Source organism: Neoarius graeffei, chromosome 5, assembly GCF_027579695.1.
Source record: "Neoarius graeffei isolate fNeoGra1 chromosome 5, fNeoGra1.pri, whole genome shotgun sequence".
NCBI classification, from domain to species: Eukaryota; Metazoa; Chordata; class Actinopteri; order Siluriformes; family Ariidae; genus Neoarius; species Neoarius graeffei.
In genome coordinates this window covers 46166860-46311038 of record NC_083573.1, presented here as the reverse complement: position 1 = coordinate 46311038, position 144179 = coordinate 46166860, and the positions used below count along the sequence as shown (strand labels likewise).

At 42.7% G+C, this 144179-nt stretch overlaps 2 protein-coding genes across 5 annotated transcripts; one reads left to right on the top strand and one right to left on the bottom strand.

The window, feature by feature from the left end:
* The first annotated feature begins 22929 nt into the window (after nucleotides 1–22929).
* tax1bp1b (Tax1 (human T-cell leukemia virus type I) binding protein 1b) lies at nucleotides 22930–89767 on the top strand. 3 transcript variants are annotated; one of them, XM_060921808.1, is made up of 18 exons: nucleotides 22930–23038; nucleotides 32126–32317; nucleotides 57442–57544; nucleotides 60597–60787; nucleotides 61074–61232; nucleotides 68846–68994; nucleotides 73160–73250; nucleotides 73879–74064; nucleotides 74914–75165; nucleotides 75284–75442; nucleotides 79154–79223; nucleotides 79416–79534; nucleotides 80290–80415; nucleotides 83406–83492; nucleotides 84201–84378; nucleotides 84500–84651; nucleotides 88205–88287; nucleotides 88590–89767. In XM_060921808.1, exons 2-18 carry the CDS (start codon nucleotides 32180–32182, stop codon nucleotides 88789–88791), a joined length of 2445 nt encoding a protein of 814 aa, XP_060777791.1. In that variant the 5' UTR covers nucleotides 22930–23038; nucleotides 32126–32179; the 3' UTR covers nucleotides 88792–89767. The 3 variants fall into 3 exon arrangements, with proteins under 3 accessions (XP_060777791.1, XP_060777793.1, XP_060777792.1); XM_060921810.1 differs by lacking the exon at nucleotides 73879–74064; XM_060921809.1 differs by lacking the exon at nucleotides 83406–83492.
* Nucleotides 89768–92388: 2621 nt separating this feature from the next.
* jazf1b (JAZF zinc finger 1b) lies at nucleotides 92389–134768 on the bottom strand. 2 transcript variants are annotated; one of them, XM_060921805.1, is made up of 6 exons: nucleotides 134477–134768; nucleotides 130974–131000; nucleotides 107405–107477; nucleotides 106403–106599; nucleotides 97827–97996; nucleotides 92389–94154 (listed from the first exon to the last, which is right to left on the bottom strand). In XM_060921805.1, exons 1-6 carry the CDS (start codon nucleotides 134730–134732, stop codon nucleotides 93978–93980), a joined length of 900 nt encoding a protein of 299 aa, XP_060777788.1. In that variant the 5' UTR covers nucleotides 134733–134768; the 3' UTR covers nucleotides 92389–93977. The 2 variants fall into 2 exon arrangements, with proteins under 2 accessions (XP_060777788.1, XP_060777789.1); XM_060921806.1 differs by lacking the exon at nucleotides 130974–131000 and having other exon boundaries at nucleotides 134477–134765.
* Between the last annotated feature and the right edge of the window lie 9411 nt (nucleotides 134769–144179).

The following is a 144179-nucleotide window of genomic DNA, read 5'->3' as shown; positions in this document are numbered from 1 at the left end:
GATACAAAACGTAATTTTCCCGTATGAAAATCAGTGTACACCGTATTAGCCAAAAAATTGCATTTTCCCGTACAAAATATGGGGAAACTGTATAACTTGACATGTAAGACATGCTAGCAAACTCTTTTCAAACTTGAAATCATATTGGGTAGCTAACGCTACTAGAAAAAAAACATTTCTACATTCTGTTTATTTGGCAAGATTATACTAAAACATATTTCTGAAAGGACTTCAGATAAGTTAATGTTATTCATGTTAGTGTAACTCCATTTTTACATGCTAACTAATGGTGTCCAAGTTAACTAGCTATGTGTTAACATTAGCCGTGGACAAGGCTACGGCAACTCGGTAAGCAAATCCATAGAAAGTCATTTGACTAATCAGACTGCATAGCTATTGCAATGTTATCACTAGCTCTAAAAGCACAGACAACTTTATTGCAAGCTTTCTCTTGGAATAAAACCTTTATATCCCTCAATATGCTTCCACAGGTTGGATGGCGAGTTTTTGTAGACCGCGATGTGGTTCGTTTTTAGCAAACAAAGCAAACATTTAAAATGAAATGAATCTTTAATCCTTTCAGAAAACTGAAACATGGGTTCGAGGTATGGCCCTGGGTGCGTGCATTCCCCAGAAGAACCGCCTCCTTCCATTCTGCCATCAATTGATCGTGTTAAATAACGCTGCTGAGAAATCACTGAACTTGATTTTATACAGTCTATGGACATGACATGACCCTAGTGATTACTGATCGGCTGTCTCAGTGTCACTCGCGAAAAAAAACAATCATGTTTTAGAAAAGCAAAGCAAAAAACGTCCACTTTCAAAGCCGCTTCATAGTAACGAGTTACGAGGAGCTTGATAGAAATGTAGTGGAGTAAAAAGTACGATATTTGCCTTTCAAATGTAGTGAAGTTAAAGTCATAAGTTTCCAAAAAAAACAATACTCAAGTAAAGTACATATACTCAAAAAGTGTACTTAAGTACAGTACTCAAGTAAACGTACTTCGTTACTGTCCACCTCTGCACGCTTGTGAAATTCCTCTCTGCATTTAACCCATCTGAAGCAGTGAACACACACACGTGAGCAATGAGCACACACACATACCCAGAGCAGTGGGCAGCCATGCTAACAGCGCCCGGGGAGCAGTTGGGAGTTAGGTGCCTCGCTCAAGGGCACCTCAGCCCAAGGCTGTCCCATATTAACCCTAACCGCATGTCTTTGGACTGTGGGGGAAACCGAAGTACCCTGAGGAAACCCACAGAGACATGGGGAGAACATGCAGACTCCACACAGAAAGGCCCTCGCCGGCCACTGGGCTCGAACCCAGAACCTTCTTGCTGTGAGGCGACCATGCAAGACACCACCATGCCGCCAAACAACATTGGAAACAACATTCTCCTGAAGAAAAGGGAGAGTGGAAGGATCTTAGTATTTAAAAAGTCATGCATATCTCATAATGCTTGGGACTACATGAAGTGGGGCAAAAAAGTATTTAGTCAGTCACCAATTGTGCAAGTTCTCCCACTTAAAAAGATGAGAGAGGCCTGTAATTTTCATCATAGGTATACCTCAACTATGAGAGACAAAATGAGAAAAAAAATCCAGAAAATCACATTGTCTGATTTTTAAAGAATTTATTTGCAAATTATGGTGGAAAATAAGTATTTGGTCAATAACAAAAGTTCATCTCAATACTTTGTTATATACCCTTTGTTGGCAATGACAGAGGTCAAATGTTTTCTGTAAGTCTTCACAAGGTTTTCACACACTGTTGCTGGTATTTTGGCCCATTCCTCCATACAGATCTCCTCTAGAGCAGTGATGTTTTGGGGCTGTCGCTGGGCAACACGGACTTTCAACTCCCTCCAAAGATTTTTTATGGGGTTGAGATCTGGAGACTGGCTAGGCCACTCCAGGACCTTGAAATGCTTCTTACGAAGCCACTCCTTCGTTGCCCGGGCGGTGTGTTTGGGATCACTGTCATGCTGAAAGACCCAGCCACGTTTCATCTTCAATGCCCTTGCTGATGGAAGGAGGTTTTCACTCAAAATCTCATGATACATGGCCCCATTCATTCTTTCCTTTACACGGATCAGTCGTCCTGGTCCCTTTGCAGAAAAACAGCCCCAAAGCATGATGTTTCCACCCCCATGCTTCACAGTAGGTATGGTGTTCTTTGGATGCAACTCAGCATTCTTTCTCCTCCAAACACGACAAGTTGAGTTTTTACCAAAAAGTTCTATTTTGGTTTCATCTGACCATATGACATTCTCCCAATCCTCTTCTGGATCATCCAAATGCTCTCTAGCAAACTTCAGATGGGCCTGGACGTGTACTGGCTTAAGCAGGGGGACACGTCTGGCACTGCAGGATTTGAGTCCCTGGCGGCGTAGTGTGTTACTGATGGTAGCCTTTGTTACTTTGGTCCCAGCTCTCTGCAGGTCATTCACTAGGTCCCCCCGTGTGGTGCTGGGATTTTTGCTCACCGGTCTTGTGATCATTTTGACCCCACGGGGTGAGATCTTGCGTGGAGCCCCAGAGCGAGGGAGATTATCAGTGGTCTTGCATGTCTTCCATTTTCTAATAATTGCTCCCACAGTTGATTTCTTCACACCAAACTGCTTACCTATTGCAGATTCAGTCTTCCCAGCCTGGTGCAGGTCTACAATTTTGTTTCTGGTGTCCTTTGACAACTCTTTGGTCTTGGCCATAGTGGAGTTTGGAGTGTGACTGTTTGAGGTTGTGGACAGGTGTCTTTTATACTGATAACGAGTTCAAACAGGTGCCATTAATACAGGTAACGAGTGGAGGACAGAGGAGCCTCTTAAAGAAGAAGTTACAGGTCTGTGAGAGCCAGAAATCTTGCTTGTTTGTAGGTGACCAAATACTTATTTTACAGAGGAATTTACCAATTAATTCATTAAAAATCCTACAATGTGATTTCCTGGATTCTTTCCCCCCATTCTGTCTCTCATAGTTGAAGTGTACCTATGATGAAAATTACAGGCCTCTCTCATCTTTTTAAGTGGGAGAACTTGCACAATTGGTGGCTGACTAAATACTTTTTTGCCCCACTGTATAGGCAAAAAAATAATAATGTGGCGTACTCTCAATCTCATTATTACAAAAAGCACAATTATTATGATGAACATGAAACCTTTTTCTAAGAAGCTTATTACAAGGGTAAACATTAATAAGCACCTTAAACTTTGTGTACTTCCTTTGTTTTGGGAGACAATGAGAAATTAGGCTAATGAGCTCACTTCACCGGAAGTGAGGGTGTTTGCTGAGAGAAAACAGAACCCTTTTTTTTTTAAAAACTTCATTGAAAACAACAGCAACAAAATACAAATACAGTTATTAATACACACACAAACAACAAACCAAGAGCCAGAGGGAGTTTTCAAATAAAAACATTAAATAATGAGCACAAATGAAACGTTTTAGCAGCTTTCTTGTTTTTACAGTCAGAGATGATTTCAATATACTGTTCAGTTTCCCTTTCGAATGCTATAAATGAAGGTTTTGAATGACTAAACTTGGCTTTATGAATATGGTATTTCCCTAAAATGATCAGCAAATTTATTATATATAACTCTTTCTGTTTTTTGCTTTTTTTGTTATGGAAACCAAACAGTACATATTTCCAACACAGAGAAAAATCAGAGTCAAGCTTGGCTGTAATGTACTGGGTTATTTCTGTCCAGAATGTGATGGTAAAGGGACATTGCCAGAACAGGTGCATTATTGTTTCCGGGTCTGTCTCACACAACGAACAGTCCACACAAATGTCTCTCTTAAACTTAAGCATATAATGCATGGCAGGATAGTATTGTATCTATGAATCAGTTTGAAAGACACCTCCCTTACTTTGTTTGTAAGGAAGTATCTGTATGGGAGGTTCCACACACTGCTCCAGTTCAGGTCACCAACAAGACCAGTCCAGTACTGAACCACAGAGGGGATAGTGGTGATATCTGCCTGGAATAATGCCCGAATAGTGTGATTATTGTTCTTGGATGTGACAGAGAAGCATACATGACCCACTGAGGTCAATATGGGGTCTAGAGATGGTAAACAAACCGGTTTTTCAGCCCCTCTTATACTTCGTTTACATGTAGCCGGGTATTTATGAAAACGGGTATCTTCTCCTCCCCGTACTAGAAAATAATTCCATTTACACAATGCTCAAAAACAGCCAGGGAAGGCTGTCAAAAATATGTCAGACAAATAGAAAGCCAACCAGAGATCTGAAAGCCAAGGAGGAGGGACCGTCAGATCACAATGCTAAAACTCTGTTTTCCCCATAACACGGAGAAAACTCCGTTTTCCACTATTTACACGCAGGTATGAAAACGGAGTTTTCACAAATCTCCACTTTGCCCGGAGTTTTCAATAGCAGCCGTTTTCAGTGACTGAAACCTCCGTTTACGTGTAAATGATGGGTGCAACCGCATAAATAAATATCCGTTTTTATAGATACCTGGCTACGTGTAAACGGGGTCTTAGAAGGGTGAGGATACCAGAGGGAATGGCATCCATTACAATGGCAAACTCTTTTGGGGTAACAGGAATACCAAATGTTTAGAGGAACTCAGAATAATTTTAGCAGATTTCCATTATCATTGAATAGCTGGGTTACTAGAATTATGTTGTTATTGAACCAAAAACAGAACCCTTCTGGAGAGCCTGTCTACTTCACTGATGTCAAAGATCTCAGTGGTTCACTTCCCATTAATGCCACTGTAGCGAAATTGGCTGCAATTCACATAGAGGGCGCTCGCAAGACAGTTCTCAAAGAATGGGAGGGAATGGAGCTAAACAACTACAATAATTATTTACACCTGCTTCTAAACAAGAAATGTTATTTTGGTTTTTGCAAACATAGTACTGATTGTATGTCAGAATTAAAAAACAAAACAAAACTAATGTCCGTTCGTTTTTCTTACAGGGAATGCGATTTTGCCCAAAAAAACAAAACAAAAAACCCCCGCTAGCATACTAAAGTATTTCATAATGGTCTAATTTTGATGACGCAGAGGCGAGACAGAAAATCTAAAAATGGAACTGTATTTATTATCTCTACCCCCTTATATCAGGTGGCATGGTGGTGTAGTGGTTAGCACTGTCGCCTCACAGCAGGAAGGTTCTGGGTTCAAACCCAGTGGCTGATGAGGGGCTTTCTGTGTGGAATTTGCATGTTCTCCCTGAGTCTGTGTGGGTTTCCTCCCACAGTCCAAAGATATGTGGGTCTAAAGTGAGTGTGAATGGTTGTCTGTGTGTGTCAGCCCTGCGATGAGCTGGTAACTTGTCCAGGGTGTACCCTGCCTCTCGCCCATGGGTAGGGTGAACCCTGCCTCTCTCAGCTGGGATAGGCTCCAGCTTACCCTGCACGGGATAAGCGGTTACACACAAAACAAACCCCTTATATTGAAAATTACCAGATTTTTTTTTTTGTACCCCACGGACGTTGCATTTTGGGGCTAAAGCTCCATAGGCCTCCATTCATTCTGGACTATATTGCAAGCGCCCCGACACAACCGGAAGTTCTGAGAGTGGGAGTTCTCTGGTTTATGAACCAGATTGACAAAGATGCATTTTATCAATAATGGTTTGATTGTAGAATTCTTACAGGTATTAACCCTATTTTGTGATCATGAATTATTCTTAATTTAATTATTAAAGTAATTAAAACCGGCGGCACGGTGGTGTAGTGGTTAGCGCTGTCGCCTCACAGCAAGAAGGTCCGGGTTCGAGCCCTGTGGCCGGCAAGGGCCTTTCTGTGCGGAGTTTGCATGTTCTTCTCGTGTCCGCCTGGGTTTCCTCCGAGTGCTCCGGTTTCCCCCACAGTCCAAAGACATGCAGGTTAGGTTAACTGGTGACTCTAAATTGACCGTAGGTGTGAATGTGAGTGTGAATGGTTGTCTATGTGTCAGCCCTGTGATGACCTGGCCACTTGTCCAGGGTGTACCCCGCCTTTCGCCCGTAGTCAGCTGGGATAGGCTCCAGCTTGCCTGCGACCCTGTAGAACAGGATAAAGCGGCTAGAGATAATGAGATGAGATGAATTAAAACCAAAATGACACAGTTCCCAGGAAAATTCTCATGTTATCTGATGATAAAGAGGTGTTTTTGTGGAGAATGCTGGCATACAGAAATACATACCAGTTAAGAGAGGGTATGCAAATCTAGACAATATTCTAAGTTAGATGTTAATGTGGGCGGCACGGTGGTGTAGTGGTTAGCGCTGTCGCCTCACAGCAAGAAGGTCCGGGTTCGAGCCCCATGGCCAGCGAGGGCCTTTCTGTGCGGAGTTTGCATGTTCTCCCCATGTCTGCATGGGTTTCCTCCGGGTGCTCCGGTTTCCCCCACAGTCCAAAGACATGCAGGTTAGGTTAACTGGTGACTCTAAATTGACCGTAGGTGTGAATGTGAGTGTGACTGGTTGTCTGTGTCTATGTGTCAGCCCTGTGATGACCTGGCGACTTGTCCAGGGTGTACCCCGCTTTTCGCCTGTAATCAGCTGGGATAGGCTCCAGCCTGTCTGCGACCCTGTAAAACAGGATAAAGCAGCTAGAGATAATGAAATGAGATGAGATGAGATGTTAATGTGTATATATAGATAATTACCGATAAAAATAAAATAAGTAGCCAATCAATATCATCCAGAAACAGCACAGTGGATATAAAAAAGTCGACATACACATGGTAAAATGACAGGTTTCTGTGAAGTACAAAATCATGAAACTAAACTAAGCCATGTCAGAACTTTTCCATATCTGGGTTATGGAGTATGGTGACTAGATGGAAGCCCTTTCTCACAAAAATCATCAAATCCCAAATAAATCAACCTAAACCATTTGGAAATGTGTTATGGTCTGATGAGAACAATTCCAGAATGTATAAAAATTCCAAAAGCTATGTTTGCCACACATGGTGATGCAGTGATCAGCACTGTCACGTCACAGCAAGAAGTTCTGGGATCAGACCTGCTGGTCAACTGGGGTCTTTCTGTTTAGTGTTTGCATGCTCTCCTTGAAACTGCATGGGTTTCCTCTGGGCGCTCCGGTTTCGTCCCACGGTACAAAGACATGCAGATGAGGTCAACTGCCCACACTAAATTGCCCATAGGTGTGAATGTGAATGGTTTTTCATCTCTGTGTTAGCCCCACAATAGGTGCTTTTCGTCTATGTCACAGATTTTGTGTATCACGCAGCTTCCGCCATATTGCTGGGCAAACAAAGAAACATAGCCGCGACAGTTAATAATGAAACCCAAGATGACTGCAGTCAGTACAATCTCTCTGAAATAATTAAAATTTTAGATTATACCAGCAGATCACACTACATCGAAAAGCCGAAACATGCAAGCATCACAGATCCATATAATTTACCCATAAATGTATTCATTTATTATTTATTCTGCCCAATGCTCTGGGTATGTGTGTGTGCTCATTGCGAACTTGTGTACGCATGAGTGTGTCCACCACTTCAAATTGGGTTAAGTGCAGAGGAAGAATTTTGCTTTGCTTGAGTGTACATGGGACAAAAATAAAGACTTCTTCTTCTTAATTTACCCACAAATGTTTTTATTCCACTTGAAAAGTGTTTGGCAAACAAGCTACCGGATTTGGGACACTGACATCCTGAAATATTTAGTATTTGGGTTTTCTAAATTGAGGTGGCACAGTGGTGTAGTGGTTAGCACTGTTGCCTCACAGCAAGAAGGTCCTGGGTTCGAGCCCAGCGGCCAATAAGGGCCTTTCTGTGTGGAGTTTGCATGTTCTCCCCATGTCTGCGTGGGTTTCCTCCGGGTGCTCCGGTTTCCCCCACAGTCCAAAGACATGCAGGTTAGGCTAATTGGTGGCTCTAAATTGACCATAGATGTGAATGTGAGTGTGAATGGTTGTTTGTTTCTATGTGTTGGCCCTGCGATGACCTGGCGACTTGTCCAGGGTGTACCCCGCCTCTTGCCCGTAGTCAGCTGGGATAGGCTCCAGCTTGCCTGTGAGCCTGAACAGGATAAGCAGCTACAGATAATGGATGGATGTATGGATTTCTAAATCCACCAGAGAGGCTTAAAGCACACAAAAGTACAGATGCCTACCAATATTTCCAGGCAGGTTTCATATATGCCAGAATGTTATGGGAAATTCCTGAAAAAGAAAAATACCTTATTATAACAAAGGTAAGCTTAAATGTGAATTCCTAATTGTAAAAAACAATCTCTAGTATATTTTATAGTGTATAGCCTCATCTGCATTATCAGTACATAACAAACATGTTGCTAGTCTAGCTAAGCATTAGGTCTAACAAAATATATCGCATCCAAAGCCTACTTCCAGATATACATTTTAATGTTCATACATTAGCCTTTTGGCATGTTTTTTTTTTATTTGTAGTGCAGTAGAGCTGCTAAGTATGATACACTTGTGTATGTACCAGTAGACTGTACTGAGTAGTGCCAGACTATGCAACCTGTTAAAAGCTTTACGATCTAGATCAAAGTTCTGTCCATGTTATGCCAATTTACAGACTTGTTTAATGTTAACTTGAGTACGCCGAGGCTAGATCAAGATCTATGGGATTTTTATAACTGAATGGCCTTGAGCTAGAAAAAGTGTTAGGAGAAATAACAGAACTTTCATACTAACCTGATATCAAATGTTCTCCACACACACAAGAATGCTTTGTTGGCATCCAGTGTTCCTGTTTAACTGCAGCTAGCCATTTTTCTGGGTTTGCTGGAAAGCGGTGAAAAGTTAAACCAGGCTTATCTCCACATCTGTTATTACATCCTAAAGCACTACAGGTCTCTGACGTTGTTCTTTTCGATGTAACTTCTACAAGTTTATCTGTAGATGTTTACTGAATTGGGCTTGCAATCACTTGCGTACACTTGTGCCGGTCGTTGTCAAACACAAAGCTCGCCTAGCAACATGATCACATAAAAAAAATCCGCAGTTACAATGACATCATGTGAAAGGCCCCTATGGACTGGTCATCTGCCCAGGATGTACTCTGCCTCTTGCTCAGTGTCAGCAGTTGATTGGCTCCAACTCACCCACAACCTGCAATGAATAAGCAGCAGAGATAACGAATGAATGAATTGTTGTTGTTTTTCTGCACTACACTCAGATATTTCTGAAACATTTGGTGAAGTTAGTTAATATTAGCTGTATTTAAGCCATCACCTTGCATCAGCATACATTACTGTGAAAAAGTCTTAGTCTGGCGGCACGGTGGTGTAGTGGTTAGCGCTGTCGCCTCACAGCAAGAAGGTCCGGGTTCGAGCCCTGTGGCCGGTGAGGGCCTTTCTGTGCGGAGTTTGCATGTTCTCCCCGTGTCCGCATGTGTTTCCTCCGGGTGCTCTGGTTTCCCCCACAGTCCAAAGACATGCAGGTTAGGTTAACTGGTGACTCTAAATTGACCGTAGGTGTGAGTGTGAATGGTTGTCTGTGTCTATGTGTCAGCCCTGTGATGACCTGGCGACTTGTCCAGGGTGTACCCCGCCTTTTGCCCGTAGTCAGCTGGGATAGGCTCCAGCTTGCCTGCGACCCTGTAGAACAGGATAAAGCGGCTAGCGATAATGAGATGAGATGAAGTCTTAGTCTTAATACAGTACAGTCTAATGTCTTAATACAATCTAATGTCCGAATACAAATTTTGTCTTAGATGTTTATTTTATGGGGTAGCACACTGGTGCAGTGGTTAGCACTGTCACCTCACAGCAAGAAGGTTCTGGGTTTGAGCCCAGCAGCTGACGGGGGCCTTTCTGTATGGAGTTTTCATGTTCTCCCCGTGTCTGCATGGATTTCCTCTGAGTGCTCCGGTTTCCCCCACAGTCCAAAGACATGCAGTTTGGCTAACTGGCTTCTCTTAATTGCCCATAGAGGTGTGTGTGTGTGTGTGTGTGTGTGTGTGTGTCCAGCTTCTTCTGAGAGACCGGAATGCAGCCTTCAGGTCTGGAAACAGAGAACTGTACAGTGATGCGAGACACAACCTCAAAAGAGGCACAAAAATAGTGAAGGCTGCATACAAAGAGAAGATTGAGGGTCATTCCACCTCCAGGGATCCGGCACGCATGTGACAGGGCATTCAGCACATGACCAACTTCAGGAGCAACAGAGACCCACTGACAGGAAACAGTGCCTCGTTGGCTGAGGAGCTGAACTGCTCTTTGCCTGATTTGAGAAAGGACCAGACAATGTAGCTTCACCCCAGCTGGACACTGCTGACCCCCCGCTTACCCTGCAGACACAAGAGGTTATGCGAATCCTGAGAGCTGTTAACATCAAGAAGGCACCAGGTCCAGATGGGATTCCAGGCAGGGTGCTCAGGGACTGTGATCATCAGCTAGCAGAAGTTTTCATCAACATCTTTAACCTCTCCCTGGCACATGCTATTGTATCAGCCTGTCTGAAAACCACCACTATTATCCCAGTGCCCAAACAGACCAACATCAGCTCCCTCAATGACTACAGACCAGTCGCACCTATCATATCCAAGTGCTTCGAAAAACTATTTCTACGGCGTATCAAAACCACCCTCTCCCCTACTTTAGATCAGCACCAGCATGCATATAGGCCAAATAGATCCACAGACGATGCCATAAACACAGCTCTTCACACCGCATTGACCCACCTGGAGCAGAAGGGGACATATGTAAGAATGCTTTTTGTTGATTACAGCTCTGTGTTCAATACTATAGGTACCCAGCAGACTGGTCGGCAAACTGCTGGACGTGGGCCTCGGCAATAAACTGTGTTTATAGATCAAGGACTTTCTTAACAACTGCCCACAGATGGTGAAACTTGGTCATTATGTCTCTCCAAGTCTCACCGTCAGCACCGGAGCACCACAAGCATGTGTGCTAATTCCCCTCCTGTACTCCCTCTACACACATGACTGTACTCCCGTTCACCCCACAAATACAATTATAAAATTTGCTGATGACACAGCAGTAGTGGGACTGATCTTTAATAGTGATAAGACAGCTTATAGGGATGAGATCTGCAAGCTGACTGAATGATGTGTCAATAACAACCTGTCACTAAACATAAAAAAGATAAAGGAGCTTCTTATAGACTTCAGACGGCATCAGGAGGAGCCCCTGCCATTGGAAATAAAGGGAGAGGAGGTGGAGAGGGTCTCCAGTTTTACGTTCCTGGGTACCCACATCATTGAGGACCTCAAGTGGACAGTTAACTCCAGTGCTCTGGTCAAAAAGGCTCAACAAAGACTATACTTCCTAAGGACTCTGAGGAAGACCAACCTCTCTGCAAAGCTGCTGGAGTCATTGCTCAGTCAATGCATATTGACATATTGCATAATGGTCTGGTATGGAAATTGTTCAGCAGCAGACAGAGCAGCTCTTCAGAGGGTTATTAATACTCATCTTCTTCCGCTTATCCGGGGCCGGGTCGCGGAGGCAGCAGTCTGAGCATGGAAGCCCAAACTTCCCTTTCCCCAGACACCTCGGCCAGCTCCTTGGGAAGAACACCGAGGCGTTCCCAGGCCAGCTGAGAGACATAGTCCCTCCAGCGTGTCCTGGGTCTTCCCCGGGGCCTCCTCCCGGGGGGACATGCCTGGAACACCTCCCCAGGGAGGTGTCCAGGAGGCATCCGAAAGAGATGCCCGAGCCACCTCAGCTGATTCCTCTCGATGTGGAGGAGCAGCGGCTCTACTCCGAGCTCCTCCCGAGTGACTGTGCTTCTCACCCTATCTCTAAGGGAGCGCCCAGCCACCCTGTGAAGGAAACTAATTTCGGCCACTTGTATCCGCGATCTTGTTCTTTCGGTCATTACCCAAAGCTCATGACCATAGGTGAGAGTCGGAACGTAGATCGACCGGTAAATCGAGAGCTTCGCCTTTTGGCTCAGCTCCTTCTTCACCACAACGGACCGGTAAAGCGACCGCATCACTGCGGAGGCTGCACCGATCCACCTGTCGATCTCACGTTCTATCCTTCCCTCACTCGTGAACAAGATCCTGAGATACTTAAACTCCTCCACTTGAGGCAGAACTTCTCCACCAACCTGGAGAGGGCAAGCCACCCTTTTCCGGTCGAGAACCATGGCCTCGGACTTGGAGGTGCTGATTCTCATCCCAGCTACTTCACACTCGACTGCAAACCGCCCCAGTGCATGCTGAAGGTCCTGGTTTGAAGAAGCCAACAGGACAACATCATCTGCGAAAAGCAGAGATGAAATCCTGTGGTTCCCAAACAGGATTCCTTCCGGCCCCTGGCTGCGCCTAGAAATTCTGTCCATAAAGATTATGAACAGAACCAGTGACAAAGGGCAGCCCTGCCGGAGTCCAACATGCACTGGGAACAGGTCTAACTTACTTCCGGCAATGCGAACCAGACTCCTGCTCCGTTCGTACAGGGACTGGACAGCCCTTAGCAAAGAGCCCCGAACCCCATACTCCCGAAGCACCCCCCACAGAATACCACGAGGGACACGGTCAAATGCCTTCTCCAAATCCACAAAGCACATGTGGACTGGTTGGGCAAACTCCCATGAACCCTCGAGCACCCTATGAAGGGTATAGAGCTGGTCCAGTGTTCCGCGACCAGGACGAAAACCGCATTGTTCCTCCTGGATCCGAGGTTCGACTATTGGCCGAATTCTCCTCTCCAGTACCCTGGAGTAAACCTTCCCTAGGAGGCTGAGAAGTGTGATTCCCCTATAATTGGAGCACACTCTCTGGTCCCCTTTCTTAAAAAGAGCGACCACCACCCCAGTCTGCCACTCCAGAGGCACTGTCCCCGACCGCCACACAATGTTGCAGAGGCGTGTCAGCCAAGACAGCCCCACAACATCCAGGCAAGGCAAGGCAAGGCAAGTTTATTTATATAGCACATTTCATACACAGTGGCAGTTCAATGTGCTTTACAGAAGTAAAAGCAAAACAGTAAACAATAGAAAATAAAATTACATAAAATAAATGGGGAAGAAAATTAATAAGAATTAAACAATAGTAGAAATAAAATCATAAAATGAGATAAAAGTTCAATTTAAAAAAAACAGCAGAATAAAATAGAATAAAAGTTAAGTAAAATTTAAAACATGGAAAGACTGTAAAAGTAAAGAGTTTAAAACATCCAGAGACTTGAGATACTCAGGGCGGATCTCATCCACCCCCAGTGCCTTGCCACCGAGGAGCTTGCTAACCACCTCAGTGACTTCGGCTTGGGTAATGGACGAGTCCACCTCTGAGTCATCAGCCTCCACTTCCTCAATGGAAGACGAGACAGTGGGATTGAGGAGATCCTCAAAGTATTCCTTCCATCGCCCGACAATGTCCCCAGTCGAGGTCAACAGCTCCCCAACCGCACTGTAAACAGTGTTGGCAGAGTACTGCTTCCCCCTCCTGAGACGCCGGACGGTTTGCCAGAATTTCTTCGAGGCCGACCGATAGTCCTTCTCCATGGCCTCACCGAACTCCTCCCAGTTCCGAGTTTTTGCCTCCGCAACTACCCGAGCTGCGGCACGCCTGGCCTGCAGATACCCATCAGCTGCCTCAGGAGTCCTGGAGGCCAACATGGCCCGATAGGACTCCTTCTTCAGCTTGATGGCATCCCTTACTTCCGGTGTCCACCACCGGGTTCGGGGATTGCCGCCACGACAGGCACCGGAGACCTTGCGGCCACAGCTCTGAATAGCCGCGTCAACAATGGAGGCAGAAAACATGGTCCACTCAGAATCAATGTCCCCCGCCTCCCTCGGAAGCTGGGAGAAGCTCTCCCGGAGGTGGGAGTTAAAGACCTCCCCGACAGAGTGCTCGGCCAGACGTTCCCAGCAGACCCTCACTATACGTTTGGGCCTGCCAGGTCTGTCCGGCTTCCTCCTCCACCAGCGGATCCAACTCACCATCAGGTGGTGATCAGTTGACAGCTCAGCCCCTCTCTTCACCCGAGTGTCCAAGACAGGGCCGGAGATCCGATGAAACGACAACAAAGTCGATCATCGACCTCCGACCTAAGGTGTCCTGGTGCCACGTGCACTTATGGACACCCCTATGCTCAAACATGGTGTTCGTTATGGACAAACCGTGACTAGCACAGAAGTCCAATAACAAAACACCACTCGGGTTCAGATCGGGGAGGCCGTTCCTCCCAATCACGCTCCTCCAGGTGTCACTGTCATTGCCCACGTGAGCGTTGAAGTCCCCCAGTAGAACAATGGAGTCCCCAGTCTGAGCACCTCTCAGTACCTCTCCCAGGGACTCCAAGAAGGCCGGATACTCTAGACTGCTATTTGGCCCGTAGGCACAAACAACAGCAAGAGCCCTCTCCCCGATCCTAAGGCGCAGAGAGGCGACCCTCTCGTTCACTGGGGTAAACTTCAACACATGGCGACTGAGCTGGGGAGCTATAAGCAAGCCCACACCAGCCCGCCGCCGTTCACCATGGGCAACTCCAGAGAAGTGGAGAGTCCAGCCCCTTTCGAGGAGCTGGGTTTCGGAGCCCAAGCTGTGTGTGGAGGTGAGCCCAACTATCTCTAGCCGGTACCTCTCAACCTCCTGCACAAGCTCAGGCTCTTTCCCCCCCAGCGAAGTGACATTCCATGTCCCAACAGCTAGCCGCTGTGTTCGGGGATCAGGTCGTCGAGGCCCCTGCCTTCGACTGCCGCCCAATCCACATTGCACCAGCCTCCTATGGCTATCTCTGTGGGTGGTGAACCCACAGGAGGTCGGGCCCATGTCACCGCTTCGGGCTGAGCCTGGCTGGGCCCCGTGGGCAAAGGCCCGGCCACTAAGTGCTCACAAGCCCCGGGCCTGGCTCCAGGGTGGGGCCCCGGCTGTGCCATACCGGGCGACGTCACGGTCCTTGATAGATTGTTATCCATAAGGGGTTTTGGTGAACTGCTCTTAGTCTGGCCTGTCACCTAGGACCTGTCTGCCTTGGGAGACCCTAACAGGGGTGTAATGCCCCCAACAACATAGCTCCTAGGATCATTCAAGCACACAAACCCCTCCACCACAATAAGGTGGCAGTTCTAGGAGGGGGTTATTAATACGACACAAAAAAAATCACTGGACATCTACAGATCTCGCTAAGGACAATACACATCCATTTCATCACCTGTTCTTACTGTTGCCATCTAGAAGACACTACAGAGCCTTAAAGGCCCGCACTTCCAGACTCAGGAACAGCTTCTACCCAAGAGCTATCTATCAGTGAACTGAACTTGCACCCCTCCACTGCCACCACAACAACTTTACCTCAACTGCAATCATAATACACTAATGTGCAATAACTGCACAAGTCACTTTAAGTTGTTCCATCCATTCATTATCCATAACCGCTTATCCTGTGCAGGGTCATGCACTGTAAAAAAAAAAGTGACCATCTCAACTTAAATTTTCTAGGCAACATGATGCAAGAGAATTTTGTGTTGAGATGGTCAACAACAAAAGGTAAGTTGGTTGAACTCAAATTTAAACACAAAAATCCTTCTTAAGTCAACAAAGATCCTTGTTAAGTCAACAAGGATTTCTGAGTTGAAATTTGAGTTCAACCAACGTACTATTTGTTGTTGACCATCTCAACTCAAAATTCTCTTGCATCATGTTGCCTAGAAAATTTGAGTTTACATTTGATTTCAACCAACGTATTTTTGCTGTTACCCAATTTAGGTTACTCTTCTTATAATAACAAATAAATGTTTGCTATAATAACATGTATTTCTACATTTCATATGATGTTTTTTTCAAGTTACCTGTACTTTAAAACATACAATAAATCACTGGCGCAAAAAAGACACTTACAAATAATTGTCAAAGGAAAACACTTTTATTTGTAAGACTGTGTCTCTTGCAAATGAAAAAGAATTCTGCAATGTGCAGGAAAAAAGTGATCCACTTCCAGACAGATTGCTACATGTCAATCTCACATTTCAATTTTAGAATGAAGAACTAAAGACCTTTGTTGAAATTTACCTGAACATTAAAGTCAAGTTGGATTACAGACTATAATTTGAAATTTTGAACACATTTGTTGAATGAGTCTTTCACAAGTGTTCTGGAGTAAACTGACATTTATACCACAATAAAAAAGGGGCTCAGGCTGCATCACAAACAAGTGCTCAGGCTCCATCAGCTACTTGCACTTGACAAAATAAACTAACTGTGACTGCTGTGTCAATTTCAAAATTCAATTTTACGACAAAAAACTAAAAAAAAAAAACCTTAAACCTTTACCTGAGTATTCAAATCAAGTTAACCTTCACAGCTGAGCATCAGTGTTAATATATGGACTATGATTTGAAATTTTGCAAACATTTGTTGAATGATTAAGGCCTTTAAAAGTATAAAGTGTTCTGGAATAAACTGAAATTCTACATCACAATAAAAAAAAAATGCTCAGGCTGCATCACAGAAACAAGTGCTCAGGCTGCATCAGCTACTTGCACTTGACAAAATAAACCAACTGTGACTGCTATGTGTCAATCTCACATTTCAATTTTACGACAAAGAACTAAAAACCTTTGTTAACCTTTACCTGAGTTTTAAATTGAGTTAACCTTTACACCTCCTTGATGTGATTTGCCCCTGCGCAGAGGTAAGGAAACCCCATACAGCACGTGTATATATGCATCATTGGTTCTACCAACAAGGATACCAACATACAGCGTTGCAACAGGTTGCAGCTAGTTCTATCAACAAGGATATCTTTGATATTTGGATGTTAAAATTCTTGATAGCTCAACATGATATCACAATGAGAGAAAGTGTATTAGGCCGACCTGGTTTAGTTGGTTGTAAGTGAAAATGACATTTCTGAGTCAAATGATATGTAAAATCTATGTTCAATCAACACCCGCCCGTAAAATTTTTTACAGTGTGGGTAAGCTGGAATCTATCCCAACTGACTATGGGCAAGAGGTGGGTTACACCCTGGACAAGTTGCCAGGTTATCGCAGGGCTGACACATAGAAACAAACAACCATTCACACTCACATTCACACCTAGGTTCAATTTAGAGCCACCAATTAGCCTAATGTGCATGTCTTTGGACTGTGGGGGAAAACTGGAGCATGCAAACTCCACACAGAAAAGCCTTTGGCCACTGGGCTTGAACCCAAAACCTTCTTGCTGTGAGGTAGCAGTGCTACTGCCCAGGTCAGATGGTAGAAAGACGCATGCTGTGACCTGAGATCAGCTGGGTGGCGACCGACTGCAGGTGGACGCAGGCGTTTTGCATCAAATCCTTCGTTATGGTCAGACATATTGCAAGACGCAGAGTTTTTAAGCTGAATCTTGTCACAAGCCAGCCGGGGACATCTAGGTCCTGATGTAATCTTTCACCCCATTCCCTGGTTTTCCCCGCGCTTTCGCCGCACTGCAGCCAGCACACCTGTCTCTCATCAGCTCATCCACAACTCTATATTATTCTGCTCGGATATTCATTTGGCATGGGATTGTCTTCGCCTTAGGATATGGTTTTCCCCCCCTTTTTTCCCCCTGGTTTTTGTATTCTATTATTTTGTTACTTTGCTGCGCACTGTGGAGTATTTCGCTCTTCTGTGGATATCTTTTATTGGGACTGTGAGCACATTGTTTTCCCAACGCGGAAGCACTTTGAACTTTTAAACTTCTGAACTGTGTTCTTTGAACTGAGAGCTCTTTCCCGTTGTGGGACTGTATTTCTGGACTCGATCATGCTTTTTTCAACCCGCAATTGATTGCTCAAGCATTGCACGACTGCCTGCCTCTACATGTGTCGACCTGCAATTTGCACCAATTGGAAGCGAATCACAGCTGAAATGTGAGCAGATCGTGAGCCACTTGCGTCAACCTACATCTACTAAAGACCCTCTGCAACACTCTGCTATTATCTGCGTCGTTGTGCATTAACACAAGACCAGTCTTGCGTATACCTGTGATTTTGTTATCACAGATTAGACGCAAGTATTTGAAAATTAGTTGCAGTGACCTGGGCATAACCACTACACCACCATGCCGCCACTTTAAGTTGTTTATATACTTTAAATGATTTGTATATTCTATTTTTTAAACTATATTTTTAGTTATTACTTAGTTAATTGATAGCTTCTTTTAATGTGTGTAAGTGAGTGAATGGACTGATGAGTAGAGTGAATGGGGTACGGTTTTTCTTTTAAGAGAGACACTAAATTTTGTGGTATGTTAATATGGAATGACAACAAAGGGCATTCTAATTCTGATTCTGAGTGCGCAGAAAAAAACTGGCCACCCTACTGCTGCAATTCTGGCAAGTCAACTAAACATGGCTCACCTTTAGGCTGGATTGGATTTGGCGGTGATGACAACGTTTATTTTATGACTTCTGCATTATTGGGTCAGTAGAAAATTTAGATTTCCAAACATTTAAAAAAAGGAAATGTTACAGGGAAAAAAAAATGTTTGTAAGTCAGCAAAGAAAGTATGTTATTGTGTAATGTACCACTTTTCAGACAAAAACATGCTGTCAGGTTTTGCCAGAAAAAAAAAGCAAGTCAGGGCTTGACATTAACTTTTAAACCCACTTGTCCTGGGAGGCAAGTGGGGGTTAATTTCCATTTGCCCCCATTTTGCAAGTACTATTTTTTTTTTAGGAAAACTATAGAGTAGTTGTGAATTGCAACATAAAATGAAGCTCACACATTGAGTTGAAGTTTGGTTATTGATTAAGTTTATTAAGTTTGGTTAATTGGTTACTTTTTACTTGTAACAGATACAGTAATAACAATTTTATCCACAATAGTTTTTCCTGCCTTAGTCGATTTATTCCCATTTCACATGCATGCAGCTGTTGTAAAGTTCAGTGTGTTTGTGTAGAACTCTGAGACTGTAGGTTCAATAGGGTGAGGTTATGGGTGTTTTATACAGACCGGCAACCTGTAACTGAATCAGTGCAGCCGCTCTGTCATGATGCAGCACGGGCTGTTTTGTTTTTGTTTTGTTTTTTAAACCTAGAGGTGGACAATATTAAAAAAAAAAACAATATAAATATTTTGGGGGGCGGCACGGTGGTGTAGTGGTTAGCGCTGTTGCCTCACAGCAAGAAGGTCCGGGTTCGAGCCCCGTGGCCGGCGAGGGCCTTTCTGTGCGGAGTTTGCATGTTCTCCCCGTGTCCGCGTGGGTTTCCTCCGGGTGCTCCGGTTTCCCCCACAGTCCAAAGACATGCAGGTTAGGTTAACTGGTGACTCTAAATTGACCGTAGGTGTGAATGTGAGTGTGAATGGTTGTCTGTGTCTATGTGTCAGCCCTGTGATGACCTGGCGACTTGTCCAGGGTGTACCCCGCCTTTCGCCCGTAGTCAGCTGGGATAGGCTCCAGCTTGCCTGCGACCCTGTAGAACAGGATAAAGCGGCTACAGATAATGAGATGAGATGAGATAAATATTTTGCACAGGACTGTGTTCCTCTGATAATGGAAACAAAGCTCCAGCTCTCTTTGCTCTTAATCTCTTCTGTTCTTTCAGGATTTATCACGCATGTCACTCCTTGGTGGGTTTTTATGCCCGAGTTGTTTGAAACCAATCTGTGTTTTCTGTGTTGAATAAGGAAGCTGCTTCACCTTTAATAAAATCAAACACTTTCATGAAGGAGCTCACTCAAATGCGAGCAGAAAAAAAATAAAACGAGATTCTTAAGCAAACTCTTCCATCCTCGCTTCTGACTTTGTTTCTGTAAAATGCATTTTAAATATAACCGTGAATTTCTCTGGAGTTTTCAGGTTTAGTTCCTCTCCTTGTATTCTTTAACCACTCATTTCCTCGTTGTTCTTGAAGCATTTGCTTCCATTTGTTAACATTTTTCTTGATAGCGGGGAGACGGTAATGCCTTTTATCTAGTTCTCTGTTTGAACAAGCAAAAACAGCACAAAAATTAACCATATTGAAGATGGATTAAGGCTTGCTTATATGAAAGATGGTGTCTGACCCCAGCTGAAATTATCACGTGATGCGTGACGTCATGCACAAGGGGTCTATAAACAGCGTGGGTATATAAAATAACTTGCAAAGCAGTAAATGAAACTGAGACTAAGAAAACAGCCAAGACATAATGGCGGATACGTAGTGAGGGACGCTTTTAGGAACTGAAATAAAAGATCAAAAAGTCTAATTTTTGTGGTGCTTGTTTGTAATATATGCTCATTCCAACTTGCCCGGTCGGGCATGTTGGGGACGTATCCCCAAGCCTTTCAATTACATGAAACCTGCGATGGATAACGTCGTAGGTGCCCAAATTAAAAAGGCGCCCAAATTAAAGTCAAGTGCCCAAAATATGCTACCAAAAGTTAAAAAAAACCAAAAACCCCCTGAAATGTTGATTAAATAAACTTGGCTGCATAAAACCCAATGTCTTGACTTTCTTCTTTAAAAACACAGAAATTAGCGAGAATTAGCATGTATTTCTCGTAATTGACGCAAAATCCGCACCATTCCCATGTTGTTCCGGGTTCGTCGAACTAGCCATAAGCCTTGCGCAGAGCATGAATTCTCCATCAATGGCGATCGGCACGCCAAGATTTCGTGCAGGAGCGAAACTCGCGTACCAATGACCAGAGCGGGATTTCCACATTAGATCCCACTTGCCCAAATGCATGTTTCACTTGCCCCGGGCAATCGGGCAGTCCTTAATGTCAAGTCCTGCAAGTGCAATAGTCAAAGTATCTAGAGGAACTGTGGTAATTTAAACAAAGAAACTTTACCCTTTAACTTCCTTTTAAAAAGTGCACAACAGCAGGGGTATATAAAATAACTCACAAAGCAGTAAACGAAACCGAGACTAAGAAAACAGCCAAGACATAATGGCGGATACATAGTGAGGGACGCTTTTAGGAACTGAAATAAAAGATCAAAAAGTCTAATATTTGTGGTGCTAGTTTGTAATATATGCTCAATCCAACTTGCCCAGTTGGGCATATCGGGGACGTATCCCCAGGCCTTTCAATTACATGAAAACTGCGACGGATAACGTCGTAGGCGCCCAAATTAAAGTCAAGCGCCCAAAATATGCTACAAAAAGTTACAAAAAACCCCCCAAATACCCCGAAATGTTGATTAAATAAACTTGACTGCATAAAACCCAATGTCTTGACTTTCTTCTTTAAAAACACCAAAATTAGTGAGAATTAGCATGTATTTCTCGTAATTGACGTGAAATCTGCACCATTCCCCTGTAGTTCCGGGTTTGTCAAACTAGCCATAAGCCTTGCACAGAGCACAAATTCTCCATCAACAGCGAACAGCACACCATGATTTCGTGCAGAAGCGAAACTCGCATACCAATGACCGGAGCGGGATTTCCAAATTACTGTAAACTTGACTGCATAAAACCCAATGTCTTGACTTTCTTCTTTAAAAACACCAAAATTAGTGAGAATTAGCATGTATTTCTCATAATTGACACGAAATCCGCACCATTCCCCTGTGGTTCCGGGTTCGTTGAACTAGCCATAAGCCTTGCACAGAGCACAAATTCTCCATCAACAGCGAACGGCACGCCATGATTTCGTGCAGAAGCAAAACTCGCGTACCAATGACCGGAGCGGGATTTCCAAATTACTGTAAACTTGACTGCATAAAACCCAATGTCTTGACTTTCTTCTTTAAAAACACCAAAATTAGCGAGAATTAGCATGTATTTCTCGTAATTGACGCAAAATCCGCACCATTCCCCTGTGGTTCCAGGTTCGTCGAACTAGCCATAAGCCTTGCACAGAGCACAAATTCTCCATCAACAGCGAACGGCACGCCATGATTTCGTGCAGAAGCGAAACTCGCGTACCAATGACCAGAGCGGGATTTCCAAATTACTGTAAACTTGACTGCATAAAACCCAATGTCTTGACTTTCTTCTTTAAAAACACCAAAATTAGCGAGAATTAGCATGTATTTCTCGTAATTGATGCGAAATCTGCACCATTCCCCTGTTGTTCCGGGTTCGTCGAACTAGCCATAAGCCTTGCACAGAGCACAAATTCTCCATCAACAGTGAACGGCACGCCATGATTTCGTGCAGAAGCGAAACTCGCGTACCAATGACCGCACGGGCGCAGATAGAGGGGGGGACGGGGGGGATTCGTCCCACCCAGATTTAAATTCACCTCGTTCAGTCCCCCCCACTTATAGGGAGGAAAAAACGTCTATGCTGTCTTTCTTTGCATAAGGCAAACCTCACGGAAAAATCAAAAGACTAATTACCATTCGGTTTATTGAGGTGCACAGCAGTGTATACATAGTTGCAACAACTCACATAAAACAAAGACTGATATTCGGTTGGTTGAGCTGCGCAGACTGCACAGGTTGCGAGCTCGAGCTTGGTTGCTATGGAAACCCACAACAAGTTTGACAGGCATATCGGGGTTGGTTTGCTGGCAGCTTTGTCCCCCCCAGTTTTTTGTCCCCCTCCCAGTTCAAAAAACGTATCTGCGCCCCTGAATGACCGGAGCGGGATTTCCAAATTACGTAGATCCCACTTGCCCGAATGCATGTTTCACTTGCCCCGGGCAATCGGGCAGTCCTTAATGTCGAGCCCTGCAAGTGCAATAGTCAAACAAAGAAACCTTACCCTTTCATTTTCTTTTAAAAAGTGCACAAAATGTACCTGAGCTGCATCTGCTCGTGCATTTTTAAAGACAAAGGTCACTGTTTATGTAGAAAACGCTTTTACTTTTCCGAAAGCACTCTTTCCTACATAACATTTCTTTCCACATGCCCAAGACTCTGCACAGTACTGGAGACATTTATGGATGTAACTCATAAATCCTCTCAGAAATCTCAGCGATTAGAGCGATACTGCAGCTCTCGCTTTACAGCAGTCTGCTGCTTTGATCTCGCAATAGAAGAGGTGTGTTGGAGTATCGCAGTGAACCTACACGTCATGTACAAGGACACGGCTTTGGAAATACAGCGTAATTTGAAGAGCTTACAATTCGAGCGCATGCGTAAAGTAGTCACGTGGTCCTGTACCAGGAAGTGGAGTGGGGAATGTACAGCTGAGTCTGGAAAGTGCGTCAACAACACGACCGAGGCTTTCAGCTTGGTGAAGAACATGGGGTAGGCCATGTTTAATACATTTATACACCAACACGAAAACATTATATGTTGTGTTTCGATAGTTGTTTTTAGTGTAAATGGTATTTTTGATGCTAAGTATGTCTGAATTAAGTGGAAGCTTAGGAGCTAACACTAGCTGTAGTGATATAATCTGCTTTCTGAACTGAAGTAGCTTGCTAGCTGCTCATAGATCCGCCAAACACTCTTATATACTGGAGTTTATATGGTAAACAACCCGTTCCTCTTATCACGGGGGTAATTGAATTATGTGTTATGATTTATGTATTCATACAGTACTTCAATATAACTGAATAAGGTTAGGTAGTGACCGGGAACTTTGTTTGTTATTGTTTAGCCTGGTAGTTCAGGCTACTAGCAACTAGCTTTGGGTTTTAAATGACCTGGTAATGAAGTCAGCGTTCTGCTTAGTTATCCGAGCTCGGTATAGTTAAATATAAATCATTACTATAATAATTGTAATAGTTACATGTTGGGGAAAGGAGGGTCATTAGGCCCTACACTTTATTTTTTTATTTTTTGAAATATGGTAAATAATGTAAGTTTATTAACAGTACAATAGAACTAGAACAAACAAACACAACTACTAATGAACTGGCATCAAATTCAATAATGTCATCTCATTATCTGTAGCCGCTTTATCCTGTTCTACAGGGTCGCAGACAGGCTGGAGCCTATCCCAGCTGACTACAGGCGAAAGGCGGGGTACACCCTGGACAAGTCGCCAGGTCATCACAGGGCTGACACATAGACAACCATTCACACTCACATTCACACCTACGGTCAATTTAGAGCCACCAGTTAACCTAACCTGCATGTCTTTGGACTGTGGGGGAAACCGGAGCACCCGGAGGAAACCCACGCGGACACGGGGAGAACATGCAAACTCCACACAGAAAGGCCCTCGCCGGCCACGGGGCTCGAACCCGGACCTTCTTGCTGTGAGGCGACAGCGCTAACCACTACACCACCGTGCCGTCCTCATCAAATTTCTATTTATCTCATTTTATGACTTGGATAACCTTTATTGTCATTCAGTATGCAAGAAGTGTACACAATGAAATTTCGTTGCAGTTTGGCTCAGCACAGAATTAAATATGAAGTGTATTAAATTAAATTAAATTATGCAACAGCAAAAATGGGCGGTACAGTGGTGTAGTGGTTAGCGCTGTCGCCTCACAGCAAGAAGGTCCGGGTTCGAGCTCTGTGGCCGGCGAGGGCCTTTCTGTGCGGAGTTTGCATGTTCTCCCTGTGTCCGCGTGGGTTTCCTCCGGGTGCTCCGGTTTCCCCCACAGTCCAAAGACATGCAGGTTAGGTTAACTGGTGACTCTAAATTGACCGTAGGTGTGAATGGGTGTCTGTGTCTGTGTCAGCCCTGCGATGACCTGGCGACTTGTCCAGGGTGTACCCTGCCTTTCGCCTGTAGTCAGCTGGGATAGGCTCCAGCTTGCCTGCGACCCTGTAGAACAGGATAAAGCAGCTACAGATAATGAGATGAGATGTTCTATTTCCTAACTTTTTTTTTTAATAGTGTTTCCTAAACTGTTGACTCAGAGAGCCCTCCACAAAAATTCCAATGTGTCTGAACTGTTGGTTTATGGACAAATGGCTAATCTAATCTAAATCTAATCAATGGCTGTAAATGAGATTCGCTGAGACCTGTTTGAGACATCGTAGGACGGAAGTAAAACGTACAGCGGAAATCAGTGACCAACATCTGCCAACGTTGTCAAAAGACGCGCGCCCTCATTCGAATGCTGATGTAATCAAGCGGGAAGTTTTCCCTGTGTCTGAAATCGTTCCCTACTCACTATATAGTGGGGACGCCATTTTGTAGTGCTGTCCGAAACCTGAGTGAGGATTATGTGGGAAATGCGCTCAGTATAATGCGTATTTATCACCAAAATACATGCATGTATTTATTATTTTGAAAACCTACCACCTGCCTGATCTGGCATGTTTTAATTGTGCGACAGTATTGATGTAAATACCAGTGCGACGGACTCGTCCTTAGCCTGTCGTCTTTCTGACTCATCTCCACTCCATGTTAGTTCGAAGTCGTATGGAATAATCTCCATGTCACGTATGCGAGGGAGGTGGATGTATGTACAGAAGTATACAGTTTAATAAAGTGCAGAATATATATATACAGTGAGACAATATACACACAAGCAAACAATCCAAAACGGCAGGCTAGATCCAAAACGAGAATACAGGCAGAAGGGTTGATCGAGGCGCAAACAGTATATCAAAGGCTAAGCGAGGACAAGAACGAGAAACGGGCACAAGGCTCATGAAACAGGAAATCAAGACAATGGGTAGAAAGGCTCGGGAATGCGTACATGCATATCATAATACTTCGCGATGCAAATGCAGCAGCACAGTCCTTAAAGGAGATACGCAGAACCTTTATTTTTAAAAAAATTTCCGAGTGGATAGTATCTCCATCCTTGACTCTTGTATGCTGCATAAATGGGAATAAAAAAATATATTTTTGAGAGTTAAAATCAACTGCAAAGTTGGCATTCGAGCTGCCCCGCTGAGCCAGCCAGCCCTGAGCGCGACGTCACTGCGGTAACCGGTTTTAAGGCCGAGGCCTTTGACAGCTATAGACCAAAGTCATATAAAAAAAAATTGATGGTGAAAATAAGAAATCCCGTTACTGACTTGCTCAACTTAGACTGATTTGACTTCTTTGATTGTGGGTTGACTCTCATTAAAACAGGATAGGCGTTATAACTTATGCAACATACATGTACATGCATGCATTTTCACTGATAAAACGTAAAAGGGTAATTAAATAATCAGATGAACTGAGACAATCACATTCTGAAGCAAATTAAATAATCTTATACCGGTAACTTAAACACACAATACAAGTTACATGTATTAATCTAAATGCAGGTAAACAACGTGTTTTTGTCATTTTATATCCAAATGAGAGTCGGAGCTTACCCGTCTGTGTTCTCACTCCTTGAAGGCCGATCTTGTGGCCGATTGTTTTGAAAAAATCTGACTTTCAGTTGTTCGTTCAGTTCTCCGTTCATTCGCTTCTTCCATGTAAGGGCGAGATGGCAGCAACATCCAGTTTAGAAATCAGACGGCTGCTCCACTCATTCTCCATTTTCTCCATACTGAGTGCTCTGCTATTACTGCTCGGCTCAGGCAATTACTAAAACCCGGGACGGGACAGGACATCACCGGTTTTAGCAACAACCGCAGGGAGGTCACTGCCTGAGCGATAATATGTCATGTCCCGTTTCGTTCTGGGTTTTTACCAACAACCCTCAGCTCACACTCCGGGAGACCTGGTGCAACTGAACTTACTTTCCTTTTTAAAATAAATAAATAAAATACTTGTAGTTTTATTTAATTGTTGGTACTGCATCCTCTTTCAATACGGGCTTATAGTCAACACTCCTCAACAGATCAGAGGTCTCGTACGAGTCTTCAGTAAAATGTGCAGAGCAGAGGAGAGACCACTTTGTAGGCTCCCAATGTGCCCGTGAACTTCTCACAAAACGTGTCCAAATCTTTGTAGTTTGAACATTCTTGGGTCATGAATGCAACATAAATCCACCTTCTGCCATGTTGCTGCACCGATCAGCAACACATCTACGTGGCATGGCGATAAATTAGCTCAAAATGGAGGATCAGAGTTGCAGTCAGCTCTGTGTTTTAGTATAGCGGAAATGGCGATGAGACAGATAGACTTCCTGCTGTGACGTTACGGACGTCAAGGTCATTCACTCACACCGCTACCTATATGAATCACTTTAATCGTAAAAAATACTATATTAGATTTATTGTTAACGCTTAAAACTATTCCTGTGCCGTTCTTGAGGTCTCAGGGCATTTATAAACGAAAGTGAGGCCATGGTTCTGCGTATATGCTTTTGAATAGGGAAACACACAGTTCCTTAAATGAGCTCAGGTGCGCCTTGTTCACGGTGTGCGCACAGCCTGAGGCGTGCCTTCAGGTGCACGCGCCACAGCACGCAGGACTGACACTCCATCACTGATGAAGCTGGCAAATCTCGAAATGAATCTAAATTGGAATGATATATGGCGATCTGGCCGCTGTGTAAACAGTTTTCAAAATGGCCAATACGAGTCACAATATAAGGTTAATAAAACCGGAAACGTAATTGAATAACACGTTAATTAAGAAATAATAAAGCAGGCTTAAAAATGGCTTCAGTTTCCCTTTAAACAGTAGAGCCTTTTCCCCTACAGGTGTAGGGCAAGAAGCCCTCAGCAGAAGAGTCCAATTTTCTGTCTCATTTTCCTGGGACAGTTATCACACTTTCTGATTGGCTCCTCAGGAATCTGCAGTAATGTCTGACATGCTGGTGATAAATTCCATACGTTTTCAGTGTAGTGAGGCTGAATGCCCCCGCCTTTTTAAAATACATTTCTAGCATACGAAGTGTATCATTAGCGATCTAGTTTAAAATATAGTTGGCTGTGTTAACAAGTTATACATACATAAGGCTGTGTACTGTCCCCAGGCTGTGTACTGTCCCCAGGCTGTGTACTGTCCCCAGGCTGTGTACTGTCTAGCCTGGGATAAGCCGTTTGAGTTTTATTTTTCTCTGTTTAGTTGTACTTTGTATGGTTGGTTTGTTTCCTTGGCTGTTTGCCGAGTACCGGTACTTCAGCAGAACAGTACACTACATATTATTCTGTCACTTATTCAGTTGGCACTAGAACTTTCATGTTCAGCATTTTGTGTAACTGACTTTTTTGCACTTGTACGTGGATAAGAGCGTCTGCTAAATGCCATGTAATGTAATAAGAAAAACATTTTGACAAGGATGATCAATGTTGTTTTGGTGCACTGACAACAATGTACACTACTGTTCAAAAGTTTGGGGTCACTTTGAAATTTTCTTATTTTTGAAAGAAAAGCACTGTTCTTTTCAATGAAGATCATTTTAAACTAATCAGAAATACACTCTATAGACCCCTTTCACTGACGTCACCCGAAACCGGAAGTAAACAGACCCTGCGCCATTTTGGAAGACCAACAAACTCGTGATTAGGGGGAAATAACGGCAGTGGTATGTGAACCCATGAGAATAAAGTGGAGTGGCAAACGACTTAAACAAACAAATCTGAGCTGTTTAATTTATGATTTATTGGCCCAACAGTAGACTTGAAAGAAACCTGTGTGAGACTTGGCAAAAAACTGTGGATATAATGGATAAGTCTGTGCATGATCTGCGGACACTTTGAAGTAAGCAAACGCAAGAAATTCAGATTTAAAACATGCTAAATTGGCCCCAAGTTGATAACTGTATGAGGAGCAAGCCTCCCAGACTTCTACAATTTAATAATAATAATTTAGGATGGTTTGGGGCTTGCTCTCCCTCCTATTATATAAATAAAGCATAGTTGTTGTGTAGGCATATATCATAAATACATATGTACAGTGGTGCTTGAAAGTTTGTGAACCCTTTAGAATTTCCTATATTTCTGCATAAATATGACCTAAAACATCATATTTTCACACAAGTCCTAAAAGTAGATAAAGAGAACCCAGTTAAACAAATGAGACAAAAATATTATACTTGGTCACTTATTTATTGAGGAAAATGATCCAATATTACATATCTGTGAGAGGCAAAAGTATGTGAACCTCTAGGATTAGCAGTTAATTTGAAGGTGAAATTAGTCAGGTGTTTTCAATCAATGGGATGACAATCAGGTGTGAGTGGGCACCCTGTTTTATTTAAAGAACAGGGATCTATCAAAGTCTGATCTTCACAACACATGCTTGTGGAAGTGTCTCATGACACGAACAAAGGAGATTTCTGAGGACCTCAGAAAAAGCGTTGTTGATGCTCATCAGGCTGGAAAAGGTTACAAAACCATCTCTAAAGAGTTTGGACTCCACCAATCCACAGTCAGACAGATTGTGTAAAAATGGAGGATATTCAAGACCATTGTTACCCTCCCCAGGAGTGGTCGACCAACAAAGATCACTCCAAGAGCAAGGTGTGTAATAGTCGGCGAGGTCACAAAGGACCCCAAGGTAGCTTCTAAGCAACTGAAGACCTCTCTCACATTAACATTAGCCAATGTTCATGAGTCCACCATCAGGAGAACACTGAACAACAATGGTCTGCATGGCAGGGTTGCAAGGAGAAAGCCACTGCTCTCCAAAAAGAACATTCCTGCTCATCTGCAGTTTGCTAAAGATCATGTGGACAAGCCAGAAGGCTATTGGAAAATGTTTTGTGGACAAATGAGATCAAAATAGAACTTTTTGGTTTCAATGAGAAGCGTTATGTTTGGAGAAAGGAAAGCACTGCATTCCAACATAAGAACCTTATCCCTTCTGTGAAACATGGTGGTGGTAGTATCATGGTTTGGGCCTGTTTTGCTGCATCTGGGCCAGGATGGTTTGCCATCATTGTTGGAACAAGGAATTCTGAATTATACCAGCAAATTCTAAAGGAAAATATCAGGACATCTGTCCATGAACTAAATCTCAAGAGAAGGTGAGTCATGCAGCAAGACAGCAACCCTAATCATACAAGTCGTTCTACCAAAGAATGGTTAAAGAAGAATAAAGTTAATGTTTTGGAATGGCCAAGTCAAAGTCCTGACCTTAATCCAATCGAAATGTTGTGGAGGACCTGAAGTGAGCAGTTCATGTGAAGAAACCCACCAACATCCCAGAGTTGAAGCTGTTCTGTACGGAGGAATGGGCTAAAATTCCTCCAAGCCGGTGTGCAGGACTGATCAACAGTTACCACAAATGTTTAGTTGCAGTTATTGCTGCACAAGGGGGTCACACCAGATACTGAACGCAAAGGTTCACATACTTTTGCCACTCACAGATATGTAATATTGGATCATTTTCCTCAATAAATAAATGACCAAGTATAATATTTTTATCTCATTTGTTTAACTGGGTTCTCTTTATCTACTTTTAGGACTTGTGTGAAAATCCGATGATGTTTTAGGTCATATTTATGCAGAAATATAGAAAATTCTAAAGGGTTCACAAACTTTCAAGCACCACTGTATAATTTGGATAAATTAACCTAAATTATGGATTCCTTAATAGTAACAAAGTATTAATTTTTCAACTGAAAAGATATATTATTAAAAGATAAATATCAACAAGATTACCTTGGCCATAACTATGTGTAGGTTATTCTTAACAACAGCTGTAATATCACGACCCAAGCTGCTAACAACATAATTGTAAGCCTGTAGCCCTTTGTAGGCCTTCAAGTCATCAGCAGTGTAGGCACTGGGTGTAAACAACAAATAGTTTACAATGTCTGGGTAGCAAACAGATGGCAGAATTGGTGTCCGGTCCTCCTTATGTTTCCATTCTTCCTTGCCGCGAGTCTTATCATATGGGTCAAACCCATCAATCACAGCCAGTTTCTCCACATACCGTGCCCTTTCTGCAGCTGGTAATGTACTCACATAACCAGAATTATCATCCATCGTGTCACTTTACTCTCGCTCGTACTTTGTTTTATATTGTGAGTGCATGTACTTGGTCTTCCAATATGGCGCCTAACAAAATCTCGTGGCGCGGTGACGTCATGCGGTAGCCCTCTATACATTGCTAATGTGGTAAATGACTATTCTAGCTGCAAATGTCTGGTTTTTGGTGCAATATCTCCATAGGTGTATAGAGGCCCATTTCCAGCAACTCTCACTCCAGTGTTCTAATGGTACAATGTGTTTGCTCATTGCCTCAGAAGGCTAATGGAGGATTAGAAAACCCTTGTACAATCATGTTAGCACAGCTGAAAACAGTTGAGCTCTTTAGAGAAGCTATAAAACTGACCTTCCTTTGAGCAGATTGAGTTTCTGGAGCATCACATTTGTGGGGTCGATTAAATGCTCAAAATGGCCAGAAAAATGTCTTGACTATATTTTCTATTCATTTTACAACTTACGGTGGAAAATAAAAGTGTGACTTTTTTCATGGAAAACACAACTGTCTGGGTGACCCCAAACTTTTGAACGGTAGTGTGTATAATTTCATATTATATATTAATGTAATTTTTATCCCCCCAGCATTTAATGCGGGGAATATAACTGTCTGTCTGTCAACATTTTAGTTTCTGGAGCATAACTCAGACTATTAGGAAATTTTTTTTTTCACGAAACCTGACAGTGATGTTAAGTGATTAGAGGAGTTGTGCCTTTTGACATTTTGGGATTTCTGTGATTTATTTTTTTCTGTATTTCCATGGCAACCAGTTCAACTTAGGAAAATTTGGAATGGGGTTTCATATTGGGGCTGGAGGGATATGTCGTCATCTGATGACTTTTTTTTTAATAATGTATGATTCATATACTTATATTTGTGTAATTTCAATTTAAACTCTGTGTTAAAATGGCTTTGAAAATCCATTTTCAAGTGGTTTCAGGGGAAGTTTACTTCTAACAGGTTTATGTCTTCAGTCTAGTAAGATATGTTGTCTTTCAACTTGTCTTCAAAAAGTGTGACCTCAGTAATCCTTGTATGCAATGCTTTTCATGCCATAAGAAGTGATTTATGTGATTAATTTTATTATACAGTGTCCCAAAAGTCTCCATACATGGGGGAAATTAACACTTTTTTTAGCAAAATGACAATTTTTCATGCTTAGTTTATATTAATTTTTTTTCAAATGGCCTTTAAGAATGCCTTTGAAAAAAAAAAAAAACCTTATTGAAATCTATCTCATGGTGACAGCACAAAGATCATTTATAGGAACGCATTTGAAGTGCAGTTACATGCATAACATCCGATGTGTTAACATGAGTTCATCATGAGTGGGAGAGATGACGCTACGTGTTTACAAAGACATGCCAGTCATGTAGAGGATGTTTTGCCAGTAAATTTACATTTTGCTAAAAAGTGGTAATTTCCCCTGTGTATGGAGACTTTTGGGACACCCTGTACAATACAACTATTATTGTTAAAGTTTAGAAAAGTCCGACATTTAGGCCCGCGTCTGATTTTATAGTGTCATTTGGGGAAGTACAGGATGTGTCATTTCTAAAAGTAACCCATCGAGCCTTTCATTTCTCATGTTTTTAATACAGGGCCAGCTGCTGATTGACAGATTTTTACAGGAGGAAACGACAGCACCTAGTACCATGGAAACGTCTAATTTTGCTCATGTCATCTTCCAGAACGTGGGGAAGAGCTATCTCCCCCACGCTGCTCTAGAGTGCCACTACACACTCACACAGTTCATCAAGCCACATCCCAAGGACTGGGTTGGCATATTCAAGGTAAAGTGCCCTGGTTTCTGGTTATCTCATTATCTGTAGCCGCTTTATCCTGTTCTACAGGGTCGCAGGCAAGCTGGAGCCTATCCCAGCTGACTACGGGCGAAAGGCGGGGTACACCCTGGACAAGTCGCCAGGTCATCACAGGGCGGTTTCTGGTTACGTTAATGAGTTTTTTATTGAGCAGACAGCAGTGTACTGATTTGATTTCCTCACTACAACACACTGACATGGTTTAGAAGAAGACACGTTAATTTTATAACCAAATTCTTCAGCAAATCAAAACCTCAAGCGTTTCAACGCTTATTTTGCCACAATAAACAAACAACTGGCTTTGGTTCAAGGGGAAAGTCTGTAGTCTACAGTTTTCCTTGGGAGAATGATTTAAGTTCTTGGAACATCAGAAATGCACTCACTGACCATTTTATTAAGAAACATTTACACACTTATGGCCCTTTTCCACTACCCTTTTTCAGCTCACTTCAGCCCGACACGGCTCGCGTTTCGACTACCAAAAAACAGCACGACTCGGCTCACTTCAGCCCTGCTTAGCCCCTAAAACTTGCACGGTTTTGGAGTGGGGCTGAAGCGAGCCAAACCGTGCCGAGTGAGGCTGGGGGCATGAGCAGACACTCCCCTGTGCACTGATTGGTGAGGAGGAGTGTCCTCACATGCCCACACACGCCCCGCGAGCACGCTGGGATCTGTAAACACCGTAAACCCGGAAGAAGGAGAATTACGAATTACGAGAATTATGAAGCCTTATGCGCCTCGCCTCATCTATACGCTCTTGCCAGTATCTGTTGGCGTTGTCGGTGACAACAAGCCACAGCACCAAGACCAGCAACACTAACGACTCCATGTCCTCCATGTTTATTGTTTACTATTCGGGTCGTGAGACTACCGCTTAAAAGATCACTGATGTCACTGTTTGCGCTGCTTAACGACATCACGTGACGTCCACCCACTTTCGCTAACTCCACCCAATGTGTCCACCCACTTCCAGCCAGCACAGTTCAGCGCGGTTGTAGTCGAAATGCAACTCCAACAGCCCCACTCAGCACGGCACGGCTCAGCCCGACTCAGCCGCGTTTGTAGTGGAAAAGCGGCACTAGTGGCATTCATGAATTTATTCAATCAGCTGATCATGTGGAAGTGGCAGTGTGTAAAATCATGCAGATACCCATCAAGAGCTTTAGGTAATGTTTACATCAAACGTCAGAATCCGTTAAAAGTGTGATCAGAGTCAAGTTTATTGCCAAGTACGTTCTCACATGCAAGGACTTTGCTTTGGTGATTGGTGCTTGAACAGTTAAAATGGAATAATTTAGCAAAGACAAAAGTAGCTGTATACATAGAATAAAAAATAGAAGAATCTGAAATATACAAATTTGAAAAGTGGACATATTTAAGGGGTATGCGCATGAGTTGTTGAAGTCCAAGCTGTACAGTATGTCCCATAATGTGCAAAAATAGGTCACATGATGAAGATGGAGAAGAGACAGAAGAACGTGAGCGGAAGAGAATGTGTGTAAGGGGCTAGGTCAGTAACCAAGCCGTACAGTGTGTGCTGGAATGTGCAATAAAGGTTCAGAGAATGGAGACGTATGACATGACCTTGAAATGTGCAAAAACACAGTTCAAAGTGGATTAACGTTACAGATTGGAAGTTTGAGGTTGGCGTCAGTGGGGGTCTGACCTTACTGACGAAGCCAGCTGCAGTGGGGGAATAAAGCTGGCCTTATGGTGTGAGGTTTTGGTTCTAATGGACCGCAACCTCCTACCAGAGGGGAGTGATTCGAAAAATTTGTGTCCAGGATGAGAGGGGTCGGCCACAATCCTTTCTGCTCTCCTCAGGGTCCTGGACTTGTACAGGTCCTGAAGAGATGGAAGGTTGCAGCCAATCGTCCTCTCAGCAGAACGAATGATGTGCTGCAGTCTGCCCTTGTCCCTGGCAGTGGCAGCAACATACAAGACGGTGATGGAAGAGGTGAAGATGAATTCAATGATGGTAGTGTAAAAGTGCACCATCGTTGTCTTTGGCAGATCAAACTTCTTCAATTGCTGCAGGAAGTACATCCTCTGCTGTGCTTTCTTGGTGAGAGAGCAGGTATACGTCTCACACTTAAGGTCCTGGGTGGTTATAGTGCCCAGGAAGCGAAAATACTCCACAGAGGTTACTGGGGAGTCAAATAGGGTGACAGGGAGGGTGTGGCAGAGCTCCTCCTGAAGTCGCCAATCATCTCCACTGTCTTTAGAGCATGAAGCTCTAAGTTGTTCTGCCTGCACCAGGACACCAGGTGGTCAATCTAACACCTGTAGGCAGACTCATCCTCATCAGAGATGAGTCCAGCGAGGGTGGTGTCGTCTGTGAGCTGGAGGATGACGTGAAGAGCCATGTTGACGGCGTCGTCTGTAGGCGAACTGCATGGGGTGACCTTGGTGACTTTGATCATGGCATGGATGTTGGTGCCAGTTGGGCTGCTTTGAGTGTTTCAGAAACTGCTGAGTCCTGTGTGTTCATATGCAACAATCTCTAGAGTTTACACAGAATGGTAAATGGCTGTTGTGTGGGTGGAACACCTTGTTGAAAGGCCAAAGGAGAATGGACAGACTGGTTTGAGCTGACAGAAAGGCTACAGTGACTCTGATAACCACTCTGTACAATTGTGCTGAGCAGAAAAGCATCTTGGTATGCATAACATGTCAAACCTTGAGGCAGATGGGTTACAACAGCAGACCACCACATGGGGTTCCCTTTCTCTCAGCCAAGAACAGAAAGTTGAGGCTGCAGTTGGCACAGGCTCACCAAAACTGGACAGTTGAATATTGGAAAACATAGCTTGGTAAGGCCACACCAATTTAATTAGTTGGTTTTCGGATTTTTTCAGGAAAAATATGAAGCGAGCGGGCGAAATAAAAAAAAATGCTCTGATGGTAAAATTAGCGGTGGAAATAGACCAAACAATACAGGCAAACCAGTAAACAGGCTAAATAAACGATTGAATTACAGTCAATTGAACATCTACAATGCACAGAAAAAAAGATTTGACCAGGAGTAGGCTACTTCACAAGTCTTTAACGAAAGTGAAAGGGGCGATTTGATTGGTTTTCGACGTCGCGTGACCTTTTCTGTTGGCGGAAGTTTGATTTCGATTTTTTTTTTTTTTAATTTTGCTTTTTCTTCAAGCGGCGATTCCGAGAACCAACTAATCGAATTGGTGTGGCCTAAGCCAGTAAAAGTTTAGCACTTGGGAAATGCAGAGAAAACCCCTTGTTGAGTTAAAAAGATCACCTTTCATTTATTTTATAGACCGTAAAATGAGTGGATGGAGCCACTCCGTAGGATTTGAATGAAGTAGTGAAGTTGGATTGGGGCTGCTTCCTGTTGAGCCTCTCTCTGCACAGCATGAGAATCAGTTTGGTGACCTAAAGCAATGGAAGAACACACCTCAAAACACGGTACTCATCTGGTCGTTGTGCCCCCCAAATTTTTTTTTTTAAAGATATTTTTTTGGGCTTTTTTCACCTTTATTGGATAGGACAGTGTAGAGACAGGACAGGAAATGAGCGGGAGAGAGAGATGGGGAGGGATCGGGAAATGACCTCGGGTCGGAATCGAACCCGGGTCCCCGGATTTATGGTATGGCGCCTGAGCCACCTGAGCCACGACCCCCCCCCCCCCAATTTTTTTGGCTCACTTTCCTACTATGAATTTGACGTGGGGATTTATTTATTTATTTTCATTCATTCAGGTGTAGCTGAAACAATCCAAAAAATTGTCACTGATGCTACTGTCTATGCTTTGATGGCTGAATAGGTTAAGATTCCCTGAAAGCTTCTTATCTAAACAATATGGTTGCTTCTCTCCTGTGCAACTAAATGTCACAGGTTCACAATGTCATTTTTAGTATAGTTGGAGAAAAATGTTTTAGGCAGCCATAAAGTGATTTTATGAGGTTATGGTGCCAGTTACACAGTGTTGTTTATCTAGAAAATAACTATGGTCATACAAATTGACAGAATGCTTCAGAAGTAAAATAATTTGATGTAAAAAAAAAAAAACTGAATGGAGGTCACCAGAAGGCGAATGGTGGTTGGTCATCTCATCATCCTATGACTGCGATTTAATTTCAAAAGCTCAATTTCTCCATGGTTTATTTCAGCAACACCACTCAACTTCCTCGTTGTCGCAGAACACACAATGTGATCACCTTCTTTCTCACCAGTAGACTGGCCTCTGATGGCGCAATGCTGTGCTCCACATCAATATCGCATCAGATTAATAGAAAGAGGAGTGTCTGTATTTTTGCCAGTATTGAAAAATCATACTGTTTCTACAACCCCGATTTCAAAAAAGTTGGGACAAAGTACAAATTGTAAATAAAAACGGAAAGCAATGATGTGGAAGTTTCAAAATTCCATATTTTATTCAGAATAGAACATAGATGACATATCAAATGTTTAAACTGAGAAAATGTATCATTTAAAGAGAAAAATTAGGTAATTTTTAAATTTCATGACAACAACATATCTCAAAAAAGTTGGGACAAGGCCATGTTTACCACTGTGAGACATCCCCTTTTCTCTTTACAACAGTCTGTAAACGTCTGGGGACTGAGGAGACAAGTTGCTCAAGTTTAGGGACAGGAATGTTAACCCATTCTTGTCTAATGTAGGATTCTAGTTGCTGAACTGTCTTGGGTCTTTTTTTTTTGTATCTTCCGTTTTATGATGCGCCAAATGTTTTTCTATGGGTGAAAGATCTGGACTGCAGGGTGGCCAGTTCAGTACCCGGACCCTTCTTCTACGCAGCCATGATGCTGTAATTGATGCAGTATGTGGTTTGGCATTGTCATGTTGGAAAATGCAAGGTCTTCCCTGAAAGAGATGTCGTCTGGATGGGAGCATATGTTGCTCTAGAACCTGGATATACCTTTCAGCATTGATGGTGTCTTTCCAGATGTGTAAGCTGCCCATGCCACACGCACTAATGCAACCCCATACCATCAGAGATGCAGGCTTCTGAACTGAGCGCTGATGACAACTTGGGTCGTCCTTCTCCTCTTTAGCCCGAATGACACGGCGTCCCTGATTTCCATAAAGAACTTCAAATTTTGATTTGTCTGACCACAGAACGGTTTTCCACTTTGCCTCAGTCCATTTTAAATGAGCCTTGGCCCAGAGAAGACGTCTGCGCTTCTGGATCATGTTTAGTTACGGCTTCTTCTTTGAACTATAGAGTTTTAGCTGGCAACGGCGGATGGCACGGTGAATTGTGTTCACAGATAATGCTCTCTGGAAATATTCCTGAGCCCATTTTGTGATTTCCAATACAGAAGCATGCCTGTATGTGATGCAGTGCCGTCTAAGGGCCCGAAGATCACGGGCACCCAGTATGGTTTTCCGGCCTTGACCCTTACGCACAGAGATTCTTCCAGATTCTCTGAATCTTTTGATGATATTATGCACTGTAGATGAGGATATGTTCAAACTCTTTGCAATTTTACACTGTTGAACTCCTTTCTGATATTGCTCCACTATTTGTCAGCACAGAATTAGGGGGATTGGTGATCCTCTTCCCATCTTTACTTCTGAGAGCTGCTGCCACTCCAAGATGCTCTTTTTATACCCAGTCATGTTAATGACCTATTGCCAATTGACCTAATGAGTTGCAATTTGGTCCTCCAGCTGTTCCTTTTTTGTACCTTTAACTTTTCCAGCCTCTTATTGCCCCTGTCCCAACTTTTTTGAGATGTGTTGCTGTCATGAAATTTCAAAATGTCTCACTTTCGACCTTTGATATGTTGTCTATGTTCTATTGTGAATACAATATCAGTTTTTGAGATTTGTAAATTATTGCATTCCATTTTTATTTACAATTTGTACTTTGTCCCAACTTTTTTGGAATCGGGGTTGTAAATACAGTATACTGTAGATCCATCCATCCACAAACATGAATGTCATGGCAATATTGGGCTTTCAGTGGGCTCTGAACTGTTCTTTTTCTGTGGTAGAATGATAGAACTTATGTTTAATAGAAAACACCAAGAATTTGGTACACAAGTTTAAATTTATTTCAGGTTTTCTGAAATCACCATAGGGTCAAGGTTTTACATACACCCACTTAGATTAATAATTCAATGGTGCTAAAAGTACCAAAATGTTTTAACTGGCCAATGCAAAGCCCTCTTAACTTCCTGCTGATCATGATTGACTACAGATGGTAGCTTCACTGTACCAACATAGAGTTTGCTTGATGGCACTCATTGGATTGAACATGTAGTACAATGGGGAAAGTCCAAGGAGCTCAGTACACATTGAGAGAGAGGATCATAGATTTACTCAGGAATGTCTCTTGGAGCCATTTTTAGCAATTGCAGATTCCAAGGTCATCAGGCCAAACAACTGTAAGTACAAGTTATAGGGAGGTCTAGCAACGTTGCCAAGCCACTTAGCTGGAAGAAGACTCAGTGTCACCCTCAGTTGAGAGGCAGTTGGTTTGGGTGGTCAGGAACAACCAAGGCATAGGCCTGCCATGAACTGGAAGCTACTGAAACACTGTCTACAGTCAAGCAGGTTTTACACTGCCGTGGACTGAGAGGCTGCCATTCAACAAGGAAGCTTCTGCTCCATAATCGGCACCTTAAAGCTTGACTAAAGTTTGCAGCTGACCACATGGACAAAGAAAAGGCTCTCTGGAGTCAAGTCTCATCTGAGCAAAAAACAAAGATCGAGTTGTTTGGCTGCAATGACCAGAGGTACAGAGGAACACTGTGCCCACATGGTGGTGTATGCATCATGCTTTGGTGCTGTTTTGCTGCCGGTGGAACTGGTGCATTGCACCATCGACTGGAGAACACATGGACTGCATGGCTCCATTGCCTCCCGTACTGTAGAAATGAAGCCAAAATACCTCTACCCTGTTGTCAAGTTTGGAGCCAAAGTCAATTACACCTACTCATTTAGTATGCCTGCCTATTGAGCACATCGCAGGATGTCTTCATTGTGGAAATCAATCTTGCATCTGTCTAGAGAGCCTAATGCCGCTTTTCCACTACAAACGCAGCTGAGTCGGGCTGAGCCGTGCCGTGCTGAGTCGGGCTGAACGGGGCTGTTGGAGTTGCATTTCGACTACAACCGCGCTGAACCGTGCTGGCTGGAAGTGGGTGGACACATTGGGTGGTGTTAGCGAAAGTGGGTGGACGTCAGGTGATGTCGTTAAGCAGCGCAAACAGTGACATCAGTGATCTTTTAAGCGGTAGTCTCACGACCCGGATAGTAAACAATAAACATGGAGGACATGGAGTCGTTAGTGTTGCTGGTCTTGGTGCTGTGGCTTGTTGTCACCGACAACGCGGACAAATACTGGCAAGAGCGTATAGATGAGGCGAGGCGCATAAGGCTTCAGAAATTCTCGTAATTCTTCTCCTTCCGGGTTTACGGTGTTTACAGATCCCAGCGTGCTCGCGGGGCGTGTGTGGGCATGTGAGGACACTCCTCCTCACCAATCAGTGCACAGGGGAGTGTCTGCTCACGCCCCCAACCTCACTCGGCTCGCTTTGGCTTGCTTCAGCCCCACTCCAAAACGGTGCGAGTTTTAGGGGCTAAGCAGGGCTGAAGCGAGCTGAGTCGTGCTGGTTTTTGGTAGTCGAAACGCGAGCCGTGTCGGGCTGAAGTGAGCTGAAAAAGGGTAGTGGAAAAGGGCCATAAATAGTTTCGGCTAGAGATACGGATTGATACGGATGCATCTAGGAAGGTCCTCGCATAAACTGCAAATTCACTGCCGTTGATGTGACTACACATAATGCTCCAGTAGTGGAGCGTGAGGAAATGTATATCATTTGGGATGCTTGGCTATTCCGAGTGCACTGTAAACTAACTAGCCTACTTGTAGTGAAGCTCCTCACGTGCCCCCATACTTAAGAGAAATGCATCGACCTAATTTCTGATGGCTTTGACCATACAACATCGGTATGTACGTACAACGAATGCATACGTACAACAAATGCGTACCACCACAGGGAACCTGACCGTAAGTGCAAGGCAACATATCTCAACAACACTTCACCACCGGACAATGAAATTTGTATCTTTATTTACATAAGATGGATGGGCTTTATCCAGCGGTTATTTTTAACTTGCTTTTTTAAAAAAAATAACGTGGGATTATTTATGAGAACACATTTTTATGGAAAATATTCATGACGGTTTAATATAAAACTAGTTAAAACAGTTTTATTAGTCCACTAGCTTGTTGGACAGTTGACAGTTTCTGTCTTGTAAGTGCAGGAAGAGTTTTATTGAAGGCATACTAGCACACAGATACAAAATGGAGACCTAGGCAGTGGTTGAGCAAGGCACAGACAGGATATCAGAAGTAATACAACATTCCAAGTCCAAACACAGACAGGGTCAAAACCAGAAAAGCGATATAACAAGGCTTTCACTAAGTCTGTTACTGAGAGTCCTTAAATGTATGCGCTGTGCTTGAGCTATAATCAGGAACAGGTGCATGGTAATTGGTCCGAATGGTGTGTGCATGCTTTGCAATCTGTGGCTGCGCGTTCTGAGCTCCAAAGCCCGTGGATGTGACCGATGTAACCAGACAGCTGTTTGACATATCAAGTTTGGTATTTGATTGTAACTAGATATCAAATGTGAAGTGAAAGCGCTGGTTCACTGCTGTCCATCAGACACCCAGCAGAGTCGCACCATAATAAATGCTGTGGTGGTGTTTCTGGCGCATGGCATGCGGTGTCAAAGAAAGGAGTAAATATGCATTCATAACTGTGATGCGTATCTCATTAATGGTATCACTGTCACAAGACAATGAAGCAATTTGATGCGATATACACTACACAATTCAATGATTCGTATGCTATAATAATCTATTCAGATTGATTTTGTGCCCTTGCAAATATTTTGTTCATACACTCCTTAGGAGTTTCATGTTTAGGCAGTGCCTAAAATTTTATTTTTTAAATATTTATATATAATATAAATCCATCTTGGCGGCACGGTGGTGTAGTGGTTAGCGCTGTCGCCTCACAGCAAGAAGGTCCGGGTTCGAGCCCCGTGGCCAACGAGGGCCTTTCTGTGTGGAGTTTGCATGTTCTCCCTGTGTCCGCGTGGGTTTCCTCCGGGTGCTCCGGTTTCCCCCACAGTCCAAAGACATGCAGGTTAGGTTAACTGGTGACTCTAAATTGACCGTAGGTGTGAATGTGAGTGTGGATGGTTGTCTGTGTCTATGTGTCAGCCCTGTGATGACCTGGCGACTTGTCCAGGGTGTACCCCGTCTTTCGCCCGTAGTCAGCTGGGATAGGCTCCAGCTTGCCTGCGACCCTGTAGGACAGGATAAAGCGGCTACAGATAATGAGATGAGAAATCCATCTTAATGTTTGAGGTAGTGTATGTGTTTACTGACGAACAGCTGGCTTTTGAACAGATTTCAGTAGCTGGGTGGCTGGCTGGATGTATTTAATCATGAAATAAGTTATTAAGGTTATTACACTGCCTGGCCAAAAAAAGGTCACCATTTGGATTTAAATAAGCAAATATTTTTAATTGGATGATTACTGCAGTGAATGTGTTTTCAGCTGGCAACAATACTTTAAACCTGAACTGATGCAGTGAGTAGCTTCTCATTTCTTTAACAACCATGTTGGAAGATGGTATCCTGTGGCCATGGAAAATATTACTGTGTTTCAGAAGGGTTTTATCATGCAAAGAAAACAACAAAAGAGATTACTGAATTTACTGGTATTGGTTTAAGAATTGTCCTGATGGTTTTTAATAAAAAATGGTTGAGTTTGTTCATGCATGTATTAGGAGCTTGAGTGTTCCAACAGGACATTGAACCCAAATACACAAGTACAGTGATGGACTTGGAATGGATAAAGCTGGCTAACATTAAGTTCAAATCACCTCTTAACCTAAAGTCTGTCAAAAATATGAGCTGTGCTTGTCAGGTCTATGCCAGGGAAAAAAAAAAATTTAATATTATATGGACGTGAGTGTTTTACTGGAAAATGCACCACCATATTTTTCATATGAGCTACATCCAGGACATGGAGATCCAAAACCATGACATAAATCTCTATATGTCACTTGTGAGGAACTCAAATTGTTTTGATAAACTTGGGAACTTTTTGTTTGTGAACGTGTCTATATAATAAAAAGAAAATCACACATTGGTTTGAAGATATGAAGTTTATCTTCTCATGTTGGAAAAACTTTTTTAAATCCAAAATACAATGCAGAGCTGAGTAACATTTTCCCAATATTTCACTCCAGTGAGGTCACCCCCAGTGGTTTTCCTGCTGACTGGACACGTGTTATCATTAGCTTAAGTATTTTCAAAATGTAGAGGATATTACATGGTTGCGGGAAGATAGGAAACTTTGAGTAGTGAATGTATAGTTCATGAGTGAGCAAAGCGAAGGAGGGATATATTTTTCAATCACTCCTTCACTTTGCTCACTCGTGAACTATAGATAGTTTTCACTGGTGTCACGGCATTCCGGGGAACGCCCTCCAGCCGCCATCTTGTGAGGCAAACAAAACGGACCATCGCCATTACCGGCTACGTTATCTCGGACGAATTTATGAAGTTATATAGTTAGTTTTCTAAAATAAAGATCAATGTCGGCAAAATCAAGCAAACGGAAGTATATAGATACATTGGACAACACCTATTATGAATACTGTGCAATATTACTTTGCATCGGAAAGCTGCGCACATTTGCGCGAAGCTGCGCAAATGTGCGCAGCTTTCCGATTCATTGTTTTTTTCTCATCCTTATACTTCCTATGTTTCATGGACTGTAATGGATTTGCTTATTTAGTAATTTTAATACAGAATTTGCTTTGAAATTATAATCAGACACTCCAATGTCCCCCCCCCCCCCCAAAAAAAAAAAAATCAGATCTGCGCGATTCAGCTGTGAAAAAGGCGGCATCCGCCAAAAGGCGCGCTGTTTGCATCCCTGCATGCAGAATAGACCTAAAATGTTTTTCAAAAATGACCCTTGCGTGAGTGAAGTGACGAGTTTCAAATAGAAACGTGACAAACGAGCGATATTAAGTGTACATTACAATGTAAACGTACACTCAGCGGTTCCAGTTAAGCATTCTCCAGAGATTGTTTACACGATGTTTTGGTTTCCAAAAACAAACTTAAACACAGTTGATTGTTTATTTAAACAACTTACCACTTATAAAATGATAGGAGCAGACTTTGCTGTGTTTGGAAGGCTGATAATCCTTGCGGTTGATTCTTGCAAGCCATAGATTTCTCCTTTGTATGCTGAGTTTCTTTGTTTGCTCGCCTTCGTGCTCCTGTACTGTGGGAATTCCATAAAAGCTCCGCTTGACATCATCATCTGACCTATTACGACAGCCGTGAATACAACAGGTGTGCACCATTGCTAGCTTTAAATACCCTGCTTGGGTTCTTTTGAAGACTTTGTACTCGCGCGTTACAATGTGTGCTCAGTGACCCGTACGGTAAGCTTGACCCACAAGATGGCCGCCACTAGGGAATCCCCGACTCTGTGACGTCATGTGCAAACTATCTATACATTCACCACTCGAAACTTCATATCTTCACGCAACCATGTAATATTCTCTCTCTCATAAATAAATTAACCCCATTTTTGGGGAAAGTTAAAATATTTTCCAAAATGCAATAAAACAAAAAAAAATCTGACCTTGTTAATTCATGTGAAACATTATTTAACTGACAAAAGGACAAAGAAAATATTTTATTTTATTAACAAACTTAATTGTATTTTGTAAACATAAGTGAAGTTAGAAATTGATGCCTGCGACACACACAGTTGTGTGTATGTTTCTAAAACACGAGTCATTTTTGCTTTTGAGTTAAAAATATCAGCTTTAGTATCTCGTCAATGATGAATGTTGTTACACATGGGCTTGAGACTGACAGTATGTGTTGCTTCATATTGGAGTATAAATTTGCTTGGGATGTAGGTAAACATTCAATTACTATGAAAGCATGTGAGAACGACTGTAGCTTAATGGCCGTGGGAGCTTTTAGGTATAAATTATAGTCACTGGCAAGGTAAGCTTGGTGTTTTGGCTTGATCTGCATGCTGCAGTTTCTCCCAGCTGCTGCTGGTTAAAAAAAAAAAACACACACACCACACACACACATACAACTGCCTTGGCCACGTTAAGGGAGGAGCTGCTACAGAGAGAGAGAGAGACTGACTTTACGTTTAATGGTTTTTGAGATGGAAGGAAGGATGGGAACTGACAAGATTCAGTGTCTGGGTTTTGGTCTGATGAGATCAAAGAGGAATTTTAGAGCCTCCTGGGTTGTGTGTGTGTATGATTGTTTCTATGTGCCGGACAGAGTTTGATGAAGCCTTTTTACAACGAGCTGTCAGGAGGGCTTCTCCTCCCTTGCAGCTGTGTTGCGTTGCAGGCAGTGTTCTTCATTAAGAGCCATGGGATTAACCTCCGGTGAAAACCAGTCTAAGATCCAGCCTTTTAGACTTAAGCTAAATGGCTTCAAAGAAAGTTGATGAGCAATTTTGATTAATGGAAGAACTTTTATGATCTTTGAAACTGCTTCCTGTATTTTTTATAGCCTAGGGCAATTTAGGGAAAAGAGCAAAGATCAGATTCTGAAAAGCCAAATATCATTGGTTTAACTTCATTGTATTTCTGTCACTTACAACTGCTACCTTATATCTTTTTGTCGTCTTTGTGGGATCCTGATTGGAGCTTGAAGCCTGTTCTCCAAGCTTGATGATTGTGGTATACAAAACATGGCATTGCCCTGGAGGGAGGCATGTTCATCTGAACCTCTGCAGTGCACACACAACTCCTGACACAGGAGTAAACCTTGGGGAGGAAGAGCCTATGGGTTGTAAATCCTTCACACGGCCATTGCTTTGCTGAAAGATGGGTGGGTGCTGTGCCAAACACTAAACAATGCCAAAATGGATACCTGATCCGTGAGTCATTGGCCTAGAGCTGTGACTTGGGCTCATGGCTGCCAGTAGCATGTTATTGCCACCTGGTGTTCAGGGGAAGACGTCACACTACCTGAGCTGGGACGACTGAAATGGAGCCCTGGTAGCAACTGGTCTTCCTGTGCATGTCGTGTACTGTATAGCTTGTCTGTGTATGTACCGTATATTGCTGCCTGAAAATAAACTGCGTAGCTTTTTCTTTAAGTCTCTCGATCTTCTCTGGAATTTAAGACCCAACCTGTGAAGTCATGGTTGCATTACAAGATTCTCATTTATGTCCTCAGCTTACTGTTGCCATTGAAATATTTTACACTAGCCTATATGTTAGACGGAGCTTGTGCTTAGCACCAGCCTCGTGCTCTTTGAAATTGGAGCTCTAGCAGAAGCCAGATTTGTAATTTGTGAACGTCGTGTTTGAAGCGCCAGAACATGCCATCAGGGTGGAGCCGGCAAGCACTGCTTTATAATTATCTTGTCAGAGAAGGCGCAAGCGTCAGTATTGCATCCTGATATATGTTCTTCCCACTGCTGCAGGTAGATTCAAGTCTGGCTCAATTTGATATTTGTTTTCAAAAGCAAACTTTAAAGCGGTAGTTGTCAACTGATTTTGCCTCAGGAAAAATCCTTGTCCAAATAGTAATTTGTCCTTTACTATTATGTCTTGACTCAACAGTAATTAAACTTATTTCACAAAATAACTTGATTTCAAATATACAATTAAAACTTTATGCTTCAAAACCAAAACACTGTGTTTTCTCTCACAGATTGCGTTCCCAGTCGTCGTCTTATTACAGTAATAATAAAATATTTCTAATTTGAACAGGCAATCCTCAGTATGAAAAATAATAATTCTGTTCAGCCCATATATTCTGCAGTTTGTTTTAGCAAGTCAAAATGCTCTGTTCCGAGCTAATGGAGAAGCTGGACGTATTCCCTTTTCCTGACACTTAGTGTATATTCTGGACCAATTTTGTTTTTTGTTTATATGAAAGTATGTCCCTTTACACACTCATCCAGAAGGGTAATTTTGCACAAGGCCGTCTGTCTACAGCAGAAAAAAAAAATAACCAAATGCACCTGGAAAAATCCCAAGCAAGTCTGGAGCCAGATTCGTGACGTCACCTGTGGAAGCACCAGCAGGCTGCGCGAGCTTTGTGCGGTTTCAGTGCACAGCCTGTGTAGACCAAGTGCTCCCATTTCTCTCTCATTGTCCGGTCTTTTGGGAAACGATGAGTACTAATCCCATCATGATTGGTGTTGCTACACCCTCCTACGATACATCTGTTAACCATTTTAATAATTACGCGATAACTTTGAAGAAATTTGCAGAAAACCACCAGGTCGTTTCCTCATAAACAAACCAGCGCTGATGTAGGATTCAGAGGGAGGCGTCCCGCACGCGACGTCACGAAAATCAATGTTTGCCGGGAAATCCAAATGCCAAGTTTTTTCAGAGGCGGACCAATTCGCCTCGAATGGCTTGAGTTCAACTGAATTTTTCTGGTTTGCGCAAGGTAAAAAAAAAAAAAGGCGCAAAATGTGACAGATATTTGACCAAAGTTTAATATAAAATAGGAGAATTACATTAATCTTGCTCCTGAATTTACCCGTGATGTGCATGTTAAGTTCTGAAGGCTTCATGCTTTTCAGTCCTAAAAACTCATCACAAAGATATTGTGTTGTCTGCCTCATGTTCGGTCATTAATATAAGGGGGGGGAATCCACACCATGCATAAACTCGGAAGTTTATCATGGCTAACGGTTTTATTTGTTAGATTAGTTTAATATTTTGCCTTTTTACACAGATATTCCACAATATTGCCTTCAAGCCAAACAAAACCCAGAAAGTAACTTCCTTTATACTAATAGAAAATATCCATACAAGACATGTTCAGGTGTTCACTTGTTAGGGCCCGAGCCCTATGGGCGAAGGCCCTATTGTTCTTGTAAGAGTTCACTATTATTATTCTTCCGTCTTCTTCTTCCGTCTTCTTCTTCTTCTTTATTTTTCTCCGCTGTTGGGCCATTTTCGGGGCGCTTGCCATGGGCGAAAACGCACGAAATTTGGCACCAGTTCCGAGAATTGCCACCGCTACTCAGAACCAGAAGCTCAAACTTGGCCGGGGCTCAGGGCCTCTATAGCGCCCCCTAAGTCGTTGTGATTTTGGCCTCCCGCATTAAGGTGCCTGGGTGCCATGTAGTTTGTAGTAGTGGCATGCCATTTGGTACGCATATGTATCTCACTAAGCCGGACAAAAATGTAATGCCAATGCATTAGCCACGCCCAACAGGAAGTGAGGTAATTTCACTTTTGTGCGAAATGCATGGCCACGAAGACGGCGCAACTCCTCCTAGACCGTTCATAGGAATGTCACCAAAATTGATACACATCATCTACAGACATGGCTGACAAAAGTTACTAAATACGTTTCACGTAGGATAAACCGTTCAGAAGTTATACGTCAATCAATTTTCGATGCAAAATTTTACAAGCTTAAAAATTCATAACAAATCTTCTGATTGCTCAAAACTGCTCATACTTCACACGCAAATCACGCATTGGGCTTCTGACATGTTACCCAATTTCTGTGATATTTCGCCACTGGGGGCGCTATTTTTGGGCAAAAATTCCAATCTTTCCTCAAATTTGGTCAAACTTCACGGCCACCCTCTTACTACCTCCCATGTCATGTATACCACATTTTGGAAATTTTCGCCCATGGGGGGCACTGTTTTTGTCCGACGCAGTTGCTCCAAAACGGGTTTTTGGTAAATAATTCCATAATGCTTTTCCTTCACACCACTACCTTGTGATAGTACGTTGCTGTTGTAGACACTTATTTTTCCAACTCATAATCGCTCATGTACAGCATAGCGCCACCTACTGACATGGGAAAAACCCAAAAATTTATTCTTCAAAAATCCATATCTCATCTTCTATTTACTCAATTGTCATCAAACTTCATACGCAAACTCTTCATAGCTCACCTGACGTCTACGCCAAATTTTGTGCACTTTCGCCCCTGGGGGTGCTGGTTATGGCAAAAATGATATTGCAGCTTCTGATTTGTCAAACTTGCCAAGCAAACTCTTTACAGGACCCTTGTTGGGGCGCTTGCCATGGTCGACAACGCACGAAATTTGGCTCCTTTTTCTTAGACTGCCACCGCTTCTGAGAACCAGAAGCCCAGATCCAGGCGGGCCTCAGGGCCTCTATAGCGCCCCCTAACTCGTTGTGATTTTGGCCTCCCGCATTAAGGTGCCTGGTTGCCATGTAGTTTGTAGTAGTGGCATGCCATTTGGTACGCATATGTATCTCACTAAGCCGGACAAAAATGTAATGCCAATGCATTAGCCACGCCCAACAGGAAGTGAGGTAATTTCACTTTTGTGCGAAATGCATGGCCACGAAGACGGCGCAACTCCTCCTAGACCGTTCATATGAATGTCACCAAAATTGATACACATCATCTACAGACATGGCTGACAAAAGTTACTAAATAGGTTTCACGTAGCATAAACCGTTCAGAAGTTATATGTCAATCAATTTTCAATGCAACATTTTACATGCTTAAAAATTCATAACAAATCTTCTACTTGCTCAAAACTGCTCATACTTCACACGCAGATCACTCATTGGGCTTCTGACATGTTACCCACTTTCTGTGATATTTCGCCACTGGGGGCGCTATTTTTGGGCAAAAATTCCAGTCTTTCCTCAAATTTGGTCAAACTTCACGGCCACCCTCTTCCTACCTCCCATGTCATGTATACCACATTTTGGGAATTTTCGTCCATGGGGGGCGCTGTTTTTGGCCGATGCAATTTCTCCAAAACGGGTTTTTGGTAAATTATTCCATAATGCTTTTCCTTCACACCACTACCTTGTGATAGTGCGTTGCTGTTGCAGACACTTATTTTTCCAACTCATAATCGCTCAGGTACAGCATAGCGCCACCTACTGACATGGGAAAAACCAGAAATTTTATTCTTCAAAAATCTATATCTCATCTTCTATTTACTCAATTGTCATCAAACTTCATACGCAAACTCTTCATAGCTCACCTGACATGTACGCCTAATTTTGTGCACTTTCGCCCCTGGGGGTGCTGGTTATGGCAGAAATGATATTGCAGCTTCTGATTTGTCAAACTTGGCAAGCAAACTCTTTACAAGACCCTTATTAGGGCGCTATTATTATTAGGGCCCGAGCACCGTCCAGTGCGAGACCCTATCGTTGCCATGTGTCCAATTCTGTTCTTTGTCGCCATTGCGGGAGTAATGTCTCTTGCCGAAGAAGCTGTGGAAGGTATATCGCGGGGACGCATGCCCCCGCCCCCCATGGCCGCTGGCGCGAGGGCCCGTCGAGGCCGCTTGCGGCTTTAATTTATATTTGTACCTGTATACTGTGTACAGATTTGATTTTAAAAGGGGAAAAAAAACAATGTCCCTGGGCATTGACATCTTGCACTCTCCAAGGTTCAAATATCGCACTCTGAGTACAAAGCGTGATGTCACCAACTCCAAATAAGACTTACGAAGGCTGTTGGAGCTCGTGGACATATCGCTTCTAACTTGTTGTAAAGAACCCTAAAGATGCCGAGTGCCAAGCGTTTGGGTGTAAAAAAGAAGTCCGATCATTTTATGTGACATGCTTTTGTTTGTTTTTATTCGCTGAGAAAACGTCATCTTTTTAGACGGCAAAAATCACGTTGCTATGGCAACGGGATTGTGTTCTAGTATCTGTGTCAGTACTGCGTATATGTTATCTAGCTGAATGAGACTTAAACTTCATAAAAGTGACATCTGTTGAGTATTTTTGTTGCCAGTAAAAATCACATGGTGACACAATTTCTGATTAGATTTTTAGAATTGGAAGCCTTTATTTGTCACACGTACATTACAACGTAATGAAGCTGTTTCTCTGTAGATAACCCATCTGAAGCAGTGAAAACGAGCATGCACACGCACAGAGGGGTGATTTGTTATTGCTGGAATCACTCTCTCTAATTTTCTTCCTCCCTGGGCTCATATTCTGGCTCAGACATGTATGGTTGAATTGCTTTTTGTTTCAGGCGCATTTACCATGTTTGCACAGCAAAACTACATAAAAAAAAAAAAGACAAACTTTGCATTGATAACTCTGTCACTATGGGAACTGCCGTTTTGGGCAGGGCTCGAAATTAACTTTTTTTCTTTGTGTCCCCCAGTGGTCCCGAATTCTATGTTGTATTGTCCCGAATGGAAGCAATAGTGTCCCCATTTTTTTCCTCTCTGAAATAAACAGTGGTTAATATTATCATATGAAGTTACTATTATATTTGTAACTATGCGATTTTGAACCCTTTATATCATTTTTACAATAAGTCACAAGACACAAGTGACACATGTCCTATACATCATCTACTTCAAAATTACAGTTATTGCATTTTCAGTTTATTAAACTTTGGCGATCTCACTGTATGAATAGATACCCGTTTATTTAAAGGGGCCAACTAGCTCATTCAGAAAATGTTTCAACTCCCTACATCTGCAGTACACTTTAGTTGAAAATGAGACCCCTTTTATGTTAATTTCATCTACTTGTACCTTGAATATCTGTTGGCACTTATAAGGCCAACTTATCATTTTCACCATTACCGTTATCCATTTTTATGAACTTTCCGTTATCCATTTTTATGAACTTTCGCTGCCGGGTGCAAATGTTAGCAACATCAGCATAGTGCAGGTCCGAGCCTAGTTGTGCTGCTGACTGACTAAACTTTCTGAACTAGAAAGACACCAAGAAAACTCACTTATTCTGTTGAACGGTATCTTCCGTCAATATCATCCACATCTTTCCTGTTGTATTTTATAACGTGTCTAACAGTGTTCATTAAGTTCATTCAGTTGCTAGCGTTGCCTGCAGACCAGGCGATGACACTTTGGATCCTGAAGGTCCTGGAGACGTTATGTCTGGGCTTTCAGTTTCTTCCCCGCGGTCGGTCCGCTTCAACCACTTAAGCATTTTTGTTCTGGCAAGAGTCGGCGCAGCGTGTGCGGTAGCAATTCCATTCCAAGTCCATATAATGCGGACACCGGCCGAAGATTCTAGAACAGAATGCGCTGCTCTGTAGCCTACGGATGCAGGTGCATCGAAAGTGTAGCTACTATGTATTTTTCGCTGTTAACGTTTTAAAATTAAAATTGACAAATTAGGTGAATGTCTACGTATGTGTTACGGCTTTGTAAATAATATTAATGTAGAACTTTTTTTCTAGATCTATTTTTTTCCATTGTCCCGGGATTGTCCCAGATATAATTTTGTGTCCCGATGACATTTTTTATGGTCCCCGGGACGTCGGGACACCGTTAGTTTCGAGCGCTGGTTTTGGGGAATCACCTATGTCACGGCCGGGTATCCAGTTCAGCAAAAATGGTGGTGCCTTGGCAAGCCTATTTTTAGCAAGATCATAACTTTTTTTAAAATTATAAAATTATTTTTTTATTTAAACTGTGGTGGGGCACATCAGGGCACTTGCCATGATGGGTAAATGGTGTTTATTTTTGGGTTTTGTTTAACTTGAAAGAAAATTCTTTAGTGTTCTGGCTTTGGTTGTTTACACTGAACCAAATAAAGTCAGCATAAAGCCGTGCCAGCGTGTGTTTTTACACAGCACGCTGGTGTTCCACAAACAGAATCATGATGTGAGGCAATGGAGTGTTGGCGTATAGGGTGACGTATACCACACGTCAGAAATATGAATACGCTGAGCATAACGCTGCTTTCAAAACAATAATGCAGGGTGAACTGAGTGTTGGGGTGCTTTTGTTAGCTGTGCACATTTATACCACTCTTCAAACACCAGCAAAGTTGCTGTGTGACCAGAAATTTTTTGGAGGAGAAAGTGAAGAAAAGTAGGAAGCGATTTGAGGCAGAAAGGTGCTCAAAACCTCAGACGTCGGAGATGTAGACGTTTGAATTCGTGCTGGTCTCGGAAGGGTCAATGTCTTCAACCCAGTGTCACACCCCTGTTCTGCAATACCGGCTGTCACTTTTACACAGAAATCAGTCCCGTCTCTGTTACTATCAATAACAACAGCATGCGGACACAGAACACGAGGTGGAATAAAGGTGTAAGGTTCTGGTTTTGAACAGGCTGTGTAAAAGGGGCTATTGACTGTAGGCTTACGTGTTACTGTTCAGTGTGAGGCTACCAATGAAAGATGTCAGACACAAGCTGGAAACAGAAACACCAAGTGTTTCTCAAAATAAACGCACACCATTGATACCCCCTTTCCACCAAATCAGTTCCAGGGCTGGTTCGGGGCCAGTGCTGGTGCTGGTTCACAACTCGTTCAACTTGCGAGCCAGCTGAGAACCAGTTTGCTTTTCCATAGCTCACGGTACTAAGGGAAGCCATGTCATTACGTCGCTGTATACGTCAGTTACGTCGCTATGTTTGCATAAACCTTGGCGCAAATATCGAAGCAAAAACAACACGGAAGCAGCAACAACAACAACAATAATAATAATAATGGATGACTTCGCGTTTGTACAGCTGCTGCTTCTCGTCGCTTAAAAATGGCGATCTTTCGCGGTCTTATTGTTGTTGGTCTTAACAACTCCGCCCCCCCGCTGACGTAAGCGGTTCTTTCCTCTGGCCCAGCAGAGAGTTGGTGCTAGCCTGGAACCGGTTTTTCTGGCCCCAGAGCCAGTTCTTTGTCAGTGGAAACAGAAAACCCGGTTCCAAACTAAGCACTGGCCCCGAACCAGCCCTGGAACTGCTTTGGTGGAAAAGGGGCATGAGAGGGATTTTGCTTTTGTCTGATTTGTTTGACTTGATACATATTTTGATGCACAAAGCCATAGTTTCTGAAGTTAAGGGTTGGGTGTGTCGTCTCCCCCCCCCCCCCCCCCCCCCCCAAAAAAAAAAAAAAAAAAAAATTCATATTTATTTTTAGCATGCTTTGGCATTGGGTATGGAGCAAAGCACCTACAAATGCATCCAATATGAAAACAGTCCATTGAGAAAACGAATAAAATTACAGAATGGTGCTGTACTCTTATTATTGTTTAGCTTCAATCAAACCTTTATTTCAACCTGGGTGGGATGTCATTCATGCACTGGAACACGGAGCATAATTTGGGTATTTTTGCATTAAGAGTAAATAAATAAATACATTGTGCAAATGATCCATTTTGGATGTCATGTAATTATAAACATGCATCATCTCCATATACAAGCAGCTAAATAAAACTATTAGATTATATTGACGTATTATTATAAACTTGCTTACTGAGCATGAAGCTGCTTTTCTTGCATCAGGTTTTAAATGAGTTTATTAAAGTGGCGTCAGTGATGGTTTCACTTTGCTTTTAACAACTTTTCAGAATGCCATCACCTCATATTTAAATACATATAGTAGGCATATCAGATGCTCGCTGGCCGTGCTGTGAAAATTGTGCATGCAGATGCTCATCTGAGTTTCCAAATCTGTCATTACTTAACTCTTGAATATTTTCTATCGTGAATACTATCATGTAAAAAGCTTATAATCTCTACTTTTCAAAGAAATATATCTTAAGATCTGGGGTGGTTTTCCCAAAAGCATCATAGCACAAAGATCATCATTAAATGGTAGTGTGAGCATCACAATGAACACTCACTCTCCTAGTTAAGATGCTCTTAGTGTTGAGGCTTTTGGGAAACCCACCCCTGTTCAGTACTTCGGGAGTAACGGCAGGTTAAAGTTGGCACACTGGTAAAAATTCTTCTCGCGTGATGTCTGGAAACTGCTGGTGCTTTTTGAGTCACGGGAAAGCGGTCAGGCTCTCTCTCTTCTGATCAGCTTCTGACTGGATTACTCATGAATGTCAGTCAGATGACCCCTATTGGGATGTTCTCTCGCTCTCACAGTTTCTGATGAAGTATTCAGCAAAGTTTTCCATCAGCTAGTTTTGATGTTATGCTTCACAGGAGACTTTGAAGTGAGGTTTCATAGCTTTACCTACTTATTTTTTTCAAATCAAACTGATTCATGTACACTACCGTTCAAAAGTTTGGGGTCGCCCAGACAATTTTGTGTTTTCCATGAAAAGTCACACTTTTATTTATCACCATAAGTTGTAAAACGAATAGAAAATATAGTCAAGGCATTTTTCTGGCCATTTTGAGCATTTAATCGACCCCACAAATGTGATGCTCCAGAAACTCAATCTGCTCAAAGGAAGGTCAGTTTTATAGCTTCTCTAAAGAGCTCAACTGTTTTCAGCTGTGCTAACATGATTGTACAAGGGTTTTCTAATCATCCATTAGCCTTCTGAGGCAATGAGCAAACACATTGTACCATTAGAACACTGGAGTGAGAGTTGCTGGAAATGGGCCTCTATACACCTATGGAGATATTGCACCAAAAACCAGACATTTGCAGCTAGAATAGTCATTTACCACATTAGCAATGTATAGAGTGGATTTCTGATTAGTTTTAAGTGATCTTCATTGAAAAGAACAGTGCTTTTCTTTCAAAAATAAGGATTTCAAAGTGACCCCAAACTTTTGAACGGTAGTGTAAATAAATAAATAACTATTTTAGAATATAACGTTTGTTTTCATGAAAATATTGAGATCTTAGTGGTTGGAATGAGATTTAAAAAAAAAAAAAGTCAGAAATGTCAATTTCAGTTCAATTAATTGGAATTGTTTATTGGATGTGGCTTACACGTTTTTTTCGAGGTTCGCCTTTAAAGCTGTGACTATTAATCAAAATAATCATTCATATTCTTTCATATAAACACTAGTAGGCCCTACTTAGAAATACAAAACCCTACAGAGCACAGAGAGGGTATTCAAAATATTCTTATTACATTTTTATTTTGATAGAGAATGGTAGATGTGAATGATATTCAGTGCTTATTTATGCATATTTTATAATTAACATTGATTTCTCCTTTGTGATGTGTAAATGAGAGTTAAGATGGGTTTTATATTGCACAAATAGTCATTTGGTGAAACTTTGAAAAAGAGTGTGTACCGATTTAACTTTTTTTTTTTTTTTTTTTTTTTTACCTAATTGGCATAATTAATACTAATTAAATACTAATTTGCATGATTTTGTTTTTACTAATTTTTCAAACTTTGTATTCAGTGTACAACCATCTATGTGCCTGCCAATTTCCATGTAAATATCTTGGAAAAATAGTTATTAGGAAAAAACATTTGATCTCATTTGTTAATGAGGCCCATTTTGGACCATGTTATCCTACTGCATATTACAGCAGTTTTCTAAAAAATTAAGTCGTTTTTTCAATCTTTTGATTTGTAATATCTCAAGGACGGATAAACGTTTTAATTCTGCAAAAATATGTTGTTTGGCATTGAGTTCTGAATTCATCGGGAGCAGTTCCAAGCAATTTGGATTGAATTTGAATTTTCGCCTGATGTGCCTACATATAGAGCAAAAACAAAGACGTGAGAGGGACAACACAGCCCATATTATAAAACGGCAAAAGCCATCTGCTGTTGAGTTTTATTAAGGGGACCATCACGGCATACTGTCAAGTCCTGATCAGTTCCTGAGAATTAACGTTAGCATTAATGAGAATATTAAATTGACCAAAATTCACACCTCTGTATAGCTCCACCAGCAACTAAATAACACAGAGTGCCTCTCTGTGGTGACACCCCCTCCCTCCCCACCAGTGATTACATCAGGTCACAGATGGTGTTTGTATACGGGGGTGTGACAGCGGGAAAAAAGGCTGCTGGAGTGGGGCTTTAAGGTATCAAGGGGGCTGTTTGCATGAAACACATTCTGTGACATGGTTTGCTTGCAGTTCACACGTGCTTGTAGAAGTCATCTTGTGCCTTTTGAGGCTGATCACGTGCAAAAGTATGAATGGGTAAGAGGGATATTCGGCTACTTGTTGTAGTGAGTGCAATGTATATTCTGAACTAGAAGGGCTTCATAATTTAAGAGATGAATGTTGACAGACGAGTCTTAATTTAAACCATCTTAACGTCATAGCTTCCCATTTATATTTTGGTGTGTTGATCAGCCACTTTAGCTTTCCCTGGCTGAGAGTTGCTCCCTGGACTTAAATGAGAAGCACACAGGGGTTCATTTTTGCCCTCACTCACCCTAAACAGGCTTAATGAGTGAGCGGTGTCCAGCATGCAGTAATGACACTGCTTTTAATGGCTTCCTGTTCTTTACAGCTCCAGAACCCCAGGCTACTCTGCCTTGTACAGTCAGGGGATTACAGCAACTTTAATTGTGGTGAACTGCACAGTGAGAGCAGCTCTTAAATATCACCATTTACCAGTGATTTCTGCATTTGTGGATTTGTACATATGCATGTTAAATCACTTGCTATAGATTTCCTGCGTGCAGAGTTGTGAGCTTGCAGCAGGCTTGTTTAGAGTGAGTGCGTGTGCACACGTGTATGTGTGCGCGCACGTCTGTTGGGACCCACAGCCAGTACAACGTGAGTTTGATTTTGCTTGACAGGTTTATGGCAGACGGCTGAACTTATGGATATATTTTCTATGCACCCCCCCTCATCAGCCATCAGTTAACAACACATAAAATTCATATAATTACATTTTGGTTTCCAGTTTGAAGTATGTGTAAAATTTTCACCTATTTTCCTCTTCCTGTTAAGCCTGAGTTGTAGCTGCACTCCCTCAACGGAACATATCCAACAAGGTCTTGGCGCATGTGGCAGCTGGGAAGAGCCATGTATCATTCATTCCACTGTAACTCATGCAGAGTTCATGTGTGCGCACACATCTCTGAATGTTTCTTTCAGGCTTGGGTGCCGAAAGGGTAGTGGTGATGTAAACAAGTGAGTCAGGCTATGGGTAATGCCGTCACCATCTGAACACTGCAACTAGTGTCTTTTGAATTCGACCGCACGTGTGACGGACTAAATAAACCACGTTTTATAGAAACGGGTTGTCCATTCCTGTTTTCGTTTTAGTGTGAATGATGAGATGATAAGCCAGTTCGAATGTATTTCTCTAAATTACATGTCAAGTGAACCACACTAAGCCCATGTTTTAGAATGCTGACCTGTATAAACCACTTTTCATTTTAATATGGGTCGAGCCAGTTTACAATGCAAAACTCTTTCTCCCATAGGTTGGTTGGAGCACAGCTCGTGACTACTACACCTTCTTGTGGTCTCCTCTACCAGATGTGTACACAGAAGGCACCGCAGTCAACAGATCAGTGATCTTTCAAGGTAACATTACATAGCATAATATTGTATTGCTTCTTTCTTTCAAAAAACTTTATAAACATTTTATACATTTTAAGAACAGCTAATAAGAAACAAAATTGTTTGATTTGTCGCATATGTTACAGTTAAAAAAAAATTAAATATAACAGAACATGGGGGGGGCAGTTTGTGACAGGAGAATACAGCATGAAGCTCCAATTGGTTTTCAACTCCTACATATTGCAAAAGAAATGTATACCGTATTTTCTGGACTATAAGCCGCTACTTTTTTCCTAGGTTTTGAACCATGCGGCTTATACAAAGGTGCGGCTATTCTGTGGATTTTTCTTCCACCGCTAGGGGCGCTCTAACCGGAAGTAGAATCAAAAATAAGATAGACAAAAAATCAATGCAAAGAAGAATTAGCAGATCTTTAGCAGATAGAACACGCACGACAAATTACTAACTGGTAATTATTTTCAAATCCAGCGAAGATGATTAAAGTGACTTGTGGTTTCAAACACAGGAGAAATGAAGGTAAATAAATACCGGTTATTTTCTCTTGGTTCTGTTCCGTTTTAATCAGCAAAGTTGCTGCCGTGTTAAAAGGCACTGTTCGGAAAGAATCTGTTCAGGTACATACATGTACATTTACAGTACAAAATCGTTCTGTACATGCAGTAAATATCTAATTTTTCAACATAGATATCTGCGGCTTATAGCCCGGTGCGGCTTGTATATCTTTGTTTTTTAATTTTTTTTTTAAAAATAGAGCGGATGCGGCTTATATACAGGTGCGCTGTATAGTCCAGAAAATACGGTATTAAAAAGAAACGGACAATACAAAAATATAAAAGAAAAACTTAAAAGGAATAAAAGAATTAAACTGGAGAGGACGGCCCCATATGGACAGTTGAAAGTCACACTTGGAAGACACTCTGGACGCTTACAGTCATGCTTTTATGCCTGAGGACTACAGTTGACTTGCTAACTTTAGGACTGCAATTGTCATGAACAGTTTTGCACTCAAGTTTCCATCAATGAAGAGTTATAACGTCAACGAAACTGACTTCATGTTAAAACTATTAATGTGATTATCATGTCTGTTGTTGCCCAAATGAGGATGGGTTCCCTTTTGAGTCTGGTTCCTCTCGAGGTTTCATGTCGTCTGAGGGAGTTTTTCCTTGCCACCGTCGCCACAGGCTTGCTCATTGGGGATAAAATTAGTTTATGTTTTAAGTCATTCAAGTTCTGTAAAGCTGCTTTGCGACAATTGTGTATTGTTAAAAGCGCTATAAAAAAATTAAACAAAAGTACTATGCTATAATAATTTCTTATAGTAGAGAAATGATTATTGGTGGGGAAAAGCAAGAAGAAAAGGGAGGGGGAAGGGAGAACAAATATGAGGTCATGGGATGATCAGTAAATTAAAGACAGATTTGCCGAATTCAAAACAAAATATCCTTACGTAAAATAACTGTGGAAGATTTGTCTCGTCAGTGAGATCAACGCACCATTTTTCTCCCAACTCTTTTTGGAGCTGTATGGAGTAAGGCCGAATCCCATTTCACCCCTTGGACCAACCCCTTGGCCCTTCCCCTCCATTTTGCGCGTTCACGTGAAGGGGTAGGGGTATCCCAATCCCAGTTAACGCGGAGGGGTAAGGGAAGGGGTAGGGCTTCTGTACCCCTCCAAACAGAGATTTTCCTGGAGCTGACTCCGAACGAAGGGGTTTGAGTGATTTCCCACAATGCCATGCGGATTTCAGAAAGATGGCGGTTCCCGCGGCGAAAGATTGTCATAAATGTATTTTCTCCATTATTTACGTGTTTTAAGTTGTTATCCAGAGGAAACACGCCACTTGATTCGCTTTCGAGCTGAGAATGAGCAGCGATTTCTGAAATCCAAGCTGCTGCTAAAAAGCTTTGGGAGTGAGTATTGTTTTCGGTTGCTTGATTGCGTACGTTTTGTTCTGTTATTCTCGCTTTTATTGTTTACATGAGTGTTCTGACACCTCATTCTGTCGGATGTGGTGCACGAAGCGCCAAAGATATCCCATTCAGTGGTGTTAGTTAACAAATCACACCCTGCCAGCAGAGATTTCTGGTTCTGCCTCTGGCTCTGACTGTAGCGGCTGGTCGCAGCCAATGACGCATTTGGTCGCGTTTTGCTAACGTAAATGCTGACGGAGGTACGCGATGACGTATGCGATCGTTGAAGGGCTATCCCAATACGTAAGGGTTGAATTTCAAGCTCTATCCCTTGTAGCTCAGTTTCAATGGGAAGGGCCAAGGGGAAGGGGGAGGGGTAGGGGTAGAAATTAGAATTGGGATTGGGCCTAAGTCATCTGTTCTAGAAGGTGTAGTTTAACAGTACTGACAAAGAAGCCGCCAGTAGGGTCATTTTTCTGAAGCCTTTATTTTATAATGGCTTTTTACTTACAGCCAATAAGATTTTTAGGGGGTAAGGATCATCTTTACTTCGTCCATCAGGGATATATCCAAGATGGAGGAATGTGAATGTTGCACTTGTATTGAAACCTTGGGTTTTTGAAATGATTGTTGCCATTTCCTACCAGAAACTCTGAATATAGAGACAGTACGGTCTTGCACCTCTTTTTGACATTTTTTGCTCATTTAAATGCAGCACTGTGGCTTGGGCCCCTTCAGAGGTACTATATTAAGAGATTTTTTTTTTTTTTTAATATCCAAATGACGGCTGCAGTAAAATATGGACCACACAAACTCCCTATTAGCACACTCAAGTGTTGATGGGCCTGTTTTATAGCAGTGGTTTAGGTCACAGACTGGAATCTTTGTAAAATGGAAGATAAAGGTGCACCAGTATGGTCTGGAGATAGCAGGATGATATAGTAAAAGGATTTATAAGCTAGCACACTTTTAGTTTGCACATGTGAGTTGTAAAACATGGTGTTAAATGGAGGTTACCATTAAAAAAAAAAATCTTTTCCAGAAGGCCTTCTACAAGCTTTTGGTAAAATAATACATCTAAACGTTCCTTCATTGATAATGACAAGAATAACAAGATGGATTTGTGCTTATAAATATTTGCACAGGTTACTACGTCCCCAACGATGATGGGGAATTCTACCAGTTCTGTTATGTTACTCACAAAGGAGAGATTCGTGGGGCCAGTACACCTTTCCAGTTCCGTGCTAACAGCCCCACTGAGGAGGAACTGCTGACTGTGGAGGATGAGGGTGGATCAGACATTCTGGTCGTCACCACCAAAGCCAGCTATCTGGAGGTAAGCAAGTCTAGAGAGCAGCAAGTCGTGTTACAGAAAAGTACCAAAAAACCCCTCGCAAATGCCTGATTATCACTCCTGTGTTTTAAGTGCAGATGAAGTGCTATACATTGTCTAATATAAAACACATGTTAAGTGAGCCAGTGTGAGCTGCTTTGGTCAACTCCAGTCAATTTCCTGTCTGATTCACCCCTCAGTGTGAGGCTTTGATGAATAACAAATCACGTGCAGCATTTTCCTGCATGTCCTTATGAGTACTGCATTTGCGCCATGCATTGTTTTTCAGCAAAAGATGGAGGAGGTGCGCCTGGAAAAGGAGGAACTGCTGAAGAGCATGGAGCTGCTGCAGAAAGAGAGAGATGAGCTGCTGGTGGAGAGAGACAGAATTCAGAAAGAGTACGAGCAGGAGAGAGAGAACACTGCCCAGCTCAGGAAAGAAGTGCAGGTCAGAGCTGGAGGTCTCTTGTCCTTGCCTCTAGTGAAAGCTGGTGGAACTTTTAACATGTATTAAAATCATTTAGAGCTACAAGCTACGCATGATTTAAAATAGCTAAGCTACAGCCAAACTATTATTTGATATAGTAACTAGCTACTCTACAAGCTATTAAGAAAAAGTAGCTAACTAAATTGAAGCTACGTTTAAAAAAAAAAAAAAAAAGGAGGAAAAGCAATGGTGGTGATTTTTAATTTTATTGTTTGCAAAAGATAAAATTAGACGTACTTTGTACAGGGTGTGCCATAAAAGTGATTTTGCTTTACTGTTTGTAAACCTTAAAAACCACTCCTAGTAAGAAGCACCCAAGTAAAACAGCAGAGAAAAAAGCTGCAAGCTGGGTTGTATTATAAGTGATATTTTAAAAATTGCGACAACACAGTCATGAATGGTCAGTGAAGTTATGTGATTCAGGCTGGGTACAGAGCCTATCAGTAATCACTAGGGTCACGTCCATAGACTGTATAAAATCAAGTTCAGTGATTTTCTCAGCACCATTGTTCTTAAGTTTACTTATTCTGCCTTATTCCGACACACATTTTTTTGGATCCACTACTCCTAGGGCGTTCGAGATAGAGACACCGTTCCAACTCTGAGACGTCTGGCCCGAAGTGGTGTAGTGTGCTTGTATACAGCTTTTGGATCAACGCGCCCGTTCTCTTGTTCTTGTCATTTTTCTTTTGTTTTTTTTCCCCATAGAGAATGAACAGGGCTCATGAATCGTCCTACTCGGACACGCTCCATCGCAGATGCACCAAACCTCATGTGATACTTCAGGCCAACTCCCCCGACACATACATGCAATCGGTTCTGACCCGCACTCATATTTTTCCTTTCTTTTTGCTCATCCCTTTTTCCTCCATAGGCTTGCATTGATTTTTGGCCCCATTGAAAATGAATGGTGTTTCAGGAGAAAAACTTTCACTCTCCATCAATTCTTTTAACCAAGTGACCAAACTTCAAGAAACTTCACTTGATGCCTCAGGCCAAGTCCCCGCACAGATCCATCCCCTCATCTGAGACCTGCACTCATCTTTTCCTTGGTTTTCACACATCTCTTTTTACCTCCATAGGCTTCCATTGATTTTTGGCCCCATTCAAATGAATGGAGTTTTGCTCAGTAACACTTCACCACACATCCACCAAACTTCATACGGCACCTCAGGCCAAATCACCCGTCACACACATGATATCGGTTCTGACCCGCACTCGGCTTTGTCTTGCCTTTCATCCGTCCATTTTTTCTCCATTTTGCCGCTAATCAGTGGAAGCTTGACTGAGTCATTCCTCCCTTCCCCCATAGGTGATGCATTTGGCAAGGATCTGCTCATTTGAGACTTTGACAGCAAATCAACTTCAACTCAATGGCCACTTTATTAGGAATACTTAAACGTGTGCACACGATAGCAATTAGCATATAAGCATTCACGTGTTACCATGCTAGCTGTTAGCATGTTGCCCATTACGATATCATGCCTGCTGTTAGCTCGCGAGTTGTTAGCATGTTCACCATTAGCATGTTATCATGAGAGCTGTTAACATGTTAGGATTAGCATGGTAGCATGCAGAGTTTGCATGTTTGCTGTTAGCGAGTTCGCCTGAGCATGTTAGCATGCTAACTGTTAGCTGTTAGCATGTCACCCTCAGCGTGTTAGCATGCTAAAAGTTAACATATTAGCCATTAGCATGTTAGCCTGTTAGCATGATCGCTGTCAGCATATTAGCCTTAGTGTTAGAATTTTAACAAATAGCATGTTAATCATTAGTATGTTAGAATGTTAGCTATTAGCATGTTAGCATTAACATGTTAGCATGCTAGCTTTTAGCATGTTGGTATGCTGTTAGCATGTTAACTGTTAGCATGTTGGCATGTTAACTGTTAGCATGCTAGTTGTTAGGTGTTACCATGTTGGCATGCTAGCTTTTAGCATGCTAGCATGATAGCTGTTCTGCTACAGCTCAGCAAGCACACTGCATTTTCTCTGCGGAAATGCAGTCTAGTTTAACACAATCATTTGATGACAGAATGGAAGGAGGCGTTTTTTCTGGAGAATGCACGCACTTGCGGCTATAGCTAGAACCCATGTTTGTTTTCTGAAAGGATTAAAGATTCATTTTGTTTTAAATGTTTGCTTTGTTTGCCAAAAACTAACCACATCACAGCCTACAAAAACTCGCCATCCAATCTGCGGAAGCATATTGAGGTATATAAATGTTTTGTTCCAAGAGAAAGCTTGCAGTGAAGTTGTCTGTGCTTTTAGAATTAGCGATAGCGTTGCAATAGCTATGCAGTCTGGTTAGTCAAATGACTTTCTGTGGATTTTCTCATCAAGTTGCCGTAGCCTTGTCCACAGTTAACGTTTACACATAGCTAGTTAACTTGTACACTGTTAGTTAGCATGTAAAAACGGAGTTTTGTTAACATGAATAACGTTAACTTACCTGAAGCCCTTTCAGAAATGTGTTTTAGCATAATCTTGCCAAATAAACAATGTAGAAATCTTTCTTTTCTAGTAGCGTTAGATACCCAATATGATTTCGAGTTTGAAAAGAGTTTGCTAGCATGTCAGGTGGAGTTTCACTGACTGACTAGCTAGCTTAAAGTTAAACCACGATGATGCACAGCATGTCTTCATTTTGTGAATTCAGATTTCTGTCTTTGGTAATGTTATTAGGTTTTGTAAGTGTTGTGGCAATAATAAAACGATGCGTTGCCAGAAAATGTACTTTTAATACTTAAGTATTTTTAAAAGCAAGTACTGCAGTACTTTAACTTGAGTAAAAAAATTGACTGTGTAACTTTCACTTGTATCAGAGTAACATCTGACCAGTGGGATCTGTACTTTGACTTAAGTAATGAAGTTGGGTACTTTGTCCACCTCTCGGTAATCTGTATAATTTTTTCTTGGTTATATTATGGGCCTGGGGCGGCACGGTGGTGTGGTGGTTAGCACTGTCACCTCACAGCAAGAAGGTCTGGGTTCGAGCCCCGTGGCCGGCGAGGGCCTTTCTGTGTGGAGTTTGCATGTTCTCCCCGTGTCCACGTGGGTTTCCTCCGGGTGCTCCGGTTTCCCCCACAGTCCAAAGACATGCAGGTTAGGTTAACTGGTGACTCTAAATTGACCGTAGGTGTGAATGTGAGTGTGAATGGTTGTCTGTGTCTATGTGTCAGCCCTGTGATGACCTGGCGACTTGTCCAGGGTGTACCCCGCCTTTCGCCCGTAGTCAGCTGGGATAGGCTCCAGCTTGCCTGCGACCCTGTAGAACAGGATAAAGCGGCTAGAGATAATGAGATGAGATATTATGGGCCTGCAGTAATTGGCCTATCAAGGCTGCCTTATATTGTTTTCTTATGTCACAAGTTATCTGGCGAAGCTAATAAAATAATGTACAACTCAACAGCTAATAACTCCTGATCATCCTCATCATATAACTAGCTAAGTAGTCAACAACAGTACAAAATGGTTAGAACCAGAGCTGCAAACAAATGTGAATTCTCACAGAAAAGAATTCACAAATGTGATAAAAACGCTGTTAAATCTGGCCATGGATGTTCGACACTCTTGTTTTCATCACTAGTAGAACGTATCCTCTGTAGCTGTAGTGCGATCCTCTTACTCTCCAGACAGATCCATGAAAGCTAGGACACCTGGCCCTGTTTTGAACGCCAGTACTTTGACACTCCTTTAATATTAATCATCTAATTTTACATTGCATAAGCTAGACAGGAAAACCAGTTAATGCGCTTGAATTAAACTCAAACGTTTAACTGGCTTGTCTGTCCAGTTCAGGGTCAGTTGATTGTGTTGTCTGTTTTGCAGTGGGAATATTTATTTATAACAAGTTTATCATTCTGCTTTGGTCGTGTCTGTTTTCTGCTCGTCTTAGTCCACGCAGTCTCACTCACGGAGTCCATCTTTTCCGCAGTTTGAGGGTGTGGCACTTGTTTTCTTTATCTGTATTTCCCACTGGAGTTTACTGTGCAAGTCAAATTAGTACGCTCGGTTTGATTTGTCTATAGGCAGAGACACGACGTCAGCTTAGTGTTGGCCTTTTTAAATACACAATCCAGTGCATCAAATGTTATCGAATCCAAATGTTCACGATGTTGAAAATGCATTGAACTTTCTGTACCTAGTGTTTTTACTCCAATAGGTTCATATGATTTACGTTTGTGGATTTAAAAAAAAAAAAAAAAAAATTTGTAATGCCATTTCAGTGCATCACCATTCACTGTTGTGAGGATTTGCATGATTTATAAGGTTTTCCCGTAATGAAAGCAATTTTTAACAAATGACTTCAGCGATTTTTAGGGCAGTGGTGGTTGAACGGTTAAGGCTCTGGGTTACTGATCAGAAGGTCAGGTGTTCCAGGCTGCCACTGTTGGCCCTGTGTGCTTCAGGTGCACCGTATCATGCGCTCTGACCTCAGCTTCCCAACAAGCTGGGATATGCAAAGAAAAGAATTTCACTGCAATATGCACTCAAGTCACTTTAATGGGAACACCAGTACACCTGCACATTCATGCAGTTATGCAACCAGCCAACCATGTGGCAGCAGCACAGTGCATATAATCCTGCAGGCACAGGCCAAGAGTTTCAGTTAATGTTCACATCAAACATCAGAATTGCAGGGTTTTTTCTAGAAAAATCTAGTATGAGGGCGCTCACCATGGCGAGGGAACGAAGCGACGGGGGGGAGAGATGGTGCCGGTTGTCGCCCACCCCCACCCCCCGCCGTGCGAAGCCTTTGAAAAATTGAGGCTACAATGGGACATTCTGAGGCTGTCTGAGAGGGAAATTGTAACAAATTGTTTGTCAACATTGAAAAAGAAAGAAGTAATCATCTTCTGTCCCGGACAGTCTTTGTCTTTCTTCCGTTTCGTGCCGCGGGATGACATCTTTAAATGCCCAAGTGTCAACAAAAACAACTTGTGAACTACTTCTGTCAGAAACTCCCGCGCCGTAGTCTGGCCAGGCAGGCTATCTACAGCATTTCCAAGCTCCCGAAAAATCGGGAACCAATCAACTTTGAGCATCTCCAACGGCCCTGGGTAGAGGCGTGTTCAAGGCAATTACGTAGTAGAACTGCGACCGGAAGCCATAGATTGTTTACAGAATCTATGCCGGAAGCGCTTCATTCACATCATGAACATGGAGCAGCGGCAAGCCTTTAACACAGCGGTAGATGCTGTATTGAAAGCATTCAACGGGTTCTCATTGAAAACGGAGCAAAGAGCAGCCCTGGAGGTATTTATTGAAAGGAAGGACGTTTTCGCCTTGCTCCCGACCGGCTTCGGTAAGAGTTTAATCTACCAGTTAGCCCCGTCGCGTCACGTACGTCAGAGGAAAGAGTGATGTGATTGGTTTAAGCTTCGTCACAGCCTTTTCTGGCTTCGACCAGTAGCAAACTGAGGCATTTCAGGGAGGCGGGTCAACCACGGGCTCTGGGAAACGGTTTGGCTTAATAGCTTGGCCAGACCAAATGCTCGGAGAGCTTTGAAGTCGCGTTAGCCAGGCTACCCGCGCCGGTGGGTGAAAGGTCATTCAGTCTCGAGAAATCTCGCTCTACAAGTCAGCTGACCTTGTATGTAACCCATGTCAAATCTCGCGAGAGCAGCCGCGACAAGTAAACAACATGGTGCCTCAGTCTGGAAAACGCCAATTCGGATTGTTTTTGCACCGTCTGGCGGTGTATTTACTATGATTGGAATATTTTTGGAGTAATTATAACGTATTTAATGATCAAACACATTGTCACGTGGTGTTGCTGGGATGTTTTCACGGAGAAAAGATCGTTTTGAGAAAGATTGCATGTTGTGCAGTAGCATATAAGTGCATGGCCTAAGTGTGACTTGGGGTTCAGTCAGCATTTCGGTAAGACGGCGCACTCCAAGAGTAAGAGGGCGCAGCGCCCCTGTTCCCCGGTTTAGACGAAAGCCTGGAATTGGGGTAAAAGTGTGATCTGTGATTTTTGATTGTGGCATCTCCTGGGATTTTCACAGTCTCTAGAGTTTACACAGAATGGTACAAAAGACATCCAGTGAGCGGAGGGTCTTTAGGCTGAAACACCTTGTGTTTCACATTTCCCCCATTCTGATGTTTGATGTGAATGCTAGCTGAAGCTCTTGCCCTGGATCTGCATGATATTTTGCATTGCGCTGCTGCTGCATGAGGATTAGACAGTATAAGATGTGCAGGTGTTCCTAATAAAGTGAACAGAGTGTGTATGTGATAGATATTGCAGCTATCATTGGGTGACTTAGAGTGGAGTTTTTTGAAGTGTATTTGCTGAAGCTCTTGCCCTGGATCTGCATGATATTTTGCATTGCGCTGCTGCTGCATGAGGATTAGACAGTATAAGATGTGCAGGTGTTCCTAATAAAGTGAACAGAGTGTGTATGTGATACATCTACCTTGTAGATGAGCGAGATCAGAGGAGAATGATCAGACTGTTCTGAACTGACAGGAAGTCTGTAGTAGCTCAGATAAGCACTCTTTACAACTGTGGTGAGCAGAACAGCATCTCGGTATGCATGACACCTGATGTGGTGGTCTACTGTTGTAGCCCATCCACCCCATGCTTCAGTGGTTTGTGCATGCTGTGAAGCTTTTCTGTTCACCATTGTTGTAAAGAGTGATTTATCCTTCTTCCAGTTCAAACCAGTCTGGCCATTTTACTTCTAACCTCTCGAATCAACAAGGTGTTTCCACCCACAGAACTGTTGCTCACTCAAAGTGTTTTTAATTTTTATTTATTTATTTATTTTTTGCATCATTCTGTGTAAACTGTAGAGACTGGTGTGTGTGAAAATCCCCAGAGGTCAGTAGTTTCTGAAATCCTCACAACAGCCCATGTGATAACAACCATGCCATCGTCGGTCACTGAAATCACATTTCCCCCATTCTGATGTTTGATGTGAATGCTAGCTGAAGCTCTTGCCCTGGATCTGCATGATATTTTGCATTGCGCTGCTGCTGCATGAGGATTAGACAGTATAAGATGTGCAGGTGTTCCTAATAAAGTGAACAGAGTGTGTATGTGATAGATATTGCAGCTATCATTGGGTGACTTAGAGTGGAGTTTTTTGAAGTGTATTTGTATGAGCACAGAGGGGAAAATTGAGTTAAGATGAGTTTTCCCACCCATTTGTGGCTGTTAATTTTATGACTGCACTTTTATATGATGTTTTATGTGCTGCTAGAATAATTCTAAAAAAGATTTTGCTCCTACGAGGATACAGTAGAGGGGAATTCTGGAGGAATGATTTTCGTGATTTATCTAATGGATATTTCCTGGGTTTTTATTTTTTATGGGTCTATTCAGTCACATAATACAATTTTTTTTTTCCAAAAATGATTACAGTTTTACAGTGCAACAGATTTAACAGTTAAAATATCAATCAGGATAAATTGGAGAGTTTTAAGTGATTTAATGTGAGCATCAGAAATCACTGATTTGTAATAGCTGGATTGTGTAATCTTTTTTTTTTTTTTTTTTTTTTTTTTTTGATGGAGTGCCTACATTAAGTTTTACAAATACTGAGAGATTTGTGTATATCTTAGGAGCTGCAGCTGTCCTCCCAGAGCCTACAGGAGGAGAGAGAGGAGGTGAAGAAGAGAATGGAGGAGAATACAGCACGGCTGCTGCAGCTGGAAGAGGATCTTATCGGGGTCACCCAGAAAGGCTTGCAGAAGGAGACGGAGTTGGACTGGTGTGTTATTTTGATCAAAATACGAATTTAAATACTGTTCCAGTCTTACAGTCGGTGTTAATTTTTATGCAAGTTCCTTATAAACTGCAGACTATTCCTCAGAAAAATATAAAATATGATTTCCACGACTGTTTTCTAATGATTAAAATCTACTTCAGATATTTCGGGCTGCACTAGGCCTCATTATGTCGTGACCTGGCTTAAATGAAACAAAACCTACAGTTTTTATTAGTCTAGTAGATATTTTGGATTTTATGCCAAATATTATAAGAATAAAATGCAATTTCTGCCTTTCACATTCAGGATGCAAATTCTACCTTTACTGTTACCTTTAGCAGAGGCTCCAACTTGGGAAATTGCAAAGAGGGAGATTCTCCCTCTCTGCGAGTAGCTCAGAGGGAGACAAGTTTGAGCACCATAGGCGTGAAGTCAAGTTTTATTTATATAAAATATATGAATTATTCACCACATTTCATGTCAGTTAAATCTTATTAATAGTAACAGATCTAGATAAATCCAGTGACTATAGACCAGGGGTGGGCAATTATTTTTTCCATGGGGCCACATGAGAAACAGAAAATTTTGTGGAGGGCCGGACCAAAAGGCTGAACTAAATTCTGCATAATATTAATTGTATTTCTTTATATAAAGCAATAAATAACATTGTTTTTACAAGCTGCTAAGACTGGTAAGAGTATGGAAAAAACGAGATTGCCTTACAAAAAATGTCATTTATTCAATCAAATTTCCCAAAACAATGGTTAACAAAATGTGAACATTTGTACCATTTTTTTTTTTTTTTTTTTTTTTCAGTCACATTCACCCCAAAACACAATAAAGACATCACAATATTGTCTTTCTACTCCAAATATCAAGCAAGATACATCATATTATAATAATGATGCCCACATTTGTAGTCTAATCACCTCATTTGGTGTTTTTCAGTTTATTTGTTCAGTGAGAGAAATCTCGTCTCTGTTGGTCTTTAACGAGTGCATCAGAGTCAGGTTGAATGTCTGAGGTGGAGATGCGAAGCACAGCAGACAGATCATCTGTCGATTCGGTGTAGGAATCAGATCTTTTTTTTTTTTTATTAAATTCAAACAAACAGAATTATTTTATATTACAACATAAAATCACACCTCTGAAAATATAATCTAAAAAGAAAACTTATCAAATACATATATACACAATATATGGAAAAAAAAACGAGGGGTTTATGAAAGGTTAACTTGTGCTATGAATGTGTACAGTATATTTGCATGGGGATTGTTTATATATTTCAGACATTTTTGTAACAAGGACAGTTCATTCTTAAGAGCAGGCCATGAAGGGGGGGATTTGGCATATCGACACTTGGGTATGTAATATTTTGTAAAAATAATGATTATTCACCAAAAAGTAGGAATCAGATCTACAGATCGGCTCGGGCTCCGGCGCCTGCTGGTGACGTCACACTATGTGATTGGCTGGACCGTTTGAAGGATGACGTACAAGTTTGTGGTTGGTCTGGACAAATTACGAAAGTAGTTATCGCGGGATTAGGTTTCGTGGGATTTCATGTCGCGCGTATTGCGTTTTTGTTGAACACAACTTCAAAATAAAAGCAATGCACATTCAGTCCATGCATGAGGTAAAATTAGAAAATACGTTTATTTTGTAATTTCTAATTAACCTTACGCGGGCCGGTCAGAATGAACCAAAGGGCCGGATGTGGCCCGCGGGCCGTAAAATGCCCAGGTCTGCTATAGACCAAACTTTAATATGCCTAATGTTAATGTCAATAATGACTATTATAAATTGCCAATGGTAGACCCTCCGATGATGATGTTCTAATAATATTCTAAGTCTAAGTTCGTAAAAGTCATCAGACAAAAAAAGTCAGACAAGTTCGTTAGAATCTAACGTCTGGTCTGGTGATCTAACCGGTCAGATATAGGGTCGTCTTGCTGCCGTCCAAAATAGTCCGCCATTCGTCCCTGGCAACCATCGCGACGGGCGATCCGAACTTTATCTTGATTTTCTGATATTTTTTCTTTGTAGTTTGTCTTTCGCCATTTCCACCAACAGAACTTCGTTTCATTAACTCATTCAAGAGAACATAAAGTTAAAGATGAGCAGGCAATAAATGCAGACGAAATGCAGACGCGAAAAAACAAATAAAATGGTTGAGTGTCGCGGGTTTTCTCGTTCTCTCGCGTGTATAATTAATAGCGCCATCTGTATGCTTTATCGGTAACTGCTAAGACATTGGGTGGCTCAAGTGTGTACCCTGCGGCATACTGAATTCCGCTCGATTCATATGCGCTTGATTTGCGTGCGCGCATGCCTCTGGCATTCACTCCAATCCCTCCGTTCCGGCATATACCACGGGGTACACACTTGAGTCCACCCATACAATGTCAGACACACGAAAAGCGGAAAGTCAACTATTAATTTTCGTCAACATAAACGTATGAAGTTATATATTGTTTTAACTAATCATGTGTAGTAAGGGCGGGCAGGCGGGAGATTTTTATGTTGTCAGCGGGAGGTCGGGAGGATTTTCTAAATGTTCCCTAAAGCGGGAGAGTTGGAGCCTCTGCCTTTAGTGATCAGATTTCTTTTGTCAGCTTGTATTGGATTTTAGTGACTATAACCTGAACCTTGTCAAATTAGACAAATTAGTTGCGTCCACCAATTGGAGTGCTGCAATGTCCTAGCCTGGGCCCGCCCATCCTAAGCGTGACGCAACACGAGGGCCTGTTGCGAGCTTAGTCTGGCCAGGCAAGCTATCTCCAGCTCTTCCAAGCTCCGGAAAAATCGGGAGCCAATCAACTTTGAGCATCTCCAACGGCCCTGGGTAGAGGAGTGTTCAAGGCAGTGACGTAGTAGAACTGCGACCGGAAGCCATAGATTGTTTACAGAATCATGCTGTATTGAAAGCATTCAACGGGAAGTTCTCATTGAAAACGGAGCAAAGAGCAGCCCTGGAGGTATTTATTGAAAGGAAAGACGTTTTCGCCTTGCTCCCGACCGGCTTCGGTAAGAGTTTAATCTACCAGTTAAGGCCTCTGCATGCTCTTGCGACAAGGCTTTCGCAGATAGCTTTTCGCAGACAGTTGTAATTTATTGTTGAGCGGGGGAATAGGCGTGCGCGATGTTATTCACCGGCACAACGCAAGGGGGCGCGAAGTTGCTAGGAGTAGTTGGTGGGTGTGGTTAGTGGAGTGTTTATCCTCCGGTTACTTATAATGACTAGAGATTTATTTATTTTTTATAATGACTAGAACTGGAGTCGTATAGATGTACGCACTTCCTCAATCAACCGCTCTTCGTGCTGCTCCATCTTGGCTCGTGTTTTTAAAAATGCCGGTCGTGAAAACAAACCAAACCGGGAAAGTAGGGAAGCGGAAGTGCGTGTACAGTGGGTAGAGTGGACCAATCAGAGCCCTCTTGTCTGCGGCGCTGTCTGCGAGGCTTCTGCGGTGGTCACAATTTTTGGGAGGTGCGCGCAGGGCGTCTGCGAAGGTGGGGGGGCTACGCAGACACTGTCTGCGACACCGTCTGCGAGGACTGGGTTGTCAGCATAAATTGGCCTTTAGCCCCGCTAGTAGCCAAATCAATGGGGCTCAGCGAGAATCCTATCGTCGCGTCACATACGTCAGAGGAAAGAGTGATGTGATTGGTTTAAGCTTCGTCACAGCCTTTTCTGGCTTCGACCAGTAGCAAACTGAGGCATTTCAGGGAGGCGGGTCAACCACGGGCTCTGGGAAACGGTTGGGCTGAATATCTTGGCCAGACCAATAGCTTGTAGAGCTTTGAAGTCGCGTTAGCCAGACTAGCAATGTCCAACAATAAGTAAATAATATGTGGCATACTATACATGTATTTAGTAGGTGTTAGGGAATACTGTGACTGTGTAAAGACCCTACAGGACTGATGTGGAGATGGTATTGAGGTCCCATATGTACACATGGTGCTTTACATTATTGACATTGTATGTCTTTGTTGTCCTTATAATTATTCTGTTACTTTATACTGGGATACTGGGATATTTTCCTATGAGGTTGAAAATGTCGAGCCCTAACACCTACTACTAATTAGCAAAGAAATACTGTGCATTTATTGCGTGAGTACGAATTCCAAGTGAGGATTATTGATTACTTCATGTCCTAACTGCTAGCCTGAAAGATCGAGTGAAGAAGCTCACTCTTGAGAAAGAAGCACTGGAGTCTCAGCTGAAGAATGAGAAGGATGAGAAAGAGCTCTATAAGGTAAGACATCCAACACCACCCAAATTATCATTGTAGAATACAGTATTTAATGTGTTTTAACAAACAAGAGACTACTAAAAATGGCACATGGCACTTTACCCTTCTTTGAACTCCCAGACCTATCAATGTGTGTGATAAGGCAATTTGCTTTGATACTCAAGTGTCTGGAGAGAAGAAACACTGGTGGCCCACTCTAGCCAGAGCCAGTAAATCTCCCCGCTGATGTTCTTAAAGCAGACCTTAATTAGGTTTGCGCTCCATCTTGCAACACCCCCTCCCCAGTTTACCTGCTCTCTAGGAACAGGCCTGGCTCTGTTCACACAGGAAGCTTTACATGTCTCCGTTGCTTTTTTTTGGTGGTGGGCACAGGAACTAGGCGTGATATGGAGCTGTAGCTACGGAAACGTAGCTAGGCCCACACCTCATTGCTGTTGCCCCTGGCTGTGTGGGTTAGCCCAGTGCTGCTGGTACTTTCTTATTGCTGTTATAATTAGAGTTAGGCAGCGCATTTCCATGCAGAGCGGAAATGCAGCCTGGTGATAATTATGGACCGTTTGTGCTCAAGTGCCGCAGTCTCAGAGTCCTAGACAAATGAGGCCACTGAGTTGTGTGTGTGTGTGTGACCCAGATTCACCTGAAGAACCGAGAGCTAGAGAACACCAAGCTAAGTGCTGAGCTGCAGATGCTGAGATCAGTGGACGTGAATAAGGAGAATACCATTGCGCAGCTGAAGGAGGAGCTGGCACGAGCCAAAGCCTGCCTGGCAGAGAAAGACAAGCAGCATCGCCAACTACTGGCTAACACTTCCCCCTCGGTAATATAAATCTACACACCCCTGTCTCTTCCGCTTCAGGTTGCTCATTGATTCTGTGGTGTACCAAAAGCTGTTTGGAGATTTTGGCAGATTTTGGAAACTGACACCTTTTTAGTTTTTGGGTGCGTATTGTATTAAAACTGTGTTGCCCCACACACAAGTTTTACTTTGGCCCTGTGCCCAGGCATGTTTACGAGTGGCCAAATACATTTTCCCTATTAAAAAAAAAATACCCACACTTTATTTATTAATCCATTCCTAGAAATCAGTGTGCCTTGTTTCCAATTTGGTGACAGGAATGCAGCTCAGCGTCAGGGGGAGGCGAGAGACAGTGAACTGAGAAAACAGAAAGTGGGGAAGGGCAGCGTAGAGGTGAGACAAACTAATGAGAGAGAGAAGAACTGCACAGAGTTAGTGAAACATTCATCTTTCTTATTAGTGTATGATCCTATGACTTTGATTGCTAGCCACCAAACTGACAGACTCTGATGGATTACTAGTCCGCTACAGTCTCGTAACGTTTGGTCTCCGAACCCCTACGGCCATTCGTATAGAGAACAAATTCAAATAAATATCAGTCTAAGGTGTACTTATTTTTGAGCAGCTTGCCAGCAGAGTATGGTGAAGACAGGAGATAAACAAACTGAAATGTTTGACACACACATTTACACCATGTGTGAAGTGGATTTCGTGCCACGAGTGAATGTGTGCATCCCAGGGAAATAGTTTGAATGATGTAAAGCTCAAGCTTTACTGGTGAAATTATGTACATGATGATAATCCCTGTTAGATAAACTGGAGTATTTTGAAAGTTTGTATGCAAGTGATTTCATGTTTGTGTGTTCTCAGGGGGAGAGCAAGGCACTGCGGGAGCAGCTGAGGCAAAAAGAGGAGCAGTTGCAGGCCACTCAGCAGCAGGCTACCATGCTCTCTGCAGAGCTGCGGGACTCATCCAGCGCACGGGATCGCAGCATGGCTGAGCTCTACCGGGTCAAGCTGGAGGTTGACACGCTCAGACAGGGCCAAGCTGAGGCACGGGCTGAGTGCAGTCGTCTGGAAAAACAAGTGGAGGAAATGAAGATCTCGGCCACGCAGGAAGCAGTAAGTTGCAATGCACTGTGACCCTCCCAGAAATCCTAATCTGCATCTGAGCGGTCAGCTTTAGGTGTCCAGTTAGGGTTTGCACTCGTGGTGTAAAAGTGATCTGTATGTTTTGTAGCAGCGTAAGGAGTCTGAAGATTTGGCTCTAGCTGAGCTGCAGAGAGAAGTGGAAGACCTAAAGCTCAGGTTGCAGATGGCTGCAGAACATTATAAGGAGAAATACAAGGAGTGTCAGAGACTGCAGAAACAGGTGGTCAAACTCTCTGAGCAGCAAGGGGTATGTAAACACGCTTCTGTATAACCCGATGCCCAGTTCAAGCCTCTGTCAGTGTTGCCAACTTAACAACTTGCTGACATTTTGACCACTTTCACTCAAAATAGATTAGTGACAAATCTAGAGACTTTCTGAACAGATGTTAGCAACTGTCCTGCACTCAACACAGCCGTCCAGCTCAGATTACAGCTGCTGGTTATATGAAGTGAGTGAGCAGGTTCAGTCAACTCAGACCTGACTGACTTGCACTTCTGCGAGCTTATGTTCCCAACAACCAGTCACTGGTCAACATTGTATGTCCCACCTGTACACTACTACTTGTTTAAATTTGTAGGTAAGAAAAGTGATCATTGTAATTGGACAATTTTTTTTTTGAGCGCGCATTAGACTACGTTCAGACTGCACCCTGAAACGACCCATATCCGATTCTTTTGCCCATATGCGACCTGTATCCGATTTGTTATTGACAATCTGAACGACACCAATCCGATTTTTTCACATGCGACCCAGGCCGCTTGGATATGTGGTCCTAAATCCGATGCATATCCGATATTTTCACATGCGACTGCAGTCTGACCGGACAGGTCGCATTCATGCGACCTACACGTCATCAACAAGAGACAAACGTCACTATTCTGTGTTGGCTAATCCCGCCTCTTTGGTGGAAAACAACATCATTTGTACAGTTTTCAGAATTTAAATAGACTTTTATAGAATTGATCAAGCTAATGGTGGATTTGGTAGGGACCTGGATGTTGATCTGTTAGCCTGATTAAATAAAACAGTTTCTATAACTGATTTATAACTTAAACCATCCTGTACCACATCGCCAGGTCTCGCCTCATCTCCATAGCAAACTGCACTGGTGTTTCTGCACCTTGAGCCAGCGCTGAGAGAAGTTGCAGAATTCAGCTGGCTATAAACAATCTAAATAAATATTTATAAAAATGTAGAAAAAGTTTATTAATATGACGAAATAAATATGTGCAAATTATTAAGCCTGAATTAAGAGTTTGGTAATACAGCGGCCGTATCCCAAATGACTGCCTACTGAAGCTCGAGTGCACTATATAGAGTTTAAAAATCCATTACTTCCTAGTAACATGTAGTGCACTTATATAGAAATTAGAGAGACATTTAGGAGTCAACCCTCGTTACCAGGCTACACGTTTTCATTTCAGTTCAGAAACAAAAAGACACACGAGACCTCACACTTGAACACTAACCAGATAATTAAACAAACAAACAAACACAAACAAAAAAAGAAAATCATTAAACTTGAAGAGTGCGCTTTTTTTTTTGGTTTACGTATTAGGTAGATGTGCTTATTACGTGTCAATTTGCGCATGCGGGACACTTTTGGGTCATTTTCCGTTCATATTGGAGATCGCATACAAGTCTCATATAATTGGTAATGTGAACGGCCTAACAAAAAAATCGGATTTCACAACAAATCGGATATGGGTCGTTTCAGGTTGCAGTCTGAACGTAGTGTTAGTTACTTTCCCTTTGAAAAGAGGCGGCAACACTGCTCTTAGGATATCTAACGGTTCCGACCCAAATAACAGGTTTGAATATTACAGCTGGTTGTCTCAAGTTGGTGTTGTATCCTTACTTATCAGGGCAGGCCAGAGGAAGGGTGGGTACTGCTGATCTAGTGACACACACAACTCAAAGTGCACTTTAAAAAAAAAAAAATATTCAAGGACCCAATGAGTGAGGTATTCTCTTAATCAATTACAGCAATCATTTAGGACAGTAAATTGTTTTAAGATATACATTTTAAAGCCAAAGAAACTTGGACCTTCTTTACGCTTGTTAAAAAATCATAATGGTTGTAGGATATATTGAGTTGGATTTCAGTGACCTGATTTCCAATTTATTTAACAGTAGCCTCACTGATCAGACTATACCTTTTGTTCTTCACTAACATTACCCAAGTTACCCAGTTAAACAAACGAGACAAAAATATTATACTCGGTCACTTATTTATTGAGGAAAATGATCCAATATTACATATCTGTGAGTGGCAAAAGTACGTGAACCTTTGCTTTCAGTTTGCTTTAAGTGTGACCCCCTTGTGCAGCAGTAACTGCAACTAAACGTTTGCGGTAACTGTTGATCAGTCCTGCACACCGGCTTGGAGGAATTTTAGCCCATTCCTCCATACAGAGCAGCTTCAACAGCTTCACATGAACTGCTCGCTTCAGGTCCTTCCACAACATTTCGATTGGATTAAGGTCAGGACTTTGACTTGGCCATTCCAAAACATGAACTTGATTCTTCTTTAACCATTCTTTGGTAGAACGACTTGTGTCCTTAGGTTCGTTGTCTTGCTGCATGACCCACCTTCTCTTGAGATTCAGTTCATGGACCGATGTCCTGACATTTTCCTTTAGAATTTGCTGGTATAATTCAGAATTCATTGTTCCATCAATGATGGCAAGCCATCCTGGCCCAGATGCAGCAAAACAGACCCAAACCATGATACTACCACCACCATGTTTCACAGATGAGATAAGGTTCTTATGCTGGAATGCAGTGTTTTCCTTTCTCCAAACATAACGCTTCTCATTTAAACCAAAAAGTTCTATTTTGGTCTCATCCACAAAAATGTTTCCATTAGCCTTCTGGCTTGTCCACGTGATCTTTAGCAAACTGCAAATGAGCAGCAATGTTCTTTTTGGAGAGCAGTGGCTTTCTTCTTGCAACCCTGCCATGCACACCATTGTTGTTCAGTGTTCTGATGGTGGACTCATGAACATTAACATTAGCCAATGTGAGAGAGGCCTTCAGTTGCTTAGAAGTTACCCTGGGCTCCTTTGTGACCTCGCCAACTATTACACGCCTTGCTCTTGGAGTGATCTTTGTTGGTCGACCACTCCTGGAGAGGGTAACAATGGTCTTGAGTTTCCTCCATTTGCACACAATCTGTCTGACTGTGGATTGGTGGAGTCCAAACTCTTTAGAGATGGTTTTGTAACCTTTTCCAGCCTGATGAGCAACAACAACGCTTTTTCTGAGGTCCTCAGAAATCTCCTTTGTTCGTACCATGATACACTTCCACAAACATGTGTTGTGAAGATCAGACTTTGATAGATCCCTGTTCTTTAAATAAAACAGGGTGCCCACTCACACCTGATTGTCATCCCATTGATTGAAAACACCTGACTCTAATTTCACCTTCAAATTAACTGCTAATCCTAGAGGTTCACATACTTTTGCCACTCACAGATATGTAATATCGGATCATTTTCCTCAATAAATAAATGACCAAGTATAATATTTTTGTCTCATTTGTTTAACTGGGTTCTCTTTATCTACTTTTAGGACTTGTGTGAAAATTTGATGTTTTAGGTCATATTTATGCAGAAATATAGAACATTCTAAAGGGTTCACAAACTTTCAGGCACCACTGTATATAGCTAGCTTAGCATGCTAGGTCTGGATACTACGTAACTCCGCTAGTAATTCGTAATAGCAGGCATCAGTTCATCAAAAACTATGAAATACTGAATGTTTGTTTTAAATGGAAACCTAGTGCTTGACCAGAACACCAGTCGATAAGCCAGAGTCAGCCATCCAGTATCCAAAAATTTTGTGCTCAGGGATACGGAAAGAGCAAGAATAATTTTCAGATTGAGATAAGTAATACATCAGTTCATGCTTACAGTAAGTACAATACTAAATAGAAGGTCATTGTTGCTTTTTTAGGTAAAGAGAAGTTCTGGTTTAGATGCAGCAACTGGCCCCTTGTCTGCCAGCCCTGAGGCATCTGTGCCAGGTACGTTTAGCTAACGTAACGTTTGTATCCTAGCTAACTTAATGTTTTCTTGTGTCCTAGCAGCCGGTTTGTGTATTAACTATTGTTAGTCATCTGATTTTCTCTGACTGTAATTCAAAAGACAGATCCTTGTAGTTAAAAACGGTTTTCTTTGAGAATAAAGGTATCAGTAAGCTTTTGTCTCTGTGATAGGAAGCCCAGGCTCATCAGACAACGTGCTGGATGCTATTATCCAGGGCAATCTGAAGGGCGTCAGTAAGGATGTGTTTGATAAGGGTGACAAATACAAGAAGTGCAAACAGATGTTGTGTGTAAGTCAGCTTGCTTCTTGAGTATTAATTACCATTTCCTTTCTTTTACAATCATTATATTTAATCTTCATGCCAGACATGACATGTGTCTCTAGTGCATCAACATCTGCATCTAGTTACAGCCATGCACCCTGCTTTTAACTGAGCATTTACAGTAGCTTTCAGGCACTTGCTACAATCATGCTGGTACCAAAGACGTGTTTGTACACTACCGTTCAAAAGTTTGGGCTCACCCAGACAATTTTGTGTTTTCCATGAAAAGTCACACTTTTATTTCCCACCATAAGTTGTAAAATGAATAGAAAATATAGTCAAGCCATTTTTCTGGCCATTTTGAGCATTTAATCGACCCCACAAATGTGATGCTCCAGAAACTCAATCTGCTCAAAGGAAGGTCAGTTTTATAGCTTCTCTAAAGAGCTCAACTGTTTTCAGCTGTGCTAACATGATTGTACAAGGGTTTTCTAATCATCCATTAGCCTTCTGAGGCAATGAGCAAACACATTGTACCATTAGAACACTGGAGTGAGAGTTGCTGGAAATGGGCCTCTATACACCTATGGAGATATTGCACCAAAAACCAGACATTTGCAGCTAGAATAGTCATTTACCACATTAGCAATGGATAGAGTGGATTTCTGATTAGTTTAAAGTGATCTTCATTGAAAAGAACAGTGCTTTTCTTTCAAAAATAAGGACATTTCAAAGTGACCCCAAACTTTTGAACGGTGGTGTAAATGTGACATGTACTGTAGGAGGAGAAAGGGCGCAACGGCATGCTGATGGATGAGCTGGCTAAACTTGAGCTGAAGTGGAAAGAGCAAGTGAAGATCAACGAAAGCCTAAAGCTGCAGCTGGCCGCTGAGGAGGACCGCTACAAGGTCAGCTCCCCCTACTGTTTCAATGTATAACCTGTCCGTGTGTGCAGTGAAATCATCAGGTTTTCCTCCTGTGGAGGCATTCTCTATCGTCTTTTCTTAAACACGACCAGGTTTGATAGAAATATAGACTGACTGACGTGATTATACTGTATGGTACTGTAGGAAATAATTGTTCAAATTTTCAAAGTGAATTATATACAGTTGGGTCCATAAGTATTTAGACAGTGACACGATTTTTGAAATTTTGCTTCTGTACACCACCACAGCGGATATGGAATGAAGCTGTCAAGATGTGATTGAAGTGTAGATTTTCAGCTTTAATTCAGGGTGTTTAACAGCAATATTGCATTAACCGTTTAGTAATCACAGCCATTTTTTTTTTTTTAACATAGTCCCGCGTTTTTCACAGACTCAAAAGTAATCGGACAATTGATTGACGAATCAGTTTCATGGCCAGTTATGACCGGTTTCCTTGCTATTTCATGACAAGATGATGAAGGTCTAGAGTTGATTTCATGTGTTGAATTTGCATTTGGCATCTGCATGGAATCAGAAATACTTTAATGATCCTGAGGGGAAACTGAGTAATTTTCATGGGAACTCTAAATATGCAGTCCAAATAGGTGTCGATGCAAGTGAAGGAGGCCATCATTAGGTTGGAAAAAAAAACAGAACAGACCTATTGGAAAGAGAGCAGAATCTTTAGGAATGGCCAAATCAACAATTTGGTGCATTCTTAAAAAGAAGGAATGCACTGGTGAGCTCAGCGACACCAAAAGGCCTGGAAGACCACAGATGATAACTAAAGTGTGCGATTTGTAGAATTCTTTCCTTGGTGGAAAAAAAAAACCCCATTCACAACATCTAGCCAAGTCAAGATCACTCTTAAGGAGGTAGACCTGTCGTCAAAGTTTACAATCAGGAGGCGCCTTCATGAATGTAAATACAGAGGGTTTACCTCAAGATGCAAACCACTGGAAAAGCTTGAGCCCTTTTGAGTACTTATGCCTGACCCCCCAAAAACAAACAAACAAAAAAAACCCATTAAAGTGCCATTCCACCATTGGATGTATTTTTTTGGCATAAAATACAATATATTTTATGACAACATGACTAGACAGAGAAATCTTTTAGCTTCAAAATTATATATCAAACATAATTTTTTGACAACGACAAGTATATTAATTTTGCAACCAAAGTCACCTACCCTTTTAATTTCCGCGCGTGATGTCATCGGCAGGTTCCCCTTCTTGTGTACCACGTCACGTGTGACGTGGCACAGATTATCAGCAATGGCGGATAGAACGCGATTGTCAGCTTCGGAAAAGAAGCGAAGGAAAATGGCAAGTGATGCCCAAAGGAGACGGTCGATGGTGAATATTGGCACAGCAATCGACAAGTGGAAATCGCGTTCTATCCGCCATTGCTGATAATCTGTGCCACGTCACACGTGACGTGGTACACAAGAAGGGGAACCTGCCGATGACATCACGCGCGGAAATTAAAAGGGTAGGTGACTTTGGTCGCAAAATTAATATACTTGTCGTTGTCAAAATATTGTGTTTGATATATCATTTTGAAGCTAAAAGATTTCTCTGTCTAGTCATGTTGTCATAAAATATATTGTATTTTATGCCAAAGAATACATCCAATGGTGGAATGGCACTTTAAACTTGGGGGAAACACTGTGACGGGCTTTCCCTTTATTTCCTTCGTTTTAAAAAAAAAAGTTCTATGCATGTTTATCAATTGTTGTTTGGCTGATAAATGTAAACAAAAATATAACCAACTAAAAAGTAAGTTGTAAGTTAACCTAACCAGAGCTGTAAAAAAACAGTTGGACCCAAAGTTGAGGGTTTCATATTAGTCCTGGATAATGGGTTGGTGCCATCTCTAGTCAATATATAAATATAAATTTAGTTGGATATATATGGTAGTAAATTTGAGACAGAAAACTTTTATATAATGTCATGTCACACTTAAAAATATTAGTGCTGGAGTCATTTATTTGAAGGACACGATCACAAACCCAAGGATTTAGATTTTTTTTGGGGGGGGTGGACGTTTAATGTAAACGCCAGTGAAGCAAGCTATAAAACAAGTGTACCTTTTATAGTAAATGGTCAATAGGTGCTGTGCCACAAACCATAAATTGTTCTGCTCCTTTTGAACAAAACTGTTTGCTTTAGTCTCTCAATTCACTAAATGACCCTCTTCTAACTTATTCATGCCAAGCAATGGATCAGACTGTCGATCATAACTGCTGCTCTGAGCTGTTTTGTAAATAAGGCGCAGAAACCATTTGAGCCCTGATCGCTTGCATCTGCACTGCTTCTCTTCTGTCTGCGCGACTGCTTTGACTCAAGGTTTTTCCACAGAATGGTATCATTTGTTAGCACAACTGCACAGACAGAGCAGGTTTATAAGAGCACCGAGTAGAGACAGCATTTTACTGCTGTATACACAAGACACGGAGACAGATGGAGAAGGATAGACAGAGAGCCTAATCTAATGGCTGACTCACTGTGATTTATTTAAACACGGTGAGTAACATGGCTGAAGGATAGTAGAATGACTATTGTCCAGCAGTGATGGAAGGGAGTCATTCACCGCACACACTGATTGTTTGTTTTTTTAAGATCTTTTTGGGGCTTTTTTCACCTTTATTGGATAGGACAGTGTAGAGACAGGAAATGAGCGGGAGAGAGAGACGGGGAGGGATCGGGCAATGACCTCGGGTCAGAATCGAACCCAGGTCCCCGGATTTATGGTATGGCGCCTTATCCACCTGAGCCACGACGCCCCCCGCACGCACTGATTGTTATAGATTCTTCTTTTGCCATTCTTACCCATTCGGTTAATTGCGAGAACACCACCCACCTTGAAGAATTCTTAGTTTTCCTCCGGATATTTATCCCCCTCAGTCTTCACTATTATTAACACCGTATGCTCTTAGCTAATATTGCACTACTGTCCTTCTCATTGCACAGAGCCAGGTAGCAGCCAAGGGTCGGGAACTGAAGGAGCTGAAGGACAGCCTTGCTGCTTTATCCAAAGAGAAGGAGAAACTGGAAGGGGTGCGGGTTTTCATTTTTCTTTTTTAAAGACTTGTGCCAATCTAAAAATGCCCGCAGAGTGCTTGTTTTTTTTTTTTTTTTTCTCCCCCTCCCAGGATCTGGTTTGGGTTTAACGTATCTCTCTAATTGGGGCAGCAGAGCCAGCAAGGCCTCATTTTCCATTCAATTACTCTGGACCACAGAAAGGGATGCACAGCAGCCCAAAAAAAAAAAAATCCGAAAAGCACTGCTGAGTGAGGTAGCTAGAGAACAGAGCCTGACGCTTCAACTAGCAAAATGGCCCAATTTGAGGCTGAGACTGTAAATTAAATTGGCGCCTGCAGAAAACTTCAGTAAAAGGCAAAGCTCTGCATCCCTTTGAACAGGCAGAGGAGTTTTTAATTAAGGGGCTAATTAAACTGTTTGTGCGAGAGGGTGGCTAGTGCGTCCACAATGCTGCAGCTAAAATACTGTGGTGGATGATGTATTGTCTGGAGCTAAAGATGGAGAGAAAGGAAAACTGATGGAAATCTGAATGGCCGTCAATAAATTGTTTGCCGCTTTAAGGTTTTCATTTATTTGGCCTCTGTTTGGCAGCCTAGCTACATTTAGTAACAGTAAAATTTAAATGTAGCTTCCATCTAGGGCATTTTAAATTGTGTATTGCCACTGCATTACATTTGTTTCCATTCACTGGCTGAGCTTTAATAAATGTATTTTTGATGGCAGGAACTGCAGAGAAGTGCTAGCCGTGACGAAGAGGAGGAGGATGATTGTAGTCTGGATACACCACCAGTTTTTCTGCAGTACCCCCTGCCATATCAGCCAGATGTCCCTTCTCCTTTACTGGTGGCCCAGCGTCCTACAGAGCTGATGTTCGGAAACCCATACTCATCTGAAAGCAGGGGTCAGTCTTCTGTACACATGTTACACATCATGCAACGACAACTGAAATAAAAAGCCACAGCTTTGGTTACCCCTTCAGATAAGGAAGGGTAGTCTATGACCCATTATGTGTCTTGGTTTAGACAGCGCAGATGGGGAGTTCTCAGATGATCAGATGCCTAGGCTTCCTCCTGTTGGACCTCCATCTTGGGACAGCAACGTGGTGTGCAGCCAGCCTGCCCGCAATCTGAGTCGCCCTGACGGTCTGGAGGAGCCCGAGGAGCAGCCCAACACTGTGAGTGGGTCACGCTTAGACTTGTACACCAGCACGAACACGCCCATTGTATTTTCACGTAATTAGACATTTTTAGGCTCTTTTAAATTGCTAATGGATCTTAATCATGACAATAATTACTAAGGGATCCAAACAGACACCGCGCTAGAAATCTTTGAAAAGCTTTATATTAATTTATTCGTCCTTTGTCAGAGTTTTTCTATCACTCAGCCCTAAATATCTTGGGAACAACTCGCTGTCCCAGACATAGTCCAGGTTTCTCACCAGAATAGGAGAGTTCTGTCATCCTATGAAATGCAGAATAAAAGTACGTCTGAAAAAGACCAATTTGATCAAACTCTAATGGTTAAAAAATGAAGGACATTTTCAGCAAGTTAGTATTTCCCCTATTTTGTAAAAATAATTGATTTGGTCTGATGCCTTTTTTATTTTTTGGTAAGAGCTTCCTTGGCCAATAAAACATTTCTGGGTAATCAGACATTTTCTTATCTGTAGAGGATCTGTATATTAGTTAATATCATTCATGCAAATTTGCTAAGATGTCAGTTAATTCAGGTGCACAAAAAAAAGAAAAATTAAAAGGGTAGAAAGACCATTTAACCCAAGGAAGTGTATGGCAAAGTTCTTAAAGCAGTACCAAGCATCACATTAAAATACATTCTAGTTCGATTATGCACTGTAGCAGTTTACTTAATTAATTTCTGTTGTCAAATGACCGGTGCTTAATTTGGTTAGTGTTCTTGCTCGGGAGCCAAGAGTACTGAACAGGATTTTATGGGTGTAGCTAGGAATAGAGCAGACGGACTATTGATTGGACAATAAACAAAATAGTCACTGGTTGTCCGACACCTGCCATTTGAAACGGGCCTAGTTATTAGAATTATCTTTCTTCCAGACAGCAGGGCACAGTGTTTTTCAGTAGTAGTGTTCGACTACATTCCCATCAAATACACTAGAGAATCTTATGCACACTCATCAGTATGTGTTTGGACAAGCAAAAAAACCCGAAGAGATCTTGAATTCAGCACATGAAATGAGAAAATGTATGAAGTAATTTCCCAGCATTTCCTGGTTGACCAAATAAACGTACCGCAAAATAATATACAAGTTCCTTCCACGTTGTAATAATAGTAACTAGAGACAATTCCCCTGTGGGAAACTGTGAGAGTGATGCAGTGGCCGGAGCAGTCGCTATTGCAGGAGCTGCACTGTACTGTGTGAATGTGTGACTTGCCATGATGCTACAAGCATGTGTCTCTTTGATGCCCCTTTTCCACCAAAGCAGCTCCAGGGCTGGTTCGGGGCCAGTGCTTAGTTTGGAACCGGGTTTTCTGTTTCCACTGACAAGGAACTGGCTCTGGGGCCAGAAAAAACAGTTCCAGGCTAGCACCAACTCTCTGCTGGGCCAGAGGAAAGAACCGCTTACGTCAGCAGGGGGGTGGAGTTGTAAAGACCAACAACAATAACAAGACCGCGAAAGATCGCCATTTTTAAGCGACGAGAAGCAGCAGCTGTACAAACGCGAAGTCAGCCATTATTATTATTATTGTTGTTGCTGCTGCTTCTTCCTTGTTGTTTTTGCTTCGATATTTGCGCCAAGGTTTATGCAAACATAGCGATGTAACTGACGTATACAGCGACGTAACTGATGTATACAGCGACGTAATGACGTGTCTTCCCTTAGCACCGCGAGCTATGGAAAAGCAAACTGGTTCTCAGCTGGCTCACAAGTTGAACGAGTTGTGAACCAGCACCAGCCCCGAACCAGCCCTGGAACTGATTTGGTGGAAAAGAGGTAAGAGAGGGAGCAGCCCCTCCCCCATCCGCGCGCTGAGAGCAGAGGCGCACAGTATCGCCCAGAAAGGGAGTTTTTTCTCAGTGTGCTCTCCAAACAACGGGGATTTACACGGAAACGAAAGGAGCTATTCACAAAATTCTGTCACACTGAGCGCTACAAGGCTCTCATGAACACATTGATGTAATTTTTTTTTGTCCCTAGTGTAAAAAATGTGGACAATAGAGCGAGTTGAAAACAAGTGACATTTCTGATTTTGTAGTAAAAGCGCTGTCAGGATTATAATGGGAGTCAATTGGGCAGTTCGCCTGTCCTCTTGTTACTTTCAGGCTTCTCATTCAAAAACTGTAAAGCCTGTCGTTTAGGTAGACACGTGTGAATCCAACTTTTGAGAAAATTGTGTGTAGAGTGAAGCATATGGCTGAAAACACAGTTTAAATGAGAAATTGAGCGATTTTTTTTTTTCAAGCTCTCTACACTCTAACTTGATCACCTCCACTGAAGTGTAACGCCATAAACACCCATTATAAAGTCTGAATTTCTCCAGAATTGATCATGGTGATTGATCTGTGACTGATCAAAAAGTATAGAACCTAGCAAAAAAGTTGAATGCCAGATTCACACAGGAGAAGTTTGTCTCCGTTTTAAAGTTTGAATCATGTCTCTAGGTGAAAGCATGTCAGAGCAGCGGATGTTTGAAAAACATTGAATGTGCGATTTTTTTCAATTAATTCCATAGAAAATGAATGGGAAATTTTGCGTGATTTTTGATGAACAAAGTAATAGCACACAGAGTCCGATCGAGCCGCACGTTTTGATGTACGGTTATTGGGTTATTAAAAATCTAAATTTGTACAGAAGATGAAAAACGGAAGAACAAGAGTTTGCTGTGCTTTGCACTGCAAACTATTGACTCCCTATATGGGAGTCAATAGTTTGCAATGCATAGCACTGCATCACTAATAATTTCAATTTATATAGCACCTTTCTCAAAACCCAAGGTCGCTTTACAATTATGGGGGGGGGAGTCCACCAAATAGAGGTCAGGATGTCATTCCAATGGTGTAGCAGCCACAGTCCCACCAAAAGGCGCACGAAAACAAGTCCCACACTGCTGCCGCGCAACATCATGCCAAGCACTAAAGCACTGCTGCACAGAGCACTGGACAACCATGACGTTAAAATGAGCAACAAGCTCACTGCAGTCCATAGCTAGGAGCACAGGCATCACCCACGGTGAACCAAGGCCTGGAGGGAACCAACGCCCAAAACTGGGTCCAGAGCTACAACCGGCGGACAAAAACAAAAGAGAAAATAAAAAGTTCCAGTGAGAAGCGGTAGCCAGAACACGCACGACGTTCTCTCAACCGGAAACCGAGTACACCGTTGGAATGTAATGATGCAGTTATCTAATGAGAAACAGACACATCCCCTTGACCAGGGTATGTATAGTTTGGGATTTGGAACAGCATCTGTACCATGCCACGTTATCTGGTGGAAAAACTTTTTTTTTTTTATGGTTTGCGTTGTGCCCTCTTTGCTATGTTGAGTGGGGATTAGCTGAGCGTGCCAGAGCTGAACTTAGTGAGGCTCATTAAGGACGCTGTAGCTTGCTTCCAAACATTGCAGCTAATTGAGTAATTCAGCTCCGAGAGGAATTGTGGTGCACATCGGATGGTAGCTGTTGATGTTAACGCTAATGCTGATAAAAGTAGTAGCAATAGTGAGTGCTCTCTGACCTGTGTGCTTTCTTTACAGCAAACCAACAACCAGGCCACAGTCAGCGAGCCACCCACTCACTTCCTCAATGATGGACAAATGCCATTCTGCTTTGATACCAGGTAAAACGCGCAGAGGCCATGAGAAAGTACCACACAGAAAGTGCTGTCATATGTCATGTTGTTGAGCTCTGCAGGAGTTGTGTTTGTGGCTGAATTAGCTGTATGGGCCACCCACGTCGCCCAACACACAGATGCTGTTTTACTGCCTCACTCCCTAGGTTCTCCCGCATCATCAAAATAGCTTATTACACACAAACGCACACAGTCTTTTATTCGCCTTAGCTATTTGCTGTTGTTTTCTCCATCCCGCTTCTCACTCATTTGTATTTACCATTTTCTCATGCATTGACTTTCTCCTGCAGCGAGGAGTTGCAGAAGCGCTGTCCGCTGTGTGAGGTCATCTTCCCTCCGAATTACGACCAGTCGAAGTTCGAGGAGCATGTGGAGAGCCACTGGAAGGTGTGTCCCATGTGCAGCGAGCAGTTCCCCCTAGACTGCGATCAGCAATTGTTCGAGAAGCACGTGCTCACCCATTTCGATGGCAATGTGCTCAACTTTGATTAGACCAGCCAGAGAGGGAATCTTCACATTTATTTTAAACTAATTTTTATCACCTCACAACCGCAGCCGTTAACTTTTAGTCATATTTACGCTGTGAGCATTTACTTCTAAAGAATCAGTTCATTAGCTCATCTCTTTTCTGAGGATTTCTTTTTAAGCTCGCATTGCCTGTAAGATGGGTGGGGTTACTGCAACACAATCAAGTAGAGATACTGCAGGATGGCTGATTGTCGGGGTGATATTTATTAGTATGGGTTTCTTTGGAGAAGGCTGTACGGACAAACATAATCATATACCTAGTGTAACACGTAACTGCAGGCACACTCTAGGCTTTATGAAATAATGTCAGGTATTGCCTATTTTCCCCTGTGCTGATTTAGCACAGTTCTGCACTATCAGGGCAAAATATTAGTTTATACACAAGCTGATTCATATAATCATCATAATGTATTTTAGAAAATGCTTAAATATCACATGAATAACGGGCTATAAAAAGCAAGATAATTCTTGAGACATGCATTAGTTTCTCTCTATTTAAATCATCTGATTCTTTAGCCATTATTATATTTTAGTTGCATGCTTGTTCTGCCACTGAATTCAAAACCTCTTGGTCTGGTTTCCTTGACGCTGATTAAGTCTGGTTTTGAATTAAAATACAATTTTTAAAGAGATCACAAAGGGATGTTTTAGTCCAAGGCTATGTTCAAGACTGATATCAAAAACTGAGCGTGAGCTACATTTAGTAATTATCCTGCACAGAAGGGATAAGATATTAACTATATTAATCAAACCTGTACACAGCATTGCACTACTGAACATCGCCTGGTGCTAGACTTAATCTGTCTCAGTTAACCAAACTAATGTGCGTTTTACTTTTGATTTAAGTTAACAGTGTAATAAGGTCTTCTAGATACCTTTTATCTTGTATGTGTGTCTTCTTACTCTGATATACACCAATAAAGTTTTGTTTGGAACAATAGCCCGTTCTGCTGAGTTGACCGTGTGGTTAGATAAGTGCTACTTAGTTTTAGTTAAAAGCCACTCTTGAAAGCGAAAAACACATCCTGACATGGTTATAAAGAGAATAAAACAATCCCCACACACAAAGTTATCGAAACACAGAGGCCATTTAATATTTAACTTGTAACTAGGTTTACATTTATGAAGCAGCTTTTTTGTCAGTTTTTCTTTTCTTTTTTTCTTTTTTTTTTTTGGAAGAAAGTCACCAGTTTAAAAACAACCCCTGGTGTCCATGGCATTACGTACATGTAGGAATTCCCCCCTCCCCCCCAAACGTATGAAAATATAATTTAATGCACTTACACAGATACATAATACATAAACTATGCACAACATGTCCATTACGTCCCTCTAGACTGGCAGTATAATACTGTCAATGTTCATTTAAACAGATAATTCCATTAAAACATTTGACATTCATGCAGTTACAATGTCATGATTATGGGTGATTTGGCTCTTGATCAGGCCTTTCTCCTCTTATACCTCCCAGAATAAGGGGACTGATTTTGAAAAAGAATACCTCTTTCTATTTAACGCTTCTATTTTATTTTAATGCAAGATTACTGCTGGTACTCAAGTCTGTTCCTGTCTGACTTAGACTTGTACCAAAATTCAAAAAAGTGCTTATTTAAGGAGTTAAAGGCATTTTTGAGACAAAGTCTGCAAACAGTCTTATTTTGTCAGTTTGGGTGTGCCGAGCTCTATCTGACCTCTGTTGACCTCTAGAGGTCATTGAACTTTGGGCCTGTAAATGTCTCAGCTGAACCCAGTTTCTCAGCTTTCTAAGGTGGGGTTTACATTAGACCGTATCAGCGGATCATCAGATTAACGTTTTTAAAACGATTAGCGTGCACACAGCAACGCCAATACACGGATACGCTCGGCTCCGCAGGCATCCTGCGCTCCAAATCACTCCGCCCTGAACAGCGAGTGCCCTCTGGAGGGTGCGCACTCCGGCCCTGCGCAGCTCACAGAGCGCGCGAGTGAAGTGCACGAGCAGTGATTCGGGACTGAGCCGCTGTGTGTGAGATCCTAGTGCATATCGGGCATGCGCGTCACTTACCACTTGCAAGTGGAAGGATGGCAAGCCTAAAGACAATCATAACTACACAATGGGCAGTATTTTCATACTTTTATACTCTTTAATGAAAGGTGATACAAGGCGGAAGTCCGCACCGTTTTTCAGCAGTCGCGTCACATGACCAACGCCAGCGAATCAGGAAGGTGGATGTCACAGTGACGTTGTCCAATGACGACGCCAGCGAGAGCTCAGCACAGCGTATCCGCGTATTCTCAATGTTTACACAGCACCGGACCAGACACGATCTGGATTGAATACGTGGACCCTGGCGGATTCCCGTTTCCCGGCGTTTTAATGTAAACGAACAGTGCATCCGCGAAGAAAACGAGACAGATACGGTCTAATGTAAACTTGGCCTAAGGAATGAAATGTACTAAAATGATTAATGAAGTTAGCAAATGGCCTTGTTTGTTAAATGTTTGGGTGCTGAATTCATTTTTCATTTGTAAAACGACATATGACCTCTGATAACCTCAAGGTCATTAAACTTGGCCTATAGGCCTATGCATTTAACGGCATTTTTAAACTGACTTTACTCCCCCAAAAAGAATATGAACAGACAAAAAACAAATAGAAAGGAACAAATACAACATTAAAATGCCAGTCCATGTACATGTGACTTACTTTTCACAATGAGAATGCCTCGGCGATCACCTTACATAACATTGCATTACATTTAGCGGTTATTGTTTATACAAAGCTACTGAAAAAAGGGCAGATTCAGCAGCATACAAAATGTGGGGGCATACAGGGTATACAGGTTAATCAGGGTTAGTATACGAGTTTTTTTTTTTTCTTTGTTGTTTGTTTTTTGTAAAGGCTTTACCCCGTTTAAAACAAAACAAAAAACAAAGAAAAAAACTCTCATATATACTAACCCTGATTAACCTGTATACCCTGTATGCCCCCACATTTTGTATGCTGCTGAATCTGCCCTTTTTTCAGTAGCTTTGTATAAACAATAACCGCTAAATGTAATGCAATGTTATGTAAGGTGATCGCCGAGGCATTCTCATTGGGAAAAGTAAGTCACATGTACATGGACTGGCATTTAATGTTGTATTTGTTCCTTTCTATTTGTTTTTTGTCTGTTCATATTCTTTTTGGGGGAGTAAAGTCAGTTTAAAAATGCCGTTAAATGCATAGGCCTATAGGCCAAGTTTAATGACCTTGAGGTTATCAGAGGTCATATGTCGTTTTACAAATGAAAAATGAATTCAGCACCCAAACATTTAACAAACAAGGCCATTTGCTAACTTCATTAATCATTTTAGTACATTTCATTCCTTAGAAAGCTGAGAAACTGGGTTCAGCTGAGACGTTTACAGGCCCAAAGTTCAATGACCTCTAAAGGTCAACAGAGGTCAGATAGAGCTCGGCATATTGCAGATTTGAATTCGGCACACCCAAATTGACAATAAGACTGTTTGCCGACTTTGTCTCAAAAATGCCTTTGGGGGTGTCACAATTCTGGATTTTGGTACTAGTCTATTGAGTAGAAAAGGCAGAAAAAAAAATGAAGTTCTAACTCTAGGACAGGACATCCCTGAGTTATCTTACTGCCACATTAACAAAACAACACTGTTGGTGCAGAAGGCCACCAAAGACGGCGATGGGCAACTGCTCTGCTGTAGTTTTAATATCGGGAAGTACAATAACCGTCATCTGTCCATCTGAAAGGCGGCTCAGATGACGCCAGAGCTCACCCAGCGTCGAAGGACAAAAGCATAACCTGGATCAACAACTTACACTAAAGCTATGGAATGCTGATGGTCTACAACAGTTCAAGGCAATCAGTTACCACAATCTTTAACACACTTTGGGGCTCTGATGAAAGATAAAATCAATCCCCTAGACTGGGAAAAAAAAACAAAAAAAGACCGTTCTCTCACCCCAAAGCAGCGTGTTGGTGTGTAGATTTGACTCAGTGATTTGCAGGTAGGACTCTCACCCGCAGTCCCTGACATGTTGGCAATGGAAACTTCCTAACTAGATTGGCAACGAGGTGCTACAAAGTGCTTTAGGTCCTTTAGCAGGCAATGGATTCAGCTGGAGAGTTCTAGAATGCTCCAGAGGTACTAGAACACATCGGACACAGCTGGCCTGGGACCTGTATAACAGCTGTATACAAAAAATACCATTAGACCACATGGGCAAGATAATGTGTCTGAAATGCTGGCAATCTGTCACCTGAGATTGTTGATAGGTGTAAAACATGATTTGTCTGAAGATGACAAATATGGGATTAAACTTACCAAAAGTAAACTCCCAAACATAATATCTTTATCCTGGTATAATTTTTTTTTTTAACTAGAAATAAAAAATCTTGGGAATAAAGGGATATATTTAGCATCTGATTATGAAAGTCTATATGCATTTACTATCATCTACAACTAAAAACGTTGGTTATATTCTTATTGGGTAGCACAAACAGTCAGAAATGTTCTGCCCTTGCTTTTTTCCCCCCTTTTTTCTCTTATCAGAAGCCAAGAAAGTCATGCTGGTTGAATTCTGATGTAGCTTTGACATGCATCACACACTGCCCTGAGTGGTGACAGCAACTGCTGGGAACTCGTTCTGCAGCGATGCCAAGCCTTATCTTGTTTCAACATATCCCAATAATTTTACAATAAGCACCTTGTCAATAGTAATACAAGACAGATAAAGAATAATTGAATGTGCAAAAGTACAAAACTGCAAACTCTAATATGATACATCATCTCAAACAGACACAACAGATAACAGGATACAAAAAAAAAAAACATGCATGCAATTCAAAGCGTAGTGTAAAGGGAACATTGGAGCTCCTTGAATTAAGAGGGTAAAAGGGTTTTACTCTTCACAAAGAGATGGAATGGAAAAGGGGATAAAGAGAACCTCCGAAATGAGGTATGAAATGACGGCAAGATAGAAAGAGTCTTCCTTATGGAAGGGGTACAAGTTTCCTCATGGAGAGGTGGAATGAAGGGACAGAGTCTTCCTCGTGGAGGACAAGGAGGAATAAAGAGTGGCAAAGGGATCAAATGCAGCAACGGCTTCTAATGGTGAAACGTATGTGTGAAGGATCTGGTTGGCACAGAGGCCCGCTCTACTGCTGCAGCTTGCGGATGATGTCAGCCGAGACGGGCGGGTGGAAGTTGATGGTGTGGTGGCGCAGGCCCTGCGAGCTCTTGTAGCTTTTCCCACAGCGGCATTTAAACGGCTTGCGCACACGGATTTGAGTGCGGTGGCCGTTCTTGGCATGATACTTGATACCGTTCACATTCTGCGAAAGACAATCCAGCAATATTCAGGATTCACTGATACCAGGTTTTTCATCACAACTGTACTATACTAAGTAACTTTAAAAACACACAATGGAATTCAACACGATATCACTTTAGATCCATGCATACATTTGAAATTTAGGATATTGTATGTAATGCACACACATCTTGAAACATCGATAAAGGACATTTATTGTCAAACTCAAGAATCAATTCACAATAAAAAAATTCAAAGTGACAGTTGGTCCATGTTCGGACCGTCATGCTGGAGATTCTGGGTCTGTGTCGTCCAGGGGTCTCAGCAGCAGTGACTGAGGGTGTCAGGAATCTGTCACGGAGGTGAGCTAGCCCGATGTGCTGATCCTGAACTGGCGTCGTGACTCGAGGCTGACCAGGGCGTGGACGATCCCTGGTGCTCCCTGTCTGTCTGTAACGCTGACTCAAACGGGAAATGGTCGAATGATGAACACCGAAGTGCCGGGCGACCTCTGTCTGTGTACTTCTGGCACGCAACATCCCGATGGCCTGTTCACGTTGATTTTGGCTTAGGCGTGGCATCTTCAATAATGACAATTTTCCCATCATTTCCCCCGGGTATTTATAGGCACGATTGTATGTGTACAGTGTATGCAAAATTTGTTTGAAAATTAAAGCCTGTCCATGTCATTGACTACCCGAGTCATATTGTATGTTATTGAGTACAACTCCCTTCAATTCTGATTTGAGCACAGATTTGGAACTTATTCGGGCGGAACGAAGTTATTTTTCCATTGTGATATATTTCTTTTCTTCTTGAGATAAACTCAGCACGAATTCAGCAAGTTTTATCAATGTGCGTTTTTAAAGTTACTTAGTGTATATATTTCTGCAGCGTGCATGCATTCTCTTCGTTACAAGAAAACAGCACCTGTATTCTTATAACCGAAGTTCCCTGGTTATACACTATTAAGTGAATTTAATTGCCAGGTCTTACTAAACTAACACAAAACACGTGAATTAAATTGTTCTGGTTATATTCTCCAAGAATGTGTACCTTCTAAGAACTGCTGCTGTAATCATTAAAACTGTCTTGTGCTCATCTCATCCCAGGATTATTTACAATATTCTCATACTAAAACACCCTTTCGGCACATTCAGAGTCTGGTTCCTCTAAAGGTTTCTCTCTCATATCTCCCCTCCTTGCCACAGTCTCTGGCCTGCTCATTAGGAAGCTAAATCCAAGTTTTTGTAAAGCTTTTTTGTAACAATATTGATTATTAAAGAAAAGCTATGCAAACATTTTACTGAATTGAATTAACAGGGGTGGCACGGTGGTGTTGTGGTTAGCACTGTTGCCTCACAGCAAGAAGTTTCTGGGTTCGAGCCCAGTGGCTAATGGGAGGCCTTTCTGTGTGGAGTTTCCATGTTCTGCCCGTGTGGGTTTCCGCCAGGTGCTCTGGTTTCCCCCACAGTCCAAAGACATGCAGGTTAGGCTAATTGGTGGCTCTAAATTGACTGTAGGTGCGAGTATGAATGATTGTTTGTCTCTGTGTGTCAGCCATGCAATGACCTGGTGACTTGTCCAGGGTGTACCCCGCCTCTCGCCCATTGTCAGCTGGGATAGGCTCCAGCTTGCCTGCAACCCTGCACAGGATAAGCGATTAAGGCCTCTGCATGCTCTTGCGACAAGGCTTTCGCAGATAGCTTTTCGCAGACAGTTGTAATTTATCGTTGAGCGGGGAGTAATAGGCGTGCGCGATGTTATTCACCGCCACAACGCAAGGGGGCGCGAAGTCGCGAAATCGCTAGGAGTAGTTGGTGGGTGTGGTTAGTGGAGTGTTTATCCTCCGGTTACTTATAATGACTAGAACTGGAGTCGTATAGATGTACGTACTTCCTCACTTCCTCGATCAACCGCTCTTCATGCTGCTCCGTCTTTGCTCGTGTTTTTAAAAATGGCGGTCGTGAAAACAAACCAAACCGGGAAAGTAGGGAAGCGGAAGTGCATGTACAGCGGATGTAGAGTGGACCAATCAGAGCCCTCTCGTCTGCGAGGCTTCTGCGGTGGTCACAATTTTTGGGAGGTGCACGCAGAGCGTCTGGAAAGGGGGGGGGGGGGGGGGGGGGCTACGTAGACACCATCTGCGAGGACTGGGTTGTCAGCATAAATTGGCCTTTACGGATAATGGATGGTTGAATAAACAGGGCTCCACAATAACAATAGTCCGACTGTACGGGACAACCAAATGTTTGGTCTGGACAAGTCAAATCTGCATCTGCCTGTCCGATGAGACAAGTTGAATATTTGTTGAAAAGCACTATTTTTATAGTAATTATTCAAGAGTTACATCAATAAAGTTCCAACAAAACTAGTTCATTCCCCTCAGTGATCCGGCCATGTTACTGTTTATGAAATTCTGGGGAAGCAGAGTGCAGCAGGGGCATGTGTAAAAATAACCACATCGTAATCTCTCATTATAGATTATTAGACTCTGAATTCACCAAAATTGGAGAAACGGCGATCAAATACCTCAAAAGTAAATATCTGTGGTGAATCTTCATTTCATTTGGACATTCACTGTATACGGTTCGCATGAACCATCACAAAATGTCGTTAAAAAAAAAAAAAAGTGGGAATTTTTATGACGGTGCCAAACTCACTCACACTTTGTTTTAATTCACAATGTGATTCTGTCACCTTTATCATTATCCAACTTGTTTTCCTTAGGTTGAATTTATTTAAATTAATTTATACTTCAGGTTTTACTGGATTAATCAATATTTAACTTTATTTCCTCCAGAAGCTTTGAATTTGGATGAGTCTGACTCTTAAAACTGCAGATCAGGTAATGGGTTATAACACATGCAGCATAAAGAGGGATGGGATAGTTTTTGTTTATTGTTACTGTTAAAGATTGAGTTTTATTGAAAAATGATAAATTATTAAAAGCATAATCATTATCATAACTACACCTGCTTTTTGATAAACTTTGTTAACCGCTTTCCTTTCACTGAACTAGTAAATACATAGCAATAAAAATAGTCAGGATAAGTGAAACAGTTTGCTGCTTGTCTGACTGGACAAGTGGATTAAAAAGTTAAATGTCGAGCCCTGATAAACTGAATTTTTTTTAGCTTGCGTTATCAAACTCGAACCTGGAGGAACATTAACTTTTAGCAGGACTGGACTCAATGTTGTAGAGAACATGACGCTCATCTGGTGTCAAGACCAGGTACACAGAGAACCACTCCAGCCCAAATCAAATCCACATCTAACGCCATGGAAAAATGGCATGAACATGGAAAATCTCCTCCATGCTTGTCACCAGCCACTTCCTGTGCCTCTTAATGAACACGGCTCTCTCAAGCTGTACATAATTCATCACGGGAGCATGCGCCAGATGCCAGCGGAAAATCCCATAAAACCCGTGGAAGCCTTGAAGTGGACTGTATGGCCGTAGGAGTCTGCTCTCATAGCAGTGCGTTTCGAGAGCTTTCATCAGTCTTGAGTTTACTCTGTTGATAGCTGTGTCTCAGTCTAGAGCATTACTGTTTTTCGAGCGTACTTTGACACAGACAGCTTTGCTCTATTGTATGAGCTGCTGATCATCATGACCCTGGTTCAGCACCGTTTACGCGCCTCAGATCCACTTCTGTAGAAGGTGAAAAGCAGATCTGCTCCTGTCCCTTACCTTGTATCTCTTTTTGCAGCCAGGCACAGGGCAGGCGAAGGGTTTCTCGTCACCTCCGTTCATGCACATGGAGCTGAGGATGGACTCGGAGCTAATGGCACTTTCGGTGGTCCAAGACTCATCGCTGTCGGACTCCTCGTAGTCTGCTTCCTCCTCGTCGTACTCGCTACCTGCAGGATACACACAGCCAAAGAACTGTTTCCCATGGGTCCTGCTATCTGCTATGCAGAAAAAAAAACAAGTAGCGAGAATTTCTCAGACCTTTACTATTACAATAGCGCTAGCACACTATCATTGTGCTTTTATGGAAAAGAATGTAAGCATGTTGTCAAGGGTTATGGGTTAATGCACAGGAAAAGTATCATGCCAGCAACCAGCATTCCAAAACGAACCCACGCAAATAAAATGCCATGACTTCTAATTGTGGAGGAAAGAGAAAAATAGCCCACTAAAAAGGACTATGGGAAAATACAGCTATGGCTGCAGCGAATGCAAAGTGCAGTGAAAAACAATAAAAAGCCATAAGTGTTCGTACCCCAGCACAGGTATATCTTCAATTCTGATTAGACAGAATGCATTGATTAATTGTCTTTAACACTCCCAGCCTTAATTCAAACCACATTTACATTAATGCACTCATTCTAATACATTTCTGTAGCTTCATGTCAGGTTGCATCACACCACCCCATCACTGATTACTTTCTTATAACAGCACACTTCGTCATGTTTTATTCATTACTTAATTAGTTAGTAAATAAATAAATAACGGATGGATGGAAGCATTGATGTGATCTAATTCAATGTTTTTTTTCTTTATTTTTATTCATTAAAAAGACACTCCACGTCTTAAAGTAATTAGGGTTGTCGTTTCTCTTAGTTGAGCGGTTCTTGACACAATCTGGATTATTACAGTTGTGGAATAGGGCTATTTACTGTATTTTTATTATTTACTGTTTGATCTCAAAACACATTAAGGCAGCAAGAAACTGCACTAATTAACTTTTGACGAGGCACCTGTTAATTGAAAAGCATTCCAGGTGACTACCTCATAAAGCTGGGTAAGATAATGCCAACAGTGTACAAAGCGTCATCAAGGTAAACACTGGCTACTTTGAAGAATCTAAAATATGTAACTTTAACATTTTTATTTACCACATACCACAACTCCATAAATTTGGGACATTGTGTAAAATGTAAATAAAAAACAGAACATGAGGATTTGCAAATCTTGGAAATCCTATATTTCATTGAAAATAGTACAAAGACAGCTCATGTATTGAAACTAAGAAATTGTATTGTTTTTTGAAAAATATATGCTCATTTGGAATTTGATGTCGGCAACATGTTTCAGAAAAGTTGGGACGGGGCAACAAAAGACTGAAAAAAATTGTGTGATGCTAAAAAAACTAATTTGGTTAATTAGCAACAGGTCAGTAACATGATTGGGTATAAAAAGAGCGTCCCAGAGAGGCGGAGTCTCTCAGAAGTAAAGATGGGGAGGGGTTCACCGCTCTGTGAACGACTGCGTGGGCAAACAGTGCAACAATTTAAGAATAACGTTCCTCAATGTAAAATTGTGAAGAATTTGGGGATCACATCATCTACGGTACATAATATCATTAAAAGGTTCAGAGAATCTGGAGAAATCTCTGTATGCAAGAGACAAGGCTGAAAATTGACATTGAATGCCTGTGATCTTCAGGCCCTCAGGAGACACTGCATTAAAAGCAGACACGTGTCTGTAGTGGAAATCAGTGTATGGGCTCAGGAACACTTCAGAAAACCATCATCTGTGAAAACAGTTCATTACTGCATCCACAAATGCAAGTTAAAACCAGATATAAACAATATCCAGAAACACCGCCACCTTCTCTGGGCCCGAGCTCTTTTACGATGGATTGAGGCGAAGTGGAAACTGTCCAGAGATATGACGAATCAAAAGTAGAAATTATTTTTTAGAAATCATGGACACCACGTCCTCCAGGCTAAAGAAGAGAGGGACCATCCGACTTATCAGTGCACAGTTCAAAAGCCAGCATCTATGATGGTATGAAGGTGCATTAGTGCACATGATGTGGGTAGTTTGTACATCTGGAAAGGCATCATTAATGCTGAATGATACATACATGTTTCAGAGCAATATGCTGCCATCCAGAAAATCTTTTTCAAGGAAGACCTTCCTTCTTTCAGCAAGACAATGCCAAATCGCTTTCTGCATGACTTCGTAGTAAAAGAGTCCAGGCGCTAAACTGGCCTGCCTGCAGTCCAGACCTGTCGCTCATTTAAAACATTTGGTGCATTATGAAGTGCAAAATACGACAAAGGAGACCCCGAACTGTTGAGCAACTGAAATTGTATATCAGGCAAGAATGGGACAACATTTCTCTTTCAAAACTACAACAATTGGTCTCCTCAGTTCCCAAACGTTTACAGAGTGTTGTTAAAAGTAGAGGTGATATAACACATGCCCCCGTCCCAACTTTTCTGAAATGTGTTGCTGCCATAAAATTCAAAATGAGCATATATTTTTCAAAAAACTATAACATTTCTCAGTTTCAACATATATGTTGTCTTTGTACTATTTTCAGTGAAATACAGGGTTTCCATTATTTGCAAATCTTCACACACTGTGTTTATTTGTTTTACACAGTGTCCCAACATTTTTCAAATTGGGGTTGTAATTCCATATATGCTCCATACATTATTTCATAGTTTTGATGTCTTCAGTATTGTTCTACAATGTAGAAAATAGTCAAAATACAGAAAAACCTATGAATTAGTAGCTGTGTGTCGAAACCTTTAAGTGGTACTGGATTCCACAACAGTGCAGCTATAAAATATCAAGCTGGATTTAGTGTCTGACATCGTGTGGGACAGAGAGCAGGGGGTAAAATGACAGCTTTAGTATGTGCATAAGCTTCAGCTGCTCTTGTGGGAGCCATACAGTGCTGTCTGTTTGTCTGCAGATAGAGAGTTGAATGTAACACTGCGTTAATCGATTAATATTTAAGCCACAGCGATGTTGAACTGTCACATCGGATTGGTCGGAAGGTGGGGATTAATTTTCTTTCACAGCACGGCTATGACAATAGTGTCGTCTGCAATTTAAATCACTGGGTTATATTAATGTACATTCTAATATGTTGTCGTTTCTATCGTAACAACAAATTCACTGCGAATTGTATGGCGGCTCCTCCACATAAATAAGCCTAATAATAATAATAATAATAATAATAATAAGGAAAAAATGTATAATCATTGACATGATGAGTTCTTCAAAGACAAATTTATTTATTTATTCATTAATTTCTGCAACAGTAAAATCTTCAGAAGGGAGGACTTTGCACATTCCTGGACAGTCAACATGACAAACGTTTTTTTTTTCCTGCTTTACTGTGACTGTTTATGGCTTCTATATTGTACATAATAACAGGAACTTGTTTTTGTGAGGCTCATACCATTAACTGGAACAACTGAAAGTATTTTTATTCTTTAATAAATAAAATAAAGTGAGGTGGTTAAATTACCATGGTATAAGCGGAATGAAAACACTGAAGAATAAGAGCAATACTGTCAAAGAACAACAAAATGGCCATATCACTAGACTTGGGGCGATTACATGAAATTAAATTACGATTACTTCTAAAGTTTAGATTACAATTACATCACATGTACCACAATTACGATTACAATTACAATTACTTGAGCACAATTACAGCAAATACTATGCCAAATTCTGTTATGCTCAAGTGTTTTTGACCTATTTGGGGACAAACTGGGGCACTTATGAGCAATACTATTCAATGAATCAAATGATGAAAATAAAGGGAAAAATACAAGAGCAAGAATGTTAGTTTTACTTGCAACATTTCATAATTTTTCATTATGTATGTTTTCGCATATAGTCCCTATTATTAACGTAAAATGTAATGTAAAACTGGCCAGTGTACATTAAAGTGCAAGCGACTATATGTGAAAACAATTTCGTTCTGCTATTTCTGATGAGCAGATCGGTTGATATGCGTGCACGGTAGTGCATACACAAGAAAAATGACTGAGCACTTTGTTTTTTTTCCCCAGAGTTAAAAGTATTTTCCTCAAAATAGTTAATTTTGTTCGATTTTGAGTTTAGAGAGTAAAATTTGGAGTTGGAGCAAAATTACAGAGTAATTGTGTGACAGGGTAGGTTGTGGCTCTGAACTGAGTAAAATAATACAAGAGTTAATTTCAAGACACGCTAAAAAGAGTCAGATATCAAAAAGTCAAATACCAGATAAATGAAGCTGTTGTAAAAATCAGTTTTAGAAACGTGTTGGAATGTGTGAAAAAAACATGACCTTACCCATTGGGACTTGACCTGATGGAATTAAGAGATGGCAGTGGGAGGGATTTTCACTCTTCTCATTGAATGGAATGGAATTTTTTACTCTTCTCATTGAATACCCCTCCCACTGCCAACCCTTTATCCCAAAACAATAGGACATAAATTTTTTTGATAGGACATAAATCAATGGAGCAGATTTAAGTTTTTGTGCTTGATCCATTCCTAAGACTGAACAGAATCACTTCAAGTGACCAAAACGGTTTGACAGAATGGGTAAGGTCATGTTTTTTTCCCACACATTCCAACACAGTTCTAAAACTGCATTTTACATCTTCATTTATCTGTTATTTTTTAAAAAGCACAATCATGACATACAAACTACAGAGATATTAGGGGTGTTCACACGGCAACTTTTACTCCGGTGTAGCACCGGGGCTGCCCCGGTAGAGCGTTCACACGGTACAAAGTTATACCAGTGTAGCCCCTGAAAACTGCTTAAACCGGTGCAAATCTAACCCTGCTCGGGAGGTGGTTTAAGAAATTTACTCCGGAGTAAATGCTAGTTTGCGGGGCAGCACCGATATAAAATGGGACATCTGAACGCTACAGGGGTAGACTCGCTACGCGTGAGGAGAGTTGATTACATACGGGCATTGCATAATTTGCATCCTGGTATTTTGCGCTTCCAAAATGGCGAATATCAACAACAGAACTGCGTGTCTTCCAGTGTTGCCAGATTGGGCAGTTTTAAGTGCATTTTGGCGGATTCGAACATATTTTGGGCTGGAAAACGTCAGCAGTATCTAGCAATACTGGTGTCTTCATCCACATTGTTTTCCCGGCGCTTGGTGATGCCATGACAACCGGGAAAAGGAAGTACATTTTCACGCATGTGCATATTTCATTTCCGCATTATTACTATCGTATAGCACGGTCGCAAAAACTGCCGTGCGAACGCCAGTGGGGCTGCACCGGTGCTAACACACTTCTCTCTAGTAAGCAGGTTTGTGACGTGCGAACGCTCCACAAAATTTACACCGGTGTAAGATATATCGCAACAAAATACATCAGTGCAGCATCGATGCAAATATGTGCTGTGTGAACACCCCTATTATTGTCGCAGAACTTGTGCTGAATACAAAAAAAGTCATGACTTTGAAAATACTGCTTAGATTTGTTGAAATTGATAAAATCAGAGCATGCCAAAATCATTAGAGTGCCAGAAAATACCCTCAGACACCAGAGGGTTAAAGTCTACTGACCTTGCAGGTAAATGGACCAAAGATGTCCAGTATACACAAGCAGGGGCGCAGATAGGATTTTTGAACTGGGGGGGACTGAGCTGTCAGCAAATGATTCCATTTTGTGTGCGCGTATATATATATATATATATATATATATATATATATATATATATATATATATATATATATATACACACACACACACATATATACACACACACACACACACACACACACACACACAACCGTTCAAAAGTTTGGGGTCACTTTGAAATGTCCTTATTTTTGAAAGAAAAGCACTGTTCTTTTCAATGAAGATCACTTTAAACTAATCAGAAATCCACTCTATACATTGCTAATGTGCTAAATGACTATTCTAGCTGCAAATGTCTGGTTTTTGGTGCAATATCTCCATAGGTGTATAGAGGCCCATTTCCAGCAACTCTCACTCCAGTGTTCTAATGGTACAATGTGTTTGCTCATTGCCTCAGAAGGCTAATGGATGATTAGAAAACCCTTGTACAATCATGTTAGCACAGCTGAAAACAGTTGAGCTCTTTAGAGAAGCTAGAAAACTGACCTTCCTTTGAGCAGATTGAGTTTCTGGAGCATCACATTTGTGGGGTCGATTAGATGCTCAAAATGGCCAGAAAAATGGCTTGACTGTATTTTCTATTCATTTTACAACTTATGGTGGGAAATAAAAAAGTGTGACTTTTCATGGAAAACACAAAATTGTCTGGGTGACCCCAAACTTTTGAACGGTGTATACATGTTACTTCACCTCCCTCACTGCCATCACCAGGAACTACCTGCAGGCCAGGACAATGATAACATTTTAACATAGCCTATGGAAATCCAAAGTTTACACATTATCATCACGCACAGAAACTGCAAAAGTAGTTTTAAAACCGCTAAGTTCCAACTGTTAAACATAGCGAGAGGCTGGACTACGTGTGTGTGTGTGTGTGTGTATAAAGTGTAAACCAGTGCATCCTGACTTTCTAACTATGCCTGTGTGTTGCGTGAGCGGCAGTCAGTCAACAACTCTTCGCAAAGTTTCCTTATGAAACAATATGCTCGCTGAAATTATGGCAGGGAACGCCAGATTAAACATTAAAACTGCCTTCTGAGCACTGTATCTACAGGCTGCCACCGAAAGAAGGAGGCTACCAGAAAGGCATCTCTACTCCATACGATTTTACTTTCACTACGACATTACTTTGAACAGACCATCAAAAAATTGCAAGGTGATATGATAAAGTAAGGCACAGTTTACTTACAGTCGTTTTTTTTAAAAAAAAAAACGATGCAATTGTGGGCGGCACGGTGGTGTAGTGGTTAGCGCTGTCGCCTCACAGCAAGAAGGTCCTGGGTTCGAGCCCCGTGGCCGGCGAGGGCCCTTCTGTGTGGAGTTTGCATGTTCTCCCCGTGTCCGCGTGGGTTTCCTCCGGGTGCTCCGGTTTCCCCCACAGTCCAAAGACATGCAGGTTAGGTTAACTGGTGACTCTAAATTGACCGTAGGTGTGAATGTGAGTGTGAATGGTTGTCTGTGTCTATGTGTCAGCCCTGTGATGACCTGGCGACTTGTCCAGGGTGTACCCCGCCTTTCGCCCGTAGTCAGCTGGGATAGGCTCCAGCTTGCCTGCGACCCTGTAGAAGGATAAAGCGGCTAGAGATAATGAGATGAGATGAGACGATGCAATTGTTTTCTGCCTTTTGGCACCCTTCATCATGCCGTGTTGGGGTCCTGAACTAGGAGGAGCTGTCCCCGATATGCCTGTCAAACTTGTTGTGGGTAACCATAGCAACCAAGCTCGAGCTCGCAACCTGTGCAGTCTGCACAGTTGCAACTATGTATGTACTGCTGTGCACCTCAATAAACCGAATGGTAATCAGTCTTTTGATTTTTCCGTGAGGTTTGCCTTATGCAAAGAAAGACAGCATAGACGTTTTTTCCTCCCTATAAGTGGGGGGGACCGAACGAGGTGAATTTAAATCTGGGTGGGACGAATCCCCCCCGTCCCCCCCTCTATCTGCGCCCGTGTACACAAGGTACCAATGTTCTTCATTTTTTACCATCAGGTAATTTTGTTATACTTATATGATTACCATTATTGGTACCTATGATTACGATTACTATTACAGCATGTTTCCTGAGTAAAATTACTATTACATTCTGATTACATCAAAAATGTAACTGATTACAATCCATTACGATTACCCCATGTCTACATATCACCTCATCATTGATTATCATCTTAACAGCAGGTGTTGTAATACCGTAATAATGGCATTCTGTTATCTACAGCTTCTGTCATCAACATGCACGAACACAATCATTAATATTTAATTAATCATAAGTAATCATATATTTCAGTAACTGCTGTACTCATAATTTAAGCCATTTTTTTTCTAGTCTATGCCCACACTTTGATCATGTGCAGCATCTCGAGTCCTTTTTATATTAGTTTTATTTTCTTACTTATTATATTCATTGGCAGCTGTCTGGTCGCCCGCAGGCGAAATTTTTCTAAAATATACAGTCTGTGTCCTTACAGACTAAGTTTCAGTTCCCACAGTAACACCACTGCAATCGAGCATAATATTTTAAATTAAGATCGTAAGTCAGTTTCTAGAAGGATGTGTGTGTAATTGTTTGGTACTAGACCAAAAATGTTCAGATGAAATAATGACCAAAAATTATATAATTGTTCCCTCATGTGACTTATTTTTGCCAGAGTTCACAATAAGAGCACGGAGAGATTTTTGCTCTCACTTGCAGAAGCACTTGTGTCCATCCCCAGTACAGACACATGACTCTGTAGTATTTCTGAGAGTGAGGCTTCAGGAAGCATGCGAACAATGTTGAAGAAATATTATAACGGCTTGACAGAAGTACGGTACTGTGAGTTAGTTGGAAACACCCAGCTCTAGTGAGATCATAAAGACAGGAATGAACCACTGCAGTAACAGGTGTGTAATGGGTGTGTGTGTGTGTTCAGTACCTGTGGGAGTGCTGCTCCTGAATGATGATGAGGGTGTAATAGGTGGTGTTACAGGTGGAGTGAGGTTGCCGCTGGTGTGTCGGGGCGGAGTGGACACGCTGTTACGTGATAGGCTGCCTGTCAGAGAGAGGGACAGCTTTGGCTGAACTTTTTTCTTCAGAGTCTCGTGCTCTCTCCTCGCCGCATCTGTCATGAACCTACAAAGAAGAATGCAGAAATAATGAAGATGATCTGAACTCCTCATCAAAGACAGACATATGTAATCGCTTCCAAGTCAGTTGATCCGCTGCAGACGCTTTCATTATCAAACTATTGGGCCCCGAGTTGTTTTGCTACACTGTAAACGCTTTTCGAAATGCATGTCACAAAAATAAAAAGTTCACACAAACATTGTTAAAGCTGGTGTGGAATTAACAAACTACAGTTAGAAACCACATCAAGTGGAGGCTCCTCTTTCTACCAGCAGTGAAACGGCATATGAGACCCAGTGTGCTCTCTCTCAGCATGGAGGATCCATTCCGAAACCACGCTATACACAGAATGTCAGAACACAAGCGTCTTCAGTATGAGGAGCATATGGAGGCTCAGATCCTGGTTTGAAGTCTCTAATGGAGCCATAAAGGGACTGGAGCCATTCAAGGGAATCTAAAACACTACCATGCACAGCAACGTCGAAGCCTAGAGAACTACACATGAAAAAGGCCACTGATAATGTTTCCGTATAAGTGCATGTAGTATTGTTCTAAAATCAAAACAAATAAATGTAAAAAAATTCATAATAATAATTCAAGACACTGAAAAGATCAATGCATTGCATGCAGTACAATCTTAAAAAGACTGTCTAGTAGCTGACGCAAAAGCACAAATAAATTCATAAATTTCTTCGTGCTTCACGATTGCATCGTTATGGATAATTTAGCAAACAGGCCCTTAATATTCAAGACCAAATGTGTTTACACACCACATACTATTTGCAGTTGTGTGTGTGGTGAAGTGTGTCACCTGTTTATGTAGCTGAGCGCAACATATGTGGGCTGCTGCAACTCCTGTTTCTCAAGCACGCGAGGATCCGTATCTGAGACAGAAAAAGGAGAACAGCGGAGTTGAGAGACAGAGAAGATGGTCATGGACTGGTGCAAAATAAAACGCAAAGCCACTGGGAGAGCAGCGTGCGCTGAATAACACCTAGCGTTTTAAACACCTGTCAGAATAACTGTGTTTGTTTGCAGGTTTCCTGACAAAATGAACCCAATTGTAATGGGAAATAACTCAAAGAACGCAGTGCAAACGTTGCGTGAGAGTGTGAGGAGCTAATTACGTGGTAACAACTTTTTCCATGAAGGCACTCATTTTGAGCATGGACTATCCCCAAAGCGTATATAAAGCGAATCTATTACTCATTTCATAGTCTCACCCAGTGGTTCTCTAAGATTCCTGCCACTCACCAACCCCCCAATCGCTCCCAGATGGCAATTAACTTCATTAATAATGTTTCTGTCATTAAATGTAAATGAGCAGCAGAATTAGTCAGAGGGTCTAACTAAATATGCGGAAAGTGGAGTTAGTCTTTCCTGGCACTTTGGTTTCATGTTGACTTCACATGTTGAAATCTCACACACACACACACACAGTTGGGTACATGTTAGACCACATTAGACACCACTTCTTGTGCGGCTTCATACAGTGTGCTCCAGACATCTGGTCTGCTGCACTTTCGCGTTGGTCTACATCAGCACGCTCTATGTTCAGAAGCCTCTCCAGATATTCAGCCCATTGGTCTAGTATTCAAGATATGGCTAAGAATGTGAATCTGAAATCAGTCCAACGTGGTCGAACCTCACACTGACAGGACACAACACTGCTCCTGAATCAGTACCCCTCATCAAGAGTTTGTCCTTGGTGTGCTACAGATTGGACTGTGTAGGCTAAATCGTAAAGTTCTGCTGCCCCCTAGTGTGGAAAAAAATGTAACACCACCCTCAAAGTGGCCTGCTCTAAAACCTAAAAGCTATGCAGCCCTGCATTTTTGGGAAGCTTTTATTACAAGAGAATCCACAGGTCCCGGAGCTTCACGTCCACTCTGTGTTTAACGTAGCCCACAGTTTCGCTGCCCTGCCAAGGTAATTGTTTTCAGATGCCCACCTCTGCAGGCATTCTCCAACACCATTAACACAAATGCTGCACAAAAAAAAGGACTTAAGCTAATCAGGGCCTAAACGCAGACACACACACACACATGCACACACTGTGATGCGTCTTAATGCCCCTCTTTATCCTGCTGCTGTGAGTGAACACATTTTCTCTGTTTAAACTAAACCATATTTGTCTCAGTCCTTCAAAAACCACACAATTTCCCTGCAGAGAGAGAGCAAGCCAATGTATGTGTGTGCGTGCGTACGTGCATGTGTGAATCTGCAGTGCAATTCCGGCCAGCGTGGCATCACACACACTCACCAGCACCTCATAATTACACAGGCATGCAGACGGTACCACCTGGTATTCGCCCGAGCCGCAGCGCCAAAGGGCAAAGCGCTCTTTAGACAGCAGCTATAGGGGCTCTATACTCGACTGGAGCGTTGGTCCAGGTAGCGTCGTGCGTTGAGAGTCACTGGCACTGCAACATTGAGCACTTTGACACTCTGCACTCTTACTGAAGTGTTTCATTAGTCTGGAAGCACTGTGTAAGAGATTTGACACTTTGCAGTCCTACACACACAAAGACACATTAAGATCAGCGTTATTCTTGTGCGCCTGAACAGAGGGTGGGAAACACACGCATACACACACTCTCAACAGCCACACAATTAGCCATAGATCAATCCCCCAACACACTCTGTAAATCACATGCTGGCATCCGGAGGCCAATCAGGGACCTGGCGCAGCAGCCTACCAGATCCCAGCTCAGGAGAGGGAGAGAGGTGGTCCAAGAACACAGGCAGGTGGTCCTCCGTGGTGGTCTCTTATCCTTTTTATCTCTTACACACACACACACGCACACACACACACTTACTTTGTCCATTGAGACTAAGCCAGAGTTCATGTCAAATGCCTTATTATGGAAGGAAAGCACGAGTGAATGAGTGAAAAGGACAGACAGAAAGAAGTACCATAGCCCATCACAGACTCGGGAAGAAACGAGTGAGGCAGAGCAGAATTCCTTCTTTCCTCCTACACCTCATAATAAAACCAGAACCAATCCTGCTACGGAAAGAAGGCTAGGTATCACAGTGTGAACATGCAAGCGTGTGTGCAAGCTGAAGCAGCACATCGAACGCATTCATTAGAATGAAGCCATAAACGCAGGCATGTTCGCCTCATTGGCTCTTTATGTACCTCATCCTGTTTTCCTCACTCTACCTCTCAGCCAGCACAAACACTCTCCGCTGTTCAGACATGACTGCCTCCCAGAGTCCTCCCTCCTCCTTGCGTCTCCTCTGCTCTGCTCTCCCAGTGCACTGTGGGAAGCCTTCGTGTGGCCCTCGTCATGGTGACATGTTTATGGCAAGGGCCCCTGCGTGGGAGCATGGGCTTGTCACGGGGAACCAGGAACACCAAATCAGCAACGTCTCGCATTGAGTGCATTCACGGACGCTATATTTATTCATCTGGCAAGACGACATTCCTTCAATATGTCACCATGATGCATCAGCAACAGGTTCCCTCATGGCACTTTGATAAAATCCTATTACCTAAATTAGGAACAAGCGCCCACCTCAACCAGCAGAGGTAATATGAGGCCTTCCTGTTGTTAGCCATTATTAGCGAGAAGCAGTGCTGGGCTGAGCTTATTCTCCGACGCGCTCGCTCCTACTGGAGGCCAATGGAACTGGAAGAACAACGCAAAAGAGGGGAGCTATAGGGTAGAGGTAATTAGCTCAACCAGGTGCAGCTATGGGAGGACCACTAACTGTTCCTCAAATTTATTATTTCCGCTGAGCTTTTGGGGATGCATTCCAGGTGCCCTAAATGAGCCACCGGTTCAGAAAGGCCGAGAAAGTCTCATTGTTCCAGATGTTTGAATATGCAGTTTTAGACAAGGCGAGATATTATTAGTTTCAACGTTACCTGAGCAACAGTACTCTTTCTAGTGTTAGCTATACTGAACTTAAGTCAGATCATTGCTCAAGATAATGTGAGGTTTGTGTTTTTTCATGCTCAAATATGAATAAAGAGTGCAACCAAAAAGGTCGCACTGACTTTGGGAGATGGCAAGTTCAAATCCAATCCAACAGCCTCTCTTCTGAGAAGGCTATCCGCTAGATTTTGGAACATGGCTGTGAGGATTCAGCCGGCAGAGTGAAGAGGTTGGGTACTGATGTTGGGTGAATAGACCCAATTCCAATTCATCTGAAAGGCGTTCAGTAGGTTCTGTGCAGGCCAATCAAGTTTTTCATCAACCTCGGAAAACCATGGTTTTATGGATCTCACTTTGTTCACACTGGTATCGTCTTGCTGGAAAGGTTTGGGGCCTTTAGTAGCAGTGAAAGGAAATCTTAATGCTAAGCATTCAAAGACACTCAAGACAATTGTGTGTTTCCAACTTTGCAGCAATAGTTTGGGAAAGAACCAAATAGGAGTGTGAGGGTCAGGTGTTCACATACTTTTAGCCATGAAGTGTAGTATGAGCAGCAGTTTGTAAAAATACAGCATCTTCATTTGCCTTGAAGGAAGCTTCACTTTACCTGCTTGCTGGCTGTCAAATGATATGGGAAGACTAGCTAGAGAGAAGCAGCTGGCAAGAGACCAATTTGGGGTAAAATTAAATGAAATAAAACCATTTGGCCATTTTTGTTTAATGAAGAAGAGGTCTCATCTCATCTCATTATCTCTAGCCGCTTTATCCTTCTACAGGGTCGCAGGCAAGCTGGAGCCTATCCCAGCTGACTACGGGCGAAAGGCGGGGTACACCCTGGACAAGTCGCCAGGTCATCACAGGGCTGACACATAGACACAGACAACCATTCACACTCACATTCACACCTACGGTCAATTTAGAGTCACCAGTTAACCTAACCTGCATGTCTTTGGACTGTGGGGGAAACCGGAGCACCCGGAGGAAACCCACGCGGACACGGGGAGAACATGCAAACTCCACACAGAAAGGCCCTCGCCGGCCCTGGGGCTCGAACCCAGGACCTTCTTGCTGTGAGGCGACAGCGCTAACCACTACGCCACCGTGCCGCCCTTAATGAAGAGGTGGATGACCAAATCTGATTTCATTTAATATCAGATAAATCAACAAGTCCTTTTTCATGAGCTTCATCGAGTATCTTTGTAGTGCTGTAAAGTACAACTTTGTTACTGTACCTATACTTCTATCTGTAGTATAGAGTGTACAGGTCAGTCGTGTTTTTCTAAAACAAGTACACACTAAAAGCAGTATCTAACATAAAAAAAATAAAAAATGATGTGATTAGGGATCTTGTTTTTACAGTGTCAGTGGTTTCAAAATGCTGTAATGTGAATTATAATGATTCAACCAGTTATAAACCTGCCAATACAGACAAAGGAGCAATTGTGTCAAAGGATATTCTTCATCCATGGCCTTATCTGACTATCTATTTAAGATTACAACCCAATGTTGTGCCTCTCATGCAACCATCATCCATGGAAAGTAAGTAATAAACAACTCAGGACCTAGAAAGAAAGAAGCCTTGGAGGCTATCAACATATCAAATACAAACACGGCACCATGTGCTGCTATATAACAAATATGGGAAAGTGCAGTAAAAACCTACAGGTGAGCTGAGTCTATGTGAAATGGCTCGAGGAGCTAATGGGTATCAACAGAGAGACGCAGCAATTTCCTTCTGTGGAGACTGACCTTTGCTCTGATACACATTTTAAAATGGCAGCTTTTCGTCTCTAAGAGTGAATGAGTGTGGTAGGCTCTTGAACAACACAGTATTTGTATTAATATTATACAAAATCCAAATCGAGCAAGTCAATTCATTTACACGAAAGCAACTCTTGTTTTTTCAGAGAATAGGGAAGTGCAAAAAGTATATACGTTATTTACCAGCTGGGAGGTCTGTATGGTGAAATACCGTGACCGAGGTCTTGAAAGTACTGAGCGAGGCCCTCTGGGCCGAGGTCAGTATTCAAGGCCGAGATCACGGTATTTCACCATACGGACTAACCTTAATCTGGTAAATAATATATATATATATATATATATATATATATATATATATATATATATATATATATATATACATATATATATATTTTTTTTTTTTACCAAATTCTAACAGAAAATGAGAGCGCCCGAAAGGGAAAACGGAGCCGAGGCGAGCCGCCATTTTGAATCCTCATTCACGGCTGTAATGCAAATTGCTTCCTCCTCGGTATACAAGTGCACTTCCATGGCAGGGAAAAAAAAAAAAAAAAAAACCTACATTTTGCCGCCTATGTAGTCCCCTATTTATACAAATAGGAGTCATTCAGGATTCAGCCATGTTTTTGCTCGGCGTTAGCAACAGTTAGAGGTTTTTATCTTTCTCCTGAAATGTTTTCTTTTATTTCTTCTTCCTCAGGGTAGTAAAACTCGCTTTCGCTGTGAACACTGTCGTTATCGCTATCCATGCTGTAAAATTAATGCTATTCTCCTGAGAAATGCTGGCAAAAATTTATAAGATTTGATAATCTTATAAATAAATCTTATAAAAAAGATAAATGTTGACAAAAAAATGCTACTACGTTTGTTGTTGTTGTGAACGAGTGAGTTGCCAGAGGTCCGTAACTGGGGTCCGTACCGTGGGATACGGACCCGCTCGTCAGCCAATCAGAGCGCAGGATTTGGACCACGAAAAAAATAAATATATTTTAAAAAAAAATAAGTTTCAAGGAAACCCTGTATAATGAGACTGATGTAGGATCATGTCCACCTCTCCGCCTCTTGACTTTCAAGAATTCTCATTTGAATCTAAAAAAACATGTTGAAGTCTTTTTATGTGACCTAAGAAGCCACCAAATATCTGTCTGTAATTAGCTGTATGTCTATTTACTCTACCCCATTTTTACTGACTCGGAGATGACGCCAAAGCTATCGTCATGCAGTTAATGTCATCATACATTGCTTGCGTTTGTCAGGTGAAAGGCACACGAATTTCTTTCTAGTAACCAAGACTTACTTTCTCTCTTTCTTTTCTAATTTAACTTCAAGGGGAAAAAAAAAAAAAAAAATAGCTGTACTTCCACGTTTACCAGTGAAACTCAAAAGATGTATTGGCCACCTGCTGGAGTGTGACACTCGTAAAGATGGTATGTGAGATCAACCGTAATCAAACAGGAGAACTGTTTTCTTTTGTACCGAAAAAACTTCAAGTTTATATACTGACATACAGAAACACACGTTGTTGGTTTGATCAGCTCCACCTTTTCGCCACCTTTGCCTTATTTAGATCAAGGAAAAGAACAGCAACAGTGCCATAGTATCATAATAAACAAACACTCAAAACAACCCTGAGAGTGTGACAGCGCCACCTAGGGCTAATGCTTTAGCTCAGCATATGTACGTGGAACGCGGACCTTCATTTTCGCCTGGTACTAATTAAAGCAGAGAATGTGTTTGAGCAGCAGGTCCCCAGATGAGGAGGAAGAGAGGCCAGAATCTGCCAGCGCACCCTGTAATTAGGCTTCCTCGCCCTTTGCAGAGCGTGCCAGATTTTGCACTTTGCTGAGAGCGAGGCTGGAGGAAGGAGTGGTTCCAAGGAATTTTTTTTAGACTCCAGAGACCGTTAATTACCTCATTACTGACCAATAAGCCCGATCACACTTTCAACTCACACCTACAATCCATACGGGCCACATCTTGCATAGAAAGCAACTAATAAGCAACTAAGAATCTTGAGAGAAAGAAACGGAGAGGCCGAAGAGGCTTTCAACACATCAAACAGAAACACAGCACCATGTACTGCTACAACAAATATAGGAATGTGCAATAAAAAATGTACAGGTGAGCTAAGTCTATCTGAATTGACTCAGAGCTAATAGGTGCCAGCAGAGAGAGCGAGGCAGCAATTTCCTTCTGCAGGTCAATAGCGTCTTTGTTAAGTATTGGAGATCTGACCTGATGTAGGCTCATGTCCATCTGACACTGAGCTCAGGGGTTTCTTATGTACAATACGTGTGAATGCAGTAACATCAAAAGCCAAGCCGAGAAGCTTTTGTCACACGTACACTCAAGCACAGACTTAAGCACACAGTGAAATTTAACCTCTGCATTTAACCCGTCTGAAGCAGTGAACACACCAGCGTTCGAGATAGCTGGTATCGCATCGCAAAATGCGACCCAATTTTGAAGAACTGCTAATCAATTTCCCCAGTGTATCGCACAGAGATGCAATGCAAAAAGTTGGCCAACTTCTCGAAGAAAATTATAAGCTTTCCTTATTTCCTAACATTCCCAGGGTAACTGGGTTAGTCAGTCGCCAATTGTCCAGTGGGGGATGGATGGATGGATGGATGGATAAATAAACACCTAATAATAATAATAATAATAAAGACGATGGCTTTACGCGATCGCGGTAAACGAACAGAAAACACGGAATCCAGTATTTGAAACGGAATGTCCAAAAAGTTTATTTGCACAAATTAAAACTAAATATTTTGTATCAAATGAGCCATTACGGGGCGGCACGGTGGTGTAGTGGTTAATGCTGTCGCCTCACAGCAAGAACGTCCGGGTTCGAGCCCCGTGGCCGGCGAGGGCCTTTCTGTGCGGAGTTTGCATGTTCTCCCCGTGTCCGCGTGGGTTTCCTCCGGGTGCTCCGGTTTCCCCCACAGTCCAAAGACATGCAGGTTAGGTTAACTGGTGACTCTAAATTGACCGTAGGTGTGAATGTGAGTGTGAATGGTTGTCTGTGTCTATGTGTCAGCCCTGTGATGACCTGGCGACTTGTCCAGGGTGTACCCCGCCTTTCACCCGTAGTCAGCTGGGATAGGCTCCAGCTTGCCTGCGACCCTGTAGAACAGGACAAAGCGGCTACAGATAATGAGATGAGAGGAGTCTTATTCATGCAATTTAGAAGTACACCAAAACTTTAACATTACTCAGAACTCTTGATCACAGAATTAGCTTTAAAATGAGCGCTGAAATAGATGACCTTCCTAGCTGGATATGAGTAATGTGTAATGACCAAAAATGGGTCTTAATGCTTGGTGTAGTAGTTGTACCATTATATTTGCATATTAGCACAATGATATAAAGGCTTGCTGCAATAAAACATTGTTGTAAACTTGTCATAAGACTCGTGTCTTTACTTTCTGTCACTCGCACATTTATTACTTAATATATATTGAAACAAGAAAATGCTACACAAAATTTTGGAATTGCTACACAAAAATGACTACTGTGTAGCATCTTTTGCTACACACACACAAAAAAAAAAAAAAAAATCTTGCACACTGGAACACACAAGTGGGCAATAAGCACACACACATGCCCAGAACAGTAAGCAGCTATACTACAGTGTCCAGGGAGCAGTTGTGGGTTAGGTGCCCTTGTTCAAGGGCACTTCAACCCAACCTCAGGCCATGACTGCCCCATGTTAGCCTAACCTGCATGTCTTTGGACTGTGGGGGAAACCGGAGCACCCGGAGGAAACCCAAGCAGACACGGGGAGAACATGCAAACCCTGCACAGAAAGGCCCTCGTCAGCCGCTGGGCTCAAACCCAGAACCTTCTTGTTGTGAGACGACAGTGCTAACCACTACACCATCGTGCCACCCAAAAGTGCACAGGCTTGTTTTTATTTAGAGCGTTAATATTCCTTTTGTATGAGAAAATGAAAAGTTTAATTTGACCTAGATTTAACCAGCGGTGCAGTTGGCTGGTCAGACATTTGAGAAACATATTAAAGCCTAGCAGTAACATGCAAATCACTGGCCAGTATGATAACCGATACCGCTGGGGATGAAAAACTGTTCACGACACTTAGACTGCACATACAGTTGCACTACACTTACTCATAAGTACGTTACTCATTACTGTATTTTGTGTCTAAAATTAAATTAAAGCATAAAAAAAGCAAGCACCTGTTTTTCAACTGTAAACTGCATACTGAACATTCCAACAACATTCACAATACATATAATTATACACTTCCACGGAAAGCAAGAACAAGTCGACAGTTTGTATTACATAACCCATGGAACATTTGCAGTGAAAATGACAAAGTCATACTTTTTAAGATGTTTTTATATATATATATATATATATATATATATATATATATATATATATCCACAGTAATGCTTTCTTGTCATTAATAGTGAGCTAGATGCAAAAGTGAGGGAAGCTTTTTGTGATCACTGTTAAAAAAAAAAAAAAAAAAACATTGGAAGTGTTCAAACATTTCATTGTACAAAGTTGTTCAGCTGTAAATTCACCGACACCTCATTTGCTTTTACAATCTCTTCAGAAGACTGATAAGACATCTACATGCAGAAGGGTGTAGTGTGTGTAGCAGGCTTGCAAAGAACATGATGCAAACCAGAATCGACATATTGTTCACTCATTGGCAAATAGTTTTAAGTTTTACAAAATGAATGAACGGATTAGGTCGCTGTTTAATTGCTAATAAATGATGTTTGGGAGGCACGGTGGTGTAGTGGTTAGAACTGTCGCCTCACAGCAAGAAGGTTCTGGGTTTGAGCTAGGGCTGCGCGATATATCGAATATACTCGATATATCTCCGAAAATTCTGTGTGAGATACATAAAATTATTATATCGTAACTATCGAGTATTTTATGGTCATCTTCCGACTTGCGTTTGTTTAAAACATTTTCCGGTGGTTTTCTCCCTGTCCCTCAGGCAGTAACGTGAGAGGCTGCCTAAGGGTTAAAAAAAAAAAAACCACCACAATAATGTCACGCACTCACCAACCAATCCCGGGCGACATCTCGGTGCTGAAAGGAACTTGCGGGAAGATTTTCTACTTTCGGTTTACGGCGCTGACTCAGTTCGTGCAATTGCTGGTGTTGCATAGGCTACCATGTAAGCTCTGTCAATTTCGGCGACAAATTAAAAATGGAAGCGGACGAATTGGCTCCTAAAAGAACTAGTAAGGGGTCAGTCATCTGGCATTTTTTGGGATATCACGAGGAGGACGTGGAACAGCAAATGCCAATTTGTAAAGTGTGCAAAAAAACCCCTGTCATCACGAAAGGCAGCAGCACGACAAATATGTTCCATCACCTGAAAACTCACCCGGTACAGTATGAAGAGTCTCTTAAACTCCGAACTACTTGCCCACGAGCTAAACCCCCCCACGAGCTAAACAAATGACCATAGCGGCCTCGTTCTCCAAATCCACCCCATATGAGAAAACGAGTCAGAGATGGAGAGCTATAACGGATGCAGTCACTAACGAAGACATGATCCCAGTTAGTGTAGTGGAAAAACCAGGCTTCCAAAAATTACTAAACACACTCGATCCCAAATATGAGTTGCCTGGTCGCAGACATTTTACAGAGAAGGCAATAGCGGAATTCTACACATCTGAGAGGCAGAGCCAGAAAACACTCAGTTCAAAAGTGTGCAAAGAGAGAAATGATGTTTTGCAGATCTCCCTCTTCTCTCCCTCAATCTCTCTCTCTCTCTATTGTGAATGTTCCAGTGGTTCTCAGTAGTCAGGTTAATAGCTTGGAGATCTATTTTTTTAAATAATTTAATGAAAGAGCACTTTTCTTATTTAGGCTAAATGTCTCTCAGTGTTGAGCTTGCACTTTATTGGTTTGAGCTCTGAGCAGCTCTGTATTGTGTTGCCCCTTTGTTGCAATTTTCAAGATTGTTTTTGCAGTTTGTGCCACATCTTTGTTGAATAAAAATAGTCTTATTTCAATTCAATTGTGATTAATCACTAAAATGAAAATTTAAAAATGTGTTGTTGAAAACCACCTGTAAAACTAAACAAGAATGTTATTTAATCTGCAGGGATTGTTGTGAAAACAGTAAAGAGTAAAAGTTAGATTTCATGGGGTCCTTTAGAGGAGATCGAGATATATATCGTATATCGTGAAATGGAGAAAATGTATCGGGATATTCATTTTTTCCCATATCTCCCAGCCCTAGTTTGAGCCCAGTGGCTGATGCGGGCTTTTCTGTGCGGAGTTTGTATGTTCTCCCAGTGTCTGCGTGGGTTTCCTCCAGGTACTCCAGTTTCTCCTAAAGATATGCGGTTAGGTTAACTGGCTATCAAAAAGTTTCAGCCATCAAATTTTCAAGGGAAGGATTACAGTAGTGGTTTCCCATTGCCTTCTACTGGATTATTATGAAGGTTTTCTCCTCTCAACCATTCACACTTATGGATAATTTAGAGTAGCCAGTTAACCTAACCGCACGTCTTTGGGAGAAACTGGAGCACCCAGAAGAAACCCACACAGACAGGGGGAGAACATACAGACTACACACAGAAAGGCCCCCGTCAGCCACTAGGGCTCGAACCCAGAACCTTCTTGCTGTGAGGTGACAGTGCTAACCACTACACCACCGTGCCACCCTGGTTTAATTATCTAGAAGAAGAAGAAGCAGCAGCAGCACGGTAGTGCAGTGGTTAGCACTGTCGCCTCACAGCAAGAAGGTCCAGGTTCGAGCCCCGTGGCCGGCGAGGGCCTTTCTGTGTGGAGTTTGCATGTTCTCCCCGTGTCCGCGTGGGTTTCCTCCGGGTGCTCCGGTTTCCCCCACAGTCCAAAGACATGCAGGTTAGGTTAACTGGTGACTCTAAATTGACCGTAGGTGTGAATATGAGTGTGAATGGTTGTCTGTGTCTATGTGTCAGCCCTGTGATGACCTGGCGACTTGTCCAGGGTGTACCCCGCCTTTCGCCCGTAGTCAGCTGGGATAGGCTCCAGCTTGCCTGCGACCCTGTAGAACAGGATAAAGCGGCTAGAGATAATGAGATGAGAAGAAGAAGAAGCAGCAGCAGCACAGTAGTGCAGTGGTTAGCACTGTTGCCTCACAGCAAGAAGGTTCTGGGTTTGAGTCCAGTGGCTGATGCGGGCCATTCTGGGTGGAGTTTGTATGTTCTCCCCGTCTGTGTGGGTTTCCTCCGGGTGCTCCAGTTTCTCCCAAAGACATGTGGTTAGGTTAACTAGCTACTCTAAATTATCCATAGGTGTGAATGGTTGAGAGGAGAAAACCTTTATAATAATCCAGTAGAAGGCAACGGGAAACCACTTCTGTAATCCTTCCCTTGAAAATTTGATGGCTGAAGCCATCAGAGCAGACCTGCCATCAGGCAGAACGCTGAAGACGAAATAACATTTTGGAGGCGCCTTTATCCAGAGTGACTTCCAGAAGTGCTTTGCAATCTCCATCAAACACGTCCTAATGGTTATACAAATAGGTCAGGGTGTAAAAAAAAAATAAAAAAATAAAAAATATCAATCCAAAATCCTGTTAGAGAGAAGTTGGTACAAAAATGGAAAATGTGCTCATTTAAAATGTTTGGTGAAGAGATACGATTCTTTTGACACAAGACCTAAGGTTTCATTACCTATCACATCCAAAGCCACTGTTTTTGCTTTGTATTGAAGTTGTATTTTTCAACAGCTCTCATTCAAAGTTAAAGGTTGCGAAGATATTTCACTGAACACTAATTTGTGCATGCATGGAAGAAGCCGATACCTGAGCATGTATCCCCCTCTATTGGTCAAAAGCAGGTCAGTGCAACAGCATCTGCAGCACCTCAACCACTGCCATGGCTGACAGACAAGCTCATGTTACCGCCATTGTTTGTTTAATAGATGATGTAGGGATGAGTAACAGTGCAAGTCTAGACAGCATTGATTAGAATGTTGAGGAACATCAGGGGCTTGCAGGAGGTTTGCTAAAACAAGAAATACATCACTACATTATTACATTATTTATCATCAACAGTGTACTGCAGGCTTTTAGTTAAAAGGATGCAGCAGATGGACATCATCTTCAAAAACCATGATGAGCATAATGACTCGGTCTTAAAATGCATGGCTGAAACCATACAGTGGTGCTTCAAAGTTTGTGAACCCTTTAGAATTTTCTATATTTCTGCATAAATGACCTAAAACATCAAATTTTCACACAAGTCCTAAAAGTAGATAAAGAGAACCCAGTTGAACAAATGAGATAAAAATATTATACATGGTCATTTATTTATTGAGGAAAATTATCTAATATTACATATCTGTGAGTGGCAAAAGTATATGAACCTCTAGGATTAGCAGTTAATTTGAAGGTGAAATTAGAGTCAGGTGTTTGCAATCAATGGGATGATAATCAGGTGTGAGTGGGCACCCTGTTTTATTTAAAGAACAGGGATCTATCAAAGTCTGAGCTTCACAACATACGTTTGTGGAAGTGTATCATGGCACGAACAAAGGAGATTTCTGAGGACCTCAGAAAAAGCGTTGATGCTCATCGGGCTGGAAAAGGTTACAAAACCATCTCCAAAGAGTTTGGACTCCACCAATCCACAGTCAGACAGATTGTGTACAAATGGAGGAAATTCAAGACCATTGTTACCCTCCCCAGGAGTGGTCGACCAACAAGGATCACTCCAAGAGCAAGGTGTGTAATAGTCGGTGAGGTCACAGAGGACCCCAGGGTAACTTCTAAGCAACTGAAGGGCTCTCTCACATTGGCTAATGTTAATGTTCATGAGTCCACCATCAGGAGAACACTGAACAACAATGGTGTGCATGGCAGGGTTGCAAGGAAAAAGCCACTGCTCTCCAAAAAGAACATTGCTGCTTGTCTGCAGTTTGCTAAAGATCATGTGGACAAGCCAGAAGGCTATTGGAAAAATGTTTTGTGGATGGATAGGACCATAATAGAACTTTTAGGTTTAAATGAGAAGTGTTATGTTTGGAGAAAGGAAAACACTGCATTCCAGCATAAGAACCTTATCCCATCTGTGAAACATGGTGGTGGTAGTATCATGGTTTGGGCCTATTTTGCTGCATCTGGTCCAGGACGGCTTGTCATCGTTAATGGAACAATGAATTCTGAATTATACCAGCGAATTCTAAAGGAGGGCGGCACGGTGGTGTAGTGGTTAGCGCTGTCGCCTCACAGCAAGAAGGTTCTGGGTTCGAGCCCCGTGGCCGGCGAGGGCCTTTCTGTGTGGAGTTTGCATGTTCTCCCCGTGTCCACGTGGGTTTCCTCCGGGTGCTCCGGTTTCCCCCACAGTCCAAAGACATGCAGGTTAGGTTAACTGGTGACTCTAAATTGACCGTAGGTGCGAGTGTGAATGGTTGTCTGTGTCTATGTGTCAGCCCTGTGATGACCTGGCGACTTGTCCAGGGTGTACCCCGCCTTTCGCCTGTAGTCAGCTGGGATAGGCTCCAGCTTGCCTGCGACCCTGTAGAACAGGATAAAGCAGCTAGAGATAATGAGATGAGAATGAATTCTAAAGGAAAACATCAGGACATCTGTCCATGAACTGAATCTCAAGAGAAGGTGGGTCATGCAGCAAGACAACGACCCTAAGCACACAAGTCTTTCTACCAAAAAATGGTTAAAGAAGAATAAAGTTAATGTTTTGGAATGGCCAAGTCAAAGTCCTGACCTTAATCCAATCGAAATGTTGTGGAAGGACCTGAAGCGAGCAGTTCATGTGAGGAAAACCACCAACATCCCAGAGTTGAAGCTGTTCTGTACGGAGGAATGGGCTAAAATTCCTCCAAGCCGGTGTGCAGGACTGATCAACAGTTACCGGAAACGTTTAGTTGCAGTTATTGCTGCACAAGGGGGTCACACCAGATACTGAAAGCAAAGGTTCACATACTTTTGCCACTTACAGATATGTAATATTGGATCATTTTCCTCAATAAATAAATGACCAAGTATAATATTTTTGTCTCATTTGTTTAACTGGGTTCTTTTTATCTACTCTTAGGACTTGTGTGAAAATCCGATGATGTTTTAGATCATATTTATGCAGAAATATAGGAAATTCTAAAGGGCTCACAAACTTTCAAGCACCACTGTACGTGCTGAGGTCCTCACACTTGGATCAAACATCTTCAAGCATCTTGAAGTACAAGAAAAGTACAAGTGCGGTAATAAATTTACATCCAGGGACATGAATGTTATGGTAATATTGGGCTTTCAAATGATTTCTTTTGACTGTTCTTTTTCTTTGCCAGAATGATTGTACAACATACAGCTTTAATAGAAAAAAAAAACCCTAAACTTTGGTGCACACGTTTTTTATTTATTTTGGGTTTTCTGAAATCAACAGAGGGTCAAAATTATACATACATGGTCAAAAGTATACATACAGCACACCTAATATTTGGTGAAATGCCTCTTAGCAAGTTTCACCTTGACCAAACAGAAGCTTGTTGATAGCCATCAACAAGCTTCTGGAAGAATTCTGGTTGGATATTGGACCACTCTTCTTGGCAGAATTGGCAGAGTTCAGTTAAAATGTGCGTTTCCTGGCATGGACCAGACACTCCACATATTTTTGATAGGGTTGAGGTCAGCTCTGATGTGTTTTTGAGGTCACTGTCCTGTTAGGACACCCAATTGTTTCCACATTTCGGATGGTTTGAGGTTATGCTGACGAATTCTGAGGTAGTGCTTGTTCTTTCTTATTCCATCCACTTTGTGTAATGCAGTTCCACTGGCAGCAAAACAGCCCCAGAGCATGACGCAACCACCACCATGCTGGCACAGTGTTCCTCTATACCTCTGTCATTGTAGCCAAACAACTCAATCTTTGTCTTATCTGACCATAAATCTTTCCTCCAGAGGGCTTTTTCTTTGTCCATGTGGTCAGCTGCAAAGTTAATCAAACTTGAATGTGTTGGTTTTGGAGCGGGGGCTGATTTATTGGATGGCAGCCTCTTAGCCTATAGCAGTGTCAAACTTGCATGACTGTAGACAGTGTTCCAGCAGCTTCCAGTTCATGTCAGGCCTGTGCCTTGGTGATTCCTGGGTTGGTCCTGACCATCAGAACCAATTTCCTGTCAGCCTTGGCAAGTTAAGAGACATTTTGGAATTTTCAGCACTACTGAATTACTGTAATAATCAAAGTGGATGTATGTACATTTTTGACCATGTATGTATAATTTTGATTCTGTGTTGTTTTCAGTTAAAACCTGTGTACCAAATGCTTTGCTTTTTTACTATTGAAGATGTATGTTGTCAATCACTCTGCCACAAAAAAAAAAAATCACAGTTTAAAGAAATCACCGAAAGCCCAATATTGCCATGACGTTCATGTGCCTGCATGCAAACTTCTGACTGCAACTGTAGATATGTTTGACGTTATCAGTAAATTGAGAAATAAAATAAGGCTATTTTATCACAATCCTGGGATCCTGGGCGCCTGTGTTATCGGCGACAAACAGACACAGGAAGTAACTCTACTGTACACCAATGTTTCTTGTATGCTGGACTCACTGCCTCAAGCCAAGATGGATGACAGACGAAGAACAGTCGAAGACATCCAGCTGTCTGCGCCCCACGAGATCTATTCTGATTTGCTGAGAGACATGCCAATCAGCCACAAAAGGGCAGATTCCCCCCTGCAGGTGGGTTTCTCATTACAAATCCTTTCACACTCAACCACCAGGCAAATTCTCCAGGAGATGGGCAGCCAGGGAATCACATTACAGGAGTATAGATTCGACAGACACTTCAGCTCACGTATCAAACCAACACAGCACAGTTTCAGCACTGATAATTAACATAACGAAAGAGTCATTACAGTGAAAGAATGATCCATGTCCACAAGAGGATTCCTGGAGGACTGGAGCCTCAGACAGGCTTCAGCATTAATTAAGTGTTTAGTTCTCCATGTAGTGCAAAAGCTAAAAGTATTTTAGCTAATGATTATGGCACTACTTTGCTTGGGTAATATCAATTTTGCAACACTTTTCATTAGAAACAGTATGACGCACAACAATGTTGGTTTACACAGAGCCATAATTTACCCACTAGCATAAGGGCAGCTCCTCAACAAGCATTTTACGAAGAAGGATCATAATTAACGTCTAGTATGTTTACATGCAAACTTACTCTGTTTGTAAATGGCAATGGCAGCAATCTGATGACTTCAATTATAAAATTCAAGCTCTCTTCTCTCCCCCCCCCATACTTTGCATAGCTATATTTTATTTAAAAATACTGAAACGTGAACTGGTCCAACCATGAATACTGAATTAACTTCCAAAAAGATGCAACTTTATTAACTTACCAACCGCTCACTAACACGCGTGCATACTGTAACACCTTTCTGCAGGACACAAATGCAAGCATATTAACATGTCTAGTTCAAGTTTTCTAGTCCAAAAACCACTCCAGGCACTGTTTTACAAAATCAGATAATGTTTACAGCCTGTAGCACTATGTAAAGTATACAGCAGAGAGATGACCCCGATTAACTCAAGCAGAGCTACAGAACAAACAGGAAAACAGTCTGCAGCTGCTTATCTGCACTACAGCCAAACAACAACACTGGCAGGAGGTAAACAGGAAAGGACGCAGGAGCAATACAACAACAACAACAACAACAGAAAGAGTAGGGCACACATCCCAACCCTGGTATCCTAACCACATGTCCTAGTGTATATGTTTTACTCTTTTCCCTGTTGTAACATCTCATCTCATTATCTCTAGCCGCTTTATCCTGTTCTACAGGGTCGCAGGCAAGCTGGAGCCTATCCCAGCTGACTACGGGCGAAAGGCGGGGTACACCCTGGACAAGTCGCCAGGTCATCACAGGGCTGACACATAGACACAGACAACCATTCACACTCACATTCACACCTACGGTCAATTTAGAGTCACCAGTTAACCTAACCTGCATGTCTTTGGACTGTGGGGAAACCGGAGCACCCGGAGGAAACCCACGCGGACACGGGGAGAACATGCAAACTCCGCAGAGAAAGGCCCTTGCCGGCCACGGGGCTCGAACCCGGACCTTCTTGCTGTGAGGCAACAGCGCTAACCACTACACCACCGTGCTGCCCACCTGTTGTAACATATCCAGGGAAAACACTAATCCGTGCAGGATGAGGGTACCGGGGTTGGGAAGCTGTGGGGCAGGATGTTTTTTTTTTTTTTTTAAATACAGTGGTGCTTGAAAATTTGTGAACCCTTTTAAAATGTTCTATATTTCTGCATAAATATGACCTAAAACATCATCAGATTTTCACACAAGTCCTAAAAGTGGATAAAGAAAATCCAGTTAAACAAATGAGACAAAAATATTATACTTGGTCATTTATTTATTGAGGAAAATGATCCAATATTACATATCTGTGAGTGGCAAAAGTATGCGAACCTCTAGGATTAGCAGTTAATTTGAAGGTGAAATTAGAGTCAGGTGTTTTCAATCAATGGGATGACAATCAGGTGTGAGTGGGCACCCTGTTTTATTTAAAGAACAGGGATCTATCAAAGTCTGATCTTCATAATACATGTTTGTGGAAGTGCATCATGGCACGAACAAAGGAGATTTCTGAGGACCTCAGAAAAAGCATTGTTGATGCTCACCAGGCTGGAAAAGGTTACAAAACCATCTCTAAAGAGTTTGGACTCCACCAATCCACAGTCAGACAGATTGTGTACAAATGGAGGAAATTCAAGACCCTTGTTACCCTCCCCAGGAGTGGTCGACCAACAAAGATCACTCCAAGAGCAAGGTGTGTAATAGTCGGCGAGGTCACAAAGGACCCCAGGGTAACTTCTAAGCAACTGAAGGCCTCTCTCACATTCGCTAATGTTAATGTTCATGAGTCCACCATCAGGAAAACACTGAACAATGGTGTGCATGGCAGGGTTGCAAGGAGAAAGCCACTGCTCTCCAAAAAGAACATTGCTGCTCGTCTGCAGTTTGCTAAAAATCATGTGGACAAGCCAGAAGGCTATTGGAAAAATGTTTTGCGGACGGATGAGACCAAAATAGAACTTTTTGGTTTAAATGAGAAGCGTTATGTTTGGAGAAAGGAAAACACTGCAGGGCGGCACGGTGGTGTAGTGGTTAGCGCTGTCGCGGTTAGCGCTGTCGCCTCACAGCAAGAAGGTCCGGGTTCGAGCCCTGTGGCCGGCGAGGGCCTTTCTGTGTGGAGTTTGCATGTTCTCCCCGTGTCCGCGTGGGTTTCCTCCGGGTGCTCCGGTTTCCCCCACAGTCCAAAAGACATGCAGGTTAGGTTAACTGGTGACTCTAAATTGACCGTAGGTGTGAATGTGAGTGTGAATGGTTGTCTGTGTCTATGTGTCAGCCCTGTGATGACCTGGCGACTTGTCCAGGGTGTACCCCGCCTTTCGCCCGTAGTTAGCTGGGATAGGCTCCAGCTTGCTTGCGACCCTGTAGAACAGGATAAAGCGGCTAGAGATAATGAGATGAGAAAACACTGCACTCCAGCACAAGAACCTTATCCCATCTGTGAAACATGGTGGTGGTAGTATCATGGTTTGGGCCTGTTTTGCTGCATCTGGTCCAGGACGGCTTGCCATCATTGATGGAACAATTAATTCTAAATTATACCAGCAAATTCTAAAGGAAAATGGTAGGACATCTGTCCATGAACTGAATCTCAAGAGAAGGTGGGTCATGCAGCAAAACAACGACCCTAAGCACACAAGTCTTTCTACCAAAGAAGAAACCTTTATTCAAATCACATGCACACTTCAAGCACAGTGAAATTCATCCTATGCATTTAACCCACCTTGCTCAAAGGCACCCATGTCAACCTAACTGCATGTCTTTGGACTGTGGGGGAAACCGGAGCACCCGGAGGAAACCCACGCAGACAACATGCAAACTCCACACAGAAAGGCCCTCGCTGGCCGCTGGATTCGAACCCGGAATCTTCTTGCTGTGAGGCGACAGCGCTAACCACTACACCACCGTGCCGCCCGAATGAAAAGAATGGTTAAAGAAGAATAAAGTTCATGTTTTGGAATGGCCAAATCAAAGTCCTGACCTTAATCCAATCAAAATGTTGTGGAAGGACCTGAAGCGAGCAGTTCATGTGAGGAAACCCACCAACATCCCAGAGTTGAAGCTGTTCTGTACGGAGGAACGGGCTAAAATTCCTCCAAGCCGGTGTGCAGGACTGATCAACAGTTACCGGAAACGTTTAGTTGCAGTTATTGCTGCACAAGGGGGTCACACCAGATACTGAAAGCAAAGGTTCACATACTTTTGCCACTCACAGATACACTATATTACCAAAAGTATTTGCTCACCTGCCTTGACTCACATATGAGCTTAAGTGACATCCCATTCCTAATCCATAGGGTTCAATATGACGTCGGTCCACCCTTTGCAGCTAGAACAGCTTCAACTCTTCTGGGAAGGCTGTCCACAAGGTTTAGGAGTGTGTTTATGGGAATTTTTGATCATTCTTCCAGAAGCGCATTTGTGAGGTCACACACTGATGTTGGACAAGAAGGGCTGGCTCTCAGTCTCCGCTCTAATTCATCCCAAAGGTGTTCTATCGGGTTGAGGTCAGGACTCTGTGCAGGCCAGTCAAGTTCATCCACACCAGACTCTGTCATCCATGTCTTTATGGACCTTGCTTTGTGCACTGGTGCACAGTCATGTTGGAAGAGGAAGGGGCCAGCTCCAAACTGTAAAAACAGTCTGCATGCCTAGGTGCTTGATTTTATACACCTGTGGCCATGGAAGTGACTGGAACACCTGATTCTGATAATTTGGATGGGTGAGCAAATACTTTTGGCAATATAGTGTATGTAATATTGGATCTCATCTCATTATCTCTAGCTGCTTTATCCTGTTCTACAGGGTCGCAGGCAAGCTGGAGCCTATCCCAGCTGACTACGGGCGAAAGGCGGGGTACACCCTGGACAAGTCGCCAGGTCATCACAGGGCTGACACATAGACACAGACAACCATTCACACTCACATTCACACCTATGCTCAATTTAGAGTCACCAGTTAACCTAACCTGCATGTCTTTGGACTGTGGGGGAAACCGGAGCACCCGGAGGAAACCCACGCGGACACGGGGAGAACATGCAAACTCCGCACAGAAAGGCCCTCGCCGGCCACGGGGCTCGAACCCGGACCTTCTTGCTGTGAGGCGACAGCGCTAACCACTACACCACCGTGCCACCCTAATATTGGATAATTTTCTTCAATAAATAAGTGACCAAATACAATATTTTTGTCTTAACAGGGTTCTCTTTATTTATTTTTAAGACTTGTGTGAAAATCTGATGTTTTAGGTCATTTATACAGAAATATAGAAAATTCTAAACTTTCAAGCACCACTCATAAATGGGTTTATCAGAAATGGTGAACTGAATTGACTAACAGCTCTGACTAGATATTGAAGATAAAATGGTGGAACCAAATATTAAACAAACTGGCATCAATAAATATTAGACAGACAGACAAACCTTTTTTATTTAGCTTTTATTTGAGCTGTTTATACCATATTAGATATGTTGTAATAAGGGCATTTTTTAAGGATTTTCCACTAGGAGACCAACTGGTCTGGGCAATACAATCACAGGCCCCCAGAGTCCATGCGGCTGCACCGTTGCGGCATATTCCCTGATGCAAAATGGTTCACCAATCACCATACAGACAAACACACTACAGTGACTACACACCTATCAAGAGCAATTACCAAGCACAAATGTTATGTCAAAGACACTCAAAGTTACACAGTAATGACATCGGATTCTGATATCAGCCATCTCAGTAACCCAATTTTAGTTTTCATCTCATCTCATTATCTCTAGCCGCTTTATCCTGTCCTACAGGGTCGCAGGCAAGCTGGAGCCTATCCCAGCTGACTATGGGCGAAAGGCGGGGTACACCCTGGACGAGTCGCCAGGTCATCACAGGGCTGACACATAGACACAGACAACCATTCACACTCACATTCACACCTACGGTCAATTTATGGCCCTTTTCCACTACCCTTTTTCAGCTCACTTCAGCTCGCTTCAGCTCACTTCAGCCCGACACAGCTCGCGTTTCGACTACCAAAAACCAGCACGACTCAGCTCGTTTCAGCCCTGCTTAGCCCCTAAAACTCGCACCGTTTTGGAGTGGGGCTGAAGCGAGCTAAACCGTGCCGACTGAGGTTGGGGGGCGTGAGCAGACACTCCCCTGTGCACTGATTGGTGAGGAGGCGTGTCCTCACATGCCCACACACGCCCCGCGAGCGCACTGGGATCTGTAAACACCGCAAACCCGGAAGGAGAATAATTATGAATTACGAGAATTTCTGAAGCCTTATGCGCCTCGCCTCATCTATACGCTCTTGCCAGTATCTGTTGGCGTTGTCGGTGACAACAAGCCACAGCACCAAGACCAGCAACACTAACGACTCCATGTCCTCCATGTTTATTGTTTACTATTCGGGTCGTGAGACTACCGCTTAAAAGATCACTGAATCAGTGACATACAGAGCATCGTGGACGAGTTCGCGGAGCGCAAGGCTCGTCGTATGCCCTTCAAATAATGCGCGCAGTAGGCTATTGATGTTTTATTATGAGCCATGTACAGTATGTCGCCTAATGTTTTTTTGTTTGAGTTACATGTTCGTTTGAAGGACTTAATGTACAAAATAACATAGTTGCACCCCGTAGTGTTGAAATTGGTAAACACAGTGCATTCAGTGAGGTTTGCACCGCCCTCCTTTTATTTCTGACTCTTCCTGTCACCACTCTGAGCGCTCATTCGTATGCCCTTCAAATAATGTGCGCAGTATAGGCTATTGATGTTTTATTATGAGCCATGTACAGTATCCTAATGTTTTTTGTTTCTGAGTTACATGTTCGTTTGAAGGACTAGATGTACTAAATAACATAGTTGCACCCGGTAGTGTTGAAATTGGTAAACACCGCAGTTGCGGACATTTTGTAGCCTAAAATGATGTTATGATAAGCTTTAATAAAGGGCCCGGTCATTTGCCCCGCCCCCGGCCCGGCTCTGACTTGTTCCGCCACTGTCACTGATGTCACTGTTTGCGCTGCTTAACGACATCACGTGACGTCCACCCACTTTCGCTAACTCCACCCAATGTGTCCACCCACTTCCAGCCAGCACGGTTCAGCGCGGTTGTAGTCGAAATGCAACTCCAACAGCCCCGCTCGACTCAGCTCGACTCAGCTCGACTCGGCACGGCACGGCTCAGCCGCGTTTGTAGTGGAAAAGCGGCATTAGAGCCACCAATTAGCCTAACCTGCATGTCTTTGGACTGTGGGGGAAACCGGAGGAAACCCACGCAGACACGGGGAGAACATGCAAACTCCACACAGAAAGACCCTCGTCAGCTGCCGGGCTCAAACCCAGGACCTTCTTGCTGTGAGGTGACAGTGCTAACCACTGCACCACCGTGCTTCTTCTTCTTCTAGATAATCAAACCAGGACGGCACGGTGGTGTAGTGGTTAGCACTGTCGCCTCACACCAAGAAGGTTCTGGGTTCGAGCCCAGTGGCTGACGGAGGCCTTTCTGTGTGGAGTTTGCATGTTCTCCTCGTGTCTGCCTGGGTTTCCTCCGGTTTTCCCCAAAGACATGCAGGTTAGGCTCTGAAGTGAACGTGAGTGTGATTGGTTGTCTGTTTATACGTGTCAGCCCTGCGATGACCTGGTGACTTGTCTCGCCCATAGTCATCTGGGAAAGAAAGAAAGCACAACTTTATTCATCACACACTTGTGAAATTCCTCTCTGCATTTAACCCATCTGAAGCAGTGAACACACACGACCAATGAGCACACACACATAACCAAAGCAATGGGCAGCCACGCTAACAGCACCCGGGGAGCAGTTAGGGATTAGATACCTTGCTCAAAGGCACTTCAGCCCAAGGCCACCCCATGTTAGCCTAAAGCTGGGCATACACTGTGCGATTTTTGGCCCGATTTTGACACGATTTTCACTCGTGCGACTATTTTGGAGATCGGGCCGAGTTTTGGCTCAATCGTGCGTCTCGGATCGTGTAGTATACATGGGGTAACGACAAGCGATTAACACCTCACGACCTCCTCCTGATCGATCGGATAAAAATCAAACCTGTTTGAAATCCTGAGCATCGGATCCAAGCATCGGATAGTATAGTGTGAGAACAAGAATCGTAAGCTGCGTGCTGTTTACCCCTGCGATTCACTTGTACAGTGTGAGCAGCAGCTGAATACCGCGATTGAGAAAAAAAAAAAAAAAAAAAAAATCGCACAGTGTATGCCCAGCTTAACCTTCATGTCTTTGGACTGTGGGGGAAACCGGAGCACCCGGAGGAAACCCATGCGGACAACATGCAAACTCCGCACAGAAAGGCCCTCGCCGGCCACGGGGCTCGAACCCGGACCTTCTTGCTGTGAGGCGACAGCGCTAACCACTACACCACCGCACCGCCCATACCAACATGATCTTGTATGTACATCTTATAACATAGATCTTCGTTTTCCTTGTTAGATGTATACTTACATGCAGGGGGGTATCCCCCACGGGGGATGCGTATGTTTCATCCCCCCCACTTTTGTTGAAACACAATTTCATCCCCCCCCACTTTTGTCAGATTAAAATGACATCATTATGAAAATTATACAGCTACTATAAAATGTGTAACAAGGAAGTAAACTATTGCCATAACGTTAGACAAAAAACAGCCACGCAACGGACTCAAAACAGTTTCTCACCCGACCAATCAGCAGTTGCGTGAATATAATAGCCAGTTTGCGTAGTGTGCCGAAAGCGCTCAATAATACAGTATCTGTCTGCAGAGCTAACACCAGTTTTACCGCTCCTGATTCACCGTTCCAGGTTTGACGTCGCATGCGGTGTTTACTGTGCCTGGCTCTGCAGACAGACCCTTCTCAAAGCGCTTGCGATGCCGTCGTTCAAACAGTTGTCCCAGGTGCCATGCCCTAAAAGATTGTGTTAATTTCCATAGGACTATTTTATGCATTAAACCTGATGTAATGCATGATGCAAACAGGTTTTGTACACGAGTTTGAATAATTAAAGACATTAAAAGCAGGAACCCGTCTTATTTGAATGCTATACTAAAGAGGTCCTTCCAGGATGCTGCACTTCTCCAACATGAACTGATTAGCCATGCCTCCGGCTCACACAAAGCGATCCCAGTCCAAACTGTTATGCATGATGGTGTATGACTTCTTGGGCTATGTGAAGTTTTGGGTTTGGTTTATATCAGTGTATACCAGTGTAGGCAGCAATACTGGCATCTCTGTTATAGAACAGTATCCTCATCTCATCTCATTATCTGTAGCCGCTTTATCCTGTTCTACAGGGTCGCAGGCAAGCTGGAGCCTATCCCAGCTGACTACGGGCGAAAGGTGGGGTACACCCTGGACAAGTCGCCAGGTCATCACAGGGCTGACACATAGACACAGACAACCATTCACACTCACATTCACACCTACGGTCAATTTAGAGTCACCAGTTAACCTAACCTGCATGTCTTTGGACTGTGGGGGAAACCGGAGCACCCGGAGGAAACCCACGCGGACACGGGGAGAACATGCAAACTCCACACAGAAAGGCCCTCGCCGGCCACGGGGCTCGAACCCAGGACCTTCTTGCTGTGAGGTGACAGCGCTAACCACTACACCACCGTGCCGCCAGAACAGTATCCTGTTACCTAGAATTATCACTCAATCCTTTTTGCCTTCACTTACTGAATAATTACATAGCCCTGGCAGGAACAACACCAAAACCCAACATGATAGATCTCTGCATGAAATGCAGAACTTGGCTGGAGTCAGCTGGATTTATAGGCTTTCTGCTGTCCTCCCTTTCATTTGCATCCATGGACCATGGGTATGAAAAAGTTCCATATCGGTCATTGACAGTACAGTACATCACAGTGTACACGCCGGGCGTGTATATAGCCATAAACCGATGTCTAATGATATGGCTTCCCCATTCCAGAACACCCCCACTTTTGGAAAGCTTGATACGCCCCTGCTTACATGGTGCTTGGTTAATTAATTGCAACTGAATGAACCAAATGATAAAAAAAAGACATAACTTGGTTTAAAATTTGGTCTCCCAGTGAAGCTGGTTTGGCATTGACTAGGAGACCAAATCTGGCCACTGGGAGACCAGTAACTATGTTAAAAACGCTCTGGTTGTAATATGACATGATAATTCATAGGGCGGCACGGTGGTGTAGTGGTTAGCGCTGTCGCCTCACAGCAAGAGGGTCCGGGTTCGAGCCCCGTGGCCGGTGAGGGCCTTTCTGTGCGGAGTTTGTATGTTCTCCCCGTGTCCACGTGGGTTTCCTCTGGGTGCTCCGGTTTCCCCCACAGTCCAAAGACATGCAGGTTAGGTTAACTGGTGACTCTAAATTGACCGTAGGTGTGAATGTGAGTGTGAATGGTTGTCTGTGTCTATGTGTCAGCCCTGTGATGACCTGGCGACTTGTCCAGGGTGTACCCCGCCTTTCGCCCGTAGTCAGCTGGGATAGGATCCAGCTCGCCTGCGACCCTGTAGAAGGATAAAGCGGCTAGAGATAATGAGATGAGATGATAATTCATGCCACACGGTTTGTTTTTGTGGATAGAACGCCTCCTAAACACGGCTCCTGGGAACTCAGGAACATGTCAGCGTTAGTGACCTGGACACGCAGCACAGCGAGGCGGAAGAATCCGTTAACTCTTTTAGCTTCGTAGCTAACGGGAGCTCGGACTCGGGTGCTCAGCGGCTATTTCGGCGAGTCCTGAGCGACACCCTGCAGTCATGTCGGCTGTGTAACGGTGTGAGTGTCGTGCTCGGTGCTGGGTGTGTGTGTGATGTGTTAAACCCAGGCCTAGCACAGCAGTAGCAGACGCTGGGCGGATAGCATCGACTACACCGGGCGGAAAAAAAGTTACAGCCCGCGTGCGCTGTGTGTTTCCGCCTAACAGCTTTAATTGCTTATTGCGAAACGAGCCGCATTAGACAGGCGGAAGGCCGCGGAGTGAAGCTGCACTCAACCCTCGGTTGGTATGAGCGCTACCACACCTAGCAACAGCAGCGCGAGGACGCAGGAAGTAGCTCGCTGAGTCCGGGGCCATTGCGGATTGGCGCTCCTTCGCTGTGCGTGTGCGCGCGTGCGTGCGTGTGTGTGTGTGCGGCTCCGCACTCACCGATGTGGTTGTCCTCGATGTGGACGATCAGCTCCGCCAGGGAGTCAAAGTGCAGCCCGCAGCCTCCGAAACGGCACGCGTTAGAGAAAAAGGAGGCAGCGGCGATGCCTGTCATGGTGGTTGCAACATTGAGCGCGAGCGGAAAGGAAGCGGCACGTAGGCACGCACACCGGCGGCACTCGCACTCTGTCTCACGCGCGCGCGCACACACACACAGCTGGAGCAGCTGCACAAGACGAGGAGGGGGATGGGCCATCAGCGAGACCCGATCTGACGTCACTACTACCGGACCTGTTGATGATCGTCATTTTTTTTTTTTTACACACACACGCTTGTGCATGCCAAGGGCGGAGCTAGGATTTTTCAAAGGGGAGGGGTTACACACTCCTTACGTAACAAAAAAATTATAAATTACTCAATTCTGATTGGTCAATCAAGGAGGGCTTTTTTTCCTTAACACGCGAAATGCTATTGGCTAGTTCGTTGCTTGGTTACGGTTACAAAAATTAGCAAATTTTGTCAACAAAATGGCTGACTCGGCAATGCCGCGTTTCGCTATATTTGACAAAGCGATAAACCAACTGAAAGCTGCAAGCGAAAATGAAAATACCAAAAAAAGTATGAATGAAATGGGCCACAGAAAGACAACTAAACGATTCTCTAGAGGCATATGAACGCTGAGGTGCCCTTCAGCGAGGCATCTAACTCCCAATTGCTCCCCGGGCGCTGTTAGCATGGCTGCCCACTGCTCTGGGTATGTGTGTGTGCTCATTGCTCACGTGTGTGTGTGTGTGTGTTCACTGCTTCAGATGGGTTAAATGCAGAGAGGAAATTTCACAAGTGTGTGATGAATAAAGTTGTGCTTTCTTTCTTTCTTTCTTTCTTTCTTTCTTTCTTTCTTTCTTTCTTTCTTTCTTTCTTTCTTTTTATTTCTGAAATCCTATTGGCTAGTTCATTGCTTGGTTACGGTTACAGAAATTAGCAAATTTTGTCAACAAAATGGCTGACTCGGCAATGCCGCGTTTCGCTATATTTGACGAAGAAACGATAAACCAACTGAAAGCTGCAAGCGAAAATGAAAATACCAAAAAAAAGTACGAATGAAATGGGCCACAGAAAGACAAATAAACGATTCTCTAGAGGCATATGAACACTGAGGTGCCCTTTAGCGAGGCATCTAACTCCCGATTGCTCCCCGGGCGCTGTTAGCATGGCTGCCCACTGCTCTGGGTGTGTGTGTGTGCTCATTGCTCACGTGTGTGTGTTCACTGCTTCAGATGGGTTAAATGCAGAGAGGAAATTTCACAAGTGTGTGATGAATAAAGTTGTGCTTGCTTGCTTGCTTTCTTTTTATTTCTGAAATCCTATTGGCTAGTTCGTTGCTTGGTTACGGTTACAAAAATTAGAAAATTTTGTCAACAAAATGGCTGACTCTGCTGACTCAGCAATGGCGCGTTTCGCTATATTTGACGAAGAAATGATAAACCAATTGAAAGCTGCAAGTGAAAATGAAAATACCAAAAAAAGTACAAATTTTTGGCTCTCCGCGTTTAAGAAATGGGCCGCAGAAAGACAAATAAATGACTCTCTAGTGGCATATGAATGCTGAGGTGCCCTTGAGAGAGGCACCTAAAGGCCAATTTATGCTGACAACCCAGTCCTCGCAGATAGCGTCGCAGAGAGTGTCTGCGTAGCCCCCCCACCTTCGCAGACGCTCTGCGCGCACATCCCAAAAATTGTGACCACCGCAGAAGCCTCGCAGACAAGAGGGCTCTGATTGGTCCACTCTACATCCGCTGTACACGCACTTCCACTTCCCTACTTTCCTGGTTTGGTTTGTTTTCACGACCGGCATTTTTAAAAACACGAGCGAAGATGGAGCAGCATGAAGAGCGGTTGATTGAGGAAGTACGGACATCTATACGACTCCAGTTCTAGTCATTATAAAAAAAAAAAAGTTCTAGTCATTATAAGTAACCGGAGGATAAACACTCCACTAACCACACCCACCAACTACTCCTAGCGACTTCGCGCCCCCTTGCGTTGTGCCGGTGAATAACATCGCGCACGCCTATTATCCCCGCTCAACAATAAATTACAACTGTCTGCGAAAAGCTATCTGCGAAAGCCTTGTCGCACGAGCATGCAGAGGCCTTTACTCCCGATTGCTCCCCGGGCGCTGTTAGCATGGCTGCCCACTGCTCTGGGTATGTGTGTGTGCTCATTGCTCACGTGTGTGTGCATGTGTGTGTTCACTGCTTCAGATGGGTTAAATGCAGAGAGGAAATTTCACAAGTGTGTGATGAATAAAGTTGTTCTTTCTTTCTTTCTTTCTTTCTTTCTTTCTTTCTTTCTTTTTATTTCTGAAATCCTATTAGCTAGTTCGTTGCTTGGTTACGGTTACAAAAATTAGCAAATTTTGTCAACAAAATGGCTGACTCTGCTGACTCAGCAATGCTGCGTTTCGCCATATTTGACAAAGAAATGATAAACCAATTGAAAGCTGCAACCGAAAATGAAAATACCAAAAAAAGTACTAATTTTTTGCTCTCCGTGTTTAAGAAATGGGCCGCAGAAAGACAAATAAACGATTCTCTAGAGGCATATGAACGCTGAGGTGCCCTTCAGCGAGGCATCTAACTCCCGATTGCTCCCCGGGCGCTGTTAGCATGGCTGCCCACTGCTCTGGGTGTGTGTGTGTGCATGTGTGTGTTCACTGCTTCAGATGGGTTAAATGCAGAGAGGAAATTTCACAAGTGTGTGATGAATAAAGTTGTGCTTGCTTGCTTGCTTGCTTTCTTTTTATTTCTGAAATCCTATTGGCTAGTTCGTTGCTTGGTTACAGTTACAAAAATTAGCAAATTTTGTCAACAAAATGGCTGACTCTGCTGACTCAGCAATGGCGCGTTTCGCTATATTTGACAAAGAAATGATAAACCAATTGAAAGCTGCAACCGAAAATGAAAATACCAAAAAAAGTACTAATTTTTGGCTTTCCGTGTTTAAGAAATGGGCCGCAGAAAGACAAATAAACGATTCTCTAGTGGCATATGAATGCTGTGAGTTAGACAAGGTGCTATTGCAGTTTTATGCAGAAGTGAGGAAAGAAAATGGGGAAAACTACGAACCAGACTCTCTTAAAGTAACACAGGCAGCATTGGATCGGCATCTGAGACAAGAGAAATATCCGGGATCAATCCTGAAAGATCTAAATCCTCGTGTCATGTCGTGTCGTGTCGTGTCGTGTCGCCGTGTCATGATGAAATACGCTTTAGAAACTGATTCAAACGTCCAAGATTGGTTCAGAAAACGTGAGTGACAAATGTTGTGAACTTGAATGGCTTCCGAAGTATGAATTTGGCCCTATATATTATAAACAAGTAATCGTATGGTTCAGTGCTTGAAGTGAAAAAAAAGAAGTGCAGGAACCCTGATTTTCTGACAATGCCATCCCGGTCATTCAAATAAGTTCAAATTTTCTAATTGAAAACTTCACAGTTTTTGTATTGCCTTCACGCATTTTGCAAAACTTGGCTCATAAGGACAATGCTCTACTCTTTTCATCTGTTGTTGTGCTACAGCATTTGTTGTTTGAACAGATGTGTTTTCACAATGACTCTCTGAGATATTATTTTTGAACGAAGTGTCTTAGTTTGTAGACAGCTGGAGTAAAAACAAATCAGAACTAAGAACCACAACCATATTGTCAAGTTGTGTATGATTTTCCCCAGTTTTGTGCCCCAACTTCAAAAGAGCTTTGGTCACAAAAGGAACACTCAGTTTTTCCCCTTTTTTGTTTTTTATTGAAGTTCAAAGGTGATGAAGGGGTTGATTAGGGCTTGATTAGGTTGATAACCTTAAGAACAACAGAAAAACATTGCATCATTTTAAGTTTAAACTAATAAAAACAAGTCATCACAACATTAATTTTCAAAAATAAAAAAATGAGTACGTAATTAGTGCACGTATTGCACTAAAAGAAAAGCAAAAGAAGGTTTAACACCTTTAAGTTTACTAATCACATACATAAACACCTTTAAGTTTAACTTTAGTTGACTCGTCTATCAGTACACACAGTTTGCGCTGGTGTGACACGATGTCATTCGCCATTGTTTTCTTCATCTCTTTAGCGATGCGATCTACTATTTCAGAACATGTTTTATTGGTGTGTAGAACTCGCCCCATGTCCAGGCCATTTAATTTTTGCAGGGTGACATCGGCTCGCATGTCAGATAGAGGGCGACCGTGTTTTGCTATTTTGTACGCGGTTCTAAACACACGACAAGTGGTCTCGGTCTTGGATTTATGCATAGTCGCAACATGCTTTGTTATTTCATCTCGGTCTGCCAGTTTGGACATTTCCTCTGCTTTCTTATGGGCCTTGGAATCCCTGTGTTCTTTAATTTTTTTATGGATTGATCTTTGCTTTTTAGCTTTATCCATATGGGCTGATCAGGCAATCTCTCCACTCGGTTGATAATTTAACCCCTTGCTCAGTCACACATGAGATGGAGGATATTTTTCCACATGTACGGCAGCCTAGTCTTTCCCCCTTCAGAATCAACCACAGGTATTCTTTTTTGAAGTAATCTGTTTGATCATTTGTCCAGCAGTCTGGTTTATCACTGCAAGTAATCCCTGCTGGTTCATCATCACCATCATTGGCCGAGTTAGCGACATCAGGCCTCGGATTTACTTCGAGTAAAGCACCTTCAGACTCACCCCCAACACTTACCCCCCCAGCACTTGAGCAGGCTGCAGAGTTCTCACACTCGTCTTTTTGCGAGTCTGGGCTGTCATCTCGCTTTCTTTTTGATCTATTCAACCACGCTAGCATGATCGGTCCTCACAATCACCATACAACAGGGGACCAAACTACACTGACCGTTAATACCCTTTTTGCCCTCGTCGTTATAAAAATGCGCCACACGCTATAAGTGCAGGAATGCATGGTGAAAATAAAGAAGTGCAGGAACGCAGTTCCGGTGCGTTCCGGCCCACTTCAAGCCCTGGTATGGTTCCTTGTAAAATTAAGGATCAATTTCGCTCGTGATTTCAAAGTTTTGAAATTGCCCGAGTTGCGAATTTCAAAACTTCGAGATCACTTGTGAAATTAATCTTTAATTTTACTCTGCCCCATACAATTACCTATACAAATTACCATTGCTAGTTTTAGGTAGCTTAGAAACCGGCTCTTCCATTATTGCTGTTTCTTCCACGTTTTCTTGATGCTGTGTTCTAGAAACGGCACTAAAACTTAGCTTCAAAACCACAAAATGCAACTTTGATGGAGAAAAATATATAATAAATTGTTTACCTCTCTTCACGTCGAAAGAAGGAGGAAAGTTTCGCTTGTTTTGACATGGCGAATTATTAACACAAGAGGAAATACTCGTAATTTGCAACTAAAAAGACTGCAGCTACTGGCAGCTTGAACATGCTTTCTAGTGCGATCGTGTTGCACTTGCGTAGAAGTGTCAGTCCTGCGCGCCTTAGCTCGTGCACCTGAAGGCGTGCCTCGGGCTGTGCGCGTCTAACGAGCTCTGGCACGCGCGCCGTTAACAAAGAACACCTGTCTTTAATCAATGAACTATATTTGGGCTATTTAAGGACCGCGCCCATGCAAGGACAATGTGAAGTATTACGCCGCATCTAGTGTGCCTTACTGAGCCTTGTTTCCTGTTCTTGTTGACCGCCTGGTTTTTCGACTCCTGTTTCTCGTCCCTTGATCTTGTATAGTTTTGCCTCTGATATTCTGTTCACGCCACGATTGACCTCCTGCCTGTTTCCTCGATTACGGCTTTGCCTGCTGTTTCGGACTGTTTGCCTGTTGTGTGCATTTCACGCACTTTATGCTCATATCACACTGTGTATTATTTATCATATCTGCATTTACATCCGCCTCTCCCGCACACACTCTGACAAACTGGGTTTTCGTGCCCAAACCACAGGAAGTCCATACAAGGTTAAAGAAACCCTAATGAGGCTGAGATGACAATCTCATCTCATCTCATTATGTCTAGCCGCTTTATCCTGTCCTACAGGGTCGCAGGCAAGCTGGAGCCTATCCCAGCTGACTACGGGTGAAAGGCAGGGTACACCCTGGACAAGTCGCCAGGTCATCACAGGGCTGACACATAGACACAGACAACCATTCACACCTACAGTCAATTTAGAGTCACCAGTTAACCTAACCTGCATGTCTTTGGACTGTGGGGGAAACCGGAGCACCCGGAGGAAACCCACGCGGACATGGGGAGAACATGCAAACTCCACACAGAAAGGCCTTCGCCGGCCATGGGGCTCGAACCCAGACCTTCTTGCTGTGAGGCAACAGCGCTAACCACTACACCACCGTGCCGCCTGAGATGACAATCTATTTTTTTTAAAAATGTTAGAAAAATTACAGTGAGCACTTTTCTAATATTCTTATGCGTCTACTGAAAAAAAATATGGTCCGACAAGGGGGGGTCAACGGGCACCCCCCCCCCCCCCAGTTACGCCCCTGCATGTGGATATACTTCTTCATATGCAACAGATTCCACACTACTAGAAGCAAGCAAGAGACAAATATAAAGAGAAGGGAATATGTTCTTATGCTTGATTGGACAATTTAGTCACTTACCTCTAATTAGGAGTTTTGGTTTAGGCCCTGCTGAAAAACCCAGCATGGTTTGGTTATCTATCCATCCATTATCTATAACCACTTATCTTGTATGGGCGGCACGGTGGTGTAGTGGTTAGCACTGTCGCTTCACAGCAAGAAGGTTCTGGGTTTGTGACCAGCAAGGGCCTTTCTATATGGAGTTTGCATGTTCTCCCCGTGTCCGCGTGGGTTTCCTCCGGGTGCTCCGGTTTCCCCCACAGTCCAAAGACATGCAGGTTAGGCTAACATGGGGTGGCCTTGGGCTGAAGTGCCCTTGAGCAAGGTATCTAATCCCTAACTGCTCCCCGGGTGCTGTTAGCGTGGCTGCCCATTCCTCTGGTTATGTGTGTGTACTCATTGCTCACGTGTGTGCTCACTACTTCAGATGGGTTAAATGCAGAGAGGAATTTCACAAGTGTGTGATGAATAAAGTTGTGCTTTCTTTCTTTCCCAGCTGACTATGGGCGAGACAAGTCGCCAGGTCATCGCAGGGCTGACACGTATAAACAGACAACCATTCACATTCACACCTACGGTCAATTCAGAGCCTAACCTACATGTCTTTGGGGAAAACTGGAGGAAACCCAGGCAGACATGAAGAGAACATGCAAACTCCACACAGAAAGGCCCCCGTCAGCCACTGGGCTCGAACCCAGAACCTTCTTGCTGTGAGGCGACAGTGCTAACCACTACACCACCGTGCCGTCCTGGTTTGATTATCTAGAAGAAGAAGAAGAAGAAGAGGCACGGTGGTGTAGTTGTTAGCACGGTCACCTCACAGCAAGAAGGTCCTGGGTTTAAGCCCAGCAGCTGAGGAGGGCCTTTCTGTGTGGAGTTTGCATGTTCTCCCCGTGTCTGTGTGGGTTTCCTCCGGTTTCCCCCACAGTCCAAAGACATGCAGGTTAGGTGAACTGGCGACTCTAAATTGACCGTAGGTGTGAATGTGAGTGTGAATGGTTGTCTGTGTCTATGTGTCAGCCCTGTGATAACCTGGCGACTCATCCAGGGTGTACCCCACCTCTCGCTCATAGTCAGCTGGGATAGGCTCCAGCTTGCCTGCGACCCTGTAGAACAGGATAAGCAGCTACAGATAATGTATGGATAATAAGAGCCTTTATTTGGTCACATGTACCGTCAAACACAGCAAAATTCCTCCTCTGCATTTAACCCATCTGAAGCAGTGAACACACACATGCACACACAAGTGAGCAATGAACACACACACACACACACACACACACACACACACACACACACACACACACAGACAGAGCAGTGGACAGCCATGCTACAAACCCTGGGGAATCTATTCCACCAGGCTGAGCTGGACAAAGTTCTTGACCATCTTTACTTTGCTGGAAAGTGATTTTCCGGCTTCCATATTACTTGACTGCATCTATTAATCAATGTTTGAAAGTTTCTAATTTTCTTGTTCCCTGAGATTGGCTCTGAAGCTACACTGTCATAAATAGGGGTACAATAGGAGTCCATTTCTGTCCCCCAAGGTACAGTCTACACTAATGTACCCACTAGGGCACATTATTGGTCCTTACGGTTACTATGTGTACCTTTTTAGGGACAAAAAGGTATCTAGAGGATACAAATAAATACCTTAGAGGGTACTGCCCCAGTGACAAGCTTTTCTACCCCTAAAGGTACAACAATGTACTTTATTTTCTGAGAGTGTATTGCTGGTAATGATCAATTAGCAAATATTAGGGAAAGGGGGTCAGTCTTACACACCTATAGCACCTCAAAAACTCTTAGCAAAAAACTCTTTGTGGATATATATAAGAGAGAGAGAGAGAGAGAGAGAGAGAGAGATTAGAAATAGATATGTCTGTGATATAAATACATCAACAATCCCACAAATTAAGGATTCCTTTTACATATTAGCCATGTACAAGTTAGTGTACAAAGGCCCTTTACCAACTGTGATGCAAATTGTTTCACAGTCACTGGGCATGCAGTTTTTCTTCAAAAATAGGCTTATTGTTTATTTCCTCTAAGATGCAAAAGCAAATAAAGTGCAGTTCTGCACTTTAGCCACAAGAAGGCAGTAGATGTCTTAAAACCAGAGCTATCAGAGGCCACCTCGTCTTGCTATCAGTGATAAGTTTAGTTTAGAAACCTCAAAAAGCGGTTTAACTACCAACTACCTTAGACAAAGACCAAGATACACTATATGGCCAAGAGCTTGCGGATCACTCCTGTGATCATCACACCCATAGGCCATTCTTCCCCAAACTGTTGCTACAAAGTTGGAAGCACACATTTGGTGTCAGATCTTTGCGTGCTGTAGCATTACAATTTCCCTTCGCTGGAATTAAGGAGTCTAGCCCAAACATGTTCCAGCATGAGAATGTCCATGTGCAAAAAATTAAGTCCATAAAGACATGGTTTAATAAGGCTGGTGTTGCAGAACTCAAGTGACCTGCAAAGGGCCCTGACCTTAACCCCACTGAACACCTTTGGGATGAACTGGAACATGGACTGCGCCACAGGCCTCCTCATCTAACATCAGTGTCTGACCTCACTAATGCTCTTGTGGCTGAATGAGCACACATCCCCTCAGCCACACTCCAAAATCTAGTGGAAAACCTTCCCAGAAGAGTGGCAGTTATAACAGAAAAGGGGGACTAAATCTGGAATGAGATTTTTGACAAGCAGGTGTCCACATATGTTTGGCCATATAGTGTATCTGTAAACAAGATAAGCAAAGGCTCTGTGTCACTTGTTGTTGTTGTTGTTGTTGTTGTTGAATTAAAAAAAATAAAGCTGAGTAGTTTTTAATAAAAACAATATTTGATGCATTGTGATACTGGATAATACGCAAGGCTTCAGTATTGGTATCAGAAAAGAAAACATTGTATGGTATTATTACTAATCTCTATAATCTCTATCATGATCTTTTGTGGTCTGATATACCTAACCACATGAATCTAGTATTTCCATCCATCCATTTTCTACTGCTTATCCAGATCCGGGTCGCAGGGGTAGCAGCCTAAGCAGAGCAGCCCAGACTTCCCTCTCCCTGGCCACCTCCACCAGCTCTTC

What these genes read in the sequence shown, in the direction of transcription:
- tax1bp1b (XM_060921808.1), top strand. Translation starts at nt 32,180, where the DNA reads ATGGAAACGTCTAATTTTGCTCATGTCATCTTCCAGAACGTGGGGAAG. An exon ending in AGCTCAGGAAAGAAGTGCAG is followed by an intron (nt 61,233 to 68,845) that starts GTCAGAGCTGGA and finishes TGTATATCTTAG; the next exon opens with GAGCTGCAGCTGTCCTCCCA. An exon ending in ATACTCATCTGAAAGCAGGG is followed by an intron (nt 84,379 to 84,499) that starts GTCAGTCTTCTG and finishes GTCTTGGTTTAG; the next exon opens with ACAGCGCAGATGGGGAGTTC.
- jazf1b (XM_060921805.1), bottom strand. Translation starts at nt 134,732, where the DNA reads ATGGCCCATCCCCCTCCTCGTCTTGTGCAGCTGCTCCAGCTGTGTGTG. An exon ending in CATCGAGGACAACCACATCG is followed by an intron (nt 131,001 to 134,476) that starts GTGAGTGCGGAG and finishes TTTCTTTCCCAG; the next exon opens with ATGACTATGGGCGAGACAAG. An exon ending in CAGGAGCAGCACTCCCACAG is followed by an intron (nt 97,997 to 106,402) that starts GTACTGAACACA and finishes TGTATCCTGCAG; the next exon opens with GTAGCGAGTACGACGAGGAG.